We start from the raw sequence: 121896 nt of genomic DNA, 5'->3' as shown, positions 1-121896 counted from the left end.
TCAGTTACATATTCATAGAGTGTCAAAGTATAGGAGTTTCTCAAATTAGGACACGCAACTGGTTGGCACCATTGAGTAGCATACTTTCAGTGATGTCAAGCCAGGCTTTTGAGTGACATCTGGCCATGAAGTGGTAGAAAGAAAGATGCCAAACCTCTTCTGTTTTTACAGATTCACAGCAGTTGAACTTGTAATTTAGGCTCAGACTATCCAAAATTGCTATTAAGTGAACAACGTCAATCAGAACATTTATAAAGTGTTTGCATTTATACAGCACCTTTCATCCACACAAAACCAATTCACATCTAATTTATTATTTCTTCAGTTTTTGAAAATGCAGTAGCCAAATAACAAACAAGATCCCAAAAAAGCAAGATAAATCACTCGTTTATCTGTTTTTCATGATATTAGGAATAAATACTGTCTGGACACAAGTGGAATTCTATGTCCTACCTAGGCAGTATCATGAGATAGTTTATGTTTATCAGAACACCAAATTCATTTAACAGCTCATTTGAAAGATGGTATCTCTGACATTGTAGCATTTCATTCACTATCTGTAATAAACTCTTGACTTAAATTACAAAGTGGGATTAAGGTTTACTGTTTCAGAAATTATTGCTGATTGTTGCTATGCTGTTGTAAGAGTGGGGATTGGGTAATGTTGCTGTAACATAATAGAAGGAGCTCTCTTTTTGGCCAACATCGAATGCCAAAAGTGAAAAATATTCCATTTTATTTTGTATCAATATCGCACACCTTGATTAACGATAAATTTATATGAATTTAATAGTTTCAATTTTAACAGAAAACATCTAGATTCTAGGCAAGTAAAATCTCTCAGTTGTTAACCAATTTATTTTATCAGACATTTGATTTCGTAAAATACTTAAATGAAGCAACGCACATACCCAATCTATTGCTTCTAATTTACAAGCAGATAGGATATTGTCAAAAATAAGATCAGCTCAACAAAATAATGATGATGCCACAGAAGACTGAGATTATGAATTTCGTTCAATTTTGATCGTACTGAAATAATGAACTCTATCAACAGATGGCTAACGCTGGAACAGTTAAATAATAGATATATCCTCCACAGTCTGTCTGCCAGTTACACTGCAGCACAGTGACACTTTGAGTCACCTGAATGTGACTTAAACAGCTTAGAGAGGTGAGGCATGAGAAGGTGAAAGTTTGAGCAGAGTATATTTGCCTTTCATTTTTCAGACAGGATTTTGATGACGTGGCAGCGCAAGAACAGATAAAGTTCACCTTACAAAGGCAGAGCTTCCAAATGACAGCAAATCTTCATTTTACAGCCTTTCTGGTATAAATACAGCAATCTCACTGTTTCAGTTTGTAGGATGATAGAAAAAAAATGACCACTTTGTTGTGTGTATTTGTTCCACCAAAAGGTATGCCAGGGCTTGTTCAAAACTTTCACTTGCATCAAAATCTTCGTCCAATCTTCTTGACTGTGTTCAAATTTTAGACACTGAAGGCTAAATCATTCACAACTAGTTAATGCGTAGTTACGAAAACAGCAGGGCACAGCCACCGTTGTGTTCTTATAAAGTGCTTCCAGATGACTTCCTCAAGATTGGATTTAGAGTGCAAGTACAGGTCAAGTGATTCGGCAGAGAACCTGCTTTAATATACTTCAATGCCCACTTCATTTTCTTATGGTGTCATGACATCACATGTAGCCCATGTTACTTTTTGTCTCCCATCTCCTCTTTGCTTCAAATCTGGTTTGTGTGAAAAGAAAAGAAAATGTTACATTTTTATTTCATATTTGCTATGCACATGATGGCTTGCTAATTTTGGCTGAAAGTGGACTATCTAACATGAACAGAGATCTTTACACATTTCATATTGTTCACAACTGAATCAACATGCCCCAGGTCCCTGAAATCATAATTAGGATAATAGTAGAAATAAGGGGGCATGGGATTAACAAAGAAATTCTTCCAATCTTTTTTCTTCTTCTGTCCCTGTAATAAAGGATTATAATATATTAACATCTGGGAAGTTGGATTTTTAAGGTAAATGGGTTTGATTTAGTTCTTTGAATGGGATTAAGAAAAAGAGCTCAGAGAGTAATTTTGGTACAATGAGCTCAAACATAATTTCAAGGAATGCATGTTGCTTAAGTTAAAGAAATGAAGAGTTAAGATTGGAGTTCTTCAATGAGACTGTGTGTCTGTAAAAGATATCGCTAGGATATTGTCAAAATTTTCTTTTGGATGCTTATTTAAAGATCTGCTTAAATTGCCATATATGTATTTCTTTTGTATAATTAAATTGTGTCTTTTTGATAAAAGGACATTGGCAACCTCATGTGAATATATTCAGTGACTGACCACCATGGTAACCAGCTGCGAAAGTAAAACTTAGTCTATTGAAATCTGTCCTCCCCAGTATTATCACCTGTTAGGATCATAACATCATCTTGCAAATGTTCATGATCTCTGTTTACCAAAGTAATGCCACTTAAGATTTGGAAGGTCTGATTTGGGAATCATAGTAACACATCATCTCACCAGCAATTATACTGCATGTTAGGCACAGCAACATGTTGCATCAGCATACAATGGATGTTTATGTGCAATTGAAAATTTGATCAAGTTGTCATATTGTATCACGATCAACATGTTTTCTGGAAATGTATGAATGGTACTACAGGTTGTGTTTACTAGTCGCTGTTCTCATTGGGATTAGTATAGTAATTGATCTTGTTGAGTCTCACTGACTCCATACCCATGATATTGAACTGTTGGTGTGTCACCCTTCAATGTTTTTGCCCAGAATCAAGCAGCACCATTTCCTTAACAACATGGGGGACAGTGCAAATGGGAAGAAAACACTTTCATTGTGAATCGTGGGTCAGGATTTGGCAGAAATTCTTGACAGGAACGGTTTGCAGAGATAAGAATCACAAAATGAATGATTAAAGAGTTTGCTAGCCTAGATACAAATTAATTAAAAAATACACTCGGTGCAGTCACAGATATAAACTTAACCAGGAACTGTCATTTTCTCTCAACTATCTGCTGCCTCGAGGGTGCATAGGCAATTCTCCAGCTTGTCGAGTGGCTAACTACTGAGCTGACAATTAAAACACCTCCAATTATTTTATTCAGAAAATGATAACATTACTCTTCAGTGATTTGAATCTATTACAAGTGATGCATTAAGCAAACATCTTAAGGGGGTCTGTGAAATTTTATTAAAACAAAAACAATAAAATATAACAATTTAAGTGCTGAAATAACTTTGATTTATCTAATTCTGAAACAAATCAAATCATATTCACCACACTATTAGATTTGACTCAAATGTTCCTGTTAAAGTAACAGTTTGGCTAGTGGTGTCACTGTTAGTTGTACGCTGTTATTATTTAGAAGTTCGGTCTGAGGAGCCTTGGGGAATTACTGCAGTGCATCATATAGATGGTACACACTGCTGCCATTGTGTGTTGGTGCTAAAGGGAGTAAATGTTGAAGGTGATGAATGGAGTACAAATCAAGCTTTGTCTTAGATATTAGATTAGATTCTCTACAGTATGGAAACGGACCCTTCAGCCCAACAAGTCCACACCAACCCTCTGAAGAGTAACCCACCCAGACCCATTCCCCTATCCTATACTTACCCCTGACTAATGCACCTAACACTATGGACAATTTAGCATGGCCATTTCACCTGACCTGCACATCTTTGAATTGTGGGAGGAAACCAGAGCACCTGGAGGAAAGACACACATGTGCAGAATGTGCAAACTCCATACAGACGGGTGCCCGAGGCAGGTATCAAACCCGAGTTCCTGGCGCTGTGAGGGAGCAGTGCTAACCACTGAGCCACTAGGCCACCCATATTGTTGAGCTTCTTGAGTGGCATAAGACCTGCACTCATCCAGCCAAGTTATGATGTAAGGTGTGAGATTTATATATTATTTATTTTAGACTTTGAACTAGCAGCATGTAATTTGTGAGTATGAGGGGGTTTCCTGATTAACTTGTCCCTATTTCTACAGCCATGTTTCTTTTAAACCAGCTATGAGTGAGGGAGTCCCTGGGTGATAAGAATGATTTGCTTACATTGGCAGGATTTCATAAACAGAGTCAATATCAAAGAGCATTAGCTTGCTTTCAGTTTAGAACCATCAGGATTTCTTTTTGACTAAGGGGAAAATCCAAAACTTAGAAAGATTTATTTTCAGTTCACGGACGTCCTGCTTGAAATTAGAAATGTGAAACAGTTTGTCCTAGAGAATGGACTTAGTTAGGAAGTAAGTTACCACAGTAAAAGGATTGTAGTTTGAAGTTTGTAGTTTTGATTTTAGTTCCAGACCAGAAGTATTTGGTTCGGACCCAGCAGGGTTATTTGAAGTTAGAAAAGCCTCAGTTCACCTGTGTCAATAATCTAGAAAAAGACTATAGATGTCATAGAGAAGCTAATATCCAATAGTGTTTGGATAGATGGCATCGTAATTTACTGTGCATATCAAAATATTTTAGATTGCATTATATTTAAATACGTTATTTTATTTCATCATCTTTATATCTTTTGCATAATAAATTTCAGGTTTATTGTTAAAACTGAATCTGTGCATTGGATGCTTAAGTTTCAGTGGAAGAACTTCTCTCCAATAAAAACAAATAAAATTGGATCTATCAAGCTAGATTTCAGTATGGGATCTGACTTGCCCAACAGTAACATCGACTGGAATCATAACAATTGTGAGCTCTTATGGGAAGTGAGTTCTGAATTTAAGAGGGACTTGTGTCTTTCTTTTTAAGGCAATGATTATATGATAATTCTGGACATAAAATGGCTGTATTGTGGTGAAGCTCATTCCATAGAATTTGAAGATGGTGTTTGGAAGTTATTAAGAGCTTTCTGGAAAATATTAAAGTGGAGTACTCCAAATATTTGTCGAAAAGATAAACTCGGAGAGTTAGCAGGTAAATTGAAGCCAGAAGTAAAATCAGAAACTTGTAAGGATGAGATACTTCAAGTTATTATCCAACATTTACACTTAAAAGAAAGGCAATCTGAAATTGGGTCTCACAGCTGGAATTAGCTAAGTTGAAAAGACATGCGTTAGAAATAAAAATAGGATAATGGAAATTGAGAAAAAGAAGTGGATGATGGAAAGTGAGGATAAAAAGCTACTTTACTCCAATACAAGTCATGTGTTATAACTACATTCAAATTGGAAGACAACTATCCCACCTCTGCAGATATATTCATCAGGTACATAACTGTTATCCAGTTGCATGGTAAAACAACATTGCATTCTAATCATTGCAATGCTAGGCCCTGTATGCTCCTTCGTATGTTTAATATAATTATTTTTCTCACAATTATTTACTATCCAATTTCATTTTGTTGACATGTCTACAAAGTTATATATTAAAAAAGTCCATTGTATGCTTCAAGGTAGTAACATATTTCGATCTAGACAGTAAAACACTAAGCCTCATTCTTCAGCAGGTTTCTGTCATGTATGTACCTGTTAAAACCTGCAATACATACCTAACTCTATAACCTATTTTATTTATACACACACACATGCATACACCAATAGCAGATCTGTTACATATTAACCCTTACTGGTACTACCCTTTGAGCAACTACATTAAAATTTCACATTGCAAGATCAAGCTCAGGGACCATTTGAAATTAGAATATCTGTGATTTGAGGAGTTTTCTTTTGATAGTTCCTTCATCTATCTCATATGAATAACTGGCATGCTTTTGAGATGCAGTTCAATGGGCAGTATCTCATCCAGTTGCTCATAAAGCATGTAAAAAGCCTGGATATAAAGTGGGAATATCAGACTTAGGAACTGGATTAGGTTACTTGGCCCATTTGATAAGATCATGGCTGATCTAGTTGTGGGTTCAGCTCCACTCTCCTGTCTGCCTCCCATAATCCTTATTCCATTATTGATCAAAAATCTATACAATTCTCCTCTAAATGCATTTAATGACATAGGATCAACAACTCTCTGGAGAAGAGAAATCCAGAGTTAGAACGCTGGTAAGGGGAAAAAGTTCTCGTCATTTTCTGTCTTACAAGGGAGGTCTCTTATCTTAAACTATATTTTCTAGTTCTAGCCACATCTACAAGAGGAAACATCACTGCAGTATTCAACTGACCCTTAGGATCCTACATGTTTTAATAAGATCACTTCTCATTCTTCCAAACTCCACTGGGTATAGATCCAGCCAGTTAAACCTTTCCTCATAGAATTATCACCTGAAATTAAAACTAAGTTGATCCAACCTTCTATGAACTGCATCAAATGTAATTATAATATTTTTAAAATTAGGAGACTAAAACTGTACCCCAGTAAAACATTCCTACTTTTATATTCCATTATGTTTGCAAATAAACACCAACATTTTATTTGTCATCCTGATTACTTGCTGTACCTGGAAACTAACATTTTATGATTTAAGTATCAAGATATGCAGATCACTCTGAACTTCAGAACACTTTTCTCTCATTTAAATTATATTGTTTTTCTATTTTTCTTACCAAAATGGACAACTTCACACTTTCTCATATTGCACTTCACCGGACAATCCCACCCCCTGCTGCTCCCCCCACAACCTATGCATAACTGTTTACAAATTCTCTACTTGCTTTGAGTAAGTTATTTTCATATCTATCTTGGTGTCACTGGTAAACGTAGCTAGCATATATCTGACCCCTCCATTCATGTCTTGAGTCACCAACATTTTGGCAAGATTGATTCCTGTTGCATTTCACTCGTTATAAACCATCAATCCAAAAAAGACCTATTTATCTCTACTCTAGGCTTACTGTTTGCTCAAATCTTTTATGCAAGCTAACATGTTATCCTCTACATGATATATTTCACGTGTTCTATAACCACAACAAATGCCTTTTGGAAATCCAAGTACACCACATTTACTGGTTACCTTTTATCATTCTTCCTCAAAAACTTTGAATAAATTAGTCTAACACAATGTCATTTTTATAAAGCCATATTGGCTGTGCCTGATCATATTAGGATTTCTTACATATCCTGCCGTAACCTCTTTAATTATGGATTCTAGCAATTTCCCTCTGAAGGTGGAAGGATTCCAGCAGATGGTAAATCCATTAATGTGATGCTATAGTCCAAGAAGGGAGGGAGAAAGACAGCAGGAACCTACAGGTCAGTTAGTCTAATATCTCTTGTTGGGAAAATGGGAGAGTCCATTATTAAGGAAGAAAGAGCAGGATATTTAGAAAAGCTTAAATGTACTCAAAAACTATAAACATGGTTTGTGAAAGGGAAGTCATGTTTGATGAATTTCATGGAATTCCTTGAGGATATAATACATAGAGTTGAACGGGTAAATGTAGTGTGTTTGGATTTCCAGAAGGCGCTCTATAAGGTGTCACATAAAAAATTAATACACAAGGTAGGAGCGCACGGTATTAGAGGTAATATATTAACATAGATTGAGGATTGGTTAACACATAGAAAACAGAGTGCTGGAATTAATGGGTCTTCTACAGGTTGGAAAGCCATGACCAGTGGATTGCCACAAGGATCAGTCCTAAATCAATGATTTAATATTTATATTAATAACTTGGAGGAAAGGGCAGTGCATAACGTATCCAAATTTAATGATTAAACAAAAATAAATGGGAGAGCACAATGTGATGCAAATATTAGGAATCTGAAAGGGACGACTGTAAGATTGAATGAAAGGGAAAAACACTTGGCAGGTGGAGTTTATTGCAGAAACGTGTCAGGTCATATACGTCTGCAGAAAAACAAGTCAAAATGCAGGCAGGCAATCATTTAAGTGGAGAGAGATTCCAAAAATAAAAGTACAACACATAGGAATCTGGGTTTTCTTGTGCATGAAACGCAAAATGCTGGCATGCAGATACAGCAAGTAGTCAAGAAAGCAAATTGAATTTTGCCCTTTATTGCTAGGGGTTAAAAATAAGCAAGGAGAAAGTGAAGACTGCAGATGCTGGAGATCATCTACAGCAGGAAAAGCGCAGCAGGTCAGGCAGCATCCAAGGAGCAGGAGAATCGACGTTTTGGGCATGAGCCCTTTTTCAGGAATGAGGAAAGTGTGTCCAGCAGGCTAAGATAAAAGGTAGGGAGGAGGGACTTGGGGGAGGGGCGTTGGAAATGCGATAGGTGGAAGGAGGTTAAGGTGAGGGTGATAGGCCGGAGTGGGGATATATTTCCCTCCCCTCCCCTATCAGCGTTCCGAAAAGACCACTCCCTCCGTGACTCCCTCGTCAGGTCCACACCCCCCACCAACCCAACCTCCACTCCCGGCACCTTCGTCTGCAACTGCAAGAAATGTAAAACTTGCGCCCACACCTCCCCCCTTACTTCCATCCAAGGTCCCATGGGATCCTTCCATATCCACCACAAATTCACCTGCACCTCCACACACATCATTTACTGCATCCGCTGCACCCGATGTGGCCTCCTCTATATTGGAGAGACAGGCTGCCTACTTGCGGAACGTTTCAGAGAACACCTCTGGGACACCTGGACCAACCAACCCAACCACCCCGTGGCTCAACACTTCAACCCCCCCCTCCCACTCCACCAAGGACATGCAGGTCCTTGGACTCCTCCATCGCCAGACCATAGCAACACGACGGTTGGAGGAAGAGCGCCTCATCTTCCACCTAGGAACCCTCCAACCACAAGGGATGAACTCCGATTTCTCCAGTTTCCTCATTTCCCCTCCCCCCACCTTGTATCAGTCCCAACCCTCGAACTCAGCACCGTCTTCCTAACCTGAAATCTTCTTCCTGACCTCTCCGCCCCCACTCCCACTCCGGCCTATCACCCTCACCTTAACCTCCTTCCACCTATCGCATTTCCAACGCCCCTCCCCCAAGTCCCTCCTCCCTACTTTTATCTTAGCCTGCTGGACACACTTTCCTCATTCCTAAAGGGCTCATGCCCGAAACGTCGATCTCCTGCTCCTTGGATGCTGCCTGACCTGCTGCGCTTTTCCAGCAACACATTTTCAGTTAAAAATAAGCAAGTCTTGTTACAACTGTACAGGCTATTGGTGAGGCGATACACAATTGCACGCAATTTTGTACTGTGTGCAATTTTGTTTCCTGTATTCAAGAAAACTTATTGTTGAGACCACCACTATTTTTCTTACAATTGTTTTCATATTTGTTTTAAAACTGAGAGTTATAGTTGGGAATTGAACTTTGAACAGCAGCTTGTTTTAAAAAGAGGAAAGAAAAAAGACCGATGTTTGCTGCTGGGAATTGGCCTGGAAGGATAACACAAATCAGTTACTCCTACTTGAAGGACAACATATAGTTATTTTGGCACCAAGATATTGCTATGCTCAGGAATTGGCAGCTGTTGAATTGTTGAAACAGTCAGTCAAGGGAAGGACTGGGGCAGGCCAGCCAACCACAGAGCATTTTGGAAAAACAGAGAAAGCAAAATTTGAACTGTCTCTTGCTTAGGCTTTGGGCAGGAGGCAATTTTGTTTTAGAAGTTTCTGGTCTCTAGTTATTCTCCAGTTATCGACTTGTTGAAAGTTGTGAGAAAATAAATCCAGTCAGTAAGAGTTTCCAGAGGTCTGCCGAAGCTATTTGCATTGACCAGTGATTTGAGAATTCAATATATATTGCCCTACGTGTTTGTAATACGATTCATTGTCCAAGGATTTCATGAAATGGTTACTAAATTGGCAAATTATAATTCTTTTACTTTCTTTTCTGAATCATGCAGTGTCCGTCAGTGTGAGTGGGAGTTTATGATAATAAAGAACAAAGAAAATTTACAGCCCATGAAAAGGCCCTTCGGTACTTCAAGCCTGAGCCAATCCAAATCTACTGTCTAAACCTACCTCCCAATTCCTAAACATCTGTATCCCTTTGCTCTCCACCTACTCATACATCTGTCCAGGCGCATCTTAAATGAATCTACCATGCCTGCCTCTACTGGCAACGTGTTCCAGACACCTACCACCCTCTGTGTAAAGTACTTGCCACATGTATCCCCCTTAAACTTTTCACCTCTCACCTTGAAAGGGTGACCTCTTGTTATTGAATCCCTCACTCTGGGGAAAAAGCTTATCTCTATCTATCCTGTCTATACCCTTCATGATTTTGTAGACCTCAATCAGGTCACCCTGAATCTCCTCTCTTCATAGCTAACACCTTCCATACCAGGCAACATCCTTGTAAACATTCTCGGCACCCCCTCCAAAGTGTCCACATCCTTTTGGTAATTAGATTAGATTAGATTACTTACAGTGTGGAAACAGGCCCTTCGGCCCAACAAGTCCACACCGACCCGCCGAAGCGCAACCCACCCATACCCATACATTTACCCCTTTAACCTAACACTATGGGCAATTTAGCATGGCCAATTCACCTGACCCGTACATCTTTGGACTGTGGGAGGAAACCGACCCGGAGGAAACTCACGCAGACACGGGGAGAATGTGCAAACTCCACACAGTCAGTCGCCTGAGTCGGGAATTGAACCCGGGTCTCTGGCACTGTGAGGCAGCAGTGCTAACCACTGCTGCCTAATATGGCGACCAGAACTGTACACAGTATTTTAAATGCTGCTGAACCAAAGTTGTGTACAATTTTAACATGACCTGCCAGCTCTTATATTCAATACCCTGTCCGATGAAGGCAAGCATACCATATGCCTTCTTGACCATTCTATCCACCTGTGCAGCAACCTTCAGGGTACAATGGACCTGAACTCTCTGCTCATCAACATTTCCCAAGACTCTTCCATTTACTCTATTAATAGCTCTAGAATTAGACTTCCCAAAATGCATCACCTCACATTTGCCTGGATTGAACTCCATCTGCCACTTCTCCACCCAACTCTCCAGTCTATAGGTATTCTCCTGTACTCTTTGACAGTCCCATATGCTTTCTGCTACTCTACCAATCTTCATGTCACCTGCAAACTTGCTGATCATACCAACAATGCCCTCTTCCAGATTTATGTATATCACAAACAACAGTGGCCTCAGCACTGATCCCTGTGGAACACCACTGGTCACCTTTCTCCATTTTGAGAAACTCCCTTCAACTACAACTCTCTATCTCCTGTTGTTCAACCAGTTTTTTATCCACTTAGCTAGAACATGCTTGCGCACCATGTGACTTTACTTTCTCTATTGGTTTACCATGGGGAACCTTATCAAATGCCTTATTAAATGTCCATGTATATGACATCTACAGCCCTTCCTTCATCTATCAGCTTGGTCACTTCCTCAAAGAACTCTATTAAGTTGGTATGATCAAAGAGGAATTGATTTAGATCATAGATAGTAATTGTATTTCTTTTTTTGCAAAACTCTGTGTTCTTCTAAAGTTATATTATTTTTAATAATTTTTTTTGTTTAAGTTATATACCTGGTGTCCAAGATTAATTATTTGTAGAGTCTGGATAGGAACAACGGAGCAAATTGAGGGTCATTGAATGTTTTAATTTCACGGATGTGGAGATGCTAGTGTTGGACTGAGATGGATAAAGTCAGAGGTCACACATCACCAGGTTGCAGTCCAACACGTTTATTTGTAATCATAAGCTTTTGAAAGGTAGCCACCTGAAGGGGCTACACTCTGAAAGCTTGTGATTTCAAATAAACCTGCTGGACTATAATCTGGTATCGTGTAAATTCTGACTTCATTTCACTATATTGTGAATCCAGTGATAATGAGGCTGATTTGGTACGGATGGTCACTCACGTTGTAACAATATATTGGCACTGAAGGTTGTTCACTAGGCTGACTTATCAAGAACAGCTAAACAGATTAGGTCTTTATTTATTACTGTCTAAAAGAATGACAGGTAATCTTATTGAAATATTCAATATTCTGAGATCTTGACAGGGTAGATGTTGAGTAGCTGTTTTCACTAGTTGCGGAAATCTCAAGCTAAAGCTACAGAATAAGGGGACACTCATCTAAAATTGAGATGCAAAGGAATTTCTTTACCGAGAGGATGCTGAATGTCTGTAATTCTCTACCATAGAGTCATGATTTGGAGATGCCGGTGTTGGACTGGGGTGTACAAAGTTAAAAATCACACAACACCAGGTTATAGTCCAACAGGTTTAATTGGAAGCACTAGCTTTCTGAGTGCTGCTCCTTCATCAGGAGGTTGTGGAGGAACAATTGTAAGACACAGAATTTATAGCAAAAATTTACAGTGTGATGTAATTAAAATTACACATTGAAAAATACCTTGTTTGTTGAGTCTTTCATCTGTCCGAATACCATGATAGTTTCACTTGTTTCATGTGCAAATCACAAAACATTTTTTTAAAAGTTATATTCTCAGGTTAACTAACAACTGGCGTTAGCCAGACAACATGTTGAAGGTGTTAGTCCCCTGTGTTCTCTGTCTGTGCCGTAATGTTTAGACTGATTCTAATCTAAAAAGTGAGATAACAGAGTCTTACATGAATTGATGCAGTTTTTGAGCAAAGTGCGATGTAACTCTGCAAGTACAAATTCACCCCACAAACGTATATGTGTGCATGTGGGTCTTTGTGTGTGTGTGTGTGTGTCTGGGGTGGGGGGTCGTGAGTGCGAGAGAGAGTGTATATGTGCGTATGTGAGTGTAGAGTTTCTTAAGTCTGTGAGGGGTGCATATGTGAATATGGGAGTGTGTGTGTGCTGTCTGGGGTGGAGGGTTGTAAGTGTCTGCGAGAGAGAGAGTGTATGTGTGAGTGTAGAGTGTAGAATCTGTGAGAGGATGCATGTGAGAGTGTGGGAGTGTGTGTGTCTGTAAGATTTTAACCTACTGCGAATCCTCTTACAAGGATGTCTTCCTTGAAGAAGCTCTCTTCCTCCCTCTACAAGGATTTCAGTGAGTCACCGCCTTCCTAACCTGCAATCTTCTTCCTGACCTCTCCGCCCCCACCCCACTCCGGCCTATCATCCTCACCTTGACCTCCCTCCACCTATCGCATTTCCAATGCCCCTTCCCCAAGTCCCTCCTCCCTACCTTTTATCTTAGCCTGCTGGACACACTTTCCTCATTCCTGAAGAAGGGCTTATGCCTGAAACGTCGATTCTCCTGTTCCTTGGATGCTGCCTGACCTGCTGTGCTTTTCCAGCAACACATTTTCAGCTGTGTGTCTGTAAGGGTGTGTGTGAGTCTGTGTATACATGTGTCCATGTGTGTGTATGTGTATAGGGGTGTGTGTGTGTGCGCGCGTGTGCACACATGCAGGAGTGTCTGTGCGTGTGTATGGTACAATAGTGGTCCAATTTCAGTTTCAGTTGCATCACACTGTAAACCTTTGCTACAATTGTGTCCTGCACAACCACCTGATGAAGGAGCAGCGCTCTGAAAGCTAATGCTTCCAATTAAACCTGTTGGACTATAACCTGGTGTTGTGAGATTTGTAACTTTGTCTACCCTAGAGGGTTGCAAAGGCTAGGTCACTAACTGTATTTAAAGAGCAGGGAGATAGATTTTTGAAATTGGGGGAGTGGAGGGCTATTTTGAACTTGCATGAAGGAACAGGTGAGGTCTGGCCAGATCAGCCATCATCTTGTTGAATGCCAAAGTAGGCCTGGGGCTGAATGGCTTAATCCAGGTGCTATTTCTTACGTTCTTAACAATCAAGGAAAATGCATCAACTATCTCACTAGCCACTTTGTATAAAACCCTTGGATGATGTCCATCAGAACCTGGGCACTTGTCACCACAACAAATGTAAATGTACTCAGTACCACTTTTCTGGAGATTGTGATTTTGCAGACTTTCTCCATCCCCTCCACTTCCTGATTTATTGCTGCTTCTGGGCTGTTACGTGCATCCTGTATAGTGAAGACTGATGCAAAATACATGATCAAGTCATCCGCTATTTCCTTAATTTTCCATTCTTAATTCTCTAATCCCACTTCATATAAAACCAACGGTCACATTGTTAACTTTAATATTTATTTATAAAAATGTTTTCTTTTCTTTATATTTCTGATTAGCTTTTGCTTATACTCTAACTGGTTTTTTCCTTTTTATTAATTTTGTGCTCATTCTTTTTTTTATATCCTATCCAATCTTCTGATTTACAATCCAGTTCTCTGTGCTTCCACAATACGTATACTTCAGCCATTCAGGAATGAGGAGACTGGAATATCAAACAACCAGACATTTTTGGCTAACATAGACAAGTCTAATAGACAGAGCATGTGTCAAATTTAAGTACAGATTTTAAGAGTGAAATTTCAAAGGTAAACGTAATTATAAAAGACACTTAAATGGTGATTGCATGTCAGAAAAAAAATTGTGATAAAACCAGTTCTGTGAATATTCTATCCCATCACATCCTGCAAATTATCAAGGAGGAGAAGGTGAGGACTGCAGATGCTGGAGAGTCAAAGTCGAAAAGGGTGGCACTGGAAAAGCACAGCAGGTCAGGCAACATCAAAGGAGCAGGAGATTCACCATTTCAGGAATAAGCTCTTCATCAGGAATGTGGAGGGGGAAGGGGGAATAAGAGGTAAATGGGGGGTGGGGGTGAGGGGAAGGTAGGTGGGAAGGCAATTGATGGATTCAGGAGGGAGGTAATTATGATAGATAGGTGGGGAGGGTGGAGTGGATAAGTGGGAAGGAAGATGAACAGGAAGGACAGGTCAAGAGGGCTGTGCAGAGTTGGAGGGTTGGGTCTGGAATGAGATGGGGATGGAGGGGAGATTTGGAACCAGTGAGGTCAATGTTGATGGTTGAGGTGCCACTCTTTTCAACTCTGCAAAATATCAACTAGATTTCCAAAGAGAGATGACGGAGGAAAAGGAACTGAGTTATCAGGTCACAACCAAATGAGGGCTTGAAGTAGTGCTGATTTCAGTTTCCAATAGGTGTCACCAAAAGTGTTAGGTAAAAGTACTTTCTGAAGTCTGCTCTCTCCTGCACCTCCCCAAATATTCTGAGGTGTGCTGCTCATTTCCTCAAATTTGAAAACAGGTCAGGATACGTGAAACGTGCTGGGATCTGAACTCAGGTTTTTGTTTGCCTCCAGTCATGTAAAAAAAATATACTTCAGCCCATACAAAAACTGCACGTTACAAATCAATGCAGTATATTTGATCTTCTGAAAGGATGATGGACTAAAGCAGCTACATTTTTTCTAAAATGTCTGGTGCAGTCCATTAATCCAAAACTCACAGTTAAACTCAAATGCCAGCTGAAAATGATGCTTAAAGGTAACAAGTGACAGATGAAACATTCCTGTTGTATTGATTACTGTGCAAATTCATCAGAAAGTGTTTGAAGTTAATTGGCAAAGAATGACTCACCCCCAAGCAAGTTGCTTCTTCTTTTGGGCCTGCTGAGAAGCTTCAGTCTCTTGTTTGACTCTTGCAAAATCACGACATTTGATGGCCTTGGCAATTTTCACACCCAACTATTGAAAGATCAAAGAGAACAAGCAAGTGAGGGAGAAGGGATGGCAGGATGGCAAGTGTTTTATCTCCAACTTTTTCAAACCTAAATTTAAATATCGCCTTTGCGGCCAGCTGACCACAATAGGGTGGGTGTGTTAAGAGTTCCTTCACCAAGAGGGCCTTCTGTCTTTCTCACCTGCTTCGCCCAGGTGCCTGCATGAACCTGATGCTGACTCGAAAGTCCTACTGCTGCTACAAAGAGTAAGGTGAAGCTGGGAATCTGGCAGATTGACCAGTGCCTCCAGTCTCTTCCCCGATGAAGGTTGCAGGTCCAGCCCTATATGCCTGTCTGTTTTCAAACTGATCCAAAACAATTCCTAAAAACATGATATTCCTCATTCACATCTATACATAGTAAAGTTTCAACTTGGGGCGGCACAGTGGCTCAGTGGTTAGCACTGCTGCCTCACAGCACTAGGAACCCGGGTTCGATTCCCGCCTATGGCGACCGTGTGGAGTTTGCACATTCTCCCAGTGTCTGCGTGGGTTTCCTCCTCCAGGTGCTCCGGTTTCCTTGCATAGTCCAAAGATATGCAGGTTAAGCAAATTGGTGATGCTAAATTGCCACAGAGTTAGGCGCATTAGTCAGGGGTAAATATGAGGAATGGGTCTGGGTGGGTTACTCTTTGGAGGGTCGGTGTGGACTAGTTGTACTGAAGTGCCTGTTTCCACACTGTGGGGAATTTAATCTAATCCTGCAGTTTTCACAATAATCCGTAATGCAAAATGAGATTACAGAATATGTTTAATCCAAAACTGAAAGAAATTCATGCCAAAGTGCAAATTGTACACGAAACTGACATTGCAGCCGCAGGCACAATACACTAAACTTTTAACTGAAGTTTCTGCAGGCATCCACGCCAAGCAATATTTTGCTTTTGTGGTACCTTCAAGGGAATGGTGATGAAGAAAACCACAACAAGTTGAAAGCTGATTCCAATCGTGAAACTAGTTTTTTTTAAAACCACAAAGCAGAAGAAGATCTGTTACAGACAGTTAACGTGAATGGCCTGCAGTCTAATATGACAAATGGATTATGACTCGGCCGTGACTGATGTAGTTCTACCCAACAATTATTTCATACTATTTTCCCTTCCTGATCATAGCACCGTACCTTCCACGTTTCTTAATTGACACTGTTCAAAGCTAAACTATTGTGGATGCAGGTATTATTCAATTTAGCATGTATTTTGTTTACTTTTTTTGATTTGCCATAAGATGTTTTGTTCTCTTTGTTCCTTGGATGTGGATGCTTTGGCAACTTGCATCTATAACACAAATAATATTTATAAATTATGCTATTATCCTAAATTGGGTTAAGGAGGTAACTGTGGTGGGTAACATTGATGGTGAAAGAAGTGAATGTGAAGGTTATGCAAACTGCTTTCTCCTGGATGTTGTTAAGCTGTTTGAGTACTGTAGGAGCTGCACTCATTTAGGCAAGTGGAGAATATTCCATCACTCTTCTGACTTGTACCTTGTACATGATGGAAAGGTTACGAGAGTCAAGAACACAGTTACAAACTGCAGAATCTCCAGCTTTTGACTTGCTCTTGTATGCACAGTATGTATATGACACACCAAGTCCAGTTTCAGCCCAGATTGTTGATAGTTGCAATTTTAATGATGGTAATGTTATGTTAAGAGGTGATTAGTTAGTTTCTCTTTCTCATTGCCTGCCACTTGTATAGCATGAAAGTTACTTGCTACTTAACATCATAAGCTTGAATGTTGTCAAGGTCTGGCTGCATATCAATATGGACTGCTTCAGTATCAGAGCAGTTGTAAATGGTACAGAAGAATTGTGCATTCATTACATGTACACAATCCTTCATCTGAAATTCCAAAATCCGAAAAGATCCGAAATCTGAAATTCTTTTTGTGGAGGTTGAGCATCATTTTGGCATGCAAACAGGTGACCCAACTCCACACCCACTTGAACCACATCACTCAGATGTGACTTGGCTGCATAGCCCAGCATTGGTAGGCGTCAATTGTGTCTCAGTGCTCGTATTATTTACACGTGTCTGCTGTTAGGTAATTTTTTTTATTTCACTGTGAAAATGTCATTTGTTCCGAAATCCGAAAATTCCCAAATTCCGACAAACAACTGGCCCCAAGGATTCTGGATAAAGGATTGTGTACCTGTAGTGAACACCTCCACTTATGATCTTATAATGAGAGGTCATTGACAAAGCATCTGGTGGTGGTTTGAACTAAAACACTACCCTAAAGAACTCCTGCAGCAATATCTAGGGGCTACCATTCTCTTTAGCTCTGAACCACTAACTCTTGTTTCATGTCATCTGTCTGGTCTTCTACTTATCACACGCTTTTCCTTTTGTTCTTTTTCCCTTCTGTCTCTCCTTTCACATGCTTAAAACCCACACCGTTTTGTAAATTTTCTTATTTCTGTAAAAGGTTATTTACCTGAAATGTTAAATGTTTCTTTTTCCAAAGATGTTGATAACTTGCTATTGCCAGAATTTACTGATTTTAATCCAAGATTGTGTTTATGCAGGCTCTATTTAATTCTTGATAATCAACTATTTATTTTTATATTTTCATCCTTATGTCCTCTTCCAGGTCTTCTCAGGTCATGCAAAGTATTTAAGGCATGCGACAATATCCTCAGTTTCTATTTGTTGCACTATTTAGCTTGCTGCTACGTGTGAGAGATAAGCCTGAGGCAATTCTGTAGAAAGTAACTTCTCAAGGAAAGTATCTGGCATCTCTCCTTGGCATCTGTCTCCGAAAACTTTGTTTGTAAGAAGTAATTGCAGGCAGAAACCTGTTTACACAACCCACAGTAATAATGATTGTGTTATGGAATTGCTACCCCCACCCAACCTCTCTAGTCTGCTCCAACTCTACAACTCCTCCAGATATCTGTATTTCTCTGATAATGGCTGATTGTGCATTTCTCCCCCCGCCCTTTTACAGAATCAGAGGATGCTTACAATTCTGGAGGAAGCCATGGTATGTGTTATGTCCATACTGTTTCTCTGGAACAGCAACTCACCTCATCCTGTCCCTGCCTTTTCCCTGTAGCACTGCTAATTTCTTTGTTTCCGGATAACTATTTAATTGTCTTTCAAAGGCCTTCCACTCTCAGGCAGAGATGGAAACCACCACAACATTTAAGTATTTAGATTAGTACTTGAAGCCTTCATAAATGAGATAACAAGAGTTCAGAGACAGTATATTCCTGTTAGGGTGAAAGGAAAGGCTGGTAGGTGTAGGGAATGCTGGATGACTAGAGAAATTGAGGGTTTGGTTAAGAAAAAGAAGGAAGCATATGTCAGGTATAGACAGGATAGATCGAGTGAATCCTTAGAAGAGTATAAAGGCAGTAGGAGGTAAATCAGGAGGGCAAAAAGGGGACATGAGATAGCTTTGGCAAGTAGAAAAATCCAAAATCTCAGTTATTTATTAAGAGAATGAAGCCACAAGATTGCATGGTTTAAACAAGATTTTTTAACCACACTAAAGTCAAACAAAGTAAATTCTAATTACTATTATATTTAATCACTCAGATTTTAAAATCCAAAATCAACATTAATTAATCATGAATTAACAGGTAAATTGTGGTCAGTCATAGACTAAGTTACACATTAAATGGCAGGATCAAATCAGAAATATCTTATGAACTGGCTCAGCAGTTGGTACAGCCTAAATGTCATCAATGTCAGATCAAAGTCCCTTAAAACTCAGAACTGAATCTTAACTTTTTTCTGGCAAAGTCCAAAGTTGTAACAAGTTTTTTGCTGGGGTTGCCTAGCAAGTTCTCTTGCTGTACCTTTAGCTCACCTCATTAATTACTGGCGACACCTCTCTCACGTTATCTGCCCCATCTTACAATGCACCATTTTCACAACAGTTCATCTCTCAGTGGATAGCATAGAATTAAATGGCACATTATCTTTAAAAATATGCTGTGCATCCAGACAAGCACTACAGCTGTCCGACATGATTCCTGACAATTGCCCCAAATTTAACACCTGGTGTCAATGTGGAACTTCCTCTTTTCTTAGGACCAACAGTGGAAGCCATGACACCAGATCATGCCACAGTGGTCTGAGATGCCACCTGGGTTAACACAGTCTCAGCCATCCGGTCAAATGCACAAGATCAACATTGTTCTCCACTCTGCCAATGTAAGGTCCATTATCTTCTTTCTGATACCTCACACTCAGTCTATGTAATTGCACTATAACTCCCAGAAAAGCTCATGCTCTACCACGCTCACTGTAGCCTGCAACCTCTTTCCACTCCAATCCGGGACAGCACTAACCCTACATGCCCTCTGTGCTTCCCAGTCAGTAGCTCAGGACACCTCTCCACTTGCATCAATCATTATAGCCACACTACTCACTTTCATCTCCTATTCTCTCAGTTTATGAGGACAATAGGGCAGAAAGGGTCAAAATGAGATGTGTGCTGAATGACATTCAGCTCCTCATTCCTTTTGTGGAAAGGATCCTGTCTGACTACTTGGGCATGGCCTGGACCTGTATCAGAGACTGGCCTTGACTTAAAATGCTGGGGAGCCAGATTGAAGGCTATGCTCCTTGACTTGACTGAGGCCTGATACCAACTGTAATAATTTTGTATTTACGCTAAACAACAAGGCAAAACAGCAGTAATATGAACCAGATTTCTCTGGCTGAAGATGAAAGGGGCAAGACAAGGCAAAACAAGTTAGGGATGCTGCAAGCATCCAAGTAAGCTCAGAGAGAATGACAGCAAGCAAAGATGCTGGTTGTGTGTCCCTGAGAGCACAGTACCCTTGTTGCAACATTACAATGAGAGTTGCCAGTGTTATATGACACAGCACTGAAGTGCAGAAGCAATGGGTAACATTGCTGCCATGAGGATCATGAGCTTGCCAGTGGACTAGAGGTCTTTATCATTCAAGGCAACACAAACCAGAAAAGAAACATCTGCAAAAGTGATATTCATTTTCAGCATCTCTAAAAGAGCTGGAGGACAGCAAGCACAAATATTGGAATGAGCAGGCAGAAAGCTGAACATCCAAACAACCCCCTCTTTAAACATTACCCTACCAGTTATTTTCCTACATTAAAAAGTATAAGTATCCTTAAGACTTACAAATGTTTGAACTTCATCCTCCAAACCAGTGTTTTTGTCTGTGTAAATTTCCACATGAAAAGTAGTAGATACCCAGGAGTGAGTAGATGTCTGAAAGCTTCAGACAACATTTCAACTGGAGGCTCCCAATTTTTTTTGCTGAGCATTCCATCTCAACCTATCCCCCCAATACCACATTGGAGGATCATGTTCCATGCATTTTCCTTTTATTGAAAGAATTTTACATAATTAGTTTAGATAAAACTTGTAACCCAGAAAATTTTAATTCTGCGCTGTTCTCTTCAAGATTGTCCCTTAAGATAGGGGATGACTTTCTTCCACTGCAACATTAGGGTACAGACATGATTAAAAGGTTCGATGCTGGATCCACTCACCCTACCAGAATTAAAATTGCTAACGTGATGGAACTGAAATTTTCTGGGTCCTCCAATGTGGTATTGGGGGGATAGGTTGAGATGGAATGCTCAGTAAAAGAAATTGGGAGCCTCCAGTTGAAATGTTGTCTGAAGCTTTCAGACATCTACTCACTCCTGGGTATCTACTACTTTTCATATGGAAATTTACACAGACAAAAACACTGGTTTGGAGGATGAAGTTCAAACATTTGTAAGTCTTAAGGATACTTGTACTTTTTAAATGTAGGAAAATACACACTGACAAGTACAAAGGAAGTTCACCAATGAAAATACGTTACAACCACTATTTTTTAAATTGCTGCTCATTAAATTTTATTCATAAATTTATGAATAGTTAGTGAGGAAAATTTCCTATATACCAGTGAACAACAAAATGTCAAAAAGAATGATAATGAGATCATATCTGCCTTTAAAATGCCAATATCATCTCAAATCAGGCCACAAACTTACAATTCTTCACTGACTGCCATTCAATAGGTGCTATTTTTAAAAGTAATTAAGTCTATGCTTGTGGTTGTCTCTTCTAATGAGTTGTCTTTTTTCTGTGTACTTCATAATGTTCCTCAACTCAAATATATAATCAAGAAATATCATTCAAGAACTGGGGTGGCATGGTGGCTCATTGGTTAGCACTGCAGCCTCACAGCACCAGGGACCTGGGTTCGATTCCAGCCTCAGGTGACTGTCTGAGTGGAGTTTGCACATTCTCCCCGGTTTCCTCCCACAGTCCAAAGATGTGCAGGTTAGGTGAATTGGCCATGCTAAATTGCCCATAGTGTTAGGTGCATTAGTCAGAGGGAAATGGGTCTGGGTGGGTTACTCTTTGGAGGGTCAGTGTGGACTTGTTGGGCCGAAGGGCCTGTTTCCATACTGTAGGGAATCTAATCTAATCAAAAACTCCAATACTGTACCATGAAGCCGGGGATAGGTTAACTGTTTGAAAATATATGTTGGCTCTGTTAGCTCGATTAAGCTAGCTTCAAATTCCCAAATTGGCATGTGTCTTATGTATGATATACCTTGAAAATGCTGTAAAAAGAATTCTTCATTTGAAATGAGACAGGTTTACCTGCAAAGACAGTAGCTGATTCGCCTGAGGCTGGGTACAGGGCAAGTAATAAATAAGATGCCCAGTCAGAATGTTCTTAATTGTATGTTCAGTCATTCAAAACACAAGATTGTACAGCTGTGATCAAGCTAGTATTTAACAAACATGACTATCCTGTAGTGCACTGAGATTTTTAATTCCCTTTGGATTTTACCACAAAAGCAAAGATTTCAAACTATTCAAGTTCAACGTTGGTAAAATATTCAATATAAATTTGGATCTTTCAACATCTTATGATTTGACTTACGCTACACTGATTTAATGGCACTATTATAACAGGCTGCTTAATTTCACAATCTACTACGTATGTTTTAAAGACTTTGGTAAACAACGAATGTTGCTACATAGGCCTGAAGCTAATGGTCAAGGTAATATTGTGTCACATCATCCTGAAAATCTAAAAAAAACTGCCTCGATGGAAATGGAGGGTGGGGAGGACAGAGTCTGAGCATGCAGTAAAAGAACTGAACTCCAAAGGCTTTTTATCACTGTATTTCAGGAACCAAGGGTGTAAAATGTTCTAATTTGGGTTATATTAAAAGCCATAAAAGGTCTTTCAAAAAGATTAATGGTACTTTCTTGGATTGAAGATAAGGGTTTTAGCTGGCTGGAAATACATGGCTTTTGCTGGGCCCTTGAGGCATTCATCTATACAGCCACTTGGAAGATTTGTAAAAGCGTCTGCATAACCTGCAGCTAATGAACAGTAAAGATTTTTTTCCAATATTCTGACAATTTAATATAAAAATTACTACTAAATCCATCAAGAGAAAAACAATGCAAAAATGTTTAATAATAACTCAGGTTGGATTGGTGGCCTTTTAAAATAAACATTTTTGTAGTAGAAACTCTACTGTGATTTGTGTATTAAATTATGTTATCAGTTCAGTCTGCAGTTTCCTTGATTGTCTTTACTGGAGCTCTGCATTAATGTCTATGCAAGTTACCTAGGAGACCAAACAGATCAAAGAGACAAAACTCCACTGTCTGATTAATCAGCCTACAAACGGCTTATTTTTTTGCCTTCATGCAAGTATGAAAATTAGATTCTGGGAACCGTACATTGTGCAGATTTGTTCATTCTTATCAGAACAAAGCATGCAGCAGCTTATTTCATGGATCACTGGCACAGTCGTCAATGCAACACTGAGCAGGTGACAGCTCTTCATTTCGTAGGTTGAGCAAAATTAGTGAAATTCAGTGTAAATTAGCCTTTCATCTTGTAGGTAATACCGCAGATTTTCAATTTCCAGTGTCTGAATGCTAAAAAGTCTAAAATGTTCTTCTTTTCCCACCCCCATTCCTTCTGATAAACACATAGCTCGTCCCCATGTTTTGCAATGTTCTTTATCTCAGCCCTTCCAAGTGAGAAAAAGCTTATTAGTTCTCTTTGAACTTCAATCGCATTTACAACAACAGTTTTATAAGCTAATTAGAAAAACAGATTAATTAATGAGTAACTAGTAATAAAATGGCAATCAGGAAGAAAGAAACAGAGGGTGCTAAGCTTCAACTACCACCAATTAATACCTAATTACAAACAAATTATATATGTATTTTGCTGTGGGCTTCAATTTACTGAAAAAATGGCTGCAATTAAAAAGAGAAAACATGTTGCTTAATTAAACTGCAAAAAATCAATAGTATAAAAAAAGGCTTTGCCTACCTCGGCAATTAGTAGAATACAATAAAACTAATTCTATCGCTTGACTTTCTTAGCTCATTAATTGAAGCTCAATATCATGCTCCAGTAATTTAAGACCAAAAACACAAGTGTTAGTGTCTCTCTTGCTCAAAATGTGTTCTGAAAAAACAAATCATCCATTACACTTTTCCGTCTGATAAACCAAGAGCTCAATAACTTGAAATAACAGTGTAGAAACTTGCATAACATAATAAATCCATTACCTAGTGGTCACCTTCATGAACCTGACTGTGTATAAAACTCACAATTAATTGACGGTCCAAACACAAAATTATCATGTTTGAAATACAACCATAATGGCATATTTATAGGAGTACTGCACTGTAATGTACAACTACATGAATGGGTTTTGTAAAGGTTTGAGCAGGTAGCAACTATTTTAGCAAATAGCTTTAGTTCACTGTATACTAATTAGCCCAAAAGCATCTACATAATTTATGTAAGATATTACTGCAACAGGAAGAGTTACTTGACATGTACAAAAGACCAAAAACAAAACCACAATAATTAGCCATTCTAACATTCAAAACTTGTAAACTGTTATCTCCAGGTCAAATACTTAGATATTTCTCATTTCAATCATATTTTGTCAAAGCTCTCACTTGATCAAAATAAGAAATCATATGAATCACTAGATTGCTGAACTTAGCTGATAGAAGAGTGCAAATATAATGCAAGAACTAAAAATAATTGACAGCCCTACAATATACTTGAAGACAAATTGACAATTTGCATTAATTTTGAATAATGAATTAAGGTTATCTCTATATCTTCTTTAGGAACAGGATTCAGATTGTCACATTCAAGACATATGGAACACAGTGGCCTTCAACTGACATGTACCTGTATAAACTAAGAAATGCAGAATCTGGTGTAGTTCAGAACCTAGACTAATTCTCACCTTGATTTCACATTTTTACTGCACAGAAGAGATCTGTGCATATATACAAACACATGAGCACATGAGTCTATCTACCAGACAGTTATAAATCCTTCTAAAAAGGATGTGAACAGGACTATGAGATCTCCCAGAACATTTCATAAGGTTCGACATTTGAGATTAAAAAGGTTTCCAGCTGAAGCCCTCAGAAGTAATCGAATTTGACTTCAGACATGGCTGGAGTCATATTAAACACAGAGCAAAGCTCAAACAGCTTAAGACTACTCAAGGCAGCTCTGCAATCATCTGAGGATATATGCTGGAGACTTGACTCCTCAGTTGCTGAACTACTTTTATGCAGATGCAAACTGGTTTGCAATCATACCGACAATGTTTAGGAATTCTACAACATAACTACTCAAGCTGAAACAATTACAAGTAATAACATTTTGATATTTCAACCAAATCTATTTTCAAAATCCCTTCATCTCAATCATCACAAATATAAAAACAAAGAGATAGAAGCAGGAACCCCTCGAATCTGTTCAACTATTCAATAAGTTAATTGTTAATCTTCCATCTCAAATTGACTTTCCAGCCCTATTCTCAAAGCTCTCAATTCCTGTGTCCAAAAATTAATCTCAGCCTTCAGTATCTGAGTATCCATAGCTCTTGTGCAGCCCATGAATAGAATTATAGAGCCCTATTTAAACCTGTTCAAAAACATCCACTTTAAAGAGTTAAAATCAGGCCTGTACTCCAAAATAACTAACCACTTGGAGGTAGAGTTTCCATCATGGACAATCCAGGTGAAAATTGCTCTCTTATTTCAAACTGAAGATATGGTTCAAGTTTTCATTCATGTTTATTTGTATAATTGTAAAGATAAGAATCCTTCACAACCCAACAAAATTGAGCAGCAATTCTGAATTTAAATTTTTTTTAAAAATCCTTGATTTATTTTAAAACGGTTAACTGCTGCAGTTTTTTTGGTAAGGCTAGAATGGATTTACGCCAATCCTTCACAACATCATCTAAGCGCAAGCCACGACTGATGCTGAAAACCTGATTTGGAGTTGTGTACGCATCACTTCCACGTTATCAGCAAGGCAATGAGGAGGCTAGTGTCATATATGTAATATAAGCAGACATGAGTTTTTTTTGCTTGTGAATTAATGGGAAATTTTAAAAATATTTAAAAATCAGTGAAACTAATGAAGTACATTCCCCTAATGTATGTTTATATCCTAAAGGAACTTAAGATGAAATAAGAGTTAATTTAGGATAAATAGTCTATACATGGCTAGTTTATCAGAAATTTCTATACAATTTTTAAACTGCTTTCTTAAATAATTAAGACTGAGAGTCAATATACTCTATAGAACAGAATTAGTTTACCCAAATGTATGGAACCTATAATTAGACATAAAGCAATTGGTTTGTATCTAATTCATACCTCAAGCTACAATATTGTTAATATGACCAGAGTATATTCCTGTGCTTTTTCTATTGATTTGCAATATTTTCTGTAAAGTGGTCGGTTTTAATGATCAGATGGCATAAAACATGCAACATGCTAATACAGAACAAACATCAGAGTCTAACATCAGTGGCTGCCACACATGAAGTAGAACAAGTGAAAGGAAAATATTCACGTTCTTAAGGAAGAATGTTCATGATATAACAATTAAATCTTTTAGAAAATACAAGAAGTTAAATAAATTTCAGAAGATCATGCTTATGAATTATTTGTAAAATTAGGCAGCACTACTGCTAGCACATCCTCAGAGTAATTACTCACAGTGAATCAGAGAAGAATTTTAGTGTATCAGTGAAATTGCTTACAAGAAGCGCATAAAGTGTGCAAGAATTTAAATTTTTAATTACATTTATAATTGAGAATCAGTAAAGAAATCTGGCTCAATAAATATCTCTCTGACCTAAATGACATGAATTTATTTCTTTACAATAATATCTTAAAAATTTAACATTTTAGTTATGGCTCTAGTTATGTAATAGTTGGCATAGAATGAAAGAAGCGTACAGTAAAGCCATTCTGTCAAAACTCTTGTTGGAATTTGTATCATTCCCTGAACATTTCAGGCAAGTTACATACGACCCACTTTGGGGACCGCTAAGCTTGAATACGTTCAACCAGCAGGTAAAAAGTATCTTCCATTTGTCAACAGTGTATTAACTGTATCTTTGCTCTGCTAAAGTTGCTTGAAGCTCAGCATTTTGAATATCTTTTATAAACTCTTTAGTGAAATTGAGAGATTAATAATTCAATACTGATCTGGATCTGTCCCTATTCCATTGGAAAGATTAAAGTTCGTATAACTAATTTAGGCCTGGTTATAGTTAGGAAGGAGATGCAGCTTGTCTCAAATTATTACGATCATATGTGAAAAATATTCAGCATTGAATGATAATTTAATACCTTTAAGTTACACAAAATCTGTAAATTTACTTTGGCAGGTTATTAAATGAGGTCAATATTTTTATTGTAATCAGATTGTTGCCGTGGGCTAGAGCACTCACAGACTGTATGGCACCTTTGCAGAAGCTGCAGTTATCTAAAACTACAAATCAAATGTGAAATTTGAGTTTCAGCCAAATTTCAGATGAAAAGATTGCTTCAGGCCAATAGCGAACACTTCTGATCTTAAAACATAGTCATGCAGGTAAGTTGCTGATTTCTCCCGACAGCTCAGCAAAAACCTCATCACTGCAGCAATCTTAAAATAGCACAGTAGTTATTTATCTTTTTCATTAGATATGAACAATCACATACCAACACAATTTAAACGATTGTTTCAAATTATTTCGCATGAAACAATGCACGTATTCCACTCGACTACTTAATTACAGTTGTGGGCCAAGCAGGTGTAGGTAAGGAACACGTTCAGTTCGGGAAATAGGATAAATAGGAGGACTCCTACATCCCAGCTTTAACATGATGTATGTCCTCGGAATTATGTAATGCAAACGACAATGATGATTATCCATTCTGGGAAACACTCGAAACATTAAAATACTACAAATTACTAAAATGGCAGCCGTCATTGGGCTTAATTTATTCAAATACAACCATTAAATCTAAAGCTGTAGTAATTGTCCAAGACATTTTGAATCATGAAATTCTCATACTAAAAAAGAGCAAAAAGCAAAATAGCGTCATTCCATACTGAAAATAAACTTTTATTCTCATTAATCTATTGTAACCAAAGAACAAAGAAGTTACATTCAAAGCACAGTGTATAAAATTGGAATATTACCACCTGCATACTATGATGCTTAACAAGCACTGCTGCATGACTTAGGTTATAATCATTGCTGGAAGCTAATTCCAGGAGGAGCTATATTTGAAATGCTTAATTTATACAGCAATTCCATGATCTCAGTTTACCCCAAAATGCTTGACAGCCAAAGAAGCACTTTAAAAAAAAATGGACAGTCACTGTTCTAATGTAGGAAACACAGCAATCCATTTGCGCACAGCAAATTTCCAACAATATAATGACTTTATAAGCTATTTTAGTGGCAGGGGTGCAGAGCAAATGTTGGTCAACGTATTAAGGAGAACTCACCAAAATAACCAAAATGCACCCAAATTGTGGGCTTTAACTTCTATCTGGCTGAAGCACAAGGTTCTATAACAAGCAACTTCCATAAGGTATTAAAGCATGCAAAATAAGATGTTGTCACTGTATTAGGAGTTTTATCCTAAGGCTTTCCCCGAAATTCTTCCTTACTGATGCCATAAATGAGTTCTAGCTATATGAGGGAACTCTTTATGCATTTTTTTTCCATGTCAAATTTTGCAACACTTAAAATGCACAAGTAATCAATGTTATTAGGCCGAAACATCACTAATTGAGTAACTGTCCACATTATTCTGTTTACAATCCTGATTATGGACTCTTGTAGTGCAGTGGTAATGCCATTACCTCTGATCCAGGTGGCCTGGGTTCCATTCCCACCTATTCTAGACATGTGCAGTAGCATCTCTGAACAGGTTGACTGGAAAACGACTGCATAAATAATATCTAATCATCTACAAAGCTAAAAAAAACATGTTTGTTAACTCTCCAATTCCAGAAAGCTTTGAAAGATAGAGAGATTGTTCTTCCCCAAAAGGGAAAAGGAACAGCATGAATAGAGGAACTATGACAGCTAATAAACAATATGGAAAGGTTTTGGCCGAAAGAGGTCACAAAACGCAGCAGTCAAACTTTTCATATTTATTCATAGCATTTAGGTGTTGCTGATTAAGCTAGCAATTAGTGCCCATTTCCAATAGCCCATGAGATGATGATGAGCTCCCTATTTGAACTGCTACAGTCCTTGAGATGTAAATATACTATCAGTGCTGTTGGCAAGATAGTTCCAGGATTTTGACCAATGACAGTGAAGAACCAGCAACACCGTCTTAAATCATAATGCTGTGTGGCTTGGAGAACTTTCAGGTGATGGTACTGGATGCATCTCCTGCCCTTATTCGTCTTGATAGAAGAAGTCATGGATTTGGTGTGTGCCGTCAGAGAAGCTTGCATGAATTGGTCAAACAGTCCTTGCAGACAGTAACCGTTACTATACTATTCATCAGAGATGAAGGAAGTGAATTTTGAAGGTGGTGGGTGAGGTGCCATCAAGCAGGTTGCTTTGTCCTGGGCAGTATCAAACCTATGGAGTATTCTTGAAACTGCACTCATCCAGGCAAGTGGGAAATAATACATCACACTCCTGACTTGTGTTTTGTAGATAGGGAACAGGCAGTAGGGAGACAGGAGGGGAGTTATTTGCTACAGAATTCCTCTAATCTATTCTTGTAGTCACCTCATTTATGCAGCTTGTCCAATTCAGTTTTGGTTAACAGTAACACCCAAGGAAGTTGATAATGGAGAATGATGCTGTCCATTGTACAATCATCAGCGAACAATTCCTCGATTCTGACCTTATGATGGAAGGAAACACATGGATGAAAAATCTGAAGATGATTGGGCTTAGGACACTACCATGAAGGATTTCTGCAGTAATGTCTGGGAGAAAGATGATTGATTTTCAACACAGCAACATCTTTTGTGCCAATACGCCTCCAATCAGTGGAGAGGTTTCCTCCAATTCCCACCGAGTCCAGCTTTGCCAAGCTCCTAAATGCAGACTTGATATCAAAATGTAGTTGACCAATAAAGAAAAATGCCTTTAGAGGGACACCCCTTCAGGAATCAAGGAGTACATCAGTGCAATCATAGAAACTTAGAGCACAGAAGGGGGAGACATTTGGCCCAGTACATCTGTGCTCATTCTTTGAAAAAGCAATTTAATCCCACACCCAGCTTTCTCCACTTAAAGATGTAAACAAGTTTAGATTAGATTAGATTAGATTAGATTAGATTACTTACAGTGTGGAAACAGGCCCTTCGGCCCAACAAGTCCACACTGACCCGCCGAAGCGCAACCCACCCATACCCCTACATTTACCCCTTTAACCTAACACTATGGGCAATTTAGCGTGGCCAATTCACCTGACCCTGCACATCTTTGGACTGTGGGAGGAAACCGGAGCACCCGGAGGAAACCCACGCAGACACGGGGAGAACGTGCAAACTCCACACAGTCAGTCGCCTGAGTCGATATAGACATAAGCCAATTGGCTATAGACATAAGCTAATTTCTTTTAGAAAGTTCCAGTGGACTCTGGGTGAAACTTTCTTTCCTAATCTCCCCTCTAATCCTTCTTTTAATTTCTGACTAGCCACTCACTGTTCTGCTAAGGGAAATAGGTCCTTTCCATCCACTCTACCCATATCTCTCAAAATCTTGTTTTGACTCAATCAAATCTCTCCTCATTTCTAATTTTCCTGTCTGGCAACATCTTTGTATCTACCATCTGTATCTTTTCTACACTGTTCTGCAAAGAGATGACCATAACTTTACAAAATAATGATAAAGTCACTGCATTAGTCACCTTGAAGTTCAGGTTAATGCCTGGGTCTGTGGGTTTGAATCTCATCATGACAGGTAGTGAAATTTGAATCCAATAAAAAAAAATCTGCAATCAAAAGCTAGCCTAATGACAGCCATGTAACCTCCATTGATTTTCATTAAATCTAGGTGATTCACTGATGTCTTTTAGGGAAGAAAATCTGTCATTGTTATCTTATAAGGCCTACATGTGACTCCAAACCCACAGCAATATTGATAACGCTTAACAGTCCTTTGGGAAATTAGGATTGACAGATGATGCCTACATCTCAAGAACAAATAAAAGGAAGACCTCTCTTACTACATCCAGGGATCTGTTAACATGCACTCCAAGGTCCCTCAATTCCTCTACATATCTTAATATTCTCCCATTTATTGTGTATGCATTGTTTTTTTGATGTACCTCCCCAAATATATCACCTCACACTTCCCAAATGAACTCCATTTGTCACTTTTTTGTCTACCCAATTAATTTGTGCCCGCTGCAAATTTCCTGATCATATTCCCTAGGTTCAAATCCAAATCATTGATATATATCACACCATGGGACCTAATACTGAGCCCTCTGGAAGTCTACTGGCAACAACCATTCAGAATCACAGAATCCCTACATTCGGCCCATCGAGTCCACACTGACCCCCAAAGAACATCCTACCCAGACCCAGCTCCTACCCTATCCCTATAACCCTGATTTTCCCATGGGTAATCCACTAGCCTCAACTTCCCTGGACACAATGGCCAATTTAACATGGCCAAGGCACTAACCTGCACATCTATGGATGTGGGAGGAAATCCCAGCACACAGAGGAAACCCATGCAGATACAGGGAAAATATGCAAACTCTGCATAAACAACCACTGAGCCATGATAAATCGCAAAAACAGCCAGCAGCTATTGCTGAGAAATCAGAGTTGACGCTTTGGATCCGGTGACCCTTCCTCAAAACGGCCAGACCTGCTGAGCTTTTCCATCAACTTCTATTTTTGTTTCCGATTTACATCATCCAGTTCTTTTGGTTTTTATTCAGCAACTATTGCTATTTGTTTTGTGTCACTGAGTCAATTTTATTTTCCAACTTGTCATATTCTCCTGGATGCCATGGTTTTCTTATTTGGTAACCAGCTTGTCATGTGAGACCTTACCAAAAGCCTTGCTAAAATCCATGAGGATGACATCAAATTCATTATGTTCATCAATCCTTTATTATCTCCTCAAAAAACTCAAACAGGTTAGTCAAACACAACCATCCCTTTAAACCAAATGGACTGGCCTTTGTTTCTTCTTACCTAAGTGACAGTTTATAGAGTCATAGAGATGGACAGCATGGAAACAGACCCTTCAGTCCAACCCGTCCATGCCGACCAGATATCCCAACCCAATCTAGTCCCACCTGCCAGCATCCGGCCCATATCCCTCCAAACCCCTCTTATTCACATACTCATCCAGATGCCTCTTAAATGTTGCAATTGTACCAGTCCCTACCACTTCCTCTGGCACCTCATTCCATACACGTACCACCCTCTGCGTGAAAAAGTTGCCTCTTAGGTCTCTTTTATATCTTTCCCCTCTCACCCTAAACCTATGCCCTCTCATTCTGGACTCCCCTATCCCAGGGAAAAGACCTTGTCTATTTATCCTATCCATGCCCCTCATGATTTGTAAACCTCTCTAAGGTTACCCCTCAGCCTCAGACGCTCCAGGGAAAACAGCACTTGCCTATTCAACCTCTCCCTATAGCTCAAATCCCCCAACCCTGGCACTATCGTTGTAAATCTTTTCTGAACCCTTTCTATCAGAAAGATGTTGCGAAACTTGAAAGGAGACCAGAATTGCAGGCAATATTCCAACAGTGGTCGAACCAATGCCCGGTACTCAATACTCTGACCAATAAAGGAAAGCATACCAAATGCCTTCTTCACTATCCTATCTACCTGCGACTCCACTTTCAAGGAGCTATGAACCTGCATTCCAAGATCTCTTTGTTCAGCACCACTCCCGAGGACCTTACCATTAAGTGTATAAGTCCTGCTAAGATTTGCTTTTCCAAAATACAGCACCTCACATTTATCGAAATTAAACTCCATCTATCACTTCTCAGCCCATTGGCCCATCTCTTCAAGATCCCGTCGTAATCTGAGGTAACCCCCTTTGCTGTCCACTACACCTCCAATTTTGATTTCATCTGCAAACTTACTAACTATATCTCTTATGCTCGCATCCAAATCATTTATATAAATGATGAAAAGTAGTGGACCCAGCATTGATCCTTGTGGCACTCCACTAGTCACAGGCCTCCGGTCTGAAAAACTACCCTCTACCACCAGTCTCTGTCTTCGACCTTTGAGCCAGTTCTGTCTCCAAATGGCAAGTTCTCCCCGTATTCCATGAGATCTAACCTTGCTAACCAGTCTCCCATGGGGAACCTTGTCAAACGCCTTACTGAAGTCCATATAGATCACGTCCACCATTCTGCCCGCATCAATCCTCTTTGTTACTTCCTCAAAAAAACTCAATTAACTTTGTGAGACATGATTTCCCATGCACAAAGCCACGCTGACTATCCCTAATCAGTCCTTGCCTTTCCAAATACATGTACATCCAGTCCCTCAGGGTTCCCTCCAACAACTTGCCCGCACCGACGTCAAAGCTCACTGGTCTATAGTTCCCTGGCTTGTCCTTACCACCCTTCTTAAACAGTGGCACCACATTAGCCAACCTCCAGTCTTCCGGCACCTCACCTGTGACTATCGATGATACAAATATCTCAGCAAGAGGCCCAGCAATCACTTCCCTAGCTTCCCACAGAGTTGTAGGGTACACCTGATCAGGTCCTGGAGATTTATCCACTTTTGTGTGTTTCAAGACATCCAGCACTTCCTCCTCTGTAATATAGACATTTTTCAAGATGTCACCATCTATTTCCCTATAGTCTATATCTTCCATATCCTTTTCCACAGTAAATATTGATACAAAATACTCGTTTAGTATCTCCCCCATCTTCTGCGGGTCCACACAAAGGTCACCTTGCTGATCTTTGAAGGGCACTATTTTCTCCCTAGTTACCTTTTGTTCTCCTTAACTCTATTTGTCAAAGCTATCTCGTGTCCCCTTTTTGCCCTCCTGATTTCTCTCTTAAGTATACTCCTACTGCCTTTATACCCTTCTAAGGATTCACTCGATCTATCCTGTCTGTACCTGACATATGCTTCCTTCTTTTTCTTAACCAAACCTCCAATTTCTTTAGTCATCCAGCATTCCCTATACCTACTAGCCTGTCCTTTCACCCTGACAGGAATATACTTTCTCTGGATTCTAGTTATCTCATTTCTGAAGGCTTCCCATTTTCCAGCTGTCCCTTTACCTGTGAACATCTGCACCCAATCAGCTTTTAAAAGATCTTGCCTAATACCCACATCAAAATTGGCCTGTCTCCAATTTAGAACTTCAACTTTTAGATCTGCTCTATCCTTTTCCATCTAAAAGTTGAGGTTCTCAATTGGAGAAAGGCCAACTTTGACGGGGGTATTAGGCAAGAACTTTTAAAAGCTGATTGGGCGCAGATGTTTGCAGGTAATCCTGTCTTTCAGAACAAATTTCAACATCTTGCCATTATTCAGTTTTTCCATCACTTCATTTTTAACAAAGATTAATAGTTCTTCAATCCTTTGGCATCACACCTGCATCCATGACGACTGTAAAATGATGGTCAGGACATCCACTATTTCCACTCTGCCTTCTTTTCACAGTCAGCGCTATATGTGATCCTATCCTGGTGATTGATCAACTTTCAAGGGTATTTCCTATTTCCTAATGCAGATCACAGCTGATATCTCATACTTCTGCGCTCTTCCTCAATTATAATACCTATACCATCTCCCTCTTTTGGGAAGAGGGATACAAAGTCTTCATTAAGAACCATCTCTACTCTGTGGGTTACCTATTTGGCAGTTTATGGGCCCTACTTTTTCCTTAGTTATTCTCTTTCTGTTAATGTAGATATAAAATAGCTGGATTTTCCTTGATTTTATTTGCTAGTGTTCTTTCATCCGCTTTCTTTCTTTCTTTCATGATTTTCTTTGTTATTTCACTCCTACATTTTCTACACTTTTGAGACTTTCCTCAGTATTGTATTCTTGACATCCAGTGGCCTCGAGATTGGACCATTCCATCCTTTTTCTTTGTGCGAACATGTTTAATCTGAAGCCCTTGAATTTCCTCTGAATTCTTTGAATTCCTCACAAAGCTTTAACACTGATTTAACTTCAAGGCAGTGTCTCCAGTCCACTTTAGTTACATGTCTCCTTCGCCAATATCTAGCAGACACGTCAAATGCTTGTTTGCAAATATCAGCAATAGTAATTTCACAGCTATTAGCCAATGATTTGTAAATTTGGCATATAGTTATAGTTGTTTCACATCTTTTCAGAATTGTCAATGCTCAAATGCTCTGTGTGAGGATAGATGATGTATAGGAGTGCAAGGTGGTGCCACTTATTTTTGACAATGCTTTTTCTAACTTCATTAAGAGCTTAGTTTTTTATTTAATAAACCAAACAGGTCAAATCTCTGCTTTTAGGGTTAATGTATAAACAATTTAGGTTACTTCTAAACTTGATTGTAGAATATAAGTTGTTGCCATCAAGGATATCTCCACGTATTATGTTAATTGGACTCAATTTACATATGAACTCACAAATTAAAATTTTCAATACAACTCAAACCTTATCTTCATTATCACTAGTTGAGCACGAGAGAAGAGGTTAGAACACACAAAAAAAACACTCATTATCTTCATTATTCAAAATTTACATTCTGGTGAGCTGCCAATAGAAGGCCAATGAATGATGACATTTTGATTGACAGCACGTACTCCTGCTGACATTCTGCAAGCATAACATTTTCTCGTCAGCATTCAAAATAAGCAGAACTGAATTTCTCCTGCATGACTGAAGTAACTTATTTTCTCCTTGAAGCATAGGTGGTAAACTCTTGTCAAGGTTCCAGGAAAAAAATCTAATGTCCACATTTTGTAAATAAAGCAAAAATAATTCAATTGCATTGGAACAATCCGAGACTACTTATTGTGAATACTGTCAAATTAATGTATACCACCTGCAATCTCCGTGATCAGAGCACATTGTGTTCATCAAAATATTACTCTTGGTTGTCTTTTGGTTGAGGAGAACCCACTACAAAACAATGCTTTTTTGGCACAGTGAAAATACCAACACGTGGATGATATATCATGAGAGAGAATTTATAACTTTGAACATTGCTTTGAACTTTGAACATAACTTTGAACTTTGGGTGAGTTGGAGGTTTGGATTAGGAATTGGCTGGCTGGAAGAAGACAGGGTAGTAGTTGATGGTAAAGGTTCATCTTGGAGTGCAGTTACTAGCGGTGTTCCACAAGGATCTGTTTTGGGACCATTGCTGTTTGTCATTTTTATAAATGACCTGGAGGAGGGGCTAGAAGGTTGGATGAGCAAGTTTGCGGATGATACGAAAGTCGGTGGAGTTGTTGACAGTGAGGAAGGATGTGTCAGGTTACAGCGGGATATAGATAAGTTGCAGAACTGGGCAGAAAGGTGGCAAATGGAGTTCAATGTAGGTAAGTGTGAGGTGATTCACTTTGGTAAGAATAACAAAAAGATGGGGTACTGGGCTAATGGTCAGATACTTGACAGTGTGGATGAGCAGAGGGATCTTGGTGTCCATGTACACAGATCTCTGAAAGTTGCCACCCAGGTAAATAGTGCGGTGAAGAAGGCATATGGCGTACTGGCTTTTATTGGTAGAGGAATTGAGTTCCGGAGCCCTGAGGTCATGTTGCAGTTGTATAAGACTCTGGTGCGGCCGCATCTGGAGTATTGTGTGCAGTTTTGGTCGCCATACTATAGGGAGGATGTGGAGGTACTGGAATGGGTGCAGAGGTGTTGCCTGGTATGGTAGGAAGATTGTATGAGGAAAGGCAGAGGCACTTGGGGCTGTTTTCATTGGAGAAAAGAAGGTTTAGGGGTGACTTGATAGAGGTGTACAAGATGATTAGGGGTTTAGATAGGGTTGACCACGAGAACCTTTTTCCACGTATGGAGTCAGCTATTACGAGGGGGCATAGCTTTAAATTAAGGGGTGGTAGGTATAGGACAGGTGTTAGGGGTAGATTCTTTACTCAGCGAGTCGTGAGTTCATGGAATGCCCTGCCCGTAGCAGTGGTAGACTCTCCCTCTTTTTGGGCATTTAAACGGGCATTAGATAGGCATATGGAGGATAGTGGGCTAGTGTAGGTTAGGTGGGCTTGGATCGGCGCAACATCGAGGGCCAAAGAGCCTGTACTGCGCTGTATTTTTCTATGTTCTATGTTCTATTGCAATTCTATGGTATGGTATTACTGCAGCATCAACTCCAAAAGTGCCACTATGAACAATTCACTACGAAACACATCTGTAAAAGTAATGCATCGACAGGTGGTCGTTCCTTCAACATTTCATTAATATCGCTGTCCATTACTATATAATCACCATAACATGCTGTATTGGAGCTGATGAAGGAAAATCCAGTTGATGGATAAAATGCATTAACGCTGTGAACCACGATGCTGCGGAACCTACATTTCGTGCTGCAGTACTGTTAACTTTATATATTTCGAAGTCCATGAGGTGCCCATAAATGGCACATAAAACACAATATTAATTGCTTCATAGTTAGCAAAGAAGCTGTAATATCCATACTTAATAAAAATAAGCAAAGTACAAAATCACACAAGGTTGTCATCTTGGCTCTCTGCAACCAATGCAAAATGAGTATAGCTGCTGTTTTTCTTCCCCATAACTGTGTAGTGCGCTGCTTCAAATATCATTGAACATTTGAAGTTTCCCAAAATATTGTTTGGCTTTCAAAATGAAACCCAAGATAACAACATTCAGCATTTCAATTATATTTAGTGTAATTTTAGTATTTGGTTTAGCACTTAATAAATACCAAAGAAACTATTTGGTTACTTTAGCAACTAAAAGTTACTATTTTATTTCTCATTTGGAGGAAAAATATTTTAGTTCTTCATGCAATCTCCTCTTCTAAGAGGAGATATACGCTCCACATGTAAAATATGCCTCATATCCATAATCACTTCACCGAAAATTCTTACAACTGCATCAACAAAGCATGCGAACCAATGTTCATATTTACTAAATGGCTTCATTATAAATGCCTGACTGAGAGCCAAGACCCAAAATATTCAGCCCAGTGAGAAATGTCTACACAGTTGTGAAGGAGACTGTTCTTCAAATTTCAACTATTATGCGGTTGACCTTGCTGAATGGGCATGGAAGATGAATAAGAGATATGAGGGGACGTAGGGAGTCATTGGAAATGTGAAAGGGCATGAGATGAATGGAGAATACATGGATGTTTTGGTGGCATAAATGGCACATAAAAGATACGGAGGAACAGAAGGGGAATCTGGAGGGGGGGGGGGGGGGTCATGGAAGTGGTGTTAAGGGTAACTGTGAGAGAGCACATAACTGTAGATAGAACTGAGCTGATGTCCCAGTAAACAAAGAGGAGCTGCTTATCTGTTAGTTTCAACATCTGCCCTCTCAGTCTCTGCTGTGGGCTTCTATCCAGTAAAGGGTAGCTTTAACACCAGTCTATACCTGACATTTAGACATAAATCATGGGTGATTGGCCTGACTATCTGAAGTTGGGATTATGAAAGACACTGTCAAACTAAAGGGTAAGTTCAGCACACAGACTCCAAGTATGCTCTATTCACATATTTGTTTTCTTTGCAGAAAGGTTAAAGAAATATTAATGTGATTTATAAGATAAAATCTCTTAGCTTGTGGTTTAGCAGCTTACCCCACGAACAGCTAGACTGTCACTCAGCTTCTCTGCTTCTTCTATATCCCCTGTAGCAATGGCCTCGTCAAGGTTTTTCTCCAGATTTGTCTGAAAAAGCAGTTTAATAAATGAATTGCAAATAACAGCATGTAAAAAACTTCAATTACCCAAGGCTCCACTCAGCAATGATAAAAAAAAATCATATACACAAAAGGTTATGAACAACCAGTTACTGGTAAATAAAGCAGTATCAGTTATTGTCAACAAGTCTTGCCCCTCTAACAACAATATTAATGTTATCACTAGCTACTGACTCCATCCCTTGCCCTCAGCAAGGGTCTAAGCTTAAGCCACTCTGATTGCAAACTCGGAATCACATATTACCACCAGCTTCCAACCTCACATTTGGGCGATCACCAAGTCGATCTATTTCTACTTCTGTAATATAGCCAGACTGCACCTGTTTCAGTTCAAGTATTGTGGAAACCTTCATTTACACTCTATCCCTCTAGACCTGATTATTTCAATCCACTTTTGGCTGGTTTCCATACTGCATTGTTTGTAAACTTGCGGTCATCGAAAATTCTGTTACTCATACTGTGACGTGCACCAGCTCTGCTCACCTACAACCCTTTGGCTTGGTATCCCACACTGGTTCTTGGTCAAGAAAATAAAATTCTCAACCTTGCTTTCAAATCATTCCAGGGCCTAGCCTCTTCCTAACATTATATCTTCTTCCAGTCCCAAAATTTTCCAAAATACCTATGTTCCTCTAATGTTGACCTCTCAAGTAGCCTTAATTTTAATAGCTTAATGATTACAGACTACATCTTCAGTTCCCTAGGCGCAAAGCTTTGAAAAAAGTGAGGACTGCAGATGCTGGAGATTAGAGTCGAGAGTGTGATACTGGAAAAGCACAGCAGGTCAGACAGCATCCAAGAAGCAGGAGAATTGATGTTTCAGGCAAAAGCCATTCATCAGGAATGAAATGTGAGCCAAGGGGTTGGAGAGATAAATGGGAGGGAGGTGGGGTTTGGGGGGGAAGGAAGCTGTGAGTGCGATAGGTCGATGAAGGTGAGGGTAATGGTGCTAGTTTGGAGACGAGGGTGGAGCGGATCATTGGGAAGGAAGAGAGACAGGTATGACAGGTCATGAGGGCAGTGCCGAGTTGGAAGATTGGATCTGGGATAAGATTGGGAGTGGAATGACGAAACTGCTGAAATCCATATTGATCCCATGAGGTTGGAGGGTCCCAACGTGTAAGATGAGGCGTTCTTCCAGCTGTTAGGTGATTAGGGTTTGGCAATGAAGAAGGCTCAGGACCTGCATGTCCTTGGCGGAGTGGGAGGGGGAGTTGAAGTTTTCGACCACGGGGTGGTGGGGTTGTTTGGTGTGAGTGTCCCGCAGATGTTCTCTGGAGCGTTCTGCAAGTAGGCAGCCTGCCTCCTCAATGTAGAGGAGACCACATCAGGAGCAAATGACGTGTATGGAAGTGCAGGTAAAACTCTAACGGATGTGGAAGACTCCTTTGGGGCCTTGGACGGAGGACATGTGGGCACAGGTTTTGCAATTCCTGCGGTGGCAGGGGAAGATGCCGGGAGGGGAGGGTGGGTTGGTGGAATGTGTGGACACAACAAGAGAGAATGATCTTTACAGAATGCAGATTGGGGTGGGGAGGGAAATATCTCTCTGATGGTAAGGTCCGTTTGTAGGTGATGGAAATGGCGGAGGATGATGCAATGTATACAGAGGTTCCTGACGCCACTCACCTGAACACCACCACCAGAATTGCCTACAACACACGTTACGCCACATTCCCCGCTGCGGATCCTACAGTCACCACCTCCACCCTGCCGATGACCAGGGTGCATGCCATTTCTGTAAATGACGTCACCCTCCATCTCTCTACGACCACGCACACTCCAGTTAGTCTCCGACCCACTTCCAGCTCCAGCCCTATATAAGGTCCTAGCTCCCAGCCCTGCCGTGTTTTCACCATCCCCCAAGACCTCCCCCTCATGGAGGATAAATTATCAGTCCTTCAGCCAAGGCCTGAGCTTCATCTCCCTCCACTCCTGGATCAAATAAATTCAACACTCATTGCAAAATCAAACACTTCTTCCGCTGCCTCTGTGTCCGGGCTTACTTTTTCCAGCAAGACTCCCGCCCACCAACCCAGGACCCACCTCCCACCTCCAACACACCCCATCCACCTGGATACCCCGTGCTGGTTTGTTACCCGCCCTTGATCTGCAGCTGCCTTACCCTGTCCACCCTCCTCACCCACTCCAACCTCTCACCCTCGCAACCCTCCACTCCAACCCCAACCTCACCATCCAATCAGCAGACAAGGGGGGTGGGGGGGGGCACTGTGATAGTTTGGCACACTGACCTCTGCACCACTGAAGCCAGGTGCCAACTGGAAGGCACAGCCTCCTACTGCCCCCTTGACCATGACCTCACCTCCCATCACCAAACCATCATCTCCCAGACCGTACACAACCTCATCACCTCAGGGGATCTCCCTCCCACAACCTCATAGTCCGGGAACCCCGCAACGCTGGTTCTACCTCCTACCCAAGATCCACAAGTTTGTCTACCCCAGCCGACCCATCGTCTCGGCCTGCTCCTGCCCCACCAAATTCATCTTCACATACCTTGATACTGTCCTATCCCCCCCGATCCAAGAACTCCCCACATACATTCGATACACCACCCACACCCTCCACCTCCTCCTTCATTTCTCTGGCCCCCAGTGCCACATCTTCAACATGGACATCCAGTCCCTATACACCTCTATCTGCCATAACAAGGGGCTTCAAGCCCAATGATTCTTCCTCTCCCGACGGACCCCCCACCCAGTACCTCTCCACCGACACTCATATCTGGTTGGCTGAACTGATCCTTACCCTCAATAATTCTCCTTTGAATCCTCACACTTCCTCCAGACCAAAGGGGTAGCCATGGGCACCTGCATGGGCCCCAGCTATGCCTGTCTGTTTGTCAGTTATGTGGAACAGTCAATCTTCCACAGTTACACCAGCACCAGACCCCACCTCCGAATTGGTGGCACCTCATGCTCCTAAGAGGAGGTTGAACAGTTCATCAACTTCACCAATACATTCCACCCTGACCTTAAGTTCATCTGAATTTGCATACTGTACTGAAATATTTAACTGTACCAAAACAAGTTAACCTATTTGTACTTCAGTTTCAAAAGTGTAATACTGGACTGATTTACAGTTTATCATTTCAGACCATTAACTTCTGAACCGGCTCCCTCAATAAACCAGCAAGTTTTATATACATGAAATACAAGAACTTTACTGTATTATCGTACTCCCAGCATTCCCAAGTGTAGTCAGTTGAGGAGTGAGAAGTCTCTCTGCCATTAAATAGTAATGCAACTTTACTTAAAATACAATGCAAGTGACTTATGCAGTAAATGAAATATAATAGTGATGTGTATGCCTCCTGCATTACATTTATTTACAGTGCATTTTTACATTGATTAGATGGACCTCTTGATCAACCAGAATTTTTGATCAACTGGCACTCCCCTGGTCCCACAGGTGATAGTTAATAAAATGTTTGCTGTATAATGTTCAAGTAACCTCAAATTATTCATTTCACTAACCAGTTTAATTTGTTTTTCATGCACAAGATACTTACCTAAAGACATTAGAAAAAGATTTAAAGCACCTTATGAAAGCTGACAGAAAATATGTTTAAATGACAGTCTGATGGATGAATTTCTGCAATCTGCATGTTACTGGACTAGTTTTAACCCGTTCTACATTGATTATATTTTTAACACTTGTCCATCAATTCAGTCCCTGCAGTAGATCCAGTCTTTTTTCTTTACAATGCCATTAAGGTGTCATAAAGCACTCTGATTAACACTGTCTATTGGCATTCAGGTCTTAGAGTGTCTAAATATTTAACTCTGGTATGCAGCTGAATGTTATTAAACTATTCTACGAGAAAGACTACATGTGGCTACAAGACAGAGCAAGGGTGAAATGCGAATGAGCAGCAATGTGCTAAAATCAAGAGAAAATTCTCTTTAACCAGGAGTTTCCTAATTCGTGATTTTAAAAACATTATGGGAGGTGGGCATCACTTGATGGACCAGCATTTATTACATAAGAACTAGGACCAAAAGTAGGCAATTCAGCCCTTCAAACCTTCTCTGCCATTCAATATGATCATGGCTGATCTCATTTCTGCCTCAAGTACAATCACCTGCCAGCTCCACATAACACTTCATAACCCTTCTCTAGTTGTCCTTGAGAAGGTAGTGGTAAGCTGCTTTCTTGAACCAGAGCAGTCCATTTGGTTTATATTAACCCACAATACTGATTAGCGTAAACCTGTATATATTATATACATGCCTGCATAGATATAGACAATAGCTTAAGAATTACAAGAAACACAGTGCTCAAGACAAATGATTTTTATAAATCTTTTGCAGAATATGATGTTTTGCATGACAATCTTTATGGCAGTATTTCTGCAAAAATGTAACTTCTTTCCCCCAATTCAATATTTTCAAAAACACGTTTGGAAACAAAATAGCCTGTAAATAGAATTTCAATGTATCCTATACCATGAAACTGAAATTATTGTTTTATTATTGTGGTTGTGATTCAAATTGTTTGTACAACACATGTTTAAAAGCTTCAATCCTCCTAATAGTTAGTTGGAGGAATTTCTGTTCATCCTATATTGGATAAACAATGTCACTAATCAGTTATAGAAAAGTGGTCAACAGAAGTGACACCGAGCTAGAGCAGAGGGTCACTGGAGTTCATGTGGAACCAATTGTGCTTTCAAATGATGGAGGTGAGGGACAGTCTGTAGATGAGAAATTGAAAGGGACCAAAAATAGATTGCTGAGGAGCTCCAGAGGCAATCATGCAGGAAGAAAAGCCTTTGCAGGTGATTCTTTGACTATAATTTGATACATAAGAATGAAACCTGGCATTTTCAATCATTAATAAAGCTGAAATTTACTGTAGCTTTTTCAAGTAAGTTTCTTTATTGCTCACCATCATCTTCAACTCATCCAAATACAGAAAACAAGTAAAACTTCATCCATATTGCGGTGTGCTTCGACTGAACTTTTCACATTCTCTCCTCACTGGCCTAATAGGTTTCACCCTATGTGTGCTACAAATTACTTATAAATCTTTGCCCTACTCTGTATTAAACCCCATTTATTTATCATTCCTCGTCAACTCTGTAAGTTTGTCATTTCCTAAAGACTGACTTCAAAGTCACTAATGACCACATATCCCTTCATAGTCCTAAACAAAAACATATTTATTTCTCCACCAGCTCCACAGTCAGTTTGTGCATTCTGTTCTTTGGTTTGGCCAACCATGCATCTCTACCTCTTCTTGTTCCACTAATGATTCAGTCATCACCGCTCATATTCAATTCTCCATATTGCTTCCTGTCTTACTGGTCTCAAAGTTAAATTTCAGAACTTCTCCAATCATGACTCACTGCTCTTCATCGAGTTCTTGTTTGCTGTTAGAAATATTCCTTTTCTTGTACTTTTTGATGCATTGGCCGCACTTATCAGAAGTAAGCTTCTGCCAGTACTGTTCATACACAGAATAGTTCAAATGAGTTCTCTGAATGTGAACAATTCTGCTGATGGTTAAGCAGGTTAATATATAAAGCATAACATGGTTTTATGGCACATGAAGAATTAAAGGCTTATTTCAAAAAGCATAATTTATTTAATTTATTGTTGACTTCCTCCATTTTTATTGATTGGCAATGCACTTCCTTGGGCCAGTACCAAAATTTACTACTCCAATATCAAAGTTATCTTAAAACATCACATGTAATAAGCAATTGATTATATTAAGCTGTTATGATTCTGGAGGCTAAACAAGCAAATGCTGAGCTTTGACTGCCCACTACACACTGCCCATACACTACAGTGTATGACAATGAGCCAATGAGAAAAGACAAAACAACAATCATTCTGAGTGTGGTGGGCAGAGGGGTGAGATTAGCTGCAAAATAATATGTATCACCCTGTTCCCCAAGACCAGCAATCAGCCTCTCTCCAATAATGGAGTTTTTTGTATTGTTTGATGCAAGTTGATTTATACCAGATTTATCTCAGATTAGATGTACAAGGGGAATTTGAATGAGTGTTGCATTCTAACCTGCCAACTTATGTATGATAGGTTTCCTCCCGAAGGAAATGCTAACAAAGTATTATTACTATGTACACATCTTCTGAGCAATCTATAAACCTAGGCTGGCAATAGAAGACCTGGGGCGAAGTGCTTTGTTAAGAGAGATGACATGGAAGTGAATGATATAAAATGGACAAGAGGTAATTTTCTGAAAAAAAAAGGTGATTGGGACACATCTGCTCCTCATGCATTCCTCTAGTGATTAATTTCATCTCAGGTAATGATGAAACGTTCAACATTCCTACATACATGAAACTGACAAATGAAGGAACAGTCACCTTCTCAGGGTGAACAAAACTTTATAATCTTGTTAAGCCTAAATCTGTTCAAACTGCATTTGAGCTTCAAATGTGACGTACTATTCATCACCAAGACAGCTTATTTCCAATTTTTCAAAACAGTATTCCACCTTTCAACTGCTGAAACCCTTGCATACATCTTTTTCCATCTCCATTCTTAACTAATCTAATGCTCCCCCTGCTGGCATTCCAGCTTTCAATTTTATACTGTTCAATACGTAAAAACAAACTGCATTTGTATACTATATAGACCTTTCAATGGAGTAAAACATCTCAATGTGCATCAAAACAAAATTCAATAGTAAAGCCACATAAAGTGATATAAATGAATTTTATTACATGTTTGGCCATGAAGTACATTTTAAGAAGAGTTTTAAAGGAACAAAACAGTATATGTGGGGATAGGCTGGAAGTCTGGGTGAGATGCTCTTTGGATGACCAACGCAGACTCAATGAGCCAAATGGCCTCTTTCCTCACTGTAGAGATTCTATGATAAGTTAAGGAACATAGAAACATTTATTGTACAGAAAGAAGCCATTCAGTGGAGCAGCACGGGGGGTTTCGGGAGGAAATTCCAGAGTTTAAGGCCTTGGCAACTAAAAAGAAAATCAAAAGGCCAGTACTGGCGCAGCGCAAGGTACTTAGGCAGAACTGAAGGTTCTTCAAGGTTACAAAAGTAGGAATTGGTGAGGCCATGGAGGAATTTGGAAACAAAAAAAGTGAGTTTTTTTTGAGAATGAAACATGTAGGCCAGTAAGTTAAATACTGATGGGACTGACTACATTTGGTATGAAATAGAATGCAAGCAAATACAATCTCTTGTGCTCAAGTTTATTCAGGATGCAAAATGGAAGACCATCCAGGAGTCTGTTCAAATAACAAAAGCAAATAAGGGTTTCAACGGCAGGTGAGCTTAGGGTAGGAGTGTAAACAATCAATGTTACAGAGGTGGAATTAAATGGCTTTACCAATGGTACAGATATGCGATTGGAAGATCATCATTTCTGTGTCAAACACAACACAAAGGTTGTGAAAAGCCTCAGACTCTGCTTTCTGTATCATATCCTGCATTAAATCTCAGATCCATCACCCTCGTTCTTTCACCCCATCTTTCAATGCATTAATTGCAAAATCTGTGGGTTTGTACATATCAAGTCCTTAAAACTATAAAAGATGTTGGAGCAGTAGTAGGCCTTTCAGTCCACTGAGTCCACTCTGCCATTCAATGAGATGTGGTTGATATGATAACCCTCAGAAGCATGTTCCTCCCTTTTTCCCTTTACTCTTGATCCTTTACTAATTAGAAATCTGTCTATCACAGCTTTGAATACACTTAATGACCCATCTTTGACTGTCCTCTGCGGTAAAGATTTCCACAGATTCAAGAGATTCTGAACAAAATTCCTTTTTATCTCTGTCTTAAATGTGTGACCCTTATTCTGACATTATGCCTTTGGGTCAACCACAACTCTTCCACATCTACCCTACCAAGTCTCCTTAGAATCTTGTACGTTTCAATAATATTGCCTCTCATTCTTTTACATTCCCATGAGTAAAGGGACAACCTACTCAACTTTTCTTCATAAGACAGTCCTTCTATATCCAGTATCAGCTGAGTGCACCTTCTCTGGACTGTCTCCAATCCTTCCTAAGAGAAAGGGACCACACATTGAAATAAAATGTATTGCAGTTGTGGTCTGTGTAATGCCTCATACAGTTTTAGCAAGACCTCCTTTCTTTTACAGTCCATTATCTTTGAACTCATGCCCAGCATTTCAGTTGCATTCCCTGTTACTCACTGAACTTAGGTGAGTTTTTTGTGACTCATGGATAAAGATTCCCAAATCCCTCTGTCCTATAGCTTACTGCAGTCTTTCTTCATTAAAGTAATATTGTTACTCTAGTCTTCTCGCCATTTCTTCACATTTCCCCACATTACATCCCATATGTCAAGTCTTTGCCTGCTCACTTAACCAGTCTTTATCCTTTTCCAGACCACATCCTTACATCCTTTACATCCTTACCACTTGCCAGCCTATCTATTTTTGCGTCACAAATTTGGTTACAGTATATTCTATTTCCTCAAAGTTATTGAAATAAATTGTAAATAATTGTGGCCCCTGCAGATGTTTGTGGAATTCCACTAGCTACAGATTGCCATCCTGAAAATGCCACACTTATCCCCAAGTCTCTGTCCTCTATTAGTTACCTATTAATTTATCCATGTAATATACCACCTTTAACACCATGGGGTCTTATCTTATTAAATAGCCTAATGTGTGACACCTTGTCAAATGCCTTTTGAAAATCCAAATATATTACATCCAATGCTTCCCTTTTATCCATCCTGCTTGTTACCTCCTCGAAGAGTTCTAGCAAATTTGTCAGGTATGATTTCCCCTTTGTGAAGCTATGCTGACTCTGCTTGATCATATGGTGTATTTAAAAATGCTCTATGTATCCTTTATAAAATAATCTAACATGTTCCCAGTAACTGACATTAAGCTAACTGGCCTTTAATTACCTGAATTTTGTCTCCCCTTTTTAATGAAGCTGTTACATTGACTGTTTTTCAATTCTCTGGGAAGTTTCCAGAATCTTCCTTTTTACATATTTAAAGAAGGTCTTGTTGTTTGTCTTGATATTACTTCTAAGTTTACCCTCAAAGTTTACCTCCATCTATTTTTTTAAATCTCTGTTTCAACCATCACTATAACCTCCCCTAGCCCTCCGCGCTCTTCTCCATGCTCAGCTCCTCTGATTCCAGCCTTCAATTTAACCCCCCTTCCCCTTGTCCTCAACAGGGGGCCACTGCTTAGTACTTCCTTTCCAAACCATGACATTTCCAAGATTCTCAAGACCATCTCCTAGACCAAGGGTTCGGTCACCTCCCCAGTTTTCAGTTCCTGCCTCTGTATTCCAGAGGACTTTGCATGGAGTGCTTTTCTCATTCAAGGCATAGATAAAATCAATCCAAATTCAAATGAACTCACACAGTGTGTAGAATATGTAAGCAAACGTTCTTACCTTTAAAGGAGGTGCACTACAAGCAGGAATCTCAAATCTATCATTTGCTCCAATATATTGTTTTAGTTCACTCCAGTGTGACTCTTGGGCATTCAACACATCACTAGAAGCAAACAAAACCTCAACATTATCAACACACAAAGTTACAATTAATCAACTTATTTTACAGAATTGGTTACGGCCATCCTACACGTCTGTGTTTAGACTCAATGTCTTGAATGGGTTATGTACGTGAAGTTTAAAATCAAAGAAATAAGTTGCACAAATTAAAATTGAGGGTCAATAGAATAGTGGTAATTTCACTACACTAGTAATTCAGATGCCTGCATTGATGATCCAGAGACCTGGGTCCAAATTTTCACAGCTCAGCAATTTACTCTTGGTTAATAAATAAATCTGGAATAATAGCTTGTATTGGTAATGGTGACCATCTAACATCTATTAGAAAGTCATCTGGTCCTTTACGGATGGGGTTCTGTTATTTGGGATGTGACCCTAGAACCACAACAATGAGGTTGACTCCTAATCACCCTACGAAATGGCAAGCCACACTCTGAAAGGCAAAATTTGCACAAACAAAACTTCATTTATGAAACTGTTTTCAGGAAAAAAGTAGCCTTGCATCTTTTAAAAAAAAATCTTTTAAATTTAACCTGTATGTATTGAATTTTGAAACTAGGTGATTTATAAACATATTAGATAATCACATAATTGTCAACAAAACTGAGAAAATTTGTGTACATTAATTCCACTTAAGTACCTTTTATTCTCTATTTTCTGCTCTTGCTTGAATTTCTTCACTTTAATGGAAGATTTCTCAGAATTTGTTTCTACTTCTGTCAGGTCTTCTATATGACGATAATAAAATGTTATCAACATATTCATTACAACTGTGATCCAAAAGACTTTTGTAATACTGGTGACACCAAGTTTGGAGTAAACCTTCACGTAAAAATGGTAGCACATTGGTTAGCACTGCTGCCTTACAGCGCCAGAGACCCAGGTTCAATTCCCGCCTCAGGCAACTGTCTGTGTGGAGTTTGCACATTCTCCCCGTGTCTGCGTGGGTTTCCTCCGGGTGCTCCGGTTTCCTCCCACAGTCCAAAAATGTGCCGGTTAGGTTAATTGGCCATGCTAAATTGCCTGTAGTGTTAGGTGAAGGGGTAAATGTAGGGGACTGGATTTGGGTGGGTTGCCCTTTGGCAGGTCGGTGTGGACTTGTTGGGCTGAAGGGCCCGTTTCTACACTGTAAGTAATCTAGATAATTAAACAGATTTCAAGGCAGTATAGTCTACAGTATTTTAAAATGTTCACCTGGGCAATCCTCATTATTACCATTTTCGCAGAATATAATGACTACCAAGGTAAGGAAAAGAGAGATTAGTTATTTTACATAGCCTATATTTACACACCTATACAATGAGTTAGAATTATTTAAATTTATTACCATCTAAAGAATCTTTTAGCACTCATTGACATCTGTTTGAATTCTATTCTATATTAATCATTCTATATTAATCTGCATAATTGAGAGCTAATATTGTCAATATACTACCACTATGTTTAACATGTTGTCAATGAAAAATGCAATTAAATATGAGATTGCAGTGTTATTTTCCTACTGTTGACCTACTGAGAAGGGGAAATGCAAGCTACAGTTGAGCACTCTCATTCTAATGTGCATTAGCCTTGAGCAGTCTAGATGGCAGACATAACCAAAGATTCACTACTGATGATTTAGAAAGAGTAAGATTGGTGAGATGTGCAGTGCCAACTTCATTCAAGTATGTAATTTCAGCAAAAATGTTTCACAAAGTCATCACTTCATTTAAAAAAAGTACAGAATTTCAGTTTCTTTTTTACTTTACATTACATGAGCAACAATAAAGTTACAACACAATTGTTTTAAAACTTTTATTAAAGTGAAGAATTTCCCCATAATGCTGTACCTGCACCTTCAGCTTTTCGCTTCCGTCTACTCTTCTTTTTAATACCAGAGTTAGTTATGGAACTCCTTCGGTCTTTCAATTCTTGGAATTTCTAAGAAAATATTGATTTTGCAGTTAAAGCAAGTAACAATATCAGGCTCATTGCAGCATTAGGAAATCTCTGTGTAAGTTCTACGTTGGAGTTTATTTCCGATGAAAGAAGTCAATGGTAGAACATGCAAGAAATGAGGGAGAGGGAAAGTAGGGAATTATAGGCCAGTAAGCCTGACATTTATCATCAGGAAAATTCTGGAATTTCGTATTAAGGATATCTTAACAGTGTACTTGGAAAATCATTGTCTGATCAAAATGGGTTTATGAAAGGGAAACCAGATTTGACAAATTTATTAAGAATGTTTTGAGGATGTAACTCATAGGGTCACTAAAAGGGAACCAGTATTTGTGGCATACTTGGATTTCCAAAAGGCATTAAAGAAAAAATCACACAAAAGAGATCCTGGAGTTGGGCTAATATATGAGCATGGATAGAGGGCTGGTTAGCAGACAGAAACCAGAGAGGAGGGGAAAGTGAGGCACTTTCGGGTTGGCAGACTGTGGCTAGTGGAATGCAACATGGATCAGTGTTGGTGGGGGGGTGGGTCACAGCTGTTTGCTATCTGTATTAGTATGGACAAAGAGACAGAGAGTAGCATTTCTAAGTATGCTGCTGATGCAAGGGTGTGAGAATGTAAGCTACAAAAAGGAGACAAAGAGACTCAAAAGAAATTGAGATATAATTGTTGCGAGCGTAGAATTTGAATATTGCTGAAAAAGTCACATTTAGTCAAAGCTTTTCAACTTGTATTTATCAGGGCATTCACTGATGTAAAGGGGAACAACATTTTAACATTGTATGAGAAAGAGAGCTAATTTATTGGCAAGTTGACTCTGAATGGAAGATGCATTCCCAAAGAGAATGTAACAGTTAGAAGACTGATAGTTAAATACCACACTTTATTTAAATGTGAAGTTGGCAGGTTGACTCAAATGCCTTAAGTAATAAACCAGAGAATGGCTATTGCTTAATTTGTAAAGTTGTAATATGCAGATATGTGTAAATGTTTCTTATGTCTTTGAAGAAAAGAATTCTGTGTATTAATATATACAGCTTCCTGGGATGATGTGGTTGTCCTGTGATGAGAGGTTGAGGAAATCTAGTCTGTACTCTTTTTTCATAATAATCCATAAAACCTTAAGGATTTGGAGCAGACATAGTCAATTCGGGCTCTTCAGGGTGTTCCACCATCTTTTACGATCAGTGCTCATCCGATTGTGACCCCCATTTTTCCAGCTCCCTTATTTGGCTCCCATGTCTGTTTAATGTAGCCTTATAAATACTCGTTACAAGCCTACAGAAATCTCTGGTGAAGAAAATTCCACAAATTAACAATCTTCGGACAGAAAAAAGTTCTCCCCATTGTCATCTTAATTGGGAGATCCCTTTTTCAAACTGTGTCCCAAAGTTCTAATCTCTTCCATAATGGGAAACATTCTTTCAGCATCTAACCTAACAAACCTCCCCAGGATCTTTCATGTTTCAATAAGATCACCTCATTTTCTTCTAAACACTAATGGATACAGGATATAACAGGCACCTATTGGAACATACAAAATTCTTCAGAAACCTAATAGGAAAGACACGTCAAGGTCGTTTCCTCTGACTGAGGAATGTAGTAGAACCCAGCAGAACAGACTCAGGATAAACGGCTGACCATCGAAGACTGAAATATGGGTTGTGAAGCTCTACAATTCTACACCTCAGTGACTACTCTATCCTTGAATGTATTTAATATTAGGGTAAGCAGAATTTTAGCCTGTAAGTAAATCAAGGGATGTGGGGAGTGAGTAGTAAAGTGAAATTAAGGATGACGATCAGCCATGATCATAGTGAATGGTGTTGCAGGTTCATGGGGCTCTACAGTCTAATTCTGCTCATGTTCCTTATGCTGTTATATTCTTATATTTTTATATTCACACTTTTCATCAAATCAAGCATTACTATGAGACCAGTCTGCCGAAGCTGGTAACCACGTTTGTTTTTCCTCTGTATTTTGACTATTACATTCAGTTCTAGTAACCAAGACACATAGAACTACTTAAGCATTGTAATCATTGCAGAATACTTAGGTTGATGGCCTCTTTTCAGAGGATTAAGCTAGTTGGAAAGATTAGAAATCTCAGATTCTTCAATCCCTAAAAGAGGCAATTTAGAAATTGACTACAAGGCTAAAGTCAGGTGTGCTCAGATGAGCGCAGCTGCAGCAATCTTCAAAAAACTTTAACAGTATGCAGGTCAAAGCAGTTTGTTTAATTAATATCTGAAGTTAATTCACACCAGATTAACTCCCTTCATCATCAATGCACTGTTCCTCTTGTTTGTAGGATCTACAGTATGTACTGCAGCTTACTTTAGTATAGCTTCCTTCTCTAAGAAATCAAAATGATGTAGAGACACTATTACCATTTTGTTTAACTGGGCTTAGATGCAAAATGCTGTCCCTTCACCACCATTGCTAATACTCCGTAATTCCTTACCAGTCACTTGCACTACCTCCTATGTAATGAACAGCCATTCAGTACTTCAGTTTGTCAAAATTGCTTTTAAAATGTGTAAATTGGCAGTATAGACCTAAAAGACAGTGTACTGCTATGCTTACAGATGTGTACTGTACATGGCTTGAAGCATATTATTACAGGTAAAACACTATATACCTTTGTAACTATTACTCAAATAATAAAAATAAAAAATATATACTTTCCACAGCTGCAGAGAAACTCCAGCTGGACATTCTTCAGTTACACCTTTCAAATCATCTTCAGCTTTCTTTCCTTTCAAGGAGGTAACCACATTACTTTCATTGCCACTCTGTCCTGCTGATGTACTGGAAGAAAAGACACACAAATGGGAAGTGGGCAACACTGAAAGGAAACAAGGCAAAATCTTGCAAGATAGGAAGAGTAGAATTTCTTGGAGAAGAAGATACATAATAACAACCACCATGGCAATAGCAAATTTAATAGTTAAGAAGTATTTGAGCGCAGTCACCGGTAATCATTCTAATAGATGCTGGTCACAGCTAATAGATTCCCAGGGCAAATCTCACCACAGAAAATATTGGGTTCCAGCCCTATAAAAATTTTACATTACTTTGTAATCTTATTTTGAATATCTATTTTATTAAATATATAAATGAAAACTTAATTCCAGGCATAAAACATGGAAAAAGAGTTTGAAATCAAAACAAGCAGGACACTTTTACTAAATTATTAATTATTGCTGTGTAATGCAGCATAATCTATGTAACAGACCACTTTTAACAGCAATATACAGACCACACAGAGTCTTTTCATTTTGCAGCACAGAGGACAGGTTTTAGGTGTATTACAAGAGTGTACAATAATCAATGGGGCTTTGAAGTCTGAACTATTTATGAGGTCACCAAAATCCTGAGCTTCTGTTCCACTTAAACATACCCATAGTATTTTTGATTTATTTCAATCCCCTTTGTAATTGTTCCTTGTTTTTCTTCTTTTTGTATTAAACTGGCTTAGGTTTGAAATTCACTGTATTGAGGAAAATAATTTAAACTCATTACTTCTCTTGGTGGTGTGGTATTTGCTATACTGACACAAGATAATGAGCTTTAAACAAGATTTCTTAAACCATGAGTAAACATAAAATTGCAACATGTAGATGAACATGTTCTTACCAGTTGGATTTTTGACCCATGGAATCCACCATTACTGACAATTTTCTGGTACAAAGTGCCTTGAATAAAAATAGTAAATTTATAGCATGCACATTCGTACTGAACTGATTCTGTATGAAACAATGGGTACATTCAGTGGTGAATATTTCAATGAAGGTGATGTGTCATCGAGCTTCCTTTGACGCTGACACATTCACTTTCAAGGTAGGATAGGGTGAGACTCCAACCAGTTATAAACATTTTGAAAACAGAAAAATGATCAAATTGATGAAGTGAATTTGATTTTGATATAGCACCTTTAACATTATTTGCCTGTTCCAAAGCACACACAGCTGAATATTTTGAAGTCTTGTAAACAGAAAGCAAAATAACTAACCAATTAGTTAGTTAACTAACTTATTCATGGTGTTGGTTGAGGGATAAACACTGGGCAGTGCACCTCGAGAACAGTGATCTTCAAAGAACAGTACAATGGGATATTCTACCCTAATTTCAGGTTGAGTGTGTTTTGGCTTAATACCTTATCTGAAAGACAATACTTCCAACTACCCTTGGCATTTCATAGAATTTAGATTATGCACCAAAGACCTGCTTTGTGGCTTGAATTTCAAAGCTTCTGACACAGAGGTGACACTGTACCATCACTGGGTCAAGCTGTCATCTTTTTTTAAACATTAAATTATGTTTTTCTTCCCTTTGGTATATGCACTTTATTTTTCTTCGTTGTGATGGTTTTGTGCCTTTAGTGTCTCACTGTCTTAATTGGTTGCAAACCAAAAAACAAATTTATAAGGCCAAATATAGATGGCTTGGTCATCAAACAGTCAAAAGTTTAGAACAGTGACTAAAGTTTTAAGTTCAAATCATCCCAAGACAATTTATGAAACTAGTATCATAAAATTTTATTTTGAAGATTGCTGATAAACCCAAAGCAACTGAATCTCTATGCTGCTAGTCCAGTATCACATCAACAAGCCACTGTACATTCACAAGTGAATAAAGATAATCAAGCAGGATCTTCTCCTTCTGAATTAATGATGACTGCTGCTTACTAGGTTATTATATTGAAAATCCTCCTCATTATCTATTTCATTATTTTAAACAATGCTTCTATGTTAACTTATAACATCAAAGTAGGATATTTCCAATATGCTGCTCTTTCTCTAATGTCCTAGAATCCTTCATAATGATTGTTAAGGTTTCAATAATCTTTTCCTTAGATTCGCATATCACACCAGGTTAAATGTCAGTTATTGGCTGACAACTATTTGCTTTGCACATTTTAGGCCACCCAGAACTTCAATCTCGTCACGTATCAATTCATTTTGTCCAGACTACCTCTATATGCAACAGGAACAGTTGTAGCTGTTCTACCTCTGGGCCAGATGAACAACATTGAAGTCCAAAACCAGGACTTGTTAACAATGGAAGATGCTTTTACAACATGGACAAACAGGTTGATTGTCAGTTTGCACATCCTTTCAATATACACAATGGCAGGTGGTAAGAGGGGGGATAGTTTCCTCATTAGCTATCCTGCAGAAGACAAGGGAAAACTACTGCAGTACTTTGTCTACGAGCGTGAACCAATGCAATAAGAGTCTATGGTCCAACCTTCAGAAATGAGGTGGGACTATAAACAGATTTCTATCTGAGAGCATGTTTACTGCTCATGTCCTCTGTTATGAATACTGCAAAGAACAAATAACCAAAAACATTAATTTTCATTCATCAACAGTTTCAAGTCAATTTGCATTTCACATTGTTCTTTTACTGTTGCAGAACTGAAATAATCTCTTCATATTACTTTTCGACCTTTACACTTTGTTTTACGGATATGGGCTATCCTAGCAAGGCCAGTTTTTATTTCCTAGCCTTGAAAAAGTAGTAATTTAGAAAATGTCTACAACTGTAGTAGTCCATCTGGTATCTGCAGCAGTTTGGAATAACTGAGTGGCTTGTCAGGCATTTCAGATGCTATGGGTCTGGAGTAACATATTGACAGACCAAGAAAGGAAGATAAAAATATACATGTAAAACACATTAGTGGATTAGATGGATATTTACACAGTACCATCACTGAGATTAGCTTCCAATTCTAGATTTGTTAATTGGATATAAATTCAACCAGCTGCTGAGGTGGAATTTGAAAATATGATCCCAGACTATTAGACAATAGGTACGATGGTGAAGATAGATTACCTGAAAACTTACATGAGAAACAAATGTTCATTTCTTTTCATGATGTACTGCATAGACCCCAAGACTTTAAGTACCATTCTGAGGTGCTGGGATTTCTGCTCCCATTAAGACTGCCAATGTGTCAGTGTTTCCCATTGTGATCCTATCCCTTGAAAACTGTCATGATCCCATGGCTAAGACAGCAGTGGGGAGAGAGCTAAGAGTGGAAGGAAACGTACAAGCATGGTGGAGGCAGGCTTAGATTGCTAGATTTTAAAGTAACAATCAGCTACCTTTTTGTTGGATTTTCCAAAACAGACATCCAGCTTCAAATATTGGACAGTAAGCCATGCCCAGTAGAAACAAAGTGTTCATTTAAAGGGACCTTGCTGTGTTTGCATTGAAACAGCGCTCCAACGCAGCCTCTGCTACCTTGGAGTTTAACAACCCCAAACGCTTGGCATATAATCCTATTGGACCCACATTTTAGAAAGCATTATAGAGCTCTGTCATTGACTTCACCGCCAGTAGGGTTGGAGGAGGAAGGCAACCATCAACCCTTACTGCTCTCCTGGCTGTCCACTGCACTAACTTTCGACTGCTCTTTTCAGTGATTCTCTTTGGTAAACCTGCACGTGCCACTGTTGAGAACAAGATTAGCATCAACCATAATTCCCGTACAGTTGAACAGCCTTCCATCACTCACATTCAGGCTTATAAATGCGGAATAGCCACATTGGTATGGCACTGGTGAATAACTGATGAAGTTTACAGATCTGTAATTTAAGAGTAGTCTGTTTTGTTTCCAAGATACTGAAGGTAAACTATACTTCCAGCATGAATTCACTGTTTCAGGAAAACAGCAAAGGAAATCCAATGGAGAAGATATAAATGCAGCCTAGCTATTGCAAGCTGAATGTTCTGATATCAGCCACAAAACTAAGTACCATAACAAATGTGTGCCTTATTACATATGCGAATAGCTTCCTTGCAGAATAATAATCTTAAGACATCTTTGACTGCTCCCACATCCAATGTTGATCAGGTATTTGCATAATTGCTTGAATTTTCATAGAAACAAATTTGAATTTCAGAATTAATTTGTATTTACTGTCATAAGTTAATTTTAAAAACAATTGCTGTTTGATTTAGAGTTTCATTGTTAACCCCTTTGTCAACAGTATCTTGATTTGAACCAATCGCTCTCTGGGCCTTTTTCAGCTGCTCCATTATGCTGTTAATAATTTAAAGTCACTTTACACTGGTGCAGAAGTTATGAATCATATTAATGTAGTTCAGTTAGAAATTCCAAAAAAAAGCAGAAGTATCACAATTTCATACATTAAAGGAAATTTCATAAATAATTTCACAACCACCTGAGTTAAATGCTCTGAGAACATAAATGTAGTCCATTATAATGGAAATATGCAGTGATCAATCAGAAAACATTCATAGCTTTTTGGGTGTCCGCAGATGAAGGAGATCCCCCAAAACATAATCAGTCTCAAACTGGAAAAAAGCAACTGGCCCTAGTCCAAAGGTTCAACATTCACTACGTTCATTATTGACATAAAATGCACAGTCACATACCAGAGTCTGTCAACGATGCAAAGACTCTCAGCACTGTAAGCAGGGTAGACAATAGCATATCATTGCAGAGATGTTGATAAATCATAGGTTAAATGTTATATTTTGGCTAAATGTCAATTTTGTTGAATTTTACTCCATGAGGCTCAGCAACATCTCTCACCATACTGTTCCAAACTTGGCTCATTAACCACCTATCCTATCCTATGGCACCCCAATGTCTGATGCTAGTCAGGTCTACCACTTGCCGTACCTGAAAGAATCATCCATTAACTCGATATCATGGGATACACTTACACCCTGGCATCCCTGCCATATTTGAAAGGCCACTGTACACCCAGAAAAATACTGGCATCCTCAAGCTATCTTGTTCAGTACCAGGCTAATTTGGAACAATGTCAGAAAGGGAAAATTGATACCACAATTCCCCAACAAGGATTAGGTGTTGTGCAGAGGACGGCTGTCCTTTACATGAAGGGCTGGCAGAGGCCGTCATGTCACCAGATTCTGCCAAGAAGAAGGTGAAAGACCTGCTCTGCAAAGCCAGGGTAAATATTTTATACTTCTCTCTGCTACCACATAGACCTCCCACTAAGGTTCACTTTTGCAAGCAAATGTTCCCTCATTCACTGTTATCCCGTCCAACAGTGCTAATCATGCACGCCCTCTGCGTTGTCTACTCATTTACTGGGGGTCACCTAACCATCTTTATCCCAGCTGTACCAGGATTAACAGCGGTGTCACCCATTTTCACATCTCCCTATTCTTTCAGCCTTGAGGGGAAAAGGCTCATAAATGCCAAATAAGTGGTGGGGTGCCCAACATTAGGCTCCTCATGCCCAAAGAGGAAAGAATCCTGGTCTTCTCAGGAGGAAAGTGCTCCTGCTCGCTGAGTAAATACCATTCTTCATTCCAATGCAACTTTCACATTGCAAACAAAGTCACACGGTTGTTTAAATATGCTCACAATGCCACTAAATCTGTTTGCTCATATCTGTGTAGCTCCTACTGTAACTGTCACATTGTGAACTCAGACATCAATTTGCATGCATGATAATTCGTGAAGCAATGCCTGACCAGAGAAGTTGCTGCACCGTGTGTCAGAAATGTGAACATCACGGCTGCAACTACCACCATTGCTCCAGGTGTGCAGACTTTTGTATAGCATTACTGGCGTCAGTAGCCAAAGGTGTTTGTATTGCATGAAACAGTAAACAATGTGCAGGGCTGGGAAATCTATAGCAGAGAAGCAATCACAAAGGTCGCCAGGGATCATGAGCTCTCAGACATACGTCTTCGACACTGGCCCACTCAATGTGTAATGTTACTCCTTGAAGAACCTCGTTTTCCTGGGTTTTGCACACATTCCTTCACGTGATCCTGTTCCATCCATGCTTTACTTTATCCCCCTCTAAAATATACAGTTCCCCCACTTCATAACTGTCATTCACTCCACCTCCCAACCTGCAGCCCCCAATCCCCATGAATAGGTTTGCTAGACTCCTTTCCATAGCAGAAGCTCCCTTTTTCCCCTTGTCTTTATCAGTCAGAAACGAGGAACTAACAATGGCTTACCCCCTTGAATGATCTTACCAGACAGCCCTAGTCGAGAATTCCCCATATGCCTGATTGTTCACGAAATACCTTTTTAGCTGTGTTCATACTAACCTCAGGACTGGTTGCTAAAGAATCATAGAAACGCAGACACCCTAACTGAGACCTACCAACATATGATCCTGGCCAAGCACTTGCAACGTTAATGGAAGCTGCCCTTGACTTGTCTCTGCCCTGTGTAGAGACTCCAGGCAGATGGGTACCTCCAAGCACCTCACTAAGGACTATTCCCTTTGTGCCATGACTGTTTGCTTGCTGCAAATGAAGTGCACTAACTGGGTAAGCTGCTGGCACGTGTAAGACTGATGTAGCAATGTACCATACAGCAAGACGTCTGTCCCCTTGGCTGGGGACTGCTGATCAACATGACAAGCTGTCTAGTTCTGTGACTGTGCTGAGAGGCGAGATAGGTCAAAACAAGGATGCTAGGAGCATGTAGGCAGTCTAAGAGTGAGTGAGCACTAACAGAGCACTAAAACAGCAAGCAAACAGCCCTCAGAGGTAGCCTCGTTCAATCCATGAGCTATACGCCTGTCCCTGCATGCAAAGTGAGATTGTTCTGATCAAGGGGCGGCAGTGGCATAATGTTAATATCACAGGACTAGCAATCCAGAACACAAGATCAATGTTCTGGGGCATGGGTTTGAATCCCATCATTACAGATATAGAGTGAGCCTAATGACAATTATGTAGCCACTCTCAATTATTATGAACAATTTATTTGGTCCACTAATGCTTTTTAGGGAAGGAAGTCTGCCATCTTTACTTCATCTGGCCTACATGTGGCTCCCATCCCAGAACAATGTGACTCTTAACTGCCCCCATCGGTGAATAAATTTCAAAAAATACAATTCTGCAACACAAGGTATGAGTTTTGTGCGTTTTGCTTAAAGCTGACTGGTGTCACAAATTGAATGACAACTGGAATTTGCCTTTAACTATGAAAAAGTTAGGATCTAGGCTAATTCCTTGGTATATCTGAAGAGGGTTTGTTCTGTTTTGTAACAAAATGGGGCCTCATGTCAGGATCAAAATCTCTAATTCAGGTTGGGTTGAAGATTATTGAACTGGTGAGTGTTGTTTTTTTGTCCAAGTGACATAATCGGTTGATTTAAACAGGGTATATCTTGTGTTGTAATGGCTGTTTCAGTCACTAAGAGTTTCCTTGGGGTGGAAGAAGTCACTTCAGGAGTTTTACTGAAAGTGAGCAAGGCAAAGTTTTGGAATTGGCAATTAAGTTGAACTTGCCTGTGGCTATGAGGAATGGGAAGATAATTGTGGCATTATCTCTGCATTTATAATTGCCAGGAATGCAAATAGAATCATTGGAAATGGCTAAAATCCAACTGCAAATGAAGCAGCTTGAATATGGAAAGGAAATGAAACAGTTTGAGTTATGATTAAAAGCAGAGGGGAAAGAAACATAAAGGAAGGCCCCAACAGAAGAGGGAGAAAGAGAAAGGTTTTAAACTTCAGAAGTTGGCAATGAAAAATGGAAGTCAACTTAAAATGGCAAAGATAGAAAGTAGGAGTAGTGCTGGGGACAGTGATGAAGAACAAGCCCATTGTAGCCAGAAGCCTGGTGGGGATTTGTTTAAATATGTCCAAGCATTACCAAAGTTTGATAAGAAGAATGTAGAAGTCTTATACTTTGAAGTAAGTAACTAAACAAGTGAAATGGCTGGTGATCCAAACAAAGTTGGTAAGTAGAGCTAGTGTGGCATTTGCATTACTATCAGAGGAAGTATCTGAACAGCATGATGAGGTGAAAAAAGCATCCTATGTATATATGAACTATTGCCAGACGCATACAGACAACGTTTCAGGAATCTAAGGAGGGAACCTTGTCAAACATACATAGAGTCTGAAAGAATCAAACAAAGTAACTTTGATAGGTGCTTAAAGGCACTGAAATTAGATCAGACATATGATGCTATTAGAGAGATTGTTATTTTGGAGGAGTTCAAACATTCACTTCTTGAAGTAGGGAGAACTCATGGAAGAGCAGAGTTAAGACTGAAAGATTAGTAACGGAAATGGCAGATGATTGAGTTCATTCATAAATCAAAGTTTGGCTTCTGACATCAATTGCAATCTGTGAGGGATAGGAATTGGGAGAAGAGAAATCCTCAGGTAGTAAAGGAAAATAGTAAAGATAGTAAAAATAGTTTACCACAGGTTAAAACAGAAAACCCATGAGGAAGGAAGAGAAGTAAAAACCTTTAGGTGTTTTCACTGCAATACAGTAGGACATATGAAATTGTAGTGTTGGTGGTTTAAGAAAAGCACTGGAAAAACAGACGTGGTAAAACAAGATAAGCCAGTAGGGCTTACTAAAGTGGTAATGGAGATCCCAGTGAGCTGCTAAAGAACGTACAGCATGGTCAGGGGTTAATTAATAAAGTACCAGCTCTCTTTAAAGAATTTGCCTGCATGGGTACGGTTTACTTGTTTCTATTAAGAGTAGGTAAAGAAATTAAAATTTAAAGAGATACAGGAGTAAGTAATTCTTTGATGATGGAGAGATGAGGAGGTTAGAATTAGAATGAGGTTTTATTGTCACATGTACTCAAATACATGGATACAGGTGAAAAGTGTAAAGTCGCCATTTTCAGCACCATCTTAGATACAAAGACGCCTCGGTCCAAAATCTTAAGTAGGAATTAGAAAAATAAAGAAATAAAGTTAAAGGTTCAGCGTTATTGTCCTTTAAAAGCAGAGAAAGGAGAGAGAGAGAAAAAAACAAAAGCAAATGGGTCCACGCTGGTCCACGTTGAGACCGGGAGTCCACACTTTCCTTCACCTCAAAGCTGGGAGTGCACACTGGGTGTCCCTCAAGTCCTTGCTGAGCCTCACTTTGAGTCTGCATTGGCTCAGCTTGCCGTCATCGATGCCGTCCGAGGACAGGAGGTAAGTGGAAAGTGGAAAAAAACACATGAAAAGAGGGAAAAAAAAAACAGATGGAGCAGGGGAGCCCTTGCTCAAGAACTCCACTTGGCTGCCATCTTGATGACTTGGGTATGTATTTTGGAAGGAGTACTGCCAGACAGGGTTGTGGAATTCATGACGAGAAGAGTAGTATTCCATAATGTAAAGTGAGGTTGGAGAGTCTGGTGAAAAGTGGTGAAGTGGTGGTAGGAGCAACAAAACAACTCTTGGTTGTTGGAATACAGTTTATCTTTGGTCATGATAAAGCTGTATCACAGGTGGGAGTGATGCCTACTGTAGTTGGGACTGCAGTGGAGAATCAGGAAACTGATGTGTTAACTCAAGTATATCCTGGGAATTTTCCTGAATATGTGGTAACATAGGTGGAAAAAGAAAGAGAAATCAAAGAATAAAGACAAGCAAGTTGAAGTTTAATTATCAGAGACTACGTTTAATCAAATGGTTGAGAAAAAATAAGAACAAGTGGAGGACAAAGTGGATATTTTTAGTTCAGATAGGTTCGCTGATTTACAACAAAAAGATGAATAAATAAAGCAGTTGTATCAAAAAGCATACACAAGTGGAATCAGAGTGTTTCCTAGAATGTCACTATCTTAAAAATGAAGTCTTAATTAGCAAATTGAGACCATTACTTATTCAGGCAAATGAAAAATGGGCAGAAATTAATCAAGTTGTATTACCAGTGGGTTATAGAAAAGTGGTGGTCATTTGGGTGTAAGGAAAACTGAAAACAAAAAACATTTTTATTGGTCTGAACTGCATAAGAATGTGGTTGCATTTTGCTGGACATGTCATACAGGTAATTGGAAAAGCTCAGGCAGTGATAAAATCAGCATTCTTTTACCCATTCCCACATTTGAGGAACTTTTTACAAGAGTCTTAATTAATTGCGTAGGACCTCCACCTAAAACAAAACTTGGGAATCAGCACTTGTTGACCATAATGAATGTATCTATTAGATTTCCAAAGGTCATTCCATTTACACAGTATCATGGCAAAAAGGATTATAGAAGAGTTACTCAAATTTTTACTAAATATGGACTACTAACAGAAATACGATTGGATTGAGGGTCAAATTTAATATCAATTATGTAAGGAATGTAATTTAAGGGGGTTTTAATGAAGGAATGTCAGAAGGCATTTGACAGGCTGAAAACTGTGTTAATCTCCACCCCAGTGAGAGTCACACCTAATTATATAAAGCCATTCAAGGTAGCTATTGATGAAAGTGATGTGGGTATTGGTGCTGTACTCTTGCAAGATGATAAGGGGAACAAAGAAAGATCTATTGAGTATTTTTCCAGAAAGTTCATTATTCATCAACAGAAATATTCCACAATTGAGACAGAGATCTTGAGTTTGGTGTTGAAACATTTCAACATTTATGTTGGCAGTAATGTGTCTAAGACAATTGTACATATTGATTGTAACCCCTAAACACTTTTGGAAAAAATAAAGGATAAAAATACAAAATTGCTTAGATGGAGTTTATTGTTACAGCCATTTAATTTGAAAATAATATACATGTCAGAATGACAGAATGTAATCATAAATGCATTGTCACAACAGTGAAGAAGGAAGGTGAAGATGTTCGGTGGCAGAAGTAATAGATTGAAATGGACTATAGTATTTGCAGGCTAAGAGTCAATGTAATGGATATGCATTGTGGTGTATTAATAGCATAAACCGAAAGGTTTTTGAAAATGAAGCCATCATTTATGTTTCATGGAGAGGGGTGATGATACTATAGCTTTAAAATGTATATTTTGTCCGTTTTTTTGTGTGAAGGGAAGTTGAGACAGATGGACTGAGTGGTCTGTTCCAAACCAATAAAATACACAGGTTGTGAGGCCTTGCATTTTTGTTTTAAAAGTTGGAACAATAGAAGCAGCATACATAGGTGGAATCTAGCTTCGACAGAACTAGGGTATTAGCTTAGTTTTCAGCAGTTGCTGAGGTTTTTCAAGCTGGTTCTGGATAAGGCTACATCTTTCTCTCAGTTACGGCTAAAAGCTAGAATTCTCAATGTCTTATATGCCATTCTGGCAGCAATCTATTTTACTGAATTTGCTTTTACAAGGGTGTATTTATGGGATGTTACTATATTGGAACAGTTGTTGTTAAGTAGTTAAATAATCTATTATTCTGTTAAGTTTTCCAATCGTCAAGTTATTTCAATTCCTTCTTTTTTGCTGCATTTTAACTAACAGATGAATAAAGTGTGTTTTGCTTAAAGCCAAGTAGTATAAACAATCGAATTACACTTGCCTTTGAACACATTAAAAAGTTAGGGTCGAAGCTATCTCCTTGAAATATGTGAAGGGGGGTTGGTCTGGTTCATAACATTTAAATACACTTAAGGTAGGAAAGAAAGACACAGAAGATTAGGGAAGGAATTCCAGAGCGTAGGGTCTGAGCAGCTGAAGAGACATCCACTAACGATGCAGCAATTAATATCAAGTATAATCAGTGGCCAGAGTTAGAGAAGAGTTGATATTAAGGAGCACAGTGGGTTTGGAGAGGATTAAAGCGAAAAAGAAAGGCAAAATCATCAAGCGAATTGAAAACAAGAATGAGAATTTTTAAATCATTCAACTCAGAGCCAATGGAGGCCATCAGCATAAAGGTTAAGGATGAATAAAGCTTGTTGCAAGATAGGACAGAACCAGCACGGTTGTAGATGACCTTAAATTTGTTAAAAGTAGAATATGGAGGAGCTGATCAGGAATTTACTGAAGTAGCAAAATTGAGAAGTAGCAAAGACACAATTAAAAAAGGATACAGAGATAGAAATAGGCAGCTTCAGTGATGGGATGGTCAGGATTTAAAACGTGCCTCAGCTTCAAATATGCTAGAAGGGTCGTATCGACTTCAGCTTCAGATTTTGCCAGGGAAAGCAACGGAATTGCTGGATAGGAAACAGTTTGTGATGGGATTGAAGAAATTGACGTTGACATTCCAAGTATTTACTTCAGGAAATCACTGGTTGCAGAGTCATAGACATGTACAGCATGGAAACAGACCCTTCGGTCCAACCCGTTCATGCGACCAGATGACCCAACCCAATCTAGTCCCATCTGCCAGCACCTGGCCCATATCCCTCCAAACCCTTCTTATTCATATACCCATCCAAATGCCTTTGAAGTGTTGCAATTGTACCAGCCTCCACCACTTCCTCTGGCAGCTCATTCCATACATGTACCACCCTCTGTGTGTAAACGTTACCCCTTAGGTCTCTTTTATATCTTTCCCCTCTCACCCTAAACCTATGCCCTCTAGTTGTGGACCACCCCCCCTCCCCCACCCCAGGGAAAAGACTTTGTCTATTTGCCCTATCCATGCCCATGATTTTATAAACCTCTATAAGGTCACTCCTCAGCCTCTGATGCGCCAGGGAAAACAGTCCCAGCCTATTCAGCCTCCCCTTATAGCTCAAATCTTCCAACCCAGGCAACATCCTTGTAAATCTTTTCTGAACCCTTTCAAGTTTCACAACATCTTTCCAATAGGAAGGAGACCAGAATTACATGCAATTTTCCAACAGTGGCCTAACCAATGTCCTGTACAGCCGCAACATGACCTCCCAACTCCTGCACTCAATACTTTGACCAGTAAAGGAAAGCATACCAAACGCCTTCTTCACTATCCTATCTACCTGCGACTCCACTTTCAAGGAGCTATGAACTTGCACTCCAAGGTCTCTTTATTCAGCAACACTCCCTAGGACCTTACCATTAAGTGTATAAGTCCTGCTAAGATTTGCTTTCCCAAAATGCAGCACCTCACATTTATCTGAATTAAACTCCATCTGCCACTTCTCAGCCCATTGGCCCATCTGGTCCAGATCCTGTTGTAATCTGAGGTAACCTGCTTCGCTGTCCACTACACCTCCAATTTTGGTGTCACCTGCAAACTTACGAATTCTACCTCTTAAGCTCACATCCAAATCATTTATACAAATGATGAAAAGTAGATAATCCAGCACCGATCCTTCTGGCTCTCCGCTGGTTACAGGCCTCCGGTCTGAAAAACAACCCTCCACCACCACCTTCTGTCTTCTACCTTTGAAGCAGTACTATCTCTAAATGGCTAGTTCTCCCTGTATTCCATGAGATCTAACCTTGCTAATCAGTCTCCCCTGGGGAACCTTGTCGAGCGCCTTACTGAAGTCCATATAGATCACATCTACCACTCTGCTCTCATCAATCCTCTTTGTTACTTCCTCAAAAAACTCAATCAAGTTTGTGATTTCCCACGCACAAAGCCATGTCGACTATCCCTAATCAGTCCTTGCCTTTCCAAATACTTATACATCCTGTCCCTCAGGATTCCCTCCAACAACTTGCCCACCACCGATGTCAGGCTCACCGGTCTACAGTTCCCTGGCTTGGCCTTACCACTCTCCTTAAACAGTGGCACCACATTAGCCAACCTCCAGTCTTCTAGCACCTCACCTGTGACTATCGATGATACAAATATCTCAGCAAGAGCCCCAGCAATCACTTCTCTAGCTTCCCACAGAATTCTAGGGTACACCTGATCAGGATTTGTCCACCTTTATACATTTCAAAACATCCAACATTTCCACCTCTGTAATATGGGCATTTTGCAAGATGTCACCATCTATTGCCTTACATTCTATATCTTCCATGTCCTTTTCCACAGTAAATACTGATGCAAAATACTCATTTAGTATCTCCCCCATTTCCTGCGGCTCCACACAAAGGCCGCCTTGCTGATCTTTGAGGGGCCCTATTCTCTCCCTGGTTACCTTTTTGTCCTTAATGTATTTGTAAAGACCCTTGGATTCTCCTTAACTCTATTTACCAAAATGGTGGGGTAAAGCTAGATGCTGTCAGTGAACTGGTAGAACCCCATTTTCCCCCCATTCAATTAAGGGATATGGATATCACTGAATGAACTGCATTTATTGCCTATCCCTAGTTATCCTTGAGAAGGTGATGGTAAGCTGCCTTCTTGAACCATTATAGTCTGTGTGATGGATGCTGACCAATGATGCCCTTCTGGAAGGCATTCCAAGATTTTGATCCAGCAAAACTGAAGGAACAGTGATATATTTCCAAATCAGGATGGTGAGTAAGCTGGAGGGGAACCTGCAGGTAGCGGTCTTCCCATCTATGCTGCCCTTCTCTTCTAGATTGAGGTGTTCGTGGTTTTGGAAAAAAAGTATCTAAGGATCTTTGGTGAATTTCTGCAGTGCATCTTGTAGATAGTACACAATGCTGCTACAGACCATTGGTGGTGCCGTGGGTTGGTTTGTCCTGGACGTGTCAAGCTTATTTAATGCTGTTGGAGCTGGACCCATTTCAGGCAAATGGGAAGTATTTCACCACACTGTTGACCTGTGCCTTGTTGATGGTGGACAGGTTTTGGGGAGTCGGGAAGTGAGTTACTCAACACAGTAATCTTAGCTTCTGACCTGCCACTGTGTTTATGTGGTGGGTCCAGTGAGTCTCCAGTCAATAATAACCCTCAGGATATTGGTAGTGGGGATTCAGTGATGCTAAAATTGTTGGCATATCAAGGGGCAACGGTTCGATTATCTCTAATTGGAGATGGTCATTGCCTGACATTTGTGAGGTGCAAATGTTACTTGCCACTTGCCTGCCCAAGCCTGGATATTGCCAAGAATTGTTGCATTTGAACACAGACTGCTTCAGTATCTTAGGAGTTGCGAATGGTGTTGAACATTGTGGGATCAGCGAGCATCCCCACATCTAACCTTATGATGGAGGGAAGGTCAATTATCCACTTCTAGATGGCTGGGTCTAGGACACTACCCTGAGGAACTCCTGCAGAGACATCCTGGAGGTGACATGACTGACCTCCAACAACTGTTTTCCTGTGTTCCAGGTATGACTCCAACCAGTGGATACCCACTGATTCCATTTTTGCAAGGGCTGCTTGATGCCACACTGTCAATTGCAGCCTTGATGTCAAGGGCTGTCACTTTCACATCTGAAATTTGGTTCTTTTGTTTATGTTTCAACCAAGGCTGTAATGAGGTTAGGAGTTGAGCGGCCTGGGCAGAACCCAAACTGGGCAACACTGAGCACATTATTGCTGAGCAGTTGTTGCATGAAAGCACTGTTGATGACACCTTCCATTAATACTATCAAACAGTCTTACAATTGTATCAAAACAACTCTTAATTAATGTTTCATATGCCATCTTGTGTGACTGTGACAAAGGTAAACTAGCCCTCATCTTTGATCTGCACATGCATTCTTCAACATGGTTGACCACACTGCTGTCCTCCCAATTTATTTCCCCATTGTCCAGCTGGGTGGGTGCACTGACTTGGTTCCATTGTCACCTACCTGACCATAATTATCTCTGATGCCTTCTCATCCTGCTCCTGTACCATTACCTCTCTCCCCAAAGAATCTTATTGTTGCCCCCTTCTGTTTTTCAAACTTCATCACAAAACACAGTATCAGGTTTCCTGGCTTCAGGTTAAACATAGGCAAGGAAACCTTCTGCTGATTACCACGTATCATCCTCCCTCAGCTGATGAATCAGTACTTCTCCATGTTGAACAACATTTGAGAAAGTACACAAAAGAGCAAAATGTATTTTGGGTTGAGGATTTCAATGTCCACCACCAACAGTGACTCAGCACCAGCACTACTGGTCAAACTGGTCAGGTCTTAAAGAACATAACTGCTAGACTGGGTCTGCAACAGGTGGTGAGAGAATAAATAAGAGGGAGAAAAATACTTGACCTTATCCTTACCAATCTGCCGGCTGCAAATGCATCTGTCCATGACAGTTTCAGTAAGTGATCACTGCACAGTCCCTGTGGAGACGGATGTTCCATTTTATATTCAGAATAATCTCCATTGTGTTGTTTAGCACTACGAGCACACTAAACGGGACAGACTTTGAACAGATCTAGCAACTGAAGTCTGGGCATCGGTGAGGCACTGTGGGTCATCATCATCAGTAGCAGCAGAATTTTAGTCCAGCACAATCTCCAACCTCATGGCTCAGCATACTCACCCACTCAACCATTACCATTAAGCCGAAGGATTAACCCTGGTTCAATGGACAGTGCTGATGGGCATACCAAGAACAGCACCAGGCATTCCTGAAAATGAGGTGGCACCTGCTGAAGCTATCAAACAGGATTACTTGTGTGCCAAACAGCATAAGCAGCATGTGATAGGCCAAGCTAAGCAATCCAAAATCCAATGGGATGAGATCGAAGCTCTGCAGTCCTGCCATATCCAATCGTGATTGATGGTTAACAATTAAGCAATTCACTGGAGGCAGACGTTCCACAAATATCCCCACCCTCAATGATGGAAGCGCCAACACATCAGTGCAAAAGATAAAGCTGAAGCAGTAGCAGCAATCTTCAACCAGGAGTGCCAAGTGGATGATCCATCTCAGCCTCCTCCAGTGGTCCCTCAGCAAATTTGATATTAAGAATGGTTGGAGACACTGGATACTGCAAGGACTATGGGCCCTGACTACATTCCTGCAATAGTACTGAAGACTTGTGCTCCAGAACTTGCCGTTTCCCTAACCAAGCTCTTCCAGTCAGTTACAACACTGGCATCTACCCAAGATAGAAAATTGCCCAGGTATGTCCTATACACAAAACACAGGACAAATCCAACACAGTCAATTACCATCTCATCAGTCGACTGGTGTCCTAGGCCCAACCATCTTCAGCTGCTTCATCAAAGACCATCCCTTGATTGGAAGGTCAGAAAAAGGGATGTTCCAAGAAGCACAAGTCAGCAGTGTGATGGAAAACTCCCCATTGGCCTGAATGCTAGACTGGGTGCAGCCTCAACAACACTCAAGAAGCTTGACACCATCCAGAACAAAGTAGCCTGCTTATTGGCACCACATCCATAAACATCCACTTTCTCCACCACTGACGCTCAGTAGTAGCAGTGTGCATGATAAAATGCACTTCAGAAATTCACCAAAGATCTGCACCTTCTCAATCCACAATCACTTCCATCTAGAAAGACGAGATCAGTAGATACTGGAGAAGGCCACCACCTACATGTTCCCTCAAGCCACTCATTGAATCATATACCATACAGAAACAGACTCTCCGGTCCAACTCGTCCATGCTGGCCAAATATCCCAAATTAATCTAGTACCATTTGCCAGCATTTTGCCCATATCCCTCTAAATCCTTCCTCTTCATGTACCTATCCAGATACCTTTCATACTTGCACCACGTCTGCGTGAAAAAAGTTGCCCATTAGGTCCCTTTTATATCATTCCCCTCTCACCTTAAACTTATGTCCTCTAGCTTTGGACCTCCCTACCCTTGGCTCTTTATCCTATCCATGCCCCTCATGATTTTATAAATCGCTATAAGATAACCCCTCAGCCACTGGCACTCCAGGAAAAATAGCCCCAGCCTATTCAGCCTCTCCCTATAGCTCAAACCCTCCAACCCCGACAACATTCTTGTAAATCTTTTCTGTACCCTTTCAAGTTTAACAAAATCTTTCCTAAAGCAGGGGGACCAAACTGAATGCAATACTCCAAAGGTAGGCCTAACCAATGTCCTGTACCATGGCAACATAACATCCCAACTCTTATACTCAATGCACTGACTAACAAAGGCAAGTGTACCAAATGCTTTCTTCACTACCTTGTCTACTGTGACTTCACTTTCAAGGAATTACGAACCTGCAACCCAAGGTCTCTTTACTTGGCAATACTCCCTAGGAATCTACCATTAAAGGGTATAAATCCTACCCTGATTTGCCTTAACAAAATGCAACACTTTACATTTATCTAAATTAAACTCCATGTGCCTCTCCTGACTTGGAAATGTATTGCCGTTTCTTCAGTGTTGCTGGGTCAAATCCTGGAATTCCCTCTCCAAGGGCATTGTAGGTCAATCTACAACAGGTGGACTGCAGTGGTTCAAATAGGCAGCTCAACATCACCTTCTCAAGAGCATCTAGGGATGGGCAATAAATGCTGGTAAGCCAGTGACACCCATGGCCCACAAATGAATTTTAAAGAAAGGACAATAACCTGACTAAAGGAAGTGAAATATCAAGATGAACGGCAATATGGGAGAGCTTAAGAGAAAAGGTAGGGTGGAAATGGGGCATCAGCTTGCAACAATCATGAGCTAAAGATTAGGAGATAATGATGGTAGATTTAAATTAATACAACTAATCAGCCATGATCTCATTGATTGTTGGAACAGACACAAGAAATTCAATTATTTACTTCTCTTTCTATGTTCCCACATGTTCATTTTTTAGTTTTGTTGACTGATCTGTTTAATTCATCTTTTTTCAGATTTCCAGCAATTAATAGCTGTTGTTTCTCTTTAAATCTGTATATTCAAAATGAGAAGCTGCAAGATTAATAAACAATCTTATCACTTTGTTTGTGTCATGATTAACTCCTTTCAATTAGCGGGTTTTCATCTCCTCTGAAGTATGTTGAAAGTTTTGCTTTTACAATTACAAAGGAAAAATTGCCTCTTATAACTGCTTGTACTTGCTGTTTTTGTCATGAAAACTATGAGTACAACAAATATAAATTGGATGGATAATTGTGCAACATATGCTCATTTATGTTTTGTATCCAGTTGAATAACAAATTGAATAACAATATTTGTCTCTTCAATTTTGTTCTCGATGATTAGTTCAGTGCCTTAAATTCCGGGTTTTGCTATTTTCAAACGGTCCTTTTTTGTCCAATCATAAATTACAATGCATGGAAATGTTGATGCAATACTCTACTATAGACAAGAATGATTATTCAATTGGTTTATCTCTAGCCCATTTATGTAACACTGCCATCCTCCCCTTCCCTCCTATATATGATCAAAGGTGGCTGATGTCAGAAAAGGAAAAGAGTTATCTAAATATAGTTGGAGTCCTCTTTTGAATTGGGCTTTGATAGGGAACTTTGCTTGGCATCCAACTCCATTTTCCATAGTTTGGGAATGTTTGATGCTGATAATAGCCCAAAAAACAAAATGTTCCAGTCTCTGACATTATCAAATTTCATGACCACTATTTACAAAAAACAGTTCGTAGCTGACTTGTACAGTTACAAGCTATATAAAATACTTTGCTGCAACATCACTTCTCTTCCTGAATGATTTCCACAAGCAACATTCATGGAGATAAACTGCCTACATGCGAAATAAATGGATTTATTTTAAAGTAGGTACAATGGGCCAATGGCTTCCTCTGTGCTACATCATACACAACCTATTATTCAAAAATTTAACATTTCTATGATCTCAATTCCACAGTGACATTACACAGCTGGGAAATCTTCCTTTTTATATTATCTTATGTTTTCACTCTGACTAATCTTCCATGTATTAAGTCAAAAGTACATTGTGTATAACCAAAATGTTTTACCTCAATTGTTTTCTTCAACAGCTGTAAATAGACTACGATGTAAAATGAGATGCTTTAGTAATGCATCATTGTGGAAAAAGTGAGGCCTGCAGATGCTGGAGACCAGAGTTGAAAAATGTGGTGCTAGAAAAACACAGCAGGCCAGGCAGCATCCGAGGAGCAGGAGAATCGACGTTTCGGTCCTGAAGAAGGGCTTATGCCTGAAACGTCGATTCTCCTGCTTCTCGGATGCTGCCTGGCCTGCTGTGTTTTTCCAGCACCACATTTTTCAACTAATGCATCATTGTGCCTAATTTGACTGTCCCTTTTATAGTAAGTTCAACAAACAGAACAACTGGGCAAGTTATTGGAGGGAATCCTGAGGGACAGGATGTACATGTATTTGGAAAGACAAGGACTGATCAGGAATAGTCAACACGGCTTTGTGTGTGGCAAATCATGTCTCACAAACTTGAGTGAGTTTTTTGAGGAAGTAACAAAGAGGATTGATGAGGGCAGAGCGGTAGATGTGATCTATATGGACTTCAGTAAGGCGTTCGACAATGTTCCCCATGGGAGACTGATTAGCAAGGTTAGATCTCACAGAATACAGGCAGAATTAGCCATTTGGATACAGAACTGGCTCAAAGGTAGAAGACAGAGGGTGGTGGGGGAGGGTTGTTTTTCAGACTGGAGGCCTGTGACCAGTGGAGTGACACAAGGATTGGTGCTGGGTCCTCCACTTTTTGTCATTTACATAAATAATTTGGATGCGAGCATAAGAGGTACAGTTAGTAAGTTTGCAAATGACACCAAAATTGGAGGTGTAGTGGACAGCGAAGAGGGTTACCTCAGATTACAACAGGATCTTGATCAGATGCGCCAGTGGGCTGAGAAGTGGCAGGTGGAGTTTAATTCAGATAAATGCAAGCATTTTGGGAAAGGAAATCTTAGCAGGACTTATACACGTAATGGTAAGATCCTAGGGAGTGTTGCTGAACAAAGAGACCTTGGAATGCAGGTTCATACCTCCTTGAAAGTGGAGTCGCAGGTAGATAGGATAGTGAAGAAGGCGTTTAGTATGCTTTCTTTTATTGGTCAAAGTATTGAGTGCAGGAGTTGGGAGGTCATGCTGTAGCTCCCAACTGGACAGGACATTGGTTAGGCCACTGTTGGAATATTGCATGCAATTCTGGTCTCCTTCCTATCGGAAAGATGTTGTGAAACTTGAAAGGGTTCAGAAAAGATGTACAGGATGTTGCCAGGGTTGGAGATTTTGAGCTATGGGGAGAGGCTGAACAGACTGGGGCTGTTTTCCCTGGAGCGGCAGAGGCTGAGGGGTGACCTTACAGAGGTTTACAAATTCCACTTCATCGGCCCCCTTCTCTCTCTGAAATAATACAAGTGCCCTCTGATGGCACTTCCACTTTGAGGGATCCTTGAGGTCTCCTGCCTACCTCAGCAGGGGGCTGCCATTCCTCTGATTGGGCTGCCAACATCAGGAGCATGGCTACTATCCTTAAAAACAGCGAGGCAGTCTCCAGGTAGACTACAAAAGATGATACATGGGTTCAGGATCTCTATTTTCTTCCAGACAGGAAACTGATAAACTTGTAGAAAGATCCAGCTTGACAATTCTAAATTCTTAATTTAAACTAAACCATGGAGCATGGGAAACAACAGTTACTAAAACTATACTGAAATTAAAGTGAATCATAACTTGAGCCAAGTTACTTTCTAAGAATCCAATCCAGTAGTTATTTGGCCTATTTAAACATTTACTGAAAAAAACCATAAGCATTTTGCCAAATGTAATCAGTACAATTCTCTCAACAAAAATAAAAATGTCTTTATTTTTACCATTACAATAAGTACTGGATGTCCCAGACTTTAGACATGATAGTTCAGTATTCAAACTTAGCCCAACTCCAAAGAAGACTTGTATCAAACTCAAAACATTAACTATTTTTCTCTCCACTGGCACAGTGGTTAGCACTGCTGCCTCATAGGGACCTGGATTCAATTTCAGCATTGGGTGGGTGATTATGTTGAGTTTGCATGATCTCTCTGTTTCTGTGTGGGTTTCCTTTGGATGGTATAGTTTCTTTCCACAGTCCAAAGATTTGGTTAAGCTAAATTTGCTCGTGGTGTGCAGTGATAAGTGGGTTAACTATGTAAATCTGGAGTCTGGGGTTATGGGATACTCTTTGGAGGGTTGGTGCAGATTCGATGGGCTGAATGACCTTTGCCTGCACTGTAGTGATTCTATGATATTGCCAGAGCATTTAGCAATACTTTGAGTGTAAACCTACTTAGAATCTTAGCTGTACTTTTACAAACCTAATCCCCTAAAAAATTGTAAGCACTTTTGTTCTCTGTCCTTTAACCTATTGATTATCCGTGCTGCCACATTCTCTTTCATAACATATGTTTTTTTTTAAAGAATGCTTCTATTGCAGCAGTTAGCAAAGGCTATCTATATAAATAATAACATAGTTCATTAGTAAGGAAATTTTATTATCTTAAAGAGTATTATTAAATTTGTCAGGCATAACTTGCTTTTTACAAATCCATGCTGGCTGGTCTTAATTAAAGTACATCTTTCCAGGGGAGTTCAGATTTTATGTTACCAGTTTACCCACCAAAGGTGTTAACAGCCTTATTTATAGTTATTTCTCTCCCTCTTTTAAACAGAGGTGTACATTGGCAACCATCCAGTGTTCTGGAGATCAAATGATGTTTGAAGCACTGCAGTAATAGCCTCTGATATGATTTCTTTAAGCATTCTTGGGTGCATGCCATGAGAACGCTAAGCTGTTTCCAATATGTTACATCTATCTTTTTATTACAGATTCCTAATAGTTATTCTATCTAATTGCTCCATCACCACTTATAGTCTTACAATTACATTACCACACTGAAAAAGCTGAGGCAAAGGGCTCAGTTAATGTTTCTACCAGTCCTTCATCCCACCCACAAGTTGAATTCCTTTCTCATTTCTATTTAATCCACCTTGACTTTTAATTATTTATCCAATTTCTGTCTTTTTTTTAAACTATATTTCTCTATTACGTGACAGAGTTTTCATTTTATTTTGCCACACATTTTTATTTTATATTTTGATGATATTCTTGTGTGTTAATATCTCTAAACTTGTCAGGCATTTACTTGCCTGTCCCATCCCCATCCACCAGTTTGACTTGCAAAAAAAAAAAAAAAAAAAAATCGCTTCATTCAAGCAATTCCAGTGGTGGAAGCACCATCTTTATTGTGCAGTCCGTACACTTATCAGCTCCTGTTTGAATACAGTGGAAAATGTTGGGGCTCATTGGCCAGTTTTTCATTGTAGTTCAAGTAGGTTACCTCATTTTAAAGAGCTCATGTAAGTTGACTTTTTGTCCTCAATCAAACTTCTTTATTTAATTGGTTTATCTTTTTCTTATTTTTAATTTTAAAACTAAGTCTCTACTTCCTAGTTGCTTCTTGCCTTTACATAACATAATAAACCCACTTAATTTCTTAGAACTTGATCTGGATTTGCCTCCTTTCTTAGTAAACTAAAAACACACTGTGGAAATGCCGTGCCATGCATTACTTTTAATCAAGTTTATCTGTGAACAACCAAAACCACCCACTATTTATGGTCATTTTGTATCTATCCCTTAGAATACATTTCATCCTTACTTCATAATGCTAATAGATTTCACACATCTTCTACAGTATCTGTGTTCTCATGTTATCATGGAAACAAAATAGGACAAACCTTGTATGTCTTTGTTCTAGCTTGCTCTCCCATAGATTAGGTATACTACATTAGTGAACAAAAACTCAATAAAATGTAGTTAATGTAGCGTCCTAAAAATTCTGTGATAATGTTCAGCACCATGGCACTCATTGATACACTTTAGATTTCCATGATCAGTGGGCAGTACAGGCCAAGTACAGTAGCAGCCCTGGGAATTAAATCTTAATTTGAATTTGTAAGTTTTGGGCCACCTTTGAGGGCTCTTGTGGTGTATTGGTAACATCCGTACCTCTGAGCCAGAGACTCCGGTTCAAGTCCCACCTTTTCCAGAGGTGTGTAATAAATCTCTGAATAGGTTGATAAGAAATTGCTTTTATGTTTCCTTTTATAGATTTTATTTTTGTTACGGTGCCCCTTAAAGAGGTTGTCACATCTTTAGTTAGCTAAATTGCTTTATTATTTAGGTTTCCAAAAGCATAAACAGCACCATCTCACCTTTTATTTAAAATGCATTTTAGAGTGATATCTAAATGTTTCTTTGATGTCTGTTTGCTTTCTTGTTTCAACTTGTACTTTGTTTCCATTTTTTGCTTTTCTTTGCTTACAAATATACAAAACAATCTAGATGGACCTGTAAATAAAACCCATCATCCCAAAAGAAGTGTGAATGGTGCAAAGGTCCTAAAAGTTAAAACAAAACTTTTAAAAAAGTAATGACTGTTTGGAAGACACCATTCAATCTCAAAATTTAGATGACAACGACAGTTTGGACTTTGCTTTTGTAATCAAAAGAGGATTGTTTCCCTAGTTACTATTCCCACCAGTTGAAATCTCATGTGTTTGAAATTCAATACTATCCAACACTGCAGGTCATGTTCAAATTACTTGACTGCCAACAGTGGGATAACTGCTATTATATCTTTTCAAATTTACTGTAATAGTCTGTGAATTATTTAAATTCTGATTACTGTTTGCAACCTGTTCATTTATAACTCAAGCGTATTCAATTTACTTTGGCTTGGTGTATTTGTTCATTTTAATTCTGTTCAGTTATCTTCCTACTTGGCCACTTACACATGCTTCTAAGATTATTTGCAAGTAAAATGCTGAAATATAGATGAAGCGAAGTTGGGTCACCCTTTGAACGCCTGACGTGAAGTGAAACTCTCCGAGCAGCGATAAAGTTAGAAAAAATTGCAACGGCAGGTCGGTGGAAAAATGAAGGGGAGAAGGCAAAAAGGGAGCAGCGAGAGGGGAAACAAGAGCGAACGATGGGCAACTGCTGTCAGTGGGGGAAGTGGTTGAGCGAGAGGCATCATGTATTTGCAGCAGAATGAAGTGAGGCAGATGCAAGTACTCAGTGGATGCAGCAGCAGTCAATAGGACAACTTCGTTTTAAAAGATGCTAGTGATCTCTGGAGGTACAAAGAGGCGCTGTCCCCACCGGGACATGCAGATACAGGAGACCTTTCCCCAGGAAAAGAGGTGAGCGAGGGGAATGAAAATAACATAGGACCAAATTTTAAAAAAAGCCCCTCAGAACAGGGGGGGGTAAAGCTCACCGGAAACAAAACAAAAGCAATGTAAAGCCGTGCAGCAGAAAACAGTTGCCAAATGCTGTGAGGACAAGGAGTGACCATTAAAGGGACAGGCTGAGAAACACCCGCTGGTTCCGATTTGCGGCTTTTCTATTCGATTTCCAACGCTCGCGCCGGGGATGTCACCACTTCATTACAATTAAAGTCACAAACTTTACGTTTATCAGCGAAGATTTGTTTGATTTTTGTTTACCTCACCAGCCGAGAGTCACACATCGCCGGCTCCCGGGAAACAACTTCCTCCAAGATGGCGCACGGCAGCCGTTAGCACCAGGCCGGAACCAACGGGCAACGGGGTGAAGGAGGAAGGAGCCGAGGGAACGGATATGGAGTGACACGTCTTTCCGCCGTTGGGTCACGCGCAGCTGATGTGTGCATGACTGTGACGTAAGGCGAGTAAGCCTGAGGGTGACCACTGTCCGGACATGGTCATTTTGTCCCTGAGAGTGACCACTGTCCTGTCCGGAGAGGGTCAGTGCGTGTCCCTGAGACTGACCACTGTCCAGAGAGGGTCAGTGCGTGTCCCTGAGACTGACCACTGTCCGGAGTGGGTCAGTGCATGTCCGTGAGTTTGACCACTGTCCAGAGAGGGTCAGTGCGTGTCCCTGAGACTGACCACTGTCCGGAGTGGGTCAGTGCGTGTCCCTGAGAGTGACCACTGTCCAGAGTGGGTCAGTGCGTGTCCCTGAGTTTGACCACTGTCTGGGGAGGGTCATTGTGTCCCTAAGAGTTACCAATGTCCGGGGATGGCCAATGCAAGTGCATGTGATGACTACTGTCTGGGGAAGGTCAGTGCACGTCCAAGAGAATGACCACTGTCCAGAGAGGGTCAGTGCATGTCCCAGAGAGTGACCACTGTCCAGAGAGGATTAGTGCATGTCCCTGAGAGAGACCACTGTCCAGAGAGGATGTGCATGTCCCTGAGAGTGCATGTCCGTGCGTGTTCCTGAAAGTGACCATTGTTTGGAGAGGGTCAGTGCGTGACCCTGAGCTTGACCACTGTCCAGAGAGGGTCAGTGCATGTCCCTGAGAGTGCATGTCCGTGCGTGTTCCTGAAAGTGACCATTGTCTGGAGAGGGTCTGTGTGTCCCTGAGCTTGACCACTGTCCAGAGAGGGTCAGTGCATGTCCCTGAATTTGACCACCGTCTGGAAAAGATCAGTGCACGTCCCTGAGAGTGACCACTGTCTGGACAGAATCAGTGTGCATCACTGGGAGTGACCACTGTCCAGAGAGGTTCATGCATGACCCTGAGAGTGACCACTGTCTGGAGGGGGCCAGGGCGCATTCCTGAGATTGACCACTGTCCAGGAAAGGTCAGTGAGTGTCACTGAGTCTGACCACTGTCTGGAGAGGGTCAGTGTGTGTCCCTGATAGTGATCACTGTCCAGAGACGGTCAATCCATGTTCCTGAGAGTGACTACTGTCTGGAGTGGGTCAGTGCGTTTCCCTGAGAGTGACCACTGTCCAGTGAGGGTCAATGCACCTCCTTGATAGTGACCACTGTCTGGAAAGGGTCTGTGCATGCCCCTGAGAGTGAGCACTGCCCAGAGAGGGTCAGACGATGTCCCTGAGATTAACCATTGTCCAGAGAGGGTCAGTGCGCATCCCTGAGAGTGACCACAGTCTGGAGAGGGTCAGTGCCGGTCCCTGAGTGTGACCACTATATGTAGAGGGTCGGTGTGTATCCCTGATAGTGACCACTGTCCAGAGAGGGTCAGTGTGCATCCCTGAGAGTGACCTCTGCCCAGAGAGGGTCAGTGTGTGTCCCTGAAAGTGACCTCTGTCCAGAGAGGGTCAGTACGCATCCCTGAGAGTGACTACTGTCCAGAGAGGTTCAGTAATTTACTGAGAGTGTCCACAGTTTGGAGAGGGTCAGTGCCTGTCCCTGAGTGTGACCACTGTCTGGAGAGGGTCATTGTGTGTCCCTGATAGTGATCACTGTCCAGAGAGGGTCAGTGCGCATCCCTGATGAATCACCTGATGAAGGAGCGTCGCTCCGAAAGCTAGTGTGCTTCCAATTAAACCTGTTGGACTATAATCTGGTGTTGTGTGATTTTTAACTTTGTACACCCCAGTCCAACACCGGCATCTCCGAATCATGACTGTCCAGAGAGGGTAGCTTCCTGAGAGCGACCACTGTCTGGGGAGGGTCACTGCGCTTCATCAGTGTGACCACTGTCTAGACCGATTAAGTGCGTGTGCCTGAGAGTGACCATTGCCCAGAGAGGGTCAGTGCACGTTCCTGAGAGTGACTACTGTCTTCAGAGGGTCAGTGTGTGATCGGGAGAGTGACCATTGACTGGAGAGAATCAGCGTGTTACCCTGAAAGTGACCGCTGACTGGAGAGGGTCATGTGTGTTCCTGAGAGTGACCACTGTCTGGTGAGGGTCAATGTGTGTCCCTGAGAGTGACTCTGTCCAGAAAGTGTCCGTGCATGTCCCTGAGAGTGATCACTGTCTGGAAAATGTCAGTGTGTGTCGCTGAGAGTGACCACTATCTGGAGAGGGTCAGTGCATGTCTCAGAGAGTGACCACTGTGCAGAGGAACACGGTGACTCTGACAGTGTCCACTGTCTGAAGTGGGTCAGTGCACACTCCTCAGAGTGACCACTGACCATTGAGGGTCATTGCACATCCCTGAGAGTGAGCACTATCAGGAGAGGGTCAGAGCGTCCCTGAGAGAGAGAGAGAGAGTTATGTCTGTCTGGAGGGGGTCAGTGTGTGTCCCTGTGAATGACCACTGTACGGAGAGGGTCAGTGTGTCCCTGAGACAGTGATCACTGTACGGAGAGGGTCAGTGTGTCCTTGAGAAAGTGATCACTGTACAGAGAAAGGTAAAAACAATGACTGCAGATGCTGGAAACCAGATTCTGGATTAGTGGTGCTGGAACAGCACAGCAGTTCAGGCAGCATCCAAAGTCAGTGTGTCCTTAAGAGAGTGATCACTGTACAGAGAGGGTAAGTGTGTCCCTGAGACAGTAACCACTGCACGGAGAAGGTCAGTGTGTCCCTGTGAATGACCACTGTACGGAGAGGGCCAGTGGGTGTCCCTGAGAGAGTGATACGGTGCGGAGAATGTCAGTGTGTCCCTGAGACCGTGATCACTGTACAGAGTTGGCTATTGTGCGTCCCTGAGAGAATGACCCATTTTCCAGAGGGGGTCAGTGTGCGTCCCTGGGAGTGACCGCTGTCCGGAGATGGTCAGTGTAACCACTGTCTGGAGAGGGTTAGTGTGTGTCCCTGAGTGTGACCACTGTCTGGAGAGGGTCAGTTTGTACCCTGAGGGAGCGCGACCACTGTCTGGAGAGGGTCAGTGTGCCTCCCTGAGGGAGAGTGACCACTGTCTGGAGAGGGTCAGTGTGTGTCCCTGAGAGTGTGTGACCATGTCTGGAAAGGGTCAGTGTGTGTCCCTGAGAGAGTGTGACCACTGTCAGGTGTCCCTGAGAGAGTGACCATTGTACGGAGAGGGTCAGTGTGTCCCCGAGACAGTGATCACTGTACAGAGAGGGTCACTGTGTCTCTGAGGCAGTGACCATTGTCTGGAGAGGGTCAGTGTGTGTGCCTGAGAGCATGACCACTGTCTGGAGAGGGTCTGTGTGTCCCTGAGGGAGCGCGACCACTGTCTGGAGAAGGTCAGTGTTTGTCCCTAAGAGCAGGGCCACTGTCTGGAGAGGGTCAGTGTGTATCCCTGAGAGCATGACCACTGTCCGGCGAGGGTCAGTGTGTGTCCCTGAGAGAGACCACTGGAGAGGGTCAGTGTGACCATTGTCTGGAGAGAGCCTGTGTGTGCCACTGAGAACGCAACCATAGTCTGGAGAGGGTCACTGTGTCTCTGAGGCAGTGACCACTGTCTAGAGAGGGTCAGTGTGTGTCCCTGAGAGCATGGCCACAGTCTGGAGAGGGTCAGTGTGTATCCCTGAGTGTGACCATTGTCTGGGGAGGGTCAGTGTGTATCTCTGAGAGAGTGTGACCACTGTCTGGAGAGTGTCAGTGTGTCCCTGAGAGAGTGTGACCACTGTCTGGAGAGGGTCAGTGTGTATCCCTGAGAGCATGACCACTGGAGAGGGCCTGTGTGTGCCACTGAGAACGCAACCATTATCTGGAGAGGTTCATTGTGTCCCTGAGAGAGTGACCACTGTCTGGAGAGGGTCAGTGTGTGTCCCTGAGAGAGTGACCATTGTCTGGAGGGGGTCATTGTGTCCCTGAGTGTGACCACTGTCTGGAGAGGGTCCGTATATCCCCCTGAGAGAGAGTGACACTGTCTGGAGAGGGTCAGTGTGTGTCCCTGAGAGAGGGAGTGAGTGAGAGACAGTGAGAGTTTGACCTTTGTTTGGAGAGGGTCAGTGTGTCCCTGTGAGAGAGTGTGACCACTTTTGAGAGGGGATCAGTGTGTCCCTAAGAGAGGAAGTGTGACCACTGTTGAGAGAAGGTCAGTGTGTCCCTGAGAGAGAGTGTGACCACTTTTGAGAGGGGATCAGTATGTCCCTGTGAGAGAGTGTGTGACCGCTGTTGAGAGAGGGTCAGTGTGTCTCTGTGAGAGGGGATCAGTGTGTCCCTGAGAGAGAGGGTGTGACCACTGTTGAGAGTGGGTCAGTGTGGCCCTGAGAGAGTGACTACTGTCTGGAGAGGGTCATTGTGTCCCTGAGAGTGATCACTGTTTGGAGAGAGTATGTGTGTGTCCCTGAGAGCGACCATTGTCAGGAGAGCGACAATTTGTCCCTGAGACAGTAATCAATGTCCGGGCAGGATTGTTGGCCTTTTAAAGAGTGACCACTGTCCAGAGAGCGTTGGTGTGTCTCTGAGAGAGTGGCTGCTGTTCAAAGGGGGGACAGTGTGTGTACCGGAGAGAGTGATCACTGTTCGGTGGGGACCAGTGTGTGTCCCTGAGAGAGTGACCACTGTACGGAGAGGTTCAGTGTGTCCCTGAGACGATGATCACTGTACGGAGAGGGTCAGTGTGTCCCTGAGACGATGATCACTACATAGAGAGGGTCAGTGTGTTCCTGAGACAGTGATCACTGTACGGAGAGGGTCAGTGTGTCCCTGAGATAGTGATCACTGTGCGGAGAGGGTCAGTGTGTCCCTGAGATAGTGATCACTGTGCAGAGAGGGTCAGTGTGTCCCTGAGACGATGATCACTGTACAGAGAGGGTCAGTGTGTCCCTAAGACAGTGATCACTGTGCGGAGAGGGTCAGTGTGTCCCTGTGAATGACCACTGTACGTTGAAGGTCAGTATGTCCCAGTGAATGACCACTGTACGGAGAGGGTCAGTGTGTACCTGAGACAGTGATCACTGTACAGAGTTGGCTAGTGTGAGTTCCTGAGAGAATGATCCATTTTCCGGAGGGGGTCAGTGTGCTTACCTGGGAGTGACCGCTGTCCGGAGATGGTCCGTGTAACCACTGTCTGGAGAGGGTCAGTGTGTGTCCCTGAGAGTGACCACTGTTTGGAGCGGGTCAGTCTTTGTCCCTGAGAAAGAATGTGACCATTGGAGAGGGTCAGTGTGTCCCCTTGTTGAGTGACCACTGTCTGGAAAGGTCAGTGTGTGTCACAGGGAGCGTGTGACCACTGTCTGGAGAGGGTCAGTGTGTGCCCCTGAGAGAGAGCGACCACTATCTGGTGAGTGTCAGTGTGTCCCCCTGAGTGTGACCACTGTCTGGAGTGGGTCAGTGTGTGTCCCTGAGAGCATGACTACTGTCTGGAGAGGGTAAGTGTGTGTCCCTGAGTATGACCACTGTCTGGAGAGGGTCAGTGTGTGTCCCTGAGAGAGTGTGACCACTGTCTGGAGAGGGTCAGTGTGTACGTGAGAGTGTGACCACAGTCTGAAGAAGGTCAGTGTGTGTCCCTGAGAGAGAGTGACACTGTTTGGAGAGGGTCAGTGCGTATCCCTGAGAGCATGACCACTGTCTGGAGAGGGTTAGTGTGTGTCCCTGAGAGCATAGATGGAAATGTGTTGCTGGAAAAGCGCAGCAGGTCAGGCAGCATCTAGGGAACAGGAGAATCGACGTTTCGGGCATTAGCCTGAAGAAGGGCTAATGCCCGAAACGTCGATTCTCCTGTTCCCCAGATGCTGCCTGACCTGCTGCGCTTTTCCAGCAACACATTTCCATCTCTGATCTCCAGCATCTGCAGACCTCACTTTCCCGTCCCTGAGAGCATAACCACTGTCTGGAGAGGGTCAGTGTGTCCCTGAGAGAGTGTGACCACTGTCTGGAGAGGGTCAATGTGTCCCTGAGAGAGTGTGACTACTGTCTGGAGAGGGTCAGTATGTCCCTGAGAGAGCATGACCACTGTCTGGAGAGTGTCATTGTGTGTCCCTGATTGTGACCACTGTCTGGAGAGGGTCACTGTGTGTCCCTGAGAGCATGACCACTGTCTGGAGAGGGTCAGTGTGCATCCCTGAGAGCACGACCACTGTCCAGAGAGGGTCAGTGTGTGTCCCTGAGAGAGACCACTGGAGGGGTCAGTGTGACCATTGTCTGGAGAGGCCCGGTGTGTGCCACTGAGAATGCAACCATAGTCTGGAGAGGGTCATTGTGTCCCTGAGAGAGGGAATGAGTGAGAGACAGTGAGAGTTGAACTTTGTTTGGAGAGGGTCAGTGTGTCCCTGAGTGAGAGAGTGACCGCTGTTGAGAGGGAATCAGTGTGTCCCTAAGAGAGAAAGTGTGACCAATGTTGAGAGAAGGTCAGTGTGTCCCTGAGAGAGAGTATGACCAATGTTGAGAGAGGGTCAGTGTGTCCCTGAGAGAGAGTGACTACTGTCTGGAGAGGGTCATTGTGTCCCTGAGAATGATCACTGTTTGGAGAGAGTATGTGTGTGTCCCTGAGAGTGACCATTGTCAGGAGAGCGACAATGTGTCCCTGAGACAATGATCAATGTCCGGGCAGGATTGTTGGCCCTTTAAAGGGTGAACACTGTCCAGAAAGCGTTGGTGTGTCCCTGAGAAAGTGACTGCTGTTCAAAGGGGGGGATAGTGTGTGTACCTGAGAGAGTGACCACTGTACAGAGAGGGTCAGTGTGTCCCTGAGACAGTGATCACTGTACGGAGAGGGTCAGTGTGTCCCTGAGACAGTGATCACTGTACAGAGAGGGTCAATGTGTCCCTAAGACAGTGATCACTGTGCAGAGAGGGTCAGTGTGTCCCTGAGACAGTGATCACTGTACAGAGAGGGTCAGTGTGTCCCTGAGACAGTGATCACTGTACAGAGAGGGTCAGTGTGTCCCTGAGACAGTGATCACTGTACAGAGAGGGTCAGTGTGTCCCTGAGACAGTGATCACTGTGCAGAGAGGGTCAGTATGTCCCTGAGACAGTGATCACTGTACAGAGAGGGTCAGTGTGTACCTGAGACAGTGATCACAGTACGGAGAGGGTCAGTGTGTCTCTGAGACAGTGATCACTGTACGGAGCGGGTCAGTGTGTCCCTGAGATGGTGATCACTGTACGGAGAGGGTCAGTGTGTCCCTGAGACGATGATCACTGTACAGAGAGGGTCAGTGTGTCCCTGAGACAGTGATCACTGTACAGAGAGGGTCAGTGTGTCCCTGAGACAGTGATCACTGTACAGAGAGGGTCAGTGTGTCCCTGAGACAGTGATCACTTTACAGAGAGGGTCAGTGTGTCCCTGAGACAGTGATCACTGTACAGAGAGGGTCAGTGTGTCCCTGAGACAGTGATCACTGTACAGAGAGGGTCAGTGTGTCCCTGAGACAGTGATCACTGTACAGAGAGGGTCAGTGTGTCCCTGAGACAGTGATCACTGTACAGAGAGGGTCAGTGTGTCCCTGAGACAGTGATCACTGTGCAGAGAGGGTCAGTATGTCCCTGAGACAGTGATCACTGTACAGAGAGGGTCAGTGTGTCCGTGAGACAGTGATCACTGTACAGAGAGGGTCAGTGTGTCCCTGAGACAGTGATCACTGTGCAGAGAGGGTCAGTATGTCCCTGAGACAGTGATCACTGTGCAGAGAGGGTCAGTATGTCCCTGAGACAGTGATCACTGTACAGAGAGGGTCAGTATGTCCCTGAGACAGTGATCACTACACAGAGAGGGTCAGTGTGTCCCTGAGACAGTGATCACTGTGCAGAGAGGGTCAGTGGGTCCCTGAGACGGTGATCACTGTGCAGAGAGGGTCAGTGTGTCCCTGAGACGGTGATCACTGTGCAGAGAGGGTCAGTATGTCCCTGAGACAGTGATCACTGTACAGAGAGGGTCAGTGTGTCCCTGAGACGGTGATCACTGTACAGAGAGGGTCAGTGTGTTCCTGAGACGGTGATCACTGTGCGGAGAGGGTCAGTGTGTCCCTGAGACAGTGATCACTGTACAGAGAGGGTCAGTGTGTCCCTGAGAAGGCGATTACTTTACAGAGAGGGTCAGTGTGTCCCTGAGAAGGCGATTACTTTACAGAGAGGGTCAGTGTGTCCCTGAGACGATGATCACTGTACAGAGAGGGTCAGTGTGTCCCTGAGACAGTGATCACTGTACAGAGAGGGTCAGTGTGTCCCTGAGACAGTGATCACTGTACAGAGAGGGTCAGTGTATCCCTGAGACGGTGATCACTGTGCAGAGAGGGTCAGTATGTCCCTGAGACGGTGATTACTTTACAGAGAGGGTCAGTGTGTCCCTGAGACGATGATCACTGCACAGAGAGGGTCAGTGTGTCCCTGAGACAGTGATCACTGTACAGAGAGGGTCAGTGTGTACCTGAGACAGTGATCACTGTACAGAGAGGGTCAGTGTGTCCCTGAGACAGTGATCACTGTACAGAGAGGGTCAGTGTGTCCCTGAGACAGTGATCACTGTGCAGAGAGGGTCAGTGTGTCCCTGAGACGGTGATCACTGTGCAGAGAGGGTCAGTATGTCCCTGAGACAGTGATCACTGTACAGAGAGGGTCACTGTGTACCTGAGACAGTGATCACTGTACGGAGCGGGTCAGTGTTTCTCTGAGACAGTGATCACTGTACGGAGCGGGTCAGTGTGTCCCTGAGACGGTGATCACTGTACGGAGAGGGTCAGTGTGTCCCTGAGACAGTGATCACTGTACGGAGAGGGTCAGTGTGTCCCTGAGACAGTGATCACTGTACGGAGAGGGTCAGTGTGTCCCTGAGACAGTGATCACTGTGCAGAGAGGGTCATTGTGTCCCTGCGACAGTGATTACTTTACAGAGAGGGTCAGTGTGTCCCTGAGACGGTGATCACTGTACAGAGAGGGTCAGTGTGTCCCTGAGACGGTGGTCACTGTACAGAGAGGGTCAGTGTGTCCCTGAGACGGTGGTCACTGTACAGAGAGGGTCAGTGTGTCCCTGACACTGTGATCACTGTACAGAGAGGTCAGTGTGTCCCTGAGACAGTGATCACTGTACAGAGAGGGTCAGTGTGTCCCTGAGACGGTGATCACTGTGCAGAGAGGGTCAGTGTGTCCCTGAGACGGTGATCACTGTACAGAGAGGGTCAGTGTGTCCCTGAGACTGTAATCACTGTGCAGAGAGGGTCAGAGTGTCCCTGAGACGGTGATCACTGTGCAGAGAGTGTCAGTGTGTTCCTGAGACGGTGATCACTGTGCAGAGAGGGTCAGTGTATCCCTGAAACTGTGATCACTGTGCGGAGAGGGTCAGTGTGTCCCTGAGACAGTGATCACTGCACAGAGAGGGTCATTGTGTCCCTGAGACAGTGATCACTGTACAGAGAGGGTCAGTGTGTCCCTGAGACAGTGATCACTATACAGAGAGGGTCAGTGTGTCCCTGAGACAGTGATCACTGTACGGAGAGGGTCAGTGTGTCCCTGAGACAATGATTACTTTACAGAGAGGGTCAGTGTGTCCCTGAGACAGTGATCACTGTACAGAGAAGGTCAGTGTGTCCCTGAGACAGTGATCACTGTGCAGAGAGGGTCAGTGTGTTCCTGAGACAGTGATCACTGTACGGAGAGGGTCAGTGTGTCCCTGAGACAGTGATCACTGTACAGAGAGGGTCAGTGTGTCCCTGAGACAGTGATCACTGTACAGAGAGGGTCAGTGTGCCCCTGAGACAGTGATCACTGTACAGAGTTTGCTAGTGTGCGTTCCTTAGTGAATGACCCATTTTCCAGAGGGGGTCAGTGTGCGTCCCTGGGAGTGACCGCTGTCCAGAGCTGGTCAGTGTAACCACCGTCTGGAGTGGGTCAGTGTGTGTCTGAGAGTGACCGCTGTTTGGAGAGGGTCAGTCTTTGTCCCTGAGAAAGAGTGTGACCATTGGAAAGGGTCAGTGTGTCCCCCTGTTGAATGACCACTATCTGGAAATGTCAGTGTGTGTCACAGGAAATGTGTGATCACTGTCTGGAGAGGGTTAGTGTGTGCCCCTGAGAGAGAGCGATCACTGTCTGGTGAGGGTCAGTGTGTCCCCCTGAGTGTGACCACTGTCTGGAGTGGGTCAGTGTGTGTCCCTGAGAGCATGACCACTGTCTGGAGAGGGTAAGTGTGTGTCCCTGAGTATGACCACTGTCTGGAGAGGTCAGTGTGTGTCTCTGAGAGAGAGTGACCACTGTCTGGAGAGGGTCAGAGTGTGTCCCTGAGAGAGAGTTACACTGTCTGGAGAGGGTCAGTGTGTGTCCCTGAGTGTGACCACTGTCTGGAGAGGGTCAGTGTGTGTCTCTGAGAGAGAGTGACCACTGTCTGGAGAGGTCAGTGTGTGTCTCTGAGAGAGAGTGACCACTGTCTGGAGAGGGTCAGTGTGTGTCACTGAGTGTGACCACTGTCTGTAGAGGGTCAGTGTGAGTCCCTGGGTGTGACCACTATCTGGAGTGGGTCAGTGTGTATCCTTGAGTGTGACCACTGTCTGGAGTGGGTCAGTGTGTATCCCTGAGAGCACGACCACTCTCCGGAGAGGGTCAGTGTGTGTCCCTGAGTGTGACCACTGTCTGTAGAGGGTCAGTGTGAGTCCCTGGGTGTGACCACTATCTGGAGTGGGTCAGTGTGTGTCCCTGAGTGTGACCACTGTCTGGAGATGGTCAGTGTGTGTCCCTGAGCACGACCACTGTCTGGAGAGGGTCAGTGTGTGTCCCTGAGAGAGACCACTGGAGAGGTTCAGTGTGACCATTGTCTGGAGAGGGCCTGTGTGTGCCATTGAGTACGCAACCACTGTCTGGAGAGGGTCATTGTGTCCCTGAGAGAGTGACCACTGTCTGGAGAGAGTCAGTGTGTGTCCCTGAGAGAATGACCACTGTCTGGAGAGAGTCATTGTGTCCCTGAGAGAGTGACCACTGTCTGGAGAGGGTCAGTGTGTGTGACCACTGTCTGGAGAGGGTGAGTGTGTGTCCCTGAGAGAGGCAGTGAGTGAGAGACAGTGAGAGTTTGTCCTTTGTTTGGAGGGGTTCAGTGTATCCCTGAGAGAGAGAGAGAGAGAGAGAGTGTGTGACCACTGTTGAGAGGGGATCCGTGTGTCCGTGTGAGAGTGAGTGTGACCACTGTTGAGAGAGGATCAGTGTGTCCCTAAGAGAGAAAGTGTGACCACTGTTGAGAGAAGGTGAGTGTGTCGCTGAGAGAGGTTAAGTGTGTCCCTGAGAGAGTGACTACTGTCTGGAGAGGGTCACTGTGTCGCTGAGAGTGATCACTGTTTGGAGAGAGTATGTGTGTGTCCCTGAGAGCGACCATTGTCAGGAGAGCGACAGTGTGTCCCTGAGACAGTAATCAATGTCCGGGCAGGATCGTTGTGCCCTTTAAAGAGTGACCACTGTCCAGAAAGCGTTGGTGTGTCCCTGAGAGAGTGACCACTGACCGGAGGGGTGGGCCAGTGTGTGTCCCTGAGAGAGTGACCACTGTCCAGAGGAGGGACAGTGTGTGTCCCTGAGAGAGTGGCCACTGTCTGGAGGGGGGACAGTGTGTGTCCCTGAGAGTGACCACTGTCCGGAGGGGACCAGTGTGTGTCCCTGAGAGAGTGACCACTGTCCAGAGGAGGGACAGTGTGTGTCCCTGAGAGAGACCACTGTCCAGAGAGGGGCCATTTTTTGTCCCTGAGAGTGACCACTGTCTGGAGGGGGGCCAGTGTGTGTCACTGAGATTGACCACTGTCCGCACAGGGTAAATGTGCATCCCTGGGAGTGAATGCTGTCTGGAGATAGTCAGTGTGTCCATGAGAGAGCAAGAGAGAGCGTGACTGGGGGGAGAGAGCGAATGATCGTTATCCAGAGAGGGTCAGTGTGTGTCTTTGAAAGAGTGACAACTGTCTGAGAGAGAGATTGTGTAACTACTATACGGAGAGGGTAATTGTGTGTCCTGAGAGAGTGACCACTGTCTGAGAGGGTCTTTGTGTCCCAGAGAGAGTGACAACTGTCCGGAGGTGGCCAATATGTGTCCCTGATAGAGTGACCACTCTTTGGAGATGGCCAGTGTGTCTCTGAGAGAGTGACCACTGTCTGGAAAGGGTCAGTGTATGTTCCTGAGAGAGAGAGAGAGAGAGAGAGACCACTGTCCAGAGAGGGTCAATGTGTCCCTGAGCATGGGACCACTGTTCAGAGAGGGTCAGTCTGTGTCCCTGAGGGAGAGAGAGAGAGAATGTGTGACCACTGTCTGCAGAGGGTCATTGTGCCCCTGAAAGAGACCATTGTTTCGCAAAGGTAGGTGTGTGTCCCTGAGAGAGAGTGACCATTGGCGAAGGTCAGTGTGTGACCCTGAGAGACAGAGATCACTATCTGGAGAGAGAGAGGGACTGACCACTGTCCGGAGAGGGTTAGTGCGTGTCTCTGAGAGAGAGCACGTGTGACCTTTGTTTGGAGAGGGTCACTGTATCCCTGAGAGAAAGAGAGTGACCACTGTCCGGAGGGGGGCCAGTGTGTGTCACTGAGAGTGACCACTGTCTGGAGATGGTCAGTGTGTGTTCCTGAGAGAGTGACCACTGTCCGGAGGGGGACCAGTGTGTGTCCCTGAGAGAGTGACCACTGTCCAGAGGAGGGACAGTGTGTGTCCCTGAGAGAGTGACCACTGTCTGGAGGGGGCCAGTGTGTGTTACTGAGAGTGACCACTGTCCGGAGGGGGGGCCAGTGTGTGTCCCTGAGAGAGTGACCACTGTCTGGAGGGGGGCCAGTGTGTGTCCCTGAGAGATTGACCACTGTCTGGATAGAGGCCAGTTTGTGTCACTGAGAGTGACCACTGTCCGGAGGGGGGCCAGTGTGTGTCCCTGAGAGAGTGACCACTGTCTGGAGGGGGGCTAGTGTGTGTCCCTGAGAGATTGACCACTGTCTGGATAGAGGCCAGTTTGTGTCACTGAGAGTGACCACTGTCTGGAGGGGGGCCAGTGTGTGTCCCTGAGAGAGTGACCACTGTCTGGAGGGGGTCAGTGTGTGTCACTGAGATTGACCACTGTCCGCACAGGGTCAATGTGCATCCCTGGGAGCGAATGCTGTCTGGAGATGGTCAGTGTGTCCCTGAGAGAGAAAGAGAGTGACCACTGTCTGGGGGGAGAGAGAGAATGATCATTGTCCAGAGAGTCAGTGTGTGTCCTTGAAAGAGTGACAACTGTCTGAGAGAGAGAGTGTGTGACCACTATACGGAGAAGATCATTGTGTGTCCTGAGAGAGTGACCACTGTCTGAGAGGGTCATTGTGTCCCAGAGAGAGTGACAACTGTCTGGAGGTGGCCAGTACGTATCCCTGATAGAGTGACCACTCTTTGGAGATGGCCAGTGTGTCTCTGAGAGAGTGACCACTGTCTGGAAAGGGTCAGTGTGTGTTCCTGAGAGAGAGAGAGAGAGACCACTATCCAGAGAGGGTCAATGTGTCCCTGAGAGTGTGACCACTGTTCAGAGAGGGTCAGTCTGTGTCCCTGAGGGAGAGAGAGAGAGAATGTGTGACCACTGTCTGCAGAGAGTCATTGTGCCCCTGAAAGAGACCATTGTTTGGCAAAGGTAGGTGTGTGTCCCTGAGAGAGAGTGACCACTGGCGAAGGTCAGTGTGTGACTCTGAGAGACAGAGATCACTATCTGGAGAGAGAGAGGGAGTGACCACTGTCCGGAGAGGGTTAGTGCATGTCTCAGAGAGAGAGCAAGTGTGACCTTTGTTTGGAGAGGGTCACTGTATCCCTGAGAGAGAGAGTGACCACTGTCCAGAGGGGGTCAGTGTGTATCCCTGAGTGACCACTGTCCAGAGTACATGTGACTACTATCACAAGAATTTCAGTGTTTATCCCTGAGAGTGAGTGACCACTACCAAGAGATTGTCATTTTGTGTCCCTGAGTGATATTTGTCAAGGGAAGGTCAATGTCTCCCTGAAAGAATGAGTGCTGTCCAGTGTGTGTCACTGACAGTGACCATTGTCCAGATAGGACCAGTGTGTGTCCCCGAGACCGACAGAGTGACCACTATCCAGAGAGTGTCCGTGTCGCTGAGAAAAAGAGAGAGAGTGACCACTGACCAGATTGTCATGATCTTTCTCAAGGGGATAGTGATGATTTTGAGAGAGGTTCACTTTAATACTCTGGCTGAAGGTGACCACTGTCCAGAGTGTCAATGTGAAAAGCCTTCTGGGTAATGGTCACTTTCCTGTATGCATCCACAATGATACCTAATGGACCATGGTCACTTGTTAACCAACTGTACTCTGATCCCCTCTTGTCTCATCGTTTTCTCCCATCTTTGTGTTATGAGTCATCCAGATGAGCTTCCACCTCCACTTTGATTTAGTTTCCCCTCCACTTTCTCAATTTTAATAATCTGCATTGGCCTTAATGGGTTTTACACATATATTAATGAGCTGGCAAACATGAGTCCTTACAGTGTGGCAACAGTCCCTTCGGCCCAACACACACCGACCCTCCGAAGAGTAACCCACTCAGACCCATTTCCCTCTGACTAACGCACCTAACACTATGGGCAATTTAGCATGGCCAATTCACCTAACTTGCACATCTTTGGACTGTCGGAGTAAACCCACACAGACACGGAGAGAATGTGCAAACTCCAAACAGACAGTCACCCAAGGCTGAAATCGAACCAGTGCTAGCCACTGTGCCACCCATTTACTGGTGGTAGTTGAAGAGTGATAACATACCCTGGGTGATTTGGTGATGGATAAGAGAAACCATTCAGTTAAGTGTCAGAGCCCTCCTGGATATAAAAAGAAAAACAAAAAAAATGGAAAACCTTCATCAAATGAGTCTGCTCAGCAATACATTCTAGTCCTGTGCTACCAAAGAAGACAGTAACAGGATTTGCTTGATTAAAAATTCAGTCAGCTCCATATTGCAAACATGCGAGATATATTTTATTTATTCATGGGAAGTGAGCTTTGCTACTTGGACCAGGATTTATTGCCCATTCCATTTTGTCCTTGAGAAGGCGTTCTTAAACTGCCGCATTCCATTTGAGTGAGCGCTGCCATTCTGCTGTTCTAAGATTTTAACCCAGTGACACTAAAGGAATGACAATATGTTCCAAGTTGGGATGTTTAGTGCCTTGGAGAGGAATGTGCAGGTGATGGTGTTCCCATGTATCTGCTGCCCTTGTCCTTCTCGTGAGTAGTGGTTGTAGGTTTGGAAGGTGCTACCTAAGGAGCCTAGGTAAGTTCCTGTAATGCATCTTGTGGATAGTGGTTTTGGTTACTCCTGGAGCAACTACTTTGCCCTGGGTTGTGTCAAGCTTCTTGAGTGTTTTGGAGTTGCACCCATCCAAGCAAGTAGGAAATATTTCATCACACTCCTGACTTGAGCCTGGTAGATGGTGGGATAGGTTTTGAGTTGTAGGAATTGAATTACTCATTGCCTGATTCCTGATTTCAGGCATGCTGATGTGGCCACAATATTTACATGAGCAGTCCGGTTTCTGGTCAGTGGCTCCCCTAGATGTTAATTGTATGGGATTCAGTGATGGTAATGGCATTAAAGGTTAAGGAGCAGTGGTTAGATTCTCTCTTGCTGGAGATGATCATTGCCTGCCATTTGTGTGGTGTGAATGTTACTTAGCAATTTTACCTACTTGTAGATGTTGTCCAATATTTGTTGCATTGGACATGGACTGCTTTAGTATCTGAGGAGTCGTGAATGGTACTGAACATTGTGCAATTGTTGATGAACTTCCCCACTTTTGACCTTATGGTGGAGAGAAGGTTATTGATAAAGCAGCTGGAAGTGGTTGGGCCAAGGACAGTACCCTGAGGAACTCCTGCAGAGATGAGTTTCTTCTGTATTCCAGCATGCTGCCTCTAATTTCCACAATTTACTTGCCCAGTACATCTCCACTTCTGGAAGAAAATGACATTTCTGAAAGTGTGAATATTGGCTCCAGGAAGGGACTCTCTCCCCCTCTCACTACCCCATTAAAAAAAAACACATGCAATTTTCCAGGATGGGCTGTGAGATGGAGGTGGCTGCAAACAGACATTCGCACTGGCCACCCCAGGACATGCATGTGTTTGTACTGATGTCACTGGTCAGGAACAGGGCAAGCACTGACAGCTCCTGTGGTCAACTGATGTCACAGCTGTGTCCGCGCGTGTATGATGGTCATTTTGTTGTTGGCGATAATCACTCTGACAACAGTATTAATCCTTTTGTTAAAAATAAATGTCTTTATACACAAAAATATTAGAAAAAAGAGAAATGATGTTGAATCTTTTCATCTTGCAGTCATCAGGACTGAATTGCAAGGTCACCAAATCTCAGAGGTGACAACAATTTAAATTACACAAGATGCTGATTGGCTCACTATCCTAATCAGATCCTTGCTCACTTTCTGTCTCTCAAACTCAGGAATGGGACTAGGGCCACTAGTTTCATTCCTGGAAAGCATCAATTCTGTCATAGATTATGTTGGAAGGGTAAGCTGGCTCAATAATTTGAGTAACAGACAAAATTGGCTGTTTGGCTGCTGTGTTTGCAGTAGCAATATGAATGTTATTCTGAACGGCTGGTGTGCAGTATAGAATGATGCCAACAGCATGGGTTCCATTTCAACACTGACTGAGGTTACTAAGAAGGACTCACTTTAGACTAAACCAAAACCAATTTCAATTTCAAATAATCTTCCCATCACATGACTCCTTTGCCAGGCCCTCCCCCTCCCTTCAACCCTTCCTTCTAGCCACCAATTAGATTCATTCCTTCCGTCAACCAACCAGGTCGTACTCTCTAACGTATTCACCTATCCCCACTTTAGTGTGTTGCCACCGCCACCCCCTTTTTTCTGCAGCTCCCCTTCCATCCACCCCCCCACCCCCCTACCCCCCTCAATCCTGAAGAAGGGTTACACCCAACTTCTCCACCTCCTGATGCTGCCTGGCTTGCTGTGGTCTTCCAGCCCCCTGTTTGTCTGCCCTAAGAATTACACTAACAACCAGTTTAAAGTTATCAGTTGGATTGCAGTTAGATCACATGCATGTTGGAAGCTACAGACAGAGGGTCTCTGTCCTTTGCAAACAGATCATATCAACACATTGCATTTTCTTCAATGAAATAAAAGCTTAGGGGACAGCAATTCCTTGGAGCATTCCTTTACAAATCAGAGGCAAATTGTCAGGTTTGAACTTAACCAAAGCTTGGTAGTTAAATGTTCCTGATTCATTCTCCACAACACCTCTATCGATCAGAGACCACTTGACAACAATCAACACCTTTGTCTCATGCAATATAAATTGTTGCTCCCTCATGATTCTGTCCTGAGGAGTGCAAACTAAAAAGCTTCAACTTTTTCAGCAATACTCAAGTTCTGTACTATCAAGTGATGATAGATATATCTTTTAATTATGAATGATTTTATATTATGTTCAAACTATTGAAAATTAATAATAAACATTCTAATTAAATTTAAAACTTTAAGAATTTTATTATCTGTTTCATTTTCTCAAAAACACTATTCATAGTCTTGCTTAGTGGTAAATGTTCCTCTTCTGAACTTAAATAGCATTTTGCAGTCTGCCTTTGGCCTAGCAGTACTACTTATTAGACTGTGCATTATGATTCAATAGCTTATATTTATCTTCCAGCCACTCTATGCACCTCTCTTACCCTATGTTTCCAGCTTCCAATTGCGCTTGGTCTGCTTGGCTTTCTGTATTTCATATCTCTCTTCTAAACATTCCAGAATTTCTTGCAGTTTGTTCTTGGTCTCCAGTAAATCTTTCTCCGTAATGAGCTGTGGTAACCTATATCTACAGGTTAGTAATTTGCTGCCTGCACTCAGCACCTCCATTCTTATCTTTTTTCAAATGCTTCTGTTTGAAACACGGATCTTGAGGTTTTCATCCAAGGTTCAGCGTCCCCGTCTCATCTGCCTGTACAGAATGCACTTTCTTTTGTATCTGCTCCCTTTCAGCATGTTCTTTTCAGCCTTCAGTTTCCCCGTGGCTGTATTCTTCAATTCTAGCTTTTCATTTCAGAGTGCTGAAAGTTTTTTGGAAAAGGTCTTCTTTAGCTGCCTGATCTTTCCGAATTGGCTCGCTTTCCTTTTCTATCAAGAGCTTTTTGTGCTTTTTTTCAATATTGATCTTGAGAATTTCAATTTCTGACTGCAACCTGTTCATTTGGCTTTGCATGTTTTCTCTCATAATGATAGAACTTACTGGATCTGTCGGTTCTGTGACTCTGGCAATGACTTCTTTGCTCCTGATGGGAGGGTGCTTTACAATGGGAATACTTTAACCATCAATGACAAATCTTTCATCCGATGTAATCGGATCAGCTGCAGTTTTTCACAATCCTTCAGTCCCAGAATAGCAGGACCATCTGTTTCAGCGACATAGAACATGCAGTTTGAATCTTTTCACTTGGGTGTCCGTGTGATTTGGCTTGTTCCTAACAAATCTCAGTTTCACCATATGTCCCTCAGCATGACACCGCTTGGTGTCAGAGCATTTCTCTTTGCACACCCATTTCCTTTCAAATTTTCAGGGTAGATCTTCTGGTATAGTTTGGGTGGGTTGATATTACTCTGGTCTAGTATTAAACTTAAGCTTCATATTTATTATTTTGGACTTATTTTCACCCTTTTACTAATTGATTGGTTGTGTTTTTTTTCCCATCTGGAAACTCTTGTGTCCAGATGTTCGATTCAGCTGTGCAGTTCCAATGTTTATTGTGTTTTCAAACTCACTAACATCTTCCAGGATAAGAATATTTTGGTTTCTTCCTTGCTCTGCTTCTAATGCCCTTTCCTTCCTCTTTATTTTAGAGGGATTTTCCTAATGATTGAGCATTCCTCAAGCTCTGTAGTTTGATCCACATGCAGGACACTTTCTTTTGAACTTGTGGTTAGCCACAGTTATAGCACTTCATTCTCTCTGTTAGATGCACAGAAACAGACCCTTCAGTCCAACTCATCCATGCTGACCACGTTTCTCAAACTAAATTGGAGACTTATGTTTCAAAATGATAGGAGGCCAAAGTATTTACCAACAGGAGCTGCTTTATTATACAAAATATAATAAAGGTAACAAGCTGTTTCCCTCAAAATGGCTGACGACACCACCATATCATGAGATCAGTCTCTGAGAAGTGACAGTGCAACATACAGAAATACACCACAAAGTTTAGACATTTAGCAATAACATCTTATGCTGTCTACTCATGGATTCATGTGCTTTGGCAGTGCCAAAAGGCTACAATACTGTGAGCTTGTGCTATCGAGTTAAGAGAAAGTGAGGACTGGAGATCAAAGCTGAAAAATGTGTTGCTGGAAAAGCACAGCAGGTCAGGCAGCATCAAAGGAGCAGGAGAATCAACGTTTCCTGAAGAAGGGCTTATGCCCGAAACGTTGATTCTCCTGCTCCTTTGATGCTGCCTGACCTGTTGCGCTTTTCCAGCAACACATTTTTCAGTTATCGAGTTAAGAGTCTTGCATGCATCTGATTTTGCAAAGCCCTGCAAAAGTTTTGCAGGAGTTGATCTACCACCGTTTCATCCATTTCTGTTAATTTACATTTGCTGGCTCGATTTCTTAAAGTCATGAAAAGATCGTCAACAGTCTCACCCGATTTCTGCCTCAAGCTTTAAAATTCATATCAGAGATCCAGCAGTTTGATTTTGGCTGGAGATAAGTGCTGAATTTATCAAAGATTTTGCCTAGGATCTAACTTATCTCACTGATCTCTCAGCTATTAATGCATATGAATATATGAGTAAGGTGCAGAAGTAGGACAAACAGTCATCCAAGCTTACTTTGCCATTCTATATGGTAATGCCAGCAGTGTTTGTATTTCAAATTCCACATTTCCATCCATGCTTGATAAAATACAGTTGTACAGCACAGGAACAGACCCTTCCGTCCAACTTGTCCATGCTGAACAAGTTTCCCAAACTAAACTATCCCACTTGCTTGCATTTGGCCCATATCCCTTGAAACTTTTCCTAGTCATGTACCTGTATAAATGTCTTCTAAATGTAACTGTACCTGCATTTACCGTTTCCACTGGTAGTATATTTCACAAACCACCATCTCTGAAAAAGTTGCCCTTATGTTCCTTTTAAACCTTTCTTCTCTCACCTTAAAAATGTGCCCCCTAGTTTTGAAATTCCCCCAACCTGGGAAAAATATCTTTGTTATTCTCCTTGTCTATGTCCCTCATGATTTTATAAACCTCTATAAAGTCACCCCTCAACCTCCTACACTCCAGTGAAAAAGTCCCAGCCTATCCTAACTCAAACTCTCCAGTCTGGCAACATCCTTGTAGATCTCTTCTGAACCCTCTCCAATTTAATGATATCTTTCCAATAGGATGACAAGAACTGTACATAGTGCTCCAAAGGTGGCCTCACCAATGTTCTCCACGACCTCAACATGATGTCCAACTCCTATACTGAATGGTCTGAGCAATGAGGGCAAGTGTGCTAAATGCCTTCTTAACCACCCTGTCTACCGGTGATGCAACTTTCAAACAACTATGTTGCCTGTCTGTTTGGCAACATTAACTAGAACCCTACAATTAACTGTATAAGTCCTGCCCATGTTTTTCCAAAATACCATACCTTGCATTTATTCAAATTAAACTCCATCTGCCACTCCTCACCCTATGGCCCAATTGATCAAGGTCTCTTTGTAATCTTAGATAACCTCCTTCACTGTTGACCATACCACTTGGATTCCCTTTTCGAGCAAGAATTTATCCACCACCCATTTACAAAGATTTAATGACATTACCTCCACCACCTTCTGAGGCAGAGACTTCCAAAGTCTTTCAACCCTCAGAAAATATAATATTTTCAACTTTTTCTTAAAAGGGAACCCCTAAAACAGGGGCCCTTAGTTCTTGACCCCCCCCCCCCCCCCCCCCCCCACAAGACGAAGCATCCCTTCCACATCTACCTTGGGTTTATAACATTCTGGATCTTCTTAACATCAATCAAGTCACCACTCACCTTTCTAAACGTCTTCAAAAACACAGCCAGTCTGTCCAACCTCTCTTCATAAGACAACCTGCTCATTTCAGCTGTTATAGTAAACCTCATCCAACGAATTTATATCCTTCCTTAAATAAGGAGGTCAAATTGCACACAGTATTACAGATGTGTTGTAACCAATGCCCTGTATAACTGAAGCAGAACATCCATAATTTTATGTTTAAAGCCTATTGTTATAAAAGATAGCATTTCATTAACCTTTTTCAAAATACTTTCCTTGATAATTGATTCTAACACCGTCTCCCTGATGACATCCATCTTAACTGGCCTAAGATTTCTGGTTTTTTTGTGACTCATATTCAAGATCATTTAGATCCCTCCATATCTTGGAATTTTGCAGTCTTTAGCCATTTAAGTAATTGCCTGCCTTTTTATGCTTAACATTGAATAAATTCACATTTTCCCACATTATACTCCATTTTCCCAGTTTCTACCCACTCACTCGCTGTCTATATTACTCTGCATTGTCACCATGACCTTTTCACAATATACTTTTATACCTATTCTTGTGTCATCTTCAAATGTAGCTACCATACCTTTGCTCAATTCATGTAGGTCAGTGATTAAAAATTGTATAAAGTTTAGGACCTAGCACAGATTCCTTCCAATCAGAAAATAATTTCTGCAAAATCTATTTGCTGTCAGCTAGCCAGTCTTCTATCCATGCTGCTATGTTGCTCCTCCACACTGTGCAGTTCTACTTTGTGCAATATCTTCTTATGTGGCACCTTGTCAAATGCCAAGTACAGTATCTGCACTGGCTCATTTCATTTCCCTGCAGATGTCACTCCTTCAAAGAACTCGAATAAATTGATTACAACTTCCCTTCTCTTTCTTCCCATGCTGTCTCTTCCCCATTACCTTGAGTTTGTCTAAGGTGTCCAGCTGTAACTACTTTACCAATTGATTCTAATACCTTTCCCCTGATGATGTCATTCTAACTGGCTGATTCTGGTTTCTGCCTCCCTCGCTACTTAACTGGATATGTGCATCTTTCCAGTCTAATGGAACATTCCAAAATCCAGCAAATGTTGGAAAATTAACACCAATACATCTACTGCCTCATTAGCAACCTCTTTCAGGACTGCAGAATGAAGTCCATTGGGACCTGGACACTTGTCAGCCTGCACTTCCATCAGTTTGCTTAACACCACTTCCTTGGTCCTAGTAATTCCACCAAGTTCCTCACTTCCTTCCTCCTCCTGACCAATATCTATTACTCTATAGCGAGGACAAAAACAAAACATTTATCTATTTTGTCTACTTATTATCTTCTGTTAATTCCCCATTCTCATCCTCTGGAGGACCAGCATTCTCTATAATTATTCTTTTGCTTTTTGATTATATGTCAAGACTTTTGCTCTCTATATCTAGTTAGCTTCCTCTCATACTTAAAGTTCTTTCTCCTGATACACATTTCAGTCATTCTCACCCATTCTTAATATTTTCACCAATCATCTGACCGTTACACAATTAAATGCCTTTTTCTTCAGTTCGATACTTATTTAGTTATCCATGGTTGGTATGTCCTTCAGACATCTGCTGCCAGTATATTATGCCTTGTTTGAAACTCAGCAGTTGAAATAATCATATTTTTAGACTCAAATCTTGAAACTGGTTTGAACTTATTTCTCAGATTATATCATATACTGCAGACTAATGTATTGTTCTATATGCAGTTATGTAGTAGTGAGTGATCCTATACTCTGTATACTTACGAATGCGTATACATGAACGTAGAATAGATTCTAAACCATTTTTGAACAACAAAAATATAACACCAGTCATATTCTAAATCAAGGAATTAATCCTACTGATATAATGTAACTCTATTGCACTTTGCAATCCTTTCTATGTAGCAGAAAGGGAATGCTACATATACAAGTGCTTTCTTAATATTGTTCAGAAGCTCTTTTTAGTCAACTGAGTTACTAACTTGCAGGCTTCTTTTATGTCTGATTGCAACACTAGCTGTCTAGAACTTGGAAGACGCTAACTTAATTAATATTTGCAACAAATCAATTATTCTCCATACATTTATCCAGTAAGTGCCATCTTTAGAAATGACACAATGTGCCTCTAAGACTTGGCTGCCACAGACTCAATGCTAAAAGATTGGAAGAAGGTAACAGACTTCCAAGCACCCTTTTCTATTTTTTTTGTTCCTTTCAAGCACAGCTCCTGTTACTGAATGTATCTGCATAAATTACAGTAATGTAATTTGAATAATGTGAAGCAGCTGAAAACTCAAAATTTGTTTGTTGTAATGTTTGTGACTTCTGCAATATTCATAATAAAATTTGAGAAGTGGTCCCCTTTTAAAAGCTTTGTTTGTGCTCAACTACATCTGGATATCTTAATCTTTGTGAGATCAATTTCACGCCATGATCATTTTATAATTGTAAATTAGAGATGATCTTATCAGTTTTCTTTCTTCTGTATATGTCTTATACCAACACGTCTGTTCTAAGCAAAGTGCAATCGCATCATTGAAATGCAGAGTGTGTCACATCTGTCAATTATATTCAGGTCAATTCTAATTTCGGTTCTGATGTTAGAGAGGAATTAAGTTCAAAACTCCAAGCCTGCAGTTAAGTTCGGACTCTGGAGGATAAGAGGAAATAAGCGCTGCTAGATAAACTAATCATCTAAAAACCATAATTATATGAGGTATCTTTGTACAGCAGGCTGTTTATACGAAGCATTTGAATTGAGTTTGAAATGAAAAAAGCATATCTATGAAAGTGGTAATAATTTTTTTGTCATCTCACCCCGGTCAGGGGTTGCAGAATTCATTAGCACAGATTAATACATTATGTACAAAGTAGTTGAGATATCTAATGGCGAATGCAGCGGTTCAGGGATTGCTAATTCTGTGCTGAATGCCATGCGTGGATAATATTTGGTCTATGATTTTTTTTAATTTGCAGAGGAGTCCAAGGATACAGGGAATAAAGCAAAACCCAAAACAGATCATAGAGCTTTGCCCTTCCTGGCCAGCAAACTGAATTGTTTTTAGACGAGTGAAGAAGGCTAATTATCCTGGGCACAAGGAAACAGATGGAAAATAATAAGATTATGGAGAATAATTTACTGATATAATTACAACAAAATTGGGTACACACAATCGTCAAATACATGTATTGCTTGACCCGGGCGAGGCAGTGAAACAAATCCTCCTTCTATCGCCATCATTAATATGTTTTTATCATCTCCAAGTGGTATTTGCACAGGCAGAGCAATTTGCATGTGTAATGTGGCTATACAAATTTTCAACAAGTTGATAATTCATGAAATGAGCTGGAAGCTTGGTCTGTCTCACATACCTACATTTTAAAAGGTATTAGACAGAGAAAAAGATCATGAATTAGCATTTCCTCCGCCAATCCTCAACCTAATTGTTTTCAGGTTGTCATTACACCAATTGCTTATTAATTCATTTGTTTATATCGATTTTTGTTGGGATTAGTAATCTTAAATCATTCTCCGATATTACACTTGTAAACAATAAAGCTGCATTTATAGCATAATATTATCAACTTACATATGGAAATATCATTAACCTAAACAACAGGAAATACGATCTGTTCTCCTAAAAAAATATTTTTATTAAGACTATTATATTAGTATTAATACCAATCCTGACTCTGTTGTTTGCGCAAACTGTTTTTCATTTTAGTCAAATTTTAGCAAGCAGAAGTCTTTGTGGTTTCTCTAGTTGAGAATACCAGAGGTGGTAAGTCATTAAGTGATTGAGGGTGAAGTTGAGGAATATTGTGAAAGAGAAAATATTGCTCTTTAAGGTAAATTAGAAAGGCAAAGCATCAGGACTCAATGAGGGATGAAGGAACAAAAAGCTAAAGCTCTTGAAGTTACATTAGGTATGTAATCCTATTAAGAATTTATCTCCTGAGGTGCTTGTGCTTGATACAGGTGGTACAATTTTTATGATTATTTTCTAATAGTTTAGTGCGTATGGGGAGGATTTGATGTGCAGGTGTAGAATTCCTGCCTCTGAGCCTGAATTTCCTACCAGATAGGTCAGAAAGTGAGTTGTGAAGACGACATAAGGAGCCTATAAAGGGATATAGATAGGTTAAGCAAGTGGGAGAAGATTTGCAAAATGGAATATAATGTGGGGGAAGTGTAAAATCACCCATATTGACAGAAAGATTAAAATAGAAGTGTATTATCTGAACAGTGAGAGGTTGCACAGCTCTGAGATGGATAGAGATTTGAGTGTGCTAGTGCATGAATTGCAGAAGGTTAGTATGCAGAAGATTAGAATACATGTACAGCAGATAATCAGGAAAGCTAATAGAATGTTATGTTTTATTGCAAGCAGAATTGAATGCATGAGTAAGTAGATTATGTTTCAGTTGTACAGAGCATTGGTAGGACCACATCTGGAGTACTGTGTACAGTACAAGTCACTGTACTTACAGAAGATGTTAATTGGAAACAGTTCAAAGCGGTTTTCTAGACTATTATGTGGAATGAGCAGTTTGCCTTATGAAGAAAGGCCTGTATCCTCTGGAGTTTAGAGGAGTCAGAGATGACATAATTCAAACATATAAGATCCTGACAGGACTTGACAGGATGGATGTTGAGCGCATGTTTGATCCTGTGTGAGAATCTAGAACAAGAGGTCACAGTTTAAAAACAATGCAGTGCCCACTTCAAATGGAGCTAAAGGAACTTTTTTTCTCAGAGTGTTTGAGAGTCTTTGGAAGACCCTTCTTTAAATGACAGAGGATGCAAAATGTTAAATATTTTTAAAACAGAGGTAGATAGATTCATGATTACCAGGGGACGAACGATTATTGGGGATACACAGGAATGTAGAGTTCAGGTCAAAATCAGGTCAGTCGTGATCGTATTGAATGGAAGAGCAGGCTTGAAGAGCCGAGGGGCATACACTTGTTCCTTGTTCCAGGTTCAAGTCCTACTCCAGGACCTGATTGCCAAAGGAAAGCATTCATTACACAGCAAAACAAGTTGATTATCAACATATAAATCTTTCATTACATGGTTTCTGTGTAAAATACCATTGCCAGTTTGATATGGTCTGAGCGTTCCTGATATGCATTGGAAGAAGTTCAGAGTGGTTTTCTAGACTATTAACTGGAATGAGCAGTTTGCCTTATGAAAAAAAAGCCTGTATCCTCTGGAGTTTAGAAGAGTCAGGGGTGACTTAATTGAAACATATAAAATCCTGAGAGGACTTGACTGAGTGGATGTTGAAAGCATGCTTTCTCCCGTGAGAGAATCTAGAAGTAGAGGTCACAGTTACAGCCTTTATAATCATAAAAACCCAGCTCTTGTTAAGATAATTATCTTGAAGATTACAAGACCATAATAGTAGGAACAAACATAGGCCATTTGGCCCATCAAGTCTGCTCCACCGTTCAATGAGATCATGGCTGATCTGATAACCCTCAGCTCCACTTGCCTGCCTTATCCCTAAAACTTTTATTCCCCTTAAAAATTAAAAATCTATCTATCTCATCCTGAATATATTTAATGATCCAGCCTCATCAGCCCTCTGTGGTAAAGAATTCCACAAATCGACTATTCTCTGAGAGAAAAACAAAAATTTCCACAGATCTATTTAAATGGACGACAGTTTACATTGAGATTATGCCCTCTGGTCCCATAATGGAAAGCAATCTCTCAGTAAACTTTCTCTGTGAAGCCTTGAACAAAGTTGTATGTTTCAATAAGGTTGCCTCTTATTCTTTTAGATTCCTATGAGTCCAAGCTACTTCATTATCAAGTCCCTCCAACCCCAGAGTCAACCCAGTGAAGCTACTCTGGACTGCCTCCAATAACAGTATGTTATTTTTTGAGATAAGGGGACCAAAATTATTCATGGAATGCCAACTGTAGTCTGTATAGTTTTAGTAATACCTTCTTGTTTTTATATTAAGCTTCTTTTGAACATTGTATTTGATTCTCCGATTACTTGCTGAACTTGGATGTTAGCTATTTGTGATTCATGCATAAGTACACCCAAATCCTCTGTGCTGAGCTTTCTGCAGTCTCTTCCCATTTTAATAATATTGAGCTTTGCTATTATTCCTGCCAAAGTGCAGAGCTTCACATTTTTCCACATTATGTCCCATTTACCAGGTTTTTGTTCACTTACTTAACCTGTCTATATCTTTCTGTATGGAAATGTGTTGCTGGAAAAGCGCAGCAGGTCAGGCAGCATCCAGGGAACAGGAGAATCGATGTTTCGGGAATAAGCCCTTCTTCATTCCTGAGACCTCACTTTCTCCCCTATATCTTTCTGTATATTCTTTGTGCCTTCCCATCTACTTTTGTGTCATCTGCAAATGTGATAACAACTTCCAACGCCCAAGTCTTTATTAATTATTGCAAATAATTGTGACCCCACACTGAGATCTGTGGCACTTCATTAGTTACACGTTGCTATCCTAAAAAAGGCCCCTTTCTCCCAATTGTCTGGTTTTTTTTAATTAGTTAGTGAATTCTGAATCCAGATTAATATACTACTCCCAACATCATGGGCTCTCACTAAGTTACCTTATGTGTGGTACTTTATGGAAAACCTTTTGAAGAAGCAAATATATTACATCTAATGGTTCACCTTTATCTGCTCTGTTTGTTACCTATTTAAAATACTGTAATAAATTTGTCAGGCATTATAATTAATGTTTTATTAACAATACCAACTATTTTCACTGCTAGAAGATTTCAGAATTGTACATAGTCTGGGTTCTGCGCTTACTAATTATGTCCAGCAACGATACAATAAATGCAAACGGGCTAATTCTACTAATACTGTTATTGAAGGCAGGTTGGATATTCTGATACTGGAACATTACAGTGTCATGATGCCTGTATTAAAGGTACACTGCCTGTCTGCCATGGGATCTTTGTAATAACATTTCTGACATATGCCAATGGCAGGCAAGAAAAACTGGGAAAGAGCCCTGATCAGCTACCTTGGGAAGGCAGCAACAAACCATTGCAGTACCTTGTCAAGTATAAACATTGGCCAGCACAGAACTTTATACTTACATGGTACTTGATAAGAGAGAGAGAGGGGGAAGAAGTTTGGGTATTAAATAAGAATGAGTACGAATTTTCTGCAGAAAAAGAACACCTCTGCAATCCCCAGAATAAATGCAATGAAATGCCATAACACTGAAGCACAAATGAGAGATTATGTTTTACTTCTATAGCATTAACTGTTATCAGTGAATTTATGAAATGAAAGAGCTTTGCAGAGTTTGTTCCTTTCTAGCCTTGTACAAGCTGGCGATATAGGAAATTAGATATCAGGAACAGAACAAAACGTTATGAATACAATGATCTTGAAATGTTAAATACTATGGAAGCTGGAAATCTGATGACAATTCATCAAAACATTAACTATCTATTTCTCTCCTTGCTCTGTATCATAGAGTATCTACAGTGCAGGTAAAGGCCATTCAGTCCATCAAGTCTGCACCAACCCTCCAAAGAGCATCCTATCTGATCCTTGTAACCCCATACTTACCATGTCCAATCCACCTAGCCCACACATCCCCGAATACTCAAGGCAATTTAGTATGGCCAATCCGCCTAAGCTGTACATCTTTGGACTGTGGGGAGAAACTAGAGCACCTGGCAGAAGCCCACATAGACAAGGGGAGAATGTGCAAATTCCACACAAATTGTCACACAAGACTAGAATTGAACCAGGGCCCTGGTGCTGTGAGTCAGGAGTGCGAACCACTGAGCCATCAAGTGCTCTATTGGTCCAAATCCACAATCGATAAATGCTATTCTCAGTGATACATTTTTAAAGAATTGGAGACACATTCTATGAGATGTCAGACAGCTCAACAGGAAAGGAAACATATTATCATCATCTGACGAAGATCAAAACCTTGTACTTAATTCAGCACTGAAATCATGTTCTCTATGTAGCAGCTAGTTATACTGCTATGCCTTATATTCAGCATAGGGCTTAAGAAAGAACAGAACTGTGCTATTACAACTTTGTAAGCAAATATAGCACTCAGTTTATCCCACAGGCAGCAATGAGATTACTAATCTCATTTGACCGGTTTCTGTTGTCAGTTGAAGCATGAGTGTTGGCCAGTATTTTAGGAGTATTCATTGTTGTCCAAATAATGTAACATGATCTTTGGTGCCCACCTAACCTGAGAGACTGTATAACACCATAATTGGCTGACTCAGAGGTGAGAGTGCTCCCAGTTTAGCTATACTTGCATCTTGTAGCAGGCAGGTTTCTGCTGCATGGACCAACAGCTAACTGCATTGTATATGGACCAAAGTAACTTGCTTTTCAGCTGCACCTTGTGAATGGACCATAACAGCTTTAACAAACAGTTGTGGCTCAGATGGTAGTACTCTTACTCCTGAGGCAGAAGGTTATGGATTCAAGCTCCTCCCTAGAAACCTGAGCAAAAGGAATCATAGCTGATAATCCAGTGCGGTAATAAGCGTGTTGCATGTTTAGAGGTGGGTTCTTTCAGATGGGAAATTAAACTGATGTTCCAGTTGCTCTCTCAGAGATGCCATTACACTGTGCTGAAGAGCAGCAGGCCATTATTCCTGGTTGCTCAGCCAAGTTTTATTGCTCGATCTACATCATTCAAACAAATTATCTGGTTATCATCACATTACTCTTTGCGGCAGCTTATGGTTCACAAATTTGCTGCTCCATTTCTTGCATGGCAACAATGACTCCGTTTCAAGAAATGTTTAATTAGATTTAAACAATTGCAGACTCTACATATATAAATACACACATACAAACTAAATATAACAACAAACATAATGCACACAAGACTTTCTGTTCCAGCTATATTGAGAGAGTTTATAAAAAAGGATCTTGCTGATGGTAATCATACCCATGAAATTTGAAGGTGAAAGCTATTGTGAGATAGAGCAGTGGACCGACTGTGTGTGAATAAAGAACAGTTTATTGTAGAATGTTGAAGCTATGTAATGCCCAACATTCTGAAATAGAATGCTTGTGCTTACATCACTCATATTCTTGCAATACCGAGTATTTAAAGTGGAATCTGCTTTTTTATTTGAACTATCATTTTCCTGTTAACTAATGTTTACTTCACATTGATCCCAAGTCGTGCTGAAGTTAGAGCTACAATATCTGCGGCAAGTACTTGTGACTGCAGGAACTTTGGCTCTGAGGTATTGAAGTGGAGGCCAAACTGCAGACATTATGGCACATCTGGGAGTGGGAAAGTTACCAGGACACTTTATTTGAAGATGTGGTCCCACCATTTTAGATATGGTCTTCTGGTTTGGTGAATGATCAGAGAGTGGAGACTATGACTACGAGTGAGGTAGATAAAAAGATCCAGAGAGCAGAAATGCAGCAGCCTTTGTAACTGTCTAACAGGTAGAAGGATTTTTTCAACTTGTTTGGATGAGAACAATAGCTGCAGGGTGGATGAGCTAACTGGCCATGGCACTGTGGTACAAGAAACTATTCAAAACTTGGGAGAAAGAAAGTATGTAGTGGTAGTAGAGGACAGTGTATTTAGGCTTATTAACAGTAAACAGCATAAATCCTGATGGCTTTAAGTGCATCTGGAGCTGGGGCCTGGGATAACTACATTGGAATGGGAAGAACATTTGGTGGGAAGGAAGGGGGAATTCATGATTATTGACTAGGTTAGTAGCAATGACAGAGAAAAGTTGGGAAGAAATTCTGCTGAGGGAGTGTGAAAAGTTGTGTGTTAAATTAGAAAGCAAAAACTTAAATTATCTCTGCATTACTAACTGAGTGACATACAAATTGCCATAGGATGAATAAGACTGGAAAAAACAATGTGTGACTCAAAGGTAGTTGTGGGAGAAGTGAGTTCTTGTTTGTGGGGCACATGGGGGGAAAGTAGGATCTATAGTGTTGGGATGGTCCCCACCAGGACTGGTATTTTCATGAGCCACGTAACTAAGGAAGAAGAGAGGGCTTCAAATTAAATAAGAAAGGTGAGTAATCAAGCATGGGTAAATTTAGCAAATCAAGGAAAAAGGTCAAAACAGGAGAGCAGAACATTAATAAAAAAGTTAAAGTCAGACAATGACAAGAAGGGACAGAGACTAAAGCTTAAGATTTACTGGCAGACTCCAGTAGATGGTACAGAGATAACAAAAAAACTAAAGGTTTTACCAATGGCATTCATGACAAAGTAAATGAATTAATAGCACACAATAAAGCGAATACATATTTTCTAATAACGGTTAGAAAGATGTGGTTACAGGATGACATGTATTGAGTTGTATACAGCAATCCTGAATATTGCAGGATATAGCAAGAAGAATAACAAGCCTGGCAAAGGCAGAAGAACGACACTTCTTTGTCAAAGATGGTATTGGTGCAATAATTAGAGATGACCTCTGTCCAGGAGGTCAGCATGTAGAATTGGTTTGAATGGTGTGTAGGAAAAGAAGGGCCAATAGGTCACAGTGGAAGTAGTTTACAGGACCCTGAACAGTAACCATAATACAGGAAGAAATATATAAGAGAAATATTGGTTGCTTATGACAAAAGGGTGATAATGATCATGGGTGTTTTCAAACTGCATATAATCTGGAAAAATCATCTGGCAATAGTATCCAGCACATTTTGGAATCAATAAAAGAGCAGGTTAAACTAGTCTTGGTATAATGTATTGTGACAGAATTGATTCATGAATTCAGAGTAAAGGCACCTCTAAGTAGCAGCAATCATAATGTAATTGTATTTTGCACTTTGAAAGGGAAAAGAGTGGGTCTAAGACTGTATTTTAAACTTAAATAAGGATATCTAAGTTGATTTGGCACAGAGCCAAAATTATATTTCTCAAGTGAGCTAAACTGGTCTCTTGATACAGATTTGTTTGCTTATGTGAAAACTGTCTTCAACTCTCTCTGACTCTGTTTTTAACAAAGATTTTGAATGTTGTACCATGCACTTTAGCGCACTGTAAAACTATCGATTATGTGTTTCCCCTGTAGACTTGACTTTCTCTGATTGTTCAAAAACATAGGCCTCAACAGTGCAATATTTGCCAGTGCTGTTCACCATATCGTGTTAATGAGAAATTTAATTAAATACATCAAGTTCATTAGTCACCTCTTTTAAGATTCTAAGTCTAAGTCTATCATGAGCCAGGGACTTACCAAATCACAGCTACATCAGGTTACTCAGTGCCACTGTAGAACATATAACATAGAACAATGCAGTGCAGAACATGCCCTTTGGCCCTCGATCTTGTGCTGACCTATGAACTATTCTAAGCCCATCACCCTACACTATTCCATCATCATCCTTATGCTGGTTAAATGCATCTATTGTGACTGAGTTAACTGCATTGGCAGGCAGAGCGTTCCATGCCCTTACCATTCTGAGTAAAGAACCGGCCTCTGACATCTGTCTTAAATCTATCACCCTTCAATTTACAGCTATGCCCCCTCGTACAAGCCAACGTCATCATCTGAGGAAAAAGACTCTCACTGTCCAACTTATCCAATCATCTGATCATCTTGTCAGTCTCTATTAAATCCCCTCTTAGGCTTCTTCTCTCCAATAAGAACAGACCCAAATCCCTCAGCCTTTCCTCATAAGACCTTCCCTCCAGACTAGGCAACATCCTGGTAAATCTCCTCTGCACCTTTTCCAATGCTTCCACATTCTTCCTGTAATGGGGTGACCAGAACTGTACACAATATTCCAAGTGAGGCCACACCAGCGTTTTGTATAGTTGCAGCATGACATCATGGTTCCAGAACTCAATCCCTCTGAATAAACTCAATAAAACCTAACACACCGTATGCCTTCTTAACAGCACTATCAACCTGGGTGACAACTTTCAGGGATCTACATACATGGACGCCAAGATCCTTCTGCACATCCACACTACCAAGACCCTTCCTGTTATTCTTCCCAAAGTGAATCACCCCATATTTATCTGCATTGAACTCCATTTGCCACCTCTCAGCCCAATTCTGCAGTTTATCCAAGTCCCCCTGCAACCTGTAACATTCTTCCAAACTGTCCACCACTCCACCAACTTTAGTGTCATCTGCAAACTTACTAACCCATTCACCTATGCCTGTGTCCAAGTCATTTATAAAAATGACAAACAGCAGTGGTCCCAAAACAGATTCTTGTGGCATACCACTAGTAACTGAACTCCAGGCTGAATATTTTTCATCAACCACCACTCGCTGCCTTCTTTCAGAAAACCAGTTTCTAATCCAAACTGGTAATTTTTCCTGATAATGAATCACAGAAATGTGATGCTAAAGGAGGCCCTTCAACCCATCATGTCTGCCCTGCTCTTTTAATGCGCATCATGGGTTAGTGCTATTCTTCAGCATTTTCCCATAACCCTCCACATTATTTCTATTGAAATAATCATCTGTGCTCTCTTACATTATATCAAGACTAGTTTAGCCTGTTCTTTTGTTGATTCCAAAATTTGCTGTTCTAAGAAACTACCTTGAAAGTATTCCAAGAAGTTTTCAATTGTGATACTATTGCCAATATGATTTTTGCCAATTATATATAGTTTGAAAACACCCATGATCATTATCGTCTTCATATTCTCGAAAACTTCAATTGAAAACCTCCCTCCATCACACCTGCAGGCAGTGCACTCCAGACCCGAACCATTCATTCTGTGAAAGAGTTCTCTTTCTTGCATCACATTTGCCTTTTTAGCAAGTCACTTTAAATTTGTACTCTCTCATTCATGATTATTTTGCAAGCTGGAACAATTTCTCTCTATCCAGCTCATTCATAATTTTAAAAATATCTATTAAATCTTCTCTTTACCTTCTTCTCTTCAAGCAGAGCAGTCCTAACTTTGCCAATCTTTCCTAATCACAAAAGTTTCTCATCCCTGGAAACATCCTTGTAAATTTCTTATACACTATCTGCAGTATGGTGCCCTGGACTGTACATAATAATCCAGCTGTGATCGAAGCTGTATCTTACATGAGTTCTGCAAAACCTTCTTGCTCAAATACTCCATGTTCCTGTCATCAAAGTCCAGGACATTGTGTGCTTTCTTAACTGCTTTCCATCTGTCCTGCCACCTTCAATGATCTGAACACCTTTATACCCAAGTCCCTCGAGCCTTACATACCCTTTGGAATTGTGTCTCTTATTTTGTCTTGCCTTTTCACGTTCCAACTACCAAAATACATCTCCTCACTCTTTGTATTGAACTTCACTGGCCACCTATCCACCGACACCACTGCCCCTCCTTGATCTTCTTTTGCAAACATGCCCAGTCTCCCACTCCGACCTCCTGCATACCTTCCTCCGTCCCCCGTCACTCACTCTCCCCTCTCTCCCTCCCTCTTCCCCGTCACTCACTCTCCCCTCTCCGTCCCCGTCACTCACTCTGCCCTCCCTCCCTCCCTCTTCCCCATCACTCACTCTCCCCTCTCTCCCTCCCTCTTCCCCATCACTCACTCTCCCCTCCCTCCATCCCTTTTCCCCATCACTCACTCTCCCCTCCCCCTCCCTCCTCCCCGTCACTCACTCTCCCCTCCCCGTCCCTCCTCCCCGTCACTCACTCTCCCCTCCCTCCCTCCCCCGTCACTCACTCTCCCCTCCCTCCCTCTTCCCCGTCACTCACTCTCCCCTCTCCATCCCCCGTCACTCACTCTCCCCTCTCTCCCTCCCTCTTCCCCATCACTCACTCTCCCCTCCCTCCATCCCTTTTCCCCATCACTCACTCTCCCCTCCCCATCCCTCCTCCCCGTCACTCACTCTCCCCTCCCTCCCTCCCCCGTCACTCACTCTCCCCTCCCTCCCTCTTCCCCATCACTCACTCTCCCCTCCCTCCCTCTTCCCCGTCACTCACTCTCCCCTCCCTCCCTCTTCCCCGTCACTCACTTTCCCCTCCCTCCATTCCTCTTCCCCGTCATTCACTCTCCCCTCCCTCCATCCCTCTTCCCCGTCATTCACTCTCCCCTCCCTCCCTCTTCCCCCTCCCTCCCTCTTCCCCCTCCCTCCCTCTTCCCCCTCCCTACCTATCTCCCCTCTCCCCTCCCTCTTCCCCCTCCCCCTCCCTCCCTCTCCCCTCCCTCCCTCTTCCCTCTCCCTCCTCGTACCCCTCCCTCCCTCCCTCTTCCCCCCTCCTCCCTCACTCCCTCTTCCCCCTCCCCCTCCTCCCCCCTCTTCCCCCTCTTCCCCCTCCCTCTTCCACCACTCCCCACTACCCCTTCCCTCTTCCCCCCCCTTCCCCCTCCCCCTCCCTCTTCCCTCTTCCCCCTACCCCCTCCCTCGTCCCCCTTCCCCCTCCCTCTTCCCCCACTTCCCCTCTTCCCCATCCCTCTTCCCCCCTTCCCCCTCCCTCTTCCCCTCTTCCCCATCCCTCTTCCCCATCCCTCTTCCCCCCTTCCCCCTCCCTCTTCCCCTCTTCCCCCTCCCTCTTCCCCCTTTCCTCTCTTCCCCCTCCCTCTTCCCCCCTTCCTCTCTTCCCCCTCCCTCTTCCCCCCTCCCTCTTCCCCCTCCCTCCCCCACCCTCTTCCACCCTCCCCCTCCCTCTTCCCCACTCCCCCCTCCCCCCTCCCTCTTCCCCCCTCCCCCCTCCCTCCTCCCCCCTCCCTCCCCCCTCTCCCTCCTCACTCTTCCCCCTCTCCCTCCTCACTCTTCCCCCTCCCCCCTCCCTCTTCCCCCCCCTCCTCACTCTTCCCCCTCCCCCCTCCCCCTCCCCCCTCCCTCTTCCCCCCCTCCTCACTCTTCCCCCTCCCCCCTCCCTCTTCCCCCTCCCCCTCCCTCCTCCCCCCTCCCTCTTCCCCCCTCCCCCTCCCTCCTCCCTCCTCCCCCCTCCCCCTCCCCCTCCCCCCTGTTAGTGCCCGCACCCCCTGACACGAGAATCTGTTAGTGCCCACAACCCCCTGACACGGGGATCTGTTAGTGCCCTCCCTCTTCCCCCCTCCCCCTTCCCCCCTCCCCCTTCCCCCCTCCCCCCTCCCCTTCCCCCCTCCCTCTTCCCCCCTCCCCCTCCCCTTCCCCCTCACTCTTCCCCCCTCCCCCTCCCCCTTCCCCCCTCCTTCTTCCCCCCTCCCCCTCCCCCTTCCCCCCTCCCTCTTCCCCCCTCCCCCTCCCCCTTCCCCCCCTCCCTCTTCCCCTTCCCCCCTCCCTCTTCCCCCCTTCCCCCTCCCTCTGCCCCCCTCCCCCTCCCTCTTCCCCCCTCGCTCTTCCCCCCTCCCTCTTCCCTCTTCCTCCCTCCCTCTTCCCCCCTCCCTCTTCCCCCCTTCCCCCTCCCTCCCACCCTTCTCCCTCCCTCTTCCCCCCTTCCACCCTTCCCCCCTCCCTCTTCCCCCTTCCACCCTTCCCCCCTCCCTCTTCCCCCCTTCCTCCCTCCCCCCCTCCCTCTTCCCCCCTTCCTCCCTCCCTCTTCCCCCCTTCCTCCCTCCCTCTTCCCCCCTTTCCCCCCTCCCCCCTCCCTCTTTCCCCCTCTCTCCTCCCTCTTCCCCCCCACTCCCCTCCCACTACCCCCCCTCCCCCTCCCTCTTCCCCCCTCTACCCACCTCCCCCTCCCTCTTCCCCCCTCTCCCTCCCTCTTCCCCCTCCCCCTCTCTCTTCCCCTCTTCCGCCCCTCCCTCTTCCCCATCTTCCCCCACTTCCCCCCTCCCCTCCCTCTTCCCCACTTCCCCCCTCCCCCTCCCTCCTCCCTCTCCCCCCCTCCCTCCTCCCTCTCCCCCCCTCCCTCCTCCCTCATCCCTCTCTTCCCCCACTTCCCCCTCCCCCCTTCCCCCTCCCCCTCCCCCTCCCTCTACTCCTCTTCCCCCCTCCCCCCTCCCCTCTTCCCCCCTTCCCTCTTCCCCACTTTCCCCCTCCCCCTCTCCCTCTTCCCCCCTTCCCCCCTCCCTCTCCCTCTTCCTCCTCCCTCTTTCCCCCTTCCCCATATCTCTTCTCCTCTTCCCCCCTCCCCCTCCCTCTTCTCCCCTTCCCCCTCCCTCTTCTCCTCTTCCCTCTTCCCCCCTCCCTTCCCCCTTCCCCCTCCCTCTTCCCCCCCTCCCTCTTCCCCGCTCCCCCCTCCCTCTTCCCCCTTCTCCCCTCCCTCTTCCCCCCTTCCCCCTCCCTCTTCCTCCCTTCCCCCTCCCTCTTCCTCTCTTCTCCTCTTCCCCCCTCCCCCCTCCCTCTTCCCCCCCTTCCCACTCCCTCTTCCCCCCCTTCCCCCTCCCCCCTCCCCCCCTTCCCCCCTTCCCCCCTCCCTCTTTCCCCCACCTCGTCTCCTCTTCCCCCTTCCCCTCCCTCTTCCCCCCTTCCCCCTCCCTCTTCTCCTCTTCCCCCCTCCCCCTCCCTCTTCCCCCCTTCCCACTCCCTCTTCTCCTCTTCCCCCCTTTCCCCTCCCTCTTCCCCGCTCCCCCCTCCCTCTTCCCCCCTTCCTCTTCCCCCCTTCCCCCTCCCCCCTTCCCCCCTCCCTCTTCCCCCCTTCCCCCCTCCCTCTTCCCCCTTCCCCCTCCCTCTTCTCCTCTTCCCCCCTTCCCCCTCCCTCTTCTCCTCTTCCCCCCTTCCCCCTCCCTCTTCTCCTCTTCCCCCCTTCCCCCTCCCTCTTCTCCTCTTCCCCCCTTCCCCCTCCCTCTTCCCCCCCTCCCTCTTCCCCCCTTCCCCCTCCCTCCCTCTTCCCCCCCTCTTCCCCCTTCCCCCCCCTTCCCCCCTTCCCCCCTCCCTTTTCCCCCTTCCCCCTCCCTCTTCCCCCCTCCCCCTCCCTCCTCCCCTTCTCCCCCCCTCCCTTCCCCCTCCCTCTTCTCCTCTCCCTCTTCCCCCTCCCTTCCTCCCTTCCCCCTCCCTCTTCCCCCCTCCCTCTTCCCCCCTCCCCCTCCTCTTCCCCCTTCTCTCCCTCCCTCTTCCCCCTTCCCCTCCCTCTTCCTCCCTTCCCCCTCCCTCTTCCTCTCTCTCCTCTTCCCCCCTCCCCCTCCCTCTTCCCCCCTCCCCCTCCCTCTTCCCCCCCTTCCACTCCCTTTTCCCCCCTTCCCCCTCCCCCTTCCCCCCCCTTCCCCCCTTCCCCCTCCCTCTTTCCCCCACCTCTTCTCCTCTTCCCCCTTCCCCTCCCTCTTCCTCTTTCCCCCACCTCTTCTCCTCTTCCCCCCTTCCCCTCCCTCTTCCCCCTTCCCCCTCCCTCTTCTCCTCTTCCCCCCTCCCCCTCCCTCTTCCCCCCTTCCCACTCCCTCTTCTCCTCTTCCCCCCTTTCCCCTCCCTCTTCCCCGCTCCCCCCTCCCTCTTCCCCCCTTCCTCTTCCCCCCTTCCCCCTCCCCCCTTCCCCCCTCCCTCTTCCCCCTTCCCCCCTCCCTCTTCCCCCTTCCCCCTCCCTCTTCTCCTCTTCCCCCCTTCCCCCTCCCTCTTCTCCTCTTCCCCCCCTTCCCCCTCCCTCTTCTCCTCTTCCCCCCTTCCCCCTCCCTCTTCTCCTCTTCCCCCCTTCCCCCTCCCTCTTCCCCCCCTCCCTCTTCCCCCCTTCCCCCTCCCTCTTCTCCTCTTCCCCCCTTCCCCCTCCCTCTTCCCCCCCCTCTTCCCCCCTTCCCCCCCCCTTCCCCCTCCCCCCCCTCCCTTTTCCCCCCTTCCCCCCTCCCTCTTCCCCCCTCCCCCTCCCTCCTCCCTCATCCCTCTCTTCCCCCACTTCCCCCCTCCCCCCTTCCCCCTCCCTCTTCTCCTCTTCCCCCCTCCCCCCTCCCCCCTCCCTCTTCCCCCCTTCCCCCTTCCCCCCTTCCCCCCTTCCCCCCTCCCCCCCTCCCTCTTCCCCCTTCCCCCCTCCCTCTTCCCTCTTCCTCCTCCCTCTTTCCCCCTTCCCCATATCTCTTCTCCTCTTCCCCCCTCCCCCTCCCTCTTCCCCCCTTCCCCCTCCCTCTTCTCCTCTTCCCTCTCCCCCCTCCCTTCCCCCCTTCCCCCTCCCTCTTCCCCCCCTCCCTCTTCCCCGCTCCCCCCCCTCCCCTCTTCCCCCCTTCCCCCCTCCCCCCTCCCCCTTCCCCCTTCCCCCTCCCTCTTCCCCCTTCCCCCTCCCTCTTCCTCTCTTCTCTTCCCCCTCCCCCCTCCCTCTTCCCCCCCCTTCCCACTCCCTCTTCCCCCCCCTTCCCCCTCCCCCCTTCCCCCCTCCCCCCCTTCCCCCCTTCCCCCCTCCCTCTTTCCCCCTTCCCCCCTCCCTCTTTCCCCCTACCTCTTCTCCTCTTCCCCCCTCCCTCTTCCCCTTCCCCCCTCCCTCTTCCCCCCTTCCCCCTCCCTCTGCCCCCCTCCCCCTCCCTCTTCCCCCCTCGCTCTTCCCCCCTCCCTCTTCCCTCTTCCTCCCTCCCTCTTCCCCCCTCCCTCTTCCCCCCCTTCCCCCCTCCCTCCCACCCTTCTCCCTCCCTCTTCCCCCCTTCCACCCTTCCCCCCTCCCTCTTCCCCCTTCCACCCTTCCCCCCTCCCTCTTCCCCCCTTCCCCCTCCCTCTTCCCCCCTTCCTCCCTCCCTCTTCCCCCCTTCCCCCCTCCCCCCTCCCTCTTCCCCCCTCTCTCCTCCCTCTTCCCCCCCACTCCCCTCCCACTACCCCCCTCCCCCTCCCTCTTCCCCCCTCTACCCACCTCCCCCTCCCTCTTCCCCCCCTCTCCCTCCCTCTTCCCCCTCCCCCTCTCTCTTCCCCTCTTCCGCCCCTCCCTCTTCCCCATCTTCCCCCACTTCCCCCCTCCCCTCCCTCTTCCCCACTTCCCCCCTCCCCCTCCCTCCTCCCTCTCCCCCCCTCCCTCCTCCCTCTCCCCCCCTCCCTCCTCCCTCATCCCTCTCTTCCCCCACTTCCCCCCTCCCCCCTTCCCCCTCCCCCTCCCCCTCCCTCTACTCCTCTTCCCCCCTCCCCCCTCCCTCTTCCCCCCTTCCCTCTTCCCCACTTTCCCCCTCCCCCCTCTCCCTCTTCCCCCCTTCCCCCCTCCCTCTCCCCTCTTCCCTCCTCCCTCTTTCCCCCTTCCCCATATCTCTTCTCCTCTTCCCCCCTCCCCCTCCCTCTTCCCCCCTTCCCCCTCCCTCTTCTCCTCTTCCCTCTTCCCCCCTCCCTTCCCCCTTCCCCCTCCCTCTTCCCCCCCTCCCTCTTCCCCGCTCCCCCCCTCCCTCTTCCCCCTTCTCCCCTCCCTCTTCCCCCCTTCCCCCTCCCTCTTCCTCCCTTCCCCCTCCCTCTTCCTCTCTTCTCCTCTTCCCCCCTCCCCCCTCCCTCTTCCCCCCCTTCCCACTCCCTCTTCCCCCCCTTCCCCCTCCCCCCTCCCCCCCTTCCCCCCCTTCCCCCCTCCCTCTTTCCCCCACCTCGTCTCCTCTTCCCCCCTTCCCCTCCCTCTTCCCCCCTTCCCCCTCCCTCTTCTCCTCTTCCCCCCTCCCCCTCCCTCTTCCCCCCCTTCCCACTCCCTCTTCTCCTCTTCCCCCCTTTCCCCTCCCTCTTCCCCGCTCCCCCCCTCCCTCTTCCCCCCTTCCTCTTCCCCCCTTCCCCCTCCCCCCCTTCCCCCCTCCCTCTGCCCCCCTTCCCCCCTCCCTCTTCCCCCTTCCCCCTCCCTCTTCTCCTCTTCCCCCCTTCCCCCTCCCTCTTCTCCTCTTCCCCCCTTCCCCCTCCCTCTTCTCCTCTTCCCCCCTTCCCCCTCCCTCTTCTCCTCTTCCCCCCTTCCCCCTCCCTCTTCCCCCCCTCCCTCTTCCCCCCTTCCCCCTCCCTCTTCTCCTCTTCCCCCCTTCCCCCTCCCTCTTCCCCCCCCTCTTCCCCCCTTCCCCCCCCTTCCCCCCTTCCCCCCTCCCTTTCCCCCCTTCCCCCCCTCCCTCTTCCCCCCTCCCCCTCCCTCCTCCCTCTCCCCCCCCTCCCTTCCCCTCCCTCTTCTCCTCTTCCCTCTTCCCCCCTCCCTTCCCCCCTTCCCCCTCCCTCTTCCCCCCCTCCCTCTTCCCCCGCTCCCCCCTCCCTCTTCCCCCTTCTCCCCTCCCTCTTCCCCCCTTCCCCCCTCCCTCTTCCTCCCTTCCCCCTCCCTCTTCCTCTCTTCTCCTCTTCCCCCCTCCCCCCTCCCTCTTCCCCCCTCCCCCCTCCCTCTTCCCCCCCTTCCCACTCCCTCTTCCCCCCCCCTTCCCCCCTCCCCCCTCCCCCCCCCTTCCCCCCTTCCCCCCTCCCTCTTTCCCCCCACCTCTTCTCCTCTTCCCCCCTTCCCCCTCCCTCTTCCCCCCTTCCCCCTCCCTCTTCTCCTCTTCCCCCCTCCCCCTCCCTCTTCCCCCCTTCCCACTCCCTCTTCTCCTCTTCCCCCCTTTCCCCTCCCTCTTCCCCGCTCCCCCCTCCCTCTTCCCCCCTTCCTCTTCCCCCCTTCCCCCTCCCTCCCCCCCCTTCCCCCCTCCCTCTTCCCCCCTTCCCCCCTCCCTCTTCCCCCTTCCCCCTCCCTCCTCCCTCATCCCTCTCTTCCCCACTTCCCCCTCCCCCCTTCCCCCTCCCCCTCCCTCTTCTCCTCTTCCCCCCTCCCCCCTCCCCCCTCCCTCTTCCCCCCTTCCCCCTTCCCCCCCTTCCCCCCTTCCCCCCTCCCCCCCCTCCCTCTTCCCCCTTCCCCCCTCCCTCTTCCCTCTTCCTCCTCCCTCTTTCCCCCTTCCCCATATCTCTTCTCCTCTTCCCCCCTCCCCCTCCCTCTTCCCCCCTTCCCCCTCCCTCTTCTCCTCTTCCCTCTCCCCCCTCCCTTCCCCCCTTCCCCCTCCCTCTTCCCCCCCTCCCCTCTTCCCCGCTCCCCCCCTCCCTCTTCCCCCCTTCCCCCCTCCCTCTTCCCCCTTCCCCCTCCCCTCTCCCCCTTCCCCCTCCCTCTTCCTCTCTTCTCTTCCCCCTCCCCCCTCCCTCTTCCCCCCCTTCCCACTCCCTCTTCCCCCCCTTCCCCCTCCCCCCTTCCCCCTCCCCCCCCCTTCCCCCCTTCCCCCCTCCCTCTTTCCCCCCTTCCCCCCTCCCTCTTTCCCCCTACCTCTTCTCCTCTTCCCCCCTTCCCCTCCCTCTTCCCCCCCTTCCCCCTCCCTCTTCTCCTCTTCCCCCCTCCCCCTCCCTCTTCCCCCCTTCCCCCTCCCTCTCTCCCTCTTCCCCCCTTTCCCCTCCCTCTTCCCCCATTCCCCCTCCCTCTTCCCCCCTCCCTCTTCCCCCTCCCTCCCTCTCCCCGCTCCCCCCTCCCTCTTCCCCCCTTCCCCCCTCCCTCTTCCCCACTTCCCCCCTTCCCCCCTTCCCCCCTCCCTCTTCCCCCCTTCCCCCCTCCCTCTTCCCCCCCTTCCCCCCTCCCTCTTCCCCCCTTCCCCCCTCCCTCTTCCCCCCTTCCCCCCTCCCTCTTCTCCTCTTCCCCCCTTCCCCCTCCCTCTTCTCCTCTTCCCCCCTTCCCCCTCCCTCTTCTCCTCTTCCCCCCTTCCCCCTCCCTCCCCTCTCCTCTTCCCCCCCTTCCCCCCTCCCTCTTCTCCTCTTCCCCCCTTCCCCCTCCCTCTTCCCCCCCTCCCTCTTCCCCCTCCCTCTTCCCCCCCCTCCCTCTTCCCCCCTTCCCCCTCCCTCTTCTCCTCTTCCCCCCTTCCCCCTCCCTCTTCCCCCCCTCCCTCTTCCCCCCTTCCCCCCTTCCCCCCTCCCTTTTCCCCCCTTCCCCCCTCCCCTCTTCCCCCCTTCCCCCCACCCTCTTCTCCTCTTCACCCCTCCCTCTTCCCCTCTTCTCCTCTTCCCCCCTCCCTCTTCCCCCCCTTCCCCCTCCCTCTTCCCACTCCCTCTTCCCCCCCCTTCCCACTCCCTCTTCTCCTCTTCCCCCTCCCCCTTCCCCTCTTCCCCCTTACCCCCTCCCTCTTCCCCCCCTCCCACTCCCTCCTCTACCCTTCACCCCTCTCCCCTTCCCCCCTCCCCCCTTCCCCCACCCCCTCTCCCCCTCCCCCCCTCTCCCCTTCCCCCCTCCCCCCTCCCACCACCCCTCCCCCCTCCCCCTTCCCCCTCCCCCCCTCCCCTCCCTCGTCCCCCCTCCCTCTTCCCCCCTTCCCCCTCCCTCTTCTCCTCTTCTCCCTCCCTCTTCCCCCTCCCTCTTCCCCCCTTCCCCCTCCCTCTTCTCCTCTTCTCCTCTTCCCCCTCCCTCTTCTCCCCCTTCCCCCCTCCCTCTTCCCCCTTCCCCCTCCCCTTCCTCCCTTCCCCCTTCCCCCCTCCTCTTCCCCCCTCCTCTTCCCCCTCGCTCTTCCCCCTCCTCTTCCCCCTTCCCCCTCCCCCTTCCTCCCTTCCCCCTTCCCCCCTCCTCTTCCCCCTCGCTCTTCCCCCTCCCTCTTCCCCCTTCCCCCTCTCCCCCTTCACCCTTCCCCCTTCCCCCCTCCCCCCTTCCCCCTCACCCTCCCCCTCCCCCTCCCCCCTCCCCCCTCCTCTTCCCCCCTCCCTCTTCCCCCTTCCCCCTCCCCTTCCTCCCTTCCCCCTCCCTCTTCCCCCCTTCCCCCTCCCTCTTCCCCCCTTCCCCCTCCCCACTCCCCCCTCCCCCTTCCTCCCTTCCCCCTCCCTCTTCCCCCCTTCCTCCCTTCCCCCTCCCTCTTCCCCCCTCCCTCTTCCCCTCTTCCCCTCCCTCTTCCCCCCTCCCTCTTCCCCTCTTCCCCTCCCTCTTCCCCCCTCCCTCTTCCCCCCCTTCCCCCCTCCCTCTTCCCCCTTCCTCCCTTCCCCCTCCCTCTTCCCCCCTCCCTCTTCCCCTCTTCCCCCTCCCTCTTCCCCCCTCCCTCTTCCCCCCTCCCTCTTCCCCCCTTCCCCCTCCCTCTTCCCCCCTTCCT

General features: G+C 43.4%; 1 protein-coding gene across 2 annotated transcripts; it reads right to left on the bottom strand.

Moving 5' to 3' along the window:
* Window positions 1-293: 293 nt before the first annotated feature.
* On the bottom strand, window positions 294-78116 carry fam204a (family with sequence similarity 204 member A). Of its 2 annotated transcripts, XM_043712847.2 has the most exons (9): window positions 78007-78096; window positions 53767-53825; window positions 52812-52938; window positions 50018-50108; window positions 48829-48916; window positions 48069-48171; window positions 38539-38628; window positions 15323-15429; window positions 294-1751 (listed from the first exon to the last, which is right to left on the bottom strand). In XM_043712847.2, the coding sequence occupies exons 2-9, from the start codon at window positions 53796-53798 to the stop codon at window positions 1700-1702; spliced, it is 690 nt and encodes a 229-aa protein (XP_043568782.1). In that variant the 5' UTR covers window positions 53799-53825; window positions 78007-78096; the 3' UTR covers window positions 294-1699. The 2 variants fall into 2 exon arrangements, with proteins under 2 accessions (XP_043568782.1, XP_043568783.1); XM_043712848.2 differs by lacking the exon at window positions 53767-53825 and having other exon boundaries at window positions 78007-78116.
* Window positions 78117-121896: the final 43780 nt, after the last annotated feature.

This window comes from Chiloscyllium plagiosum, unplaced genomic scaffold (genome assembly GCF_037043375.1).
Source record: "Chiloscyllium plagiosum isolate Xiang-an unplaced genomic scaffold, Cpla_swu_hap1 HiC_scaffold_22, whole genome shotgun sequence".
In the NCBI taxonomy this organism is placed as follows: Eukaryota; Metazoa; Chordata; class Chondrichthyes; order Orectolobiformes; family Hemiscylliidae; genus Chiloscyllium; species Chiloscyllium plagiosum.
The sequence above is the reverse complement of the archived record's forward strand: the minus strand, read 5'-3'. Positions and strand labels throughout refer to the sequence as shown.

Coding starts and splice junctions, on each gene's coding strand:
- fam204a (XM_043712847.2), bottom strand. CDS start 53,798: ATGGTGGATTCCATGGGTCAAAAATCCAACTG. Junction 52,939..53,766: donor ATGGGTCAAAAATCCAACTG/GTAAGAACATGT, acceptor CTTTTCTTCCAG/TACATCAGCAGGACAGAGTG. Junction 48,917..50,017: donor GCGAAAAGCTGAAGGTGCAG/GTACAGCATTAT, acceptor ATCGTCATATAG/AAGACCTGACAGAAGTAGAA.